The 125,723-nt window shown below is 39.1% G+C and overlaps 1 protein-coding gene across 1 annotated transcript; it reads left to right on the top strand.

The window, feature by feature from the left end:
• Positions 1–13,202: 13,202 nt before the first annotated feature.
• On the top strand, positions 13,203–87,032 carry SLC6A2 (solute carrier family 6 member 2; the record flags this gene model as incomplete). Its single annotated transcript, XM_082319624.1, has 15 exons — positions 13,203–13,232; positions 15,201–15,498; positions 38,265–38,396; positions 42,184–42,421; positions 55,407–55,545; positions 56,364–56,498; positions 61,235–61,338; positions 63,956–64,080; positions 64,852–64,964; positions 68,148–68,276; positions 71,128–71,227; positions 80,161–80,261; positions 83,081–83,248; positions 85,245–85,316; positions 86,910–87,032. The coding sequence occupies 15 exons, from the start codon at positions 13,203–13,205 to the stop codon at positions 86,931–86,933; spliced, it is 1,908 nt and encodes a 635-aa protein (XP_082175750.1). The 3' UTR covers positions 86,934–87,032.
• Positions 87,033–125,723: the final 38,691 nt, after the last annotated feature.

The raw sequence follows: 125,723 nt of genomic DNA, 5'->3' as shown, positions 1-125,723 counted from the left end.
GTCATTCCCTTGCTGCAATTCAGTGAAGGATGCATTCCCAACAGGAGACAACATAGTAGATTTTAACAAATTCAGCAAACTTCGAGAGAGATTCAAAGAATGGCTGCTTCATTCCTGCAAAAGGAACCAATTAAGGACCCAGTGCTAAAAGGCATTTTGAATGTATTGCTCTTGAATGAAACAATGCTTGAAGAAGGAAATGGATTTGTTTATGAGACACATTGTTGGCTTTGCTGAGTTTTACCACCACAGTTTTCCTCCAAGAGGAAATACATTATTAAACAAGAAGGAAGAAAGCCTCTATCAAACGTTAATGTCAGCAATGACATGGCAAGGCTCCTACCAGAGTTTTATTCGGCATTTTTAATTATAAACTCTCCAGAGCTGCCAAGTTCCAATTTACATCCAAATTCCTTCCAAAAGGTTGGGATTTTGACTTGAGCCTATTACATATTCTTACCTGTTTTTTTTTTTTAAACTTGGTTTCTTCAGGGCTTGGACTGGCCTTACATTAGACATTTTACAGAGCCTATCATAACAGGGCCCCAGATCTCACCGAAATACAAATAATAATTTATTCAGCACAGCAATCTGACCCTTCAATGTACATTTTTGGAAGCTGTGTTATCAGGTATATCTGCCAAGAAACAGGCCCCAGCAAACAGGTCCTACAACCTGTATACCAGAATCAGGTAATTACATTGTATGATAATGAACTAGCACAGTTAAGGAAGCATCAATACTGCCTTAGTGGTTCCTAAAAGTAAAAAAACTGAATTAGTGTGCCATCAGAGCAGTGTTATTATACCACAGAAACACAGCACGAAGCTTCCAGCACTTCTCTGTTCCTGGCTTCATACTCATTCCAGTAAGACAACTGTGCCCTGCTGCCGCCTCTGCAGCTCTGACCCATTCTCATCTTCTCCCCATAGGGGCTGCAGAGACTTACCTGACAGCGGGGACTGGAATGAAGTTTTGCTGAAATCAACTGAGAAGAGGGGAAAAAAGAATCAGGGTAAGAGAAAACAGGGAAAAGTATAAGATAAATAATATGGGAGTCAGTGGTCAATGATGAATTTATTGAGAAAGAATACTGAAGTGCTGTTGCTGCATTAAATGCTGCTTATGCCTCCTTACAGACATATAGATCAAGAGTTGCAGGGGCTGAAGCCCTTAGGAAAGGGAGATGTTGAAGGCAACTGCAGCAATTCTAGAACCAAAAGAAGCAGGCGAACTAGTAACTGACCTAGATGTAGTAAAATGTAGGTAGTTTTGCCTTCAGTAGCCTTCTCCCTGATGAAGTTATTGACCATACCATGGAGCACCTCTCCTATGAGGAAAGGCTGAAAGAGCTGGGGTTGTGCAGCCTGGAGAAGAGAAGGCTGCAGGGAGACGTTATAGCAGCCTTTCAATACTTAAAGGGGGCCTTTAGAAAGATGGGGAGAGTCTTTTTAGCAACGCCTGCTGCGACAGGACAAGGGGCAATGGTTTTAAACTAAAGGAGGGTAGACGACTTAGACTAAACACAAGGAAAAAATTTTTCACGATGAGGGTGCTCAAACACTGGAACGGCTTGCCCAGAGTGGTGGTAGATGCCCCATCCTTGGAAACATTCAAGGCCAGGCTGGATGGAGCTCTGAGCAACCTGATCTAGTTGAAGATGTCCCTGCCCATTGCAGGGGAATTGGACTAGATGACCTTTTAAAGGTCCCTTCCATCCCAAAGCATTCTATGATACCAACTTAATTTGGTTCTATCTTCTCTTTTCTCTTCTAGTCTTGTTAAGTCAGTGTATACTGACATAACTAAATACACAATATTTCTTTAAAGTAGAGTTTGCCTTCCAAATTTTACCTAGGGTCTCCTAGAGCACAGCCCTGATAAAAAAAAAAAAAAAAAAAAAAAGGCAAGAAGCTTCAGAGAAGTCCCACACTCAAACAACTCATCCTCTCATCCTCAAACTCCCCCATAATTTATAGAGAAAGCTCCAGGGAGACCTTATAGCAGCCTTCTAGTACCTGAAGGGAACCTACAAGAAAGCTGGAGAGGGACTTTCACAAGGGCACGTAGTGATAGGACAAAGGCTTTAAGCTGAAAGAGGGTAGATTTGGATTAGATATAAGGAAGAAATTCTTCACTATGAGAGTGGTGAGGCACTGGAACAGGTTGCCCAGAGAAGCTGTGGATGCCCCATCCCTGGAAGTGTTCAAGGCCAGGATGGATGGGGCTTTGAGCAACCTAGTCTAGTGAAAGGTGTCTCTGCCCATGGCAGAATGATCTTTAAGGTCCAGGAACCAGATGATCTTTAAGGTCCCTTCCAACCCAAACCATGCTCTGATTCTATGATAATTTCTTCTGTACTTGCTATTTTATTGAAAGGGCTCCTGTGCTAACCAGAGATCAGAGTCCAGCAAATATGCTAGCTTATTCCTTCTTGCAACCTAAATAAACAAACCAGCCCGTAGCTGCCAGCACATCCAAGTCCTCACCAAGGAGTACCTATACCTATCTCTCCCCGCACCCCCCCCAAAGAAAAAATAAAAGAAAAAAGGAGAAACCACATTTCCCAGCTTCCTCTGAAAGTTTTGAGTCTAACTCAACTCATCTGCATCAGACTGCCTTAGCTCAGAGCCCTCACTGGAAGGACTCTGAAGTCCTGGCTGGAGTTGAACTCAAGGCAAACCACACTGCTGTGTGGCCCAGCAGGAGTCGGAGCCCCTCATAAGAGGTACTGAATATATTTGACACTCCCTCCCCCAGAAAATCTGCAAACTGCTAATGAGATGCAGAAGCCAGGGATGAGTCTGGCCCTTAGATTTCCTTCTGCAGTATGTATGGAAGCTCAGGCAGATCCTTGTCCGAATTTTGGAAATTTAAAAAAAACAACCAAACAAAACAACAGAGAACACTAGGATCACAAGAATGTGTTAAGAAATAGCACTGCCTACATTAATAACATGCAGACTAATAATTAACAACAGCCTGCCATTAACAGCAAAATCTTTTTTGAGGAATTAGCAGTGAGCATGTAGAACAACTTATTGTCCCACGCTGCTCAGTAGCTCACACAGTGTATGCTAGTATAGCTTGATTTTCTGTAATAATGTGCTAGTTTGCTTTTGGTTTGACGTCCTTTCACACACGTTCAGCAAACTCTCCTTTGTGCAGGAACTTTCTGCACTGTACAGCTGCAGGACAGCACAACCGAGTGGAACATTATGTAATTAGGGCCTGACCCCATTTGCTTCCCCATCTCTACCTCCCTACCATGATAGATCTGCAGAATGTGAAGTGTCTTAGAAAGGTTCTGAGATGTCGCCCTGAATGCACAGAAAGAGGCTCAAGTGGTTTCCCTCTCGTGAAGACATTCAAAACCACACTGAAAAACCCTCCTAAATTCATCTTTGTTTTTCTTCCAAAAAATAGTAAGGCATTTATTTTTATTATCCTTTCATTTTTGAGCCCTTATGGTTCACATTTTCAAGCTTATGAGCTAGAAATGTAACTTTTTATTCTTGAATGGAAGCTAGGTTTCTAATAGAATCACATGAATTCAGAAGGTGGGACTTTATAAAAATACCCTAAATATTGTGAGGTTTGGGCAACCTGGCAGCCCTGGGCCCACCCACAAAGGCGGAGGATCCCTGGGGAGCTGCAGTAGAGCGGCCCATCTGCACCAGGCCACGCCACCCACCAGCCCTCCCCAGCTCTGTTCCAACTCAGTCTCGCTGCCAGGCCCTCCCTGGGGCTGGCATCCTCTCAGATTCTCTTTTGAAAGAGACTCCCTTCTGCGGGAGATCCTTTTCAGAGCATGCACTGCTGCTCCACCCTGTGCTCATTTTTCTGGGTTCCTCTCTATGGCCAGAACAGTGACTGTATTTCCATCATCCCAGTTCCTCCCCTTACACAGTGAAGGCAGGCCCAGGTCCCATCCCATTCCCACTGCACTGTCCTTAGTGTATGAATGGTGTCACTTAAAACAGGAGTGAATGGTGTCACTTGGGTTCCCATTCTGTACCCGAATCCTGAAAGAACAGTGGCCGCAGTTCACCAGAGACAAAAGCACAGATGAAGGGTAGGCGGGCGCATAGCACAATGTTCTGCCATGCTTGGAAATAAGCTGTGTAGCAACTGCTTTGCCTTTCCAGTGCACAGTCATATTCTCTATGCCCAAATTTGAAAAATCCAAACTGCAGACACAGGGAAGGTAGGCAGAATACTCTTCTCCTGAGATTACATGGACTAATCAGTTAATAATGATCATCTGCGAAGGGGGTAAGAGACGACCAGTGGGACAGAGAACGGGGAGACTGCAAATCCAGCTGTTCACTAAGAAAGAAAAGGAGCATAGCTGTCAGCTCTTCTTAACAGGGTGTTGTCCTCATACCTCATGAAGTGCAATGGGACTCCAGTCACCAACATGGAATCCCAGTGTTACCATACTTGCCACCATGATCCCTCCTGGGAATGCTAAAACCTTTGTACTCTAATGTGTACCAGAAGAGCAATTATCCCGATATTAAGCTACCCAGGAGATGCATTTCAGGTAGAACAGAGACTGTATGGTCTGCAGATGTATTCTCAGTCTACGGAAAAGGCAAGAATTAACATTCAGAGGATCTGATTCTGCCCATGAACTACCAGATGACCTGTTCCATAGCATAATCCGAGCCACGGTTTATGTATCCCTTCTTCTCTCCCTCTAATCTGTTTCCACTGTAATCTTCTGTCCCTGTCTCTAACTGTGCATGAGCACAGGATGAAGTCCACTGTAGACCTGCTATTGCAACAGGGTTCTAGACTCTACTATCAAGTCACAATATTCTCTCGGAAACAGCACAGAAATTGTTAATGACAGTATAGAGGTGAGTATATTCAACTTCCCCATCATACTTCCCCAACAAATGATAATTTTTGACCTTGACCACAAGGAATTATACACTGTCTCATCATAACTTGGACACCAAGGGAATGCAAGATGCAGATCTTCAGAAAGCAAAAGAGTTTTTTTAATGTTAAGGATACATCTGAATGCCCCATCTTTCCTTCAGAGTATAATGTCTCACAAAGAATCTCTCATGCTGATTAATCTTCTGGTATCACAAGTCTTTCGGTACCTGAAGAAAAATTGAAGCTTTGGCTGGGCAAAGTATCATAATATTTTTTAATTACATAATTTTATGTTTAGCCCTTTCTATGCTTATGCTTTACTGAGATACAAGCAATGTACTTTGATTAAGAACAGTTTGAAAACTAAATAGTCACAGCAAGGAGGGATGACTGCATGTTTACCTGCTGGTTACATCTCAGCTCATTTACTTTAAATGAACAAAGAAACAACCGATTCTTCAAATCTACATCTAACTTCAAAATCAGCATTTTCATTCCCCTTCCTTTTACGTCAAAGATTCTTGTCTGCTCAGGACAAGGAGCAATCAGGCAAAATTTGGTATTAGCTTTAGGAAACCTACATGGAATTAGTAGGTCACAAAAGTTTCAATTCCTGGAAATGGCAGAGAGACAGAAGACGTCTGGTGTGAGAGAGGGCTGGCTCTCAGAGGAATGTCAGAGGCACAGCCATGTTTCTAAGATCTAACATCAGCTCTTCCATTCGCTTGTGCCACAGCAAAATCTTAACTAAAACATTATCTTGACAACATTTCCTAAACTTCGATTGCTTGACTTTGCAGCCGGGACTGGATTTTAACATTGCCATTCATAGGTCTCAAATATATGCTTTAAATCAGTATATTTGCTGCATCATTAAGGAAGTTTGTGTCTTCCTTATTTTCAAAGCAGGTGTCTTTTAATTTCTGGAGAAACCCACTGAGCTCTAGTCTTTTTAGAGGTCTACAGTATTTGACAGGTGTAAGAGAACAGGCACATAAGACCAGACCCAGCTTCCCTTAAACGACTTTTCTGAAGTTTCAGGTTCAGCAGGTCCAGAAATCCCAGCTGCTGTGCATCCTGTTGCCTACACCCCAGAGCCTTCCCGTTAATCCCTGAAGCTGGAGTGAAGGAGAGCCAGCAGGTGGAGCTTTCGGGCAATCCAAAAAGACACTTTTTGCCTTGCCTTCCACAGCATTTACTTGAAAGTTGCTCTTACTGTGTCCCCACAGCCAGCCACGCAAGGCTTCCTGCCAGAAAAGCAGAGCTGTTCAGAAACCAGAAGCCAAAGCACTGTAATTATTATCTCCCTAGACACTTAGTCAATAACCCCGATCTGGACAAATGCAACCCCATCCTGGCACCTGTTTTATCTGCTCTGCGGGACACATGGCAACAGACCTTGCTACAACATCCTCATCGGGGCAATACTGTCTCTGCCAATTTGTGTGCCTCCTCTTCTCTGTTTCAATCGTCAGGCAAGGATATGTTCACTTTAATCTATGTACACCCAAAGCAGTAAGAGTCACGCAAGTGTAAGTTCACTTTATATATGTACACTCAAAGCAATAATGCAAGGGTTTTTTTCTCTATCTTTTCATTCTTAACAAAACAAGGTTACTGCCTATGAAACCATTTGTGCTTATTCTGGGAATGCAGAAAAGGAATTAGAAGTTAAGTGAGTAACAACAGGGAAATCCTGTCTTGTACTACCCTTCAGTATTTCCATCTACATCAAATACATACACGAGTTTATTTGAAGTTGCTCTCACTGTGTACAGTTTGTCTCTGACTTTTCAAAGAACAGATATAGCTAGAAAATTTTTTTTTTCTTCACTCCATTCCATAGCCTCCCACTCCAGTACCGCTCCATTCGCTAGCGTTGAGGAACTGGGTGTCTCCAGGAGGAATTTACTGTACCCTACATTACTGGCCAACATTTTGGTTTTACCTACTTGTTTTCACACACAGAGACACACTGCACTCCTAAAACATCAGCTGCTTTGTGTAATGGGGCTGTCACAGTGCAGCCTGCCCTTTCAATCCCTGAGCTGAAATGCAGCGATACATACAGGTACATATGTGTGTGAGAGAGCGGACTGTGAAAACCTATGGTTTTCTGTGACGAATGATTTTAGATGCACAAATTAATATAGGGATACCTAATTATAATTTTTTTTTTCTCACGTAGGAAACGTGTCCCTTCTGCAGGGATGTGCAGTTTGGTATCCCCTCCTCCACTCTCCCGCAACACTCCCCAGAGCTCCCGCCGATTTGGAAACTCATAGCCAGCGTACTTACTGAGCTCAAGTGCCCACAGTCCCTACCACATTTAGGACCTAAAAGTTAACTTGTTTTACCTAGACTTGCTTTTTCCCAGGTCCACCTTCCTTCAATTCAGCTTCTTGCTTCTAACCTTTCAGCTTATCAGCATTGATTTATTTAATACAAAGTAGTGCGGTTACCTTAGATCAATTATACCTTTTTTTCTGTGCAATTTCCAATGCTTAATACATCTGCTACTGCTCAGCCGCAGGGACAACTTGTCCAGCTGGATCCTAAATTATTTCAATCCTTAATTCAATTGTATTTTTGCCACAGCCCAGCCAATGAGCATAATTCTTTTATGGCTAAGAAGCCTCTTTAGAAATAATCCAATAGCCCATATTAAAATATAGGTCATTGTGAAAACTGCCAAGTGCCTGACTTGTCATAACTTCAAAGACAGGCTCTGAGTCTCCTTCGGCATTGCTGATTCTTTCGGTGCTCGGAGGCTTAATTTTAAAACAATCAGCTCAACAAAACAATTTACTTATAACTGTCCAAAGTTGTCAATGTTAGCTGGGAAGCTAATTTGCTACTTGGTGCTGCACTCAGATAAATGCTACAACTGAGGGCAACTGGAGGTTTCCAAGTACTAAATCGGTTCACAACTTTAAGTATTTACATGGACCTGTGGCTATAGAACTGCAAGGGCTTTGGACAGTAAAACCCATTCAAACCTATACATGAGGTGATCAGGTGAAAACAGCTGTAAGATGAATGTGTAAACTTACATAAGGTAAAACGTACACAGAAGTTCTTAAACTTTGAGATGAAATTATTTTTGGCTCTTCAACTAATATCCGTGATGAGACTTGGATCCTTTTGAATGTTTATATTTTTACAGATTCACTTAGTTTTTAAAAGAAATAAAGAGCCAGTCTTGTTCAGTGTTTTGGAGGAGACTATTTTCAATTAGCTACTGTTTTTTTTCTCCTTCTATCTCAAAGAGATGGAATCACAATATCAAAAGCTTAAGGAAATCAGTTGCCTTAGGACCACGGACAGACAGGTGGTCCTTTCTCTCCAGCTACCAGCAATGGAAAGCTAATTGCTTCTAGGTAGATAAGGTGAATCTGACTTTTCTCTGTGCTTATGCATGTTCAGCGTCTAGCACAACAGAACTCTGATTTGGATAGAACTGCAGTGTAAGCCTTGGGCAACAGTGGTGTGAGCTGCTGCTTGCACTCCTTCCCTTATTGAAAAGGCAACTTTATTGAGCATAATTCACTTGTTTCTGAGCACTCTTAGAAAAGCCAGAAATGACAAACAGAGTTAGATAAGTGAGGCTTTCATTTCAACGTCTCCTCTCCAGATCTGTGCATACCATTCTCACTGACAACAAAGGGAGTTCTGTTTCTATACCAAAGAAAATAATTTGGTCCCAAATGTTAATATTAGGCCTAGTAGAAAGCACCAACAGTGAATAATGTAAATGTTCTCACTGTTTGTTTGGGCTTTAGTGCAATCAGTGAAATCAGCTGTTTTGCATTTGGAAAAAGAATCAGTCCTATTGTGTCTTCAGGTATAGGTGCATGATGTCTCTTAAAATGAATGAGGCAACATAAAGATTGGCTTTGAATATGTTCAATAATCAGTGTGGTACATAATAAACTTAAGCTCAGGAGCCCACGTTAAGGTGCCTGTTTCTAATTAAACAAGATATCAGTGCTCATTCTCAGTCTTTTTTGCAGCCTGCACAATTGGACATATTTTACTTGCTGTACAAGCAGAGATATCAGTAAGAGACTGGCACCAAATGAAAGGACAGGTCCTCCCAGCAAGCAAGGACAGATTGCTTCTGGGTTTTTGTTTAGTCTTTTCAACGGGAGGAAGATAATATCTAGCACCTTGCCATCAGCAGTGCGGTAAAAAATGTAATCTTAGGATCATCTGAAATTCAATGGGGTCTCATATCATGATATATTTTGGGTCATCTCAGTCTAGATTTGGACATCGAGCAAGGTGTCTTGTTCGGGGTCTGCAGACAACAGAAATTACGAAGTATCTTACAAAAGCCTTGATTTAGGGACACGCATATAATCCTATGACCACATGGAGTTCCCAAGTTAAAACACTTTTCATGAATTCTACCCCTAGGCATATAAGCACAGAAGACTGCTACATGCAAAATGAGCTTCCCAAAGGAAACCAGATTAATGGTACCTTATTCTGATAACTGCCTTTTATAAAAGCAAAGAAAATGTGGTAGATATTAATCTATCATGACTTCAGAAAAGCAGCTGCTACAATGACACTTGTAATTGTTAGTCTGAGCAGAGGAGATGGAGATAAATAGAATTGTTAAGACAGGAAAGGAACTGACTAAAGAGGATGTAATACTATGTTGTGCTAAAGGATAATTACAGACTTGGAGTCAGATTACCCATCCTGAAAGATCTGTTATTGGGAATGAGGTTATTAAATATTTGCATTAATAATACACACCCAAAAGTTCGTGTTTGCTAATGAAATGTGGAGATGATAAAGTTGGCAGGCAATATTAAATCAGTGAAGAATGGGACTCACACAGGAAAAAAAAGGAATCCTAGCATAACAGAAATGGGATGGAAGTGAACAAAATAAAATGTTAAACCTGGTCTTTGGGGATTAGAGAAAAAAGAATTTGTTCTGTAAACTACAGGATCATCATCTGGAAATGACAGAGCAGAATGACTCGGGTATTTATAACCTGTCTGTGGACAAACATTTAATACAGGTGTGAAAAAGGCAAGCAAGATCCCCTTCTCATTCAAGTCTTGGTTGATAACCCTGGGAATTATTACTGTTTCACTAAATGTTGGTAAGACTTCAACTGGCAGCTAGGCCATTCTTGTTCAGGAAAGGTTTATTCCAACTAGAAAAGAGAAAGATTACACGGACACACGACATGGTGAACCAAGAGGATGGACTACAGTGGACCTGAGTGTTCTGCTTCTCTTACTGTTCAAAGTAGGGACTAGGTCAGGGTATGCCCTTGCTCCCTTCTGGACCCTGTACTGGGATTCTCTTCTGCACAAGCCAAGATGAAGGGACGAGGATGGAGTGCACCTCATGCACAGTCAGACTGAAATTGGGAGGACTCCCAGTTTCACCCCACTTATACACAGCTTTGCAAATTGCTCTCATACAACTACCTCTGGGATAGAATAAACCTGACGCTAAAGCAGCAGCCAGAGCTAGTGATTCAAAACAGGTAGCGAGAAAGAATATTGTTGAAGCTGAAACTTAACTACTTCTGGTATGAAATGTTCCAAAGTAGATTTATAATCTTTAAAAGATAGTAAGCGCTAGTAAGCTGGAAAGCGGCCAAAGTGAGGTGAAGAAGGTGTGCCTATAGAGAGGGAGCAGCATTCAAATTGTGAGGGATAAATCTCTAGACTTCAACATCACCCTCTCCGCACACACACATAGAATCATAGAATCATAGAATCGTCAAGGTTGGAAAAGACCCTTAAGATCATCAAGTCCAACCGTTAACCTATCACTGCCAAGTCCATCTATATCATGTCCTCGAGCACTGCATCTATCCGTTCTTTAAATACCCCCAGGGATGGAGACTCAACCACTTCCCTGGGCAGCCTGTTCCAATGCTTGACCACCCTCTCGGTGAAGAAGTTTTTCCTAATATCTAACCTAAACCTCCCCTGGCGTAAATATCACATATATCACATATTATCACATATTTTATATGTGATAAAATGATAAAGATGCCACAGGATAGCTTGCTTCGGTGACACTGATGGCTCCCTTGAAGAAGGTCACCTGATGCCAGGGGCAGCAGTTCCCAGGTAAAATGAGCTTGGGAGGTGTGCATTTGTGACAATCTCAAGCAATTTGGTAAGTAAGATACAAATGCTACTATCATAAGAACCAGGGAGAGGCCTTGTCTTCCCCTAGAACTTGGCATTCTTGCATAAATGGACTATCAAAACATTGTGGAGTGCTTTTGTAATATTTGTTTTCAGTCTGAAGACAGTTTGTAGCATGACAGACACTGTCAAAATGCAGGGTTGGACCAACCCAAATGGGCCCTCCCAGTGAAAGAGATGCGTTTCTTTGGCTCTAGGGAAGAGATACTATGATAACAGCCTGCTAACAATACAACACAAGGCTTTTAAATACTAAGTGAACACTGCATTTGGAATAGCAATATGATTTTAGAGATACTGTGAAGCAAACCTGTCCAACCCACTTGTAATAGTCCAAGAAGCTGGAGCTGATATATCTACTGTCATCAAAAGGTGTCTGATACAGTCTACAGCATGGTATCCTTTACCTGCTAACCTAAAAAGATGGGCACCCCTGCCACTGCCATGTTCCTATCACTGTGAAATTGTTTTAATATTGATTCAGTCAGAAGGCTGTTGTCTACTTTGTTCCCAGTTCCTACAGCAACTGGCTATTCCCCGAGTTTCTTTTATCACAGAATAACCAAACCTAACTTCATTCAGCTTATGCACTTCATTTGAAAAATGTTTGGTCTTTCAGTGCCGGTGAGCCCCAAGGCCAGAATGAGATCAGAGTTTCTGTGGATGTACCAGGACGTGAAAATAAATAGTTGGTGTATATATCCCCCGCCCCTTTTTACTCTTTTCATTATATATTGGATCATAATAAGAAAGTGATGTCTTGGGTCTTCCAAGTCCAAATCCCAGCTCTCACAAGCAACTTCATCATACAGCCCTGCTCATAAAACAATATCTTAAAACCCAGGACTTTAGTTCCCACTGTATTTACTGCTTTGGATGTTAGATTTCTTCTTCTCATTTTCCAACTAAATGTATCATTATTATTTTGTCCTTTGGTTTAAACGGTGGTGGTGGTGGGTTTTTTCCTCGGTGACATTTATCTCTATTTATAAAGCAATCATATCCCCTCTCAGTCACTGTTTTGTTTGGCTCAACTGCCAAGCTCTTTCATCAGGTGTATCAGACATAACATGAAGCAAGGCTCTTTCAGATGCACCAACTGTAAAGTGCGAGTTCCACCATATTTGAACACTGTTTGATAGAGCCCTTCTCAAAAGCTGGGTCATAGGAAGGACAGTAGCTAGCTCCCGTGGTTCTGTAGCATCAGTGGCAGAGGGCTGTGCTGCCGAAGGTGGAGAATTCAAACTCTGCTGCCAACAAGCACAATGAGCTTTCACACCAGCAGCAAATGGAGATCTGGAAGCATACACTAAATTGTTGTTCATTGGGTTTTTTTTTTTTTTCTTCATGACACTAATGTGTGAGAGTGACAATCCCAGCTTACTGTTACAGCATACAGTATATTCTCCGATATGTTGCAAAGACAATGAGAGACAAGAATTTGAATAATTGATGACTAACCTAGCAACAACCTAACTATTTTCTAAAGTAAACTATAGCCTATTTCCCAGTCAACGGCGGAGTATCACTAACAGCCTGCCATCTTGCCTGGCTACATTGAGGTTTCTAAATACAATATTCCCTTCTCTGACTTCAACTCTACCCGCTGTCAGGCTCCATTAGGCCTAACAAGATCCAGACAGATTCAAGATTAAGCAACTTTTTTATAAAATCCAATTGAGGACTTTCTTACCTTGAGGGTGCAGCCAATATTACATTAACCAGATAGCGCACACTTTCCATGCAAGAACTAAAGGCATATATATATATGCACAGTGACTTAATTCTCTTAGGAAATACGCGGGGGCTTTCTAGATTCCTCCCACCATAGACATCATGATCAAGCTCAGCTAATTGAGACCTTGTGGGGAAAAGGGTGTTCCTTAGCAAGGCCTTATTTTTCCAGAAGCAATATGTGAGTGCTGTTGTCTAGCGTAGGAAGTCTGTGCAGATTATTAAGGCAGTAATAGTCACGTGGAGAGAGGGGAACCAGGTTTAAAAAGCTCCTTACTGGCTAGGCTACAGCTTTACCTCCCAGAGAGACCACAGTCCCACCGTGGTGGAACCAAGAAGGAGGAATCCCCCTTCAGTCATCTGCTCCCTCCCCATAGGTACCAGGGAATGGGACAGAGACATCCCCAGTGCTACCTGGTGAGTCTGTCAGCAAGATGGCTTCAGGGCTCTGCATCTGGGAGCGCAGGCTCTCCTTACGCCCGGAACGGAGCTTGTCCTTTATTTGCTATGGGAGAATGGGTGTGCAGGCTCACTTTGAAACGCAGGGGAGTGTGGGCACATGTGGGGGCACTGCATATAACACGGGTATGTATTTGATGCATGTGGTGGCAGCGACTGACGGATGGTATGAGGAGCAAGCAGCAGCGGAGCTGCGCATGAGTGTAAAAATGTGGGTTGTACTGCATGGGCAAACAGCAAGTGTTTACAGGGTACTATGAAATGACTGAGCACAGGGGAAGTATTTGCAGCACGTATGGCATGAAGTGTCAAAACGAATAGAGAAAATGGTCTTATGTGGTGTATTCAGAGAAGACGAGAGCAGGAAATCACTGAGTAACCGAAAGAGAACATATGAACTGTGTGTTCTAAGCATACAATTGCTCTGAAACAGTATAGCCACTGCTCAAATTCTTCACCCAGATGAGGGCTTTAGGATCCAAATCACAGCTTGGATCTTGGACCTTGAACCAAGAGCTTTTTGTGAAAGCAGAAAATCTGCAAATTGTCAATAGCTGTCTTACCAGCACCTTTGTAGTCTGTGGCCTAAAGAGAGGAGGGTAAGATGCCAATATGTGAGCTTTAACTCTGAGTTGGGATTCTTTTTCACATTCCAAGTTTGCAGAGGAACCTGGTATTCCTTCCGAACTGCCTAGCAGCTCTTCATATCTTACAATTATAATACTGTATTATCAATCCTAGCAGAGCGAATAAGAACAGTAGGCTGTAACACCATCGAGAATCCTCTGCGATCTGACCTATTCTCACTGATGCCAGGCAAAAGGGAAGCTATTTAACATTGGGGAGGGGAAGCCAGTTTTCTGCCTTTTGTGCTCAAATTTTATTCCCTTAACAGACACTGAATGTAGAGTTACTGCTCACAGCTGTAACAGAAAGAGCCCCTGAAAACCCCTTTCTGCGGCTGCATTTAGCCAACTTTTGGCACCAGTCACTGTTGTTCTGCCAGCTAATTCTTTGCTCATTTTACACATAAAAGACTCAGGTCCCATTTGGAATAGTAGCAAATTAATGTTAATGTCCTGCAAATACCCCAACCTGACAACTGAATTCTACCAACCCCATACTTGCCAGGAAAGAAAAAGCTGGGCATCCATCAATACTGGCATAGGAGTATTAGCAGTGTCCGGCTCCGCCATTCAACCTGCACCCCACCAGGTACTGATGTCAAAAGCCAAATTCTACCGTTTAACTACAGCCACGCTAGCAGACAGGGGAGAGCTGCATCTGGACGGCAGTTCAGCCGGGAAAGAAGGGAAGCGGGCAATCCAAATTAGCTCTACCTGTTGCCTGCTAGCCGCACTTTCAGATTGCTTGACCGGGGACGCGCGTTTTGCCCGGCGGGAAGGAGCAGCGCCGAGCGCCCCGCAGCCTGCGGCAGGAGCAGCCCCGGTTGCCCAGCTCTAAGGTGAAAGTGCCGCCGGCGGACAAGGGGCAGCCCTGGGGCGGCGCGGGGCCCCGGCCGGCTCCGCTCTCCCTGGCTCCGCCGGCTGCCGGCGCGGGTCGGGAGGCTCCAGCTCGGTCTCCCCCGGCGGCCGGGGCGGGGGCGGCGTGCCCCAGGTGCGCCCGCGGCTCGGCAGGCGGCGGGCAGCGGCGCCGCGCCCGGCTGCCGGCCGCTCCCCCGCGGAGGAAGGGCGCGGGAAGCCCCGCTCCCCGGGGGCACCCCGGCGGGCGCGGGCGCCGCGGTCCCCCCTCTCCCGCCTCATTTGCATGGCTCTTATTACGGCCGTGCCTCGCTCCTGCCGCGCTGACACCGGCGGGCTGGAGCGCGGAGTCGCCTCCAGCGGGAAGTGCACTTCCGTTATCTGCGCTCCCACACCCCGCCTCGCCCGCTCCCCCTCCTCAGCTCGCTCTCTCTGGATGTTTAAGGCGAGGATGAACAAACAGATCCAGCCCGACCGCAAAGTGTCGGTGGTGGCCCCCTTGCCGGACCGCGCGGGGCCGCCGCCCCCGAGGAAGGACGTGGAGCTGATCCTGGTGAAGGAGCACAACGGGGTGCAGTACACCAGCAGCAGCCTCCTGCCCGCCGCCCCCGCGCCGCGCTACGGCGCCCAGGACAGGGAGACCTGGGGCAAGAAGATCGACTTCCTCCTCTCCGTCATCGGCTTCGCCGTGGACCTGGCCAACGTCTGGCGATTTCCCTACCTCTGCTACAAAAATGGAGGGGGTAAGAGCGCCGCTTGCGAGGTCTTTTTCCCCAGTCCCGCACCCCAAAGCCGCACCGCCGCAAGGGCGGCATCCCCTCCTTCTTCCCGGAGTTTCGGGGGGAAAGCCGAGAGCCGAGCCTTACCCCCCGCCGTGCCCGGGAGCGGTGCCGGATGGCGAAGGGAGGAGCGGCGGCACCGCCGCTCTGCCCCGGCGCTGCCCCGCTCCTCCCTTCGCCGCCCGGCCCCGCGCGTCCCGGCCAGCGGGGCACCCGCCGCCGCTCCGGGCCCCGGCAGCGCGCGGGGCGCCGCTCCCCGCCCGTCCGTCACGGTGAGGAGTGCTCGCACACCCCTCGGAGTTTAACTTAGTTTCGAGCACAGGCGAATGCGCCTTCTGCTGCCGCTTCAGCCTGCTTCACACTTTTTTCGTTCGCAAAAAATAGCATCAAGGGGAAAAAAATAAAACAAACCAAAAACACTTGAGCAGAAAAACGGCAGCTAGCAAAGTTAGCGCCGGACCGCTGAAGGGTTTCTTGGGGGCAGTTTTAACGTGGGATCAGGATTTCTGCCCTCCATTCTGCAGTTCGGGGGTTCTCCCCCCTGCCCAAGTAGGTAGGAGACTTGTTACAAACAAAACCGCACCTCCTGCACAGTTTGGCTACGAGAGCAACAACAAAAAAAAGACACACATCAATTACGGTTAGCTCAGATTGTCTGGCACATCTTCAGTAAGACCTTAACTCCATCATCCCCTTTCATCTCCCTGAAATACGCTGTGTTGTCAGTGACGACTCCACACCGGGATGGAGTAACACCATCTGCAAGCCGGGCAGGTGCCTGGGGTGCTTTCACGTCACACATAGGCAGAACAGACCCTGCCTAGCAGATGGAGGGCTGTTTGTGTGAAGGGTGAACCATACAGATAGAAGAACTGCTAGATAGAAAGCATGTTCTCTTAGTTATGTATGTCTTGATAATGTGGTTGCCTGGTGATAAAGGCTAATGGTTCACACTTATAGCTTAAAATACTTGCTTCCTGTGAAAAGAGGACTGCAGGATGGGAAAATCCCCATCAGTTAACATGGAATTACACCCATCCTTGGAACTTAACAGGATACTACAAAGGGTTAGTACTGAAACACGTGGTTGAGTTTGGTACCTCAAAAACTTCTGAGAGGAGTTAGAAAATCTCTCTGCTCACCACCCAGACAGGCTGAAGAAAGGAGGTAGTATTGAAAAATAACCTCCATCCTTATTTCATTATGTCCAAAAATACTTGGAGCAAGTCACACTACAGCAGCACAATGCGTCACGAACCCAGCAGGCTTCCGCGCTGTCAGGTGCAGGTGTAGCAGCAGCAGCACTCCTGCCACTCGGTACATATGCACCGTTGCCAGCTCTCCAGGTCCTCTTGCAACTTTTAGGGAAAGAGAGATATTCTCCTGTCTCACATGGCACAAGGTGACACCCAGAGCGCTTCAACTCTTTTCTATCCTACTTTGGGTCACTTAATTTCCTAACCTGCTTCCTTTATAATTTGCTGCTAGCTCAGGCACAGGAGCTAACAGTCTGCAACTCTCCTGCATTTTGTTTAGTGCCCATGTATTATCTTATATTGGTTCAGCTAGAGAAACCCGGGTCTTCATTAGCATCTTTTAATTCAAATACTTCCAAATTGCAGTGGAGAGACAGCTAACCTACTTCACAGCTGCAAGAGGCACTGCTGTCCGTGAAAAGTTTGCACCAATTCTTCCATACCATCAAAGTGAAACAGACCTTTACAGGCAAAGGCAGAGGGGCCCTATGCTATCAAAGTCTATAGAATGACCGAGAACTGCTTACTGATACAGATATTATAAACACTCGTTTATCCTGCTCTTCGACAGAGAACAAAGTGCAGTATAAAGCATCTCAATCAACACCTAGGATGTCACTCCCGAACACATACATAATATCACAACATCCTTTACTGGCACTTAAAAGACTTATTTTACCATAATATGAAAGATGGGGTAATCCTGATGGTCAAAAACAATCAACAATGGGCTTTTCCTAAGGAGGTGTTCTCATGGAGGACATCAGCTAGCTGAGCTGGACAAAGACACATCAGCTGTGCCTTAACAGGGGGACAAATGAATTTCTACAACTTGATTGTATTTGGCTTAATGAAGTTTAATCATATCCAGATATTGATATTATTTTTCTATGCTGTTTGATAGAGTATGGCCATCAGCATATGAGTCATGACAGAGTTTCCAGGATAGACTCTGCGCTGAGAAATGGAGAATGGAAATAGAGCCAGGGAGTGGTTAACAGCTCTCTTCCTTCTCTTTACAACAATTGTCTCTATGCTATCTTAAAAATTTTCCATCCATTGCCTCCCATGTTGGACATCTCTCTCTCTCTCTCTCTCAATTTCATTTAGTAGAAACCCCTGTAAGACATTCAGGCTCTAAAAGTAATGAGTTTCTAGCCAACTCAGCCCCTTTTCTCTGTCAAACTGGGTTTTGGAGCTTGTTTGCTCTATGGGTAAATTTTCCTACAAGAGCGAAGAATAGGAGACAACGGGCAGAGCTATGGAATATTGTTGGATTTCCGAAATCACAGATATTCTTAAACATCTCTTCCCCCCCCGCCCCCACACTGTTACTGCAGGAGGGAACCTTTTTAGCACTAGAACAAGTTTTGCTACCTCAAAAGAATAATCCAATGGGTTTCATGTAATTGCTGCCTTATGTATCTCCATACAGAAGATGCAATAAAAATAAAGTACTAATAGACATCGAGAAAATTTCATTTCATTATCTTAGTAGTTTTGCTGGACTGCCGAGCAAGCTAAAGAGAAAATCAGGTGGCATTTCTATACTTGTATAGCATGCTCAGAGTTGCTCTTTAGAAGAGTTTTACAAGATGGTCATAATAGGGTTATAGTTTGCCTTTTGATATTTATAAGGAGCTACGAGGTAAAGGAAAAAAAAAAAAAAAAAACCAGATTAAATTTGAATTGGATGGCATGTATAAAGTAAACCAGCGGAAGGAAAAAGGTTTCCTTTCTTCTTCCTCCCTCGGTTTCTCTTTATTCTGAAAGCCTCACCAATTTAACTAGAGCTGATAGTCAAATGTGGGTTACAAACTTGTGTATCTTCAACAGATTGATACAAAACAGGCAGTGAAAAGGAAGCACGTTGCAATGCCATAAGTAGTAAGGCACTAAGGTATTTTAACACTTGTTTTCAGCATAGCTTGTGCTATCTTGCAAAAAGAAATTCTGTTATCCTTCCAAAATCTACACCCACAAAGGTTCTACAAATGCTCTTAAATGTTGAACAACAGCGTCAAGGACATGGAAGTGGTAGAAAATGGCATCCCCCTTTACATCTGAAAAAAGTGACGTGGGTGACGTGTGGACTGTTATGTTCCTAAGACTGGCTATGATTAATTTAAGATGCCAGCAGACACACTAAGGGCCTTTCCATGCTTGTAAAAATAGGTGGTTCTCAATAAAGCGTGAGAACTTACAGGAACTCAGAAGGAAAATATAAATACACACTGTATTCCCTCATTCAAAGTTGAATTTTACAAGGACGTGGATGTGTATACAGCCCTACCTTCTTACTAGCCAAATCCTTGAGTTTCTTTCTTTGATAAACTCCAGGGAAATTTCCTGATTAAAAACTAGACATACAGGCTTTTGGGTTAGATCTTGAAATTCCACACATACAAAACTCCCGATAGTTTACTTCAGTGAGTCTTACTTACACAAGGCATACACCACCCAGTGGTAGTTATATAGACTTTTTTATGTTAGGTGACTTTGGAGACAGCACCGGTGGTGTTCACAAAAAAACCTATTTGTATTTTAACAAGCTCTCAGTAAAAGCTAGAGAGTAAGAAGCATCCAGCAGCACTAAAATGCTGAATGAATAGCCAGAAACATCTGTGTTTTGGGAGTAGCCTGCTGAGAGACCCCAATGGGACTTCTGCACAAAGATAGATGGCAGAATGTAACCCTTCTGTGAACAACTGTGATTTTTGGAAACATTCTTCTGCTATAAAAAAAAAATCCCCAATCTTTAGTAAGATCTAAAAAGCTAGAGTGTTTATTTTTTGTATCAGTTACCTACTTCCATAGGACTTGCCTGCCTTACAAGGGCAGAGACAGATCCAGTGGCTGTATTATAATATGAAACGAGCCACAGAAAGCTTTCAGGACAGTTTAGTATGAACAGACTGGATGAGATCTGGCCCTCACTGACTTCTTGGAAGCAGGATATGCCCAGTATGTGCTCTAAACTACTTTATAAGATGATAGGGAGGCTCTGTACAGATGGTAAAATCCTGCAAGCGTGCTCCGGAAGGGGGAATTCTCAAACATCGCCTTGTCAGTTTGGCTGATCAATAAACACCATAACTCGCATGTATTTGAGTGCTCCTCACAGCACAAAGGAAAAGCACTGTTTGCAGCAAATCAAATACTTTCTGTGCAGTCCATTTGTGAGAGTTTCAAGGAGCAGGGTATGTCACTGGAGAAACCATCAACTACGGTCATTTCCACTGGCTGTTCTCACAAGTGCTATATTCTCATTATAACTCGTTTCTGGCAAGAGCCCTTTTTTTTTTTTTTTTTTTTTTTAAAAGAGACTCCCTAGCTGTATGACTCTGTCTGTAAGTGATCAGCATCAATGTACTCAAAACAAGGCTTTATAACACATCAAACCTTTTAAGTGCTTCCCAATTCTGTAAGAGGCTATGCTAAATTAAAGAATAAGAAGAGTATTAAAATTAGACTCTCATCAACTTAGGGAAAGATTTACCCTGATATTTGGATTACACCTAAAATTTTACTGATGCCAAATGAAGTTGAGTAATGCCTAGTATGATTAACTGATGTGCTCACAGTGGGGGAGGATGATGCTCAGTCTTAGTTAACAAAGCTGTTGTAGTTTTTGTACAAGATACTTTTAGTATTATTGTTCATTTTTGTTTCATTTTCCTGCATAGCCCTAGACAAAATTAATATTTCCTATTGAAATTTGTGGAAAAAGATTTACCAACATAAAGTACTTTTTTTGTGAGCCAAAGTATTTGCAAGGTCAGTCACGTTCAGACTACTTATTAGGAAGCATGTAATTGTCGGATTAGTCACTGGAGACTTAGCGTATCATAAAAATCAGATTAAGCTTTTCATGAATTCACGAATAGCTGCAGATAAATATTTTAACAGTTCTCTAGCTATCATAATATACACTTTTAATCTCCTCTGAAGCATTATTTTTTTTAAGTGTATTTAAGTATTTCTCGAAGAAATTGTGTGCCTCAAAGAACAATTCACCAGCAATCAATACACTTTAGAACAGAAGCATCTTACAATTTATCCTAATGCTCCTTTTCCTATTAATACTTCCATAAACTTTAATCAGGACTGAGCAATCCACAGCACAGGTACCAAAGACAGCATACAGCCAAATCCGAATATCCCCAAATAGGGCCAGCACAAAGGCAGGAGCCAAGAGCTGTCGCACATTGAGAATGACACCTGTGAAAGCATCACCTCCCACAGAGCTGTGAGACCGGCTAGCGCACCGCTTCACCGAAAGCACGCTATGGTGCTGACAGCAGCACCTTGCCTTTCTACTAGGCTCTGCCCCCTGCGTTTTGCCAAGTGTCTGCCACCAAATTTAGTCACTATTTTGAGAAAGAATATAATCTGGCACTTTACTCTTCAAAGGTGGATGACCTTTGCCTTGTAATATCAGGGTTTACATTCCAGAATAGCATTGATGATGACAGTAATAAATCAACTTTGAAGTAATCTCACTGCAAAGCCTACACCAAGAGTTTGACTCATCAATCAATCAAAGCTTAGATGCAAATCTAGTGGTTCTGGTTTCCTAATAAGGGGTTTTCAATTCCCATTAGCATATTGAACAAGTGACCTCAGATAGGTTAAACTGTTATATGCTCATCTCCACGCTGTGGCCATGAGCTTTGGGCTCCCGGGCATCGTGCGACACTGGGGACAATATTCAGTTGTGTGGTGTGACAATACCTCCTACCCAGAGCTGGACTCAGTGGCCAGCTCACAGTTGCTCTCTTCCCTTTCCCACATGACTTCATCACATCTCTTTCTCTTCCTGGATCAGCCACTAATCATCTGGTATATACAGAGCATACGTTCACCTAGGCTCACCAGCACTGTAGCTCACAGGCCAGTTGCCAGCTGCTTCTCTGAAATGCCCTGTTCTCCTCTGCATGTCTTGCTGGCTCCGCAAAATAAATCTTCAGAACTGTAATGTGTGCAGGGTTGTAAGGTACTATGTGATACACCTACTACATATGAAGCATTACGAATAGTTGATAAGGAAGAACTGAATCTTTCTCACCCAACTCATCAATTCTAAAATTCCAGTTTCTGACTCTGGGGTGAGATACCATGAAATAGTGTGTAAGTGGTACACTACATGGACTCTCAGCTAATACCTGGCTGAGCAGAAAAGTTATGTGTCCCTGAACAATTCTAGCAACCCTTAGATTGACAATTTTACAAAGGTTCTAGAGATACACAAGCATAGAAAGGTTCTAGACAGGATTCATAGTATTTAGCTTGACATTACACCTTAAGAGGACCATCCTGTGATTAATGCCGGGCAAGCATTCAGAACTGATCTAAGGGGTGCTTCAATCAATCACCAAAACTAGTTTTCCACCTTTGCTTCTCCACGTTACCAAGACAATAAAAAAGCTGGTGTGAACCAAATGAGCTGTTCTGACAAAAGCAAAGATACCTCTTTCTAAGCACGCTGATTGAACACATGTTGATTACCACTCAGAAGCACTTTATTCTAAAGTAAGAGACAGAAAAGACATCAAGTAATAAATTTAGTTCCATTGTTTGGAAGGTTAAAAATCTCTGTTTAAGGTCTTCCTCCCCCTGCCTTCATTCCTGTATGCCTTTCTCAATTCTGCCAAGAAACTGAAGCACCGAAATATCCCTAGAAAGTCATTCCAATAGGATATATATCCATTCTGGACAAGTAAATTCTGAAAGTCACATTAGGAAGCCTTCTACATTCATATTAACAGCTATTAAGACAGATACAGGAGTTTCTTATAGTTTGGCTAGGTATCTCAGGTTTTGGACACTCATTCAAGCTGAAATAACAGGCACTTAAGCTTCAGCTATTTCTAGTCTGTTTTCTCACATCTTTTTAAGCTCTTTATTAAATTCACTGGGAGCAATGGAAAATAGAAAGGCCATATTAGGAGTGTAGCAGCCAACAGCCCTGCTTTACTGAAGAAACCAAAATATCTCTAAGGAGACTGAGACATGGTCTACGTGGTTTTGGGGCAGAATTTCCCTTTCATCTTCTGGCAAAATATCACAAACCTGTCTGTCAGTTCAGTGAATACATGAATGCAGCTCCAGTGGTCTAAAGATGTTATTTCAAGACAGCTACTTTCCTCCCCATACTTACACCAATACGAAACAGAATGCTAACACAACTACTTACACATAAAATCAGAGGGAACATACAGCTTTAGTGAGTGTTTAGATATGCTGTGAGGGAAATGATGATTAAAATCAGTCCACAAATTACTGAACCTCCTGCTGTGAATTAAAACGGAAACAGTTTAAAGAATTTTGAGCAGTTCTGAGGAGCAACATCAAATAGCTCATGCCTTCATTTCTGCTACATCTAATGGGAAGCACATCAGCAACTCCCAGTTCTAAAGCCTTTGTCCCAGGTTAACCAATTCATTAAATAGTTAAGAACTGTAGTATGGCTCTCTAATATCAGTTTGCACTGTAAACTCCATAGCATTTACATACATTGTAATTATTAGATGATGTTGTACCTAACTGCTCTCAGCACTATTACAAAATAATAAACCATAACCAAATAAATTCTGTACTTAGAGATATATTTATATTAAAATACTGTAATTCAGGAGGCAAGAGACAAATTTAAATGGAGTGTCTTTGTAACACAGTTCTAGATCTTCCAGTACTACCTTGCTCTTAGTACTTTCCATTCTCTCTGTATATATCCTTCATATAGAATATACAAAACCATGATAATGGATTTGGGGGAGTCTTGCAACTGACTCTTGACTTCTTGGCTTGAAATGTGACAACAAGAAATTATGACTATTATTAAAGTTGAAATAAGTTGTATTCAGGACAACTCTACTGCCCCAATCCAGTTTCATTGAAGAGTACGTAAAGATTCCAGGAATGTCACACTGATTATAAACCTTCAGTTTCCCTTCCTCAGGGCATTTGGAGACAAAGGATTCATGTTAGTAGCCTATTACTCATGTCTTGACAACCTGTAATTCCCTCCTCCAACTACAACTCCTTAATCTTCCCCTTTCCCTCTCCCTGCCTCTGAGTTAAGTCTTGAACCTTTCATGGCAAGATTTCATCCTAATTGTGTAGATCTTGCACACTGGTGCCAAGTCAGAACAGTTTCAAATGAAAGGCTTTACTGACAGTCAAAACTTGACCTCCTAAAGACAGATATCAGAGTCCTTCAGGAAATCAGCACCAAAAGTGTCTAGACCCCCAGTAATGCTGAATAATCTCTGTTCTCATGGAAATTCTAGAGAGATAACTGTGGTATAACTCAGCATCTTAACTTCTGTATAGATTCAACATACTTAATGTTAGCCATACAGATTTTGAAACCTTTAATCCAGAAAGAAGGGGGAAGGAGGTGGGGGGAATGGAAAGGAAACAGTTAAGTTCCTTGCCTTGTGACATATTATTCTTCACGAAGACCATAGGAAAGAACCTCTAAGCTACTTATCAAAGCTATCCTTTGTTTTATTTTCACTCTTCCTTCTCCTTTCCCCTATTCTCTATTTAAACAAGTTTTGCAATCTCTCTCCTGAAGCATGACAAAGGTGACAGCACAGTATACCACTTTGAGAACGAGGGTCTACCATGCAGAAACAGAAACTGTCAGCAGGGAGGTCTGGCTACATAAGCCACGTACTTCTTTACACTCACATTCATCCAAAGCACACTACCAACTTTCCAGTGCACGGAATTCCGTGATAACATATTACTAAACAAAACATGGACAGGATTGGGCAGGCAGTTGTCTTTTGCCAGTCCATAAATGTTTTTTATGACTAGAGTTCTGACTGCTGGTATGCAGTAAGACAAGCTGCCTTTATTATACAATAAGCCTTTTTATAGAAGATGGTAATTTTTCCAGTGCTCCTACTCTTTAAGGCTTTATAAGCACAACCACTCACTTCCAAAAGCACAAGTGATTGCAGAAGCTGTGCTCTTAGTGCAGGTATTAACTGGTTGTTATTGTTTGGCTATTACTATTGTTTAAGAATATACGCTAATTTAAGTGTCTAAAATAGGATCCAACATTCCCAGACCAGTGGTGTTAGACTACACAAATATAGAGCCTTTCTTGGACTGCTTTGTTATAAACTGCTCCCCTAGAACAAACCCAGCATCAGAAGAGCAGTACTGGTTTCATCCCACCCAGCTGAAGTACACAGGAGTTGCGATTTCAACAGCAGAAGAATATTACTCCTTTACAGTCTTTATTTCAGAGCTGGAGGAAAGTATTGCATGATTTCCAAGCACTGCAATTAGTGACAGCGTGAGTAAAAAGCCATGTCTTACTACAGCACCCTTGTTAGTTTGAGAAACAGCTTTTGTGGCATTGATGTACGGGAAGGATTGTGGCTGGGTAATTGCATAGCATTCATCTTTACTGGTCTACAGAACTGTGGGAAGCTGCTGAATTTCTGGCCCACTGGCAGCGTGGAAGAATACACCCTATCTGATTGCCTCACTGACCGTACAAACAAGCTGTTACCATGGCCCTAGCGTATGTACTGAAAAAAGCAGCCAAGTATTGTGTATCTTATTTTTTGCTAGCTATTTATAATTTATTCTGCACCTTCTGAACCATATGTACTGAATAGCACTCTTCACTGATTTAACTTTTATTTCTCTTTCTCTCCTGTGCAATCAAACACCTCTTGCAATGTCTATTCTGAAGCATGCCAAAAGTGACAACACATTACTTGCCCTTAAGATCCGTATCTCGAGGAAAAGTATGATACTGATTCCAGTCAAATTCCAGTTTAATAAAAAAAGGGGGAGAGACTGGACTTTTTCCGACACACCACTCTACAGAGTAGAATAACGGAAAACTTCTTTCAGACCACAAGGTGGAGCAGTAGATCCTTATAGATCTTCCTAGATCCTAATCTGATAATTAATGTAACAGCAATCTACCGCATTTATAGAAAAAAAAAATTACTGGAGGACCTAACAGGTGGCTCATGACTTTCAAATACAGAGCTGCCCAGTAATAGCAATGATTGTTCCCAAGCAGATCCTTCTTGGATTTCCTGATTCATTTAATTTATTAGGACACAATAGGAGTGGTGGCTTTTAGTGATGCCTAACTCACATCAAGGAGCTCACTTGTCAGCACGGCCACAATGACAGCAAGGAGACAATCCATTGATAACAAGATGTTACCCCCTGAACACACCATTTTTTTAAATGAGTGCAACATTAAAATGGCGATACAGTCTCTTCCCCCTAAGGAATGATACAGGAGGAAATAATTTCTCAAATACTTAAGTTTAGGAGGTGCTTCTCTGCAGTCCTCTCAAAAAATTTACCTTTGGAAAACAAACAAGCTCCACAGTTGGTAGACTTTCACTACCATTCTACAATAAAGAGCCATGCCTTTTTTTTTTTTCTTCAATGTTAATGTAACCCACCTTCCAGCAGGTCTTAGCGCCTTGCCTTCTTGGCAGAAGCATCATTATTTCACAACACCAGTAACAGAAAGCAAAGAGTTTCAGTGAGCAAGAACAATAAAGTAAATTGGACTAACTATGATATTAGAAAGTTCAAGGCCAAGTATTATCAAAACATCAAGTTCACAGCTTAGAAGCTACTCAAAAGTATCTTTGCTACATGACTTTGTCAGCATGCAGGACTGTATCTGTCTACTGCTGTCCAATAAGACTGATGCTAGAAGAAGGCTCAAAAGCTCGTGCCCCCAGCTGAGGGGTGATTATAGCTGTACACAGGCATCTTATAAATAAGATTTATCCCAAAACTAAGGAATAGCTTGTGCTGTGCAATGCTTGTGTCTCCTCTCTAAAGAGAAATGCAGATGTGTCAATGAGATCATGAGGCAGGTGTTGGTGAGACCAGAGACACTCCAGGATTTTGTTTTGGGGAAGAGTTTGATCATTTGCTCCTTTCTGCAGTTTGTTTCTCAGTTATGTATGGCTCTACAGCCTTAGTTAAAATCAATAGATTTGTAAACCACAAGGGAGAAAGCCTGACCCAGCTGAAGTCAATGAGTGGTTTTTTTCCATTGACGTCACCAGAGCCAGGATTTCAACCCAAACAACAGACGTCTCTCTCTTAAGGACTCCTAAGTAGACAGAATTTCCAGACTAAGAATTATGTGAGAAGAAAAACAGAGTAAAGTAATAAAAAACTATTCAGACTAAACTGATATAGAAGACTTCCACTGACTAACTGATCTTCACTCAGTGCAATAGCTCAGTACTTTACCGAATAAGCAAAATGCCAGAACTTACATAGATGATGGTCATTATTACACAAAACGAATTTACTCTGTGAGAGTTCGACTATGACCTCGGCATTCTCCTATGTAGGGCTCAAGGAATAAAAAAAGAGTACTATTTTGAGAAGTGCTTTTTACTCTCACAGTTTCATAAAGACGAATGATTAGGCAAGAATCTCTTTCTAGCTCTCAAGGCTAAAGAGAAATGCTGGGAAAATACAAAGCAAGTAGAAGACTAAAAGCCAGCAGGCAAATAAAAGGATTGGACTAGATGATCTTACATTTTAAGACATTTTAAATTATTCTGGGGCCTAACCCATGGTTTTTGAACTTTTGAAATTGGCGGTTGTAGGAATATAGGTGGCATCGGTTACTCTCTCTCCCTTGACTCTTCCCTAAAAGAAAGTGACAGAAAACAGCTACCAGGCTATTCCTGCATTGCAGATTAATCATTCATTGACGCATACAGAGGCTGACAACAAAATCACTGTCTCTATCCCTCAATTAAGAGATTTGGAGATCTTCAAGATCACCTACATTTTTCCTTCTAAATACTGTTTTACAGTCATGAGGTATTATGTGTTTAAAAGCTATTTAGAAATTTAAAAAAAAAAAAAAAAAAGCTGTGTGATAAGTTGAAAACGCCAAGCTCAGTCACACTGATTTATTGTAAGGTCTGAGTAGTCAGTGAACAAAATTGCTCCACAATCTGCCTTAGCAAAAGTTTGCACTGTGATGAAACCAGAAGGATTTTGCTGCAAACTGTTAATAGGCCTCTGCTTCATCTTGGCAGTGAGCTATGATGGGCCCTGAGGTCATTTTCACATTCTTCTATGGCATTTCAAGCTAGGAGGCCCTGTGCAGAATGGCAGTGATAAGGTATGTACTGGACAGCTTGGACTGAGGGGAAAATTTACTTCATTGCTTGAAGCCTATTAGGAAAATAGTCCACTAAATAAGAACAAACATAAAGCTCAGGTTTCAAACTTAAGAAAAAACTTTTGTCTGATTAATTCCCACAGAAGAGGGAGAGCAGTCGGACAGAAAATGAAGGAAGGGTGTTGCTAGCCAGTACAGCTAGATTGATGCAGCACTGTTGTGGCTTCCTCCTGGTCTAACTGAGACTCAGTTTACCCTCTGGAGCAAGGGAACGTCAAGAGAGGTAGTTCTTCCAGTCCTCCCGTTGCAGGGATACTACTGGAAAGTTTTGCTTTGTGCCCACATTGCCCAAATTCTCAGAGACTCCACCTGATGGCTCTGCATGGCATACAGAATATTACCAGCACTAGCCTAGGCCAAATATGGATTTTTTCCAAATGGAAAGGTTTTCAGTGAAGAATGCTGTGACAGTTTTTGTGAAATTCTTCTGTTCAGGGCTAATAGAAAGGTACAAAGTAACCACAGCCATTTGGAAGCTACCCTCGCCCAGACCTTCCAAAATTTTAGCACAATCCAATAGCAACTATAATTTTTGATAAGAATATAGGGGTTTGCATTGTTATAGGCAATTATACAGTAATAGCCATCACTGTAATGGTAAATTTGCCAAAGCCATTGCTAACAGCATAAAAACATAGCCATTTTACAGACTTAACAAGTTTACAGATAAATTAAATTGATGCAACATTTGTCTTGTGTAAGAAAATATTATTTATGGCTAGATAGCATACTATGCATTTCAAAATAACGTATGAAATCTGTACTTTGTAGTTTATATAGTACATCTAAGAAATATAGATGTACCAGTAAACTGTACATAAAGAATACTTCCCAGTAGTGCTAACAGAAAACATAGGTGGGGTTTAATAAACCATGGAGAATGGCTTTATATTGTATGTAACTGTTTGCCTTCTACTTTAAAGCCCTGTATAAACATGCATTATATGTAGTTTCCAGTATAGTTATTCTGCTTCCTTTAGTGGCATCAGAAAGAACATTCATCCTGAAGGCTTCATTTATAATGGCTGAGAGTAGAGGTTAGATTTACTAGAATTCTTATAGATAGGAACATATATAACTGTCTCATACTTCTGTGATAGAACATAACCCTTTATTGCTAGGAAGAATTTAGAGGATTCTGTTGTACAAGAGTTTGTAAAGATTAAGACAGCACAGAAAGTATTACGCTATTGCAAATAAATCTCTAATAAAGCCTAGAAGGAAAAGGAATGTTTTGCTTTGGTCATTGAGTCCAAAAATTGGAGTTACAACTTAAAATTGGATTAATCACTAAATGGTAAGGCAAGTTTTAAGTGTACCTCAGGGTGTTTATACTTGATTCTTTTCTAGCAGAATTTCAAGGCATTTACCTCCTATTGGTTTGTACATTAATCCTCTTGAAAGCTGCCTGGCACTAGTCTAGAGCTGATTTAAGATGTCTTAAGCACTTTGTTTTACCCTGGCACAGTTATGAACCTCATGCTGCCTAAAATGGGTACTGCGTCCTCTCCAGAGGGTGCTTAACTTTGGGGCTGTTTTTTATGTTGACAACCTGCAAAAGAAAAGCAGTCTTTAAGAGAAACACCCTCCGTCTGAGGTTGTGTTGTGAACCAGGAATTGCACTGTTAGATGTACAAAACAAAGCACATTTAACCTGCCTTGTCTCACTGTGTACATGAGCTACTACTGTGACTCTAATTAGCTCTGCCAGGGCAGTCATATCACCTTGTATAGGGACCCAATGTAGGGGGCATTAACTAGGAAGTCGGTCTCTCCATGTGTACCCTGTACAATGTACACAGGACAGCGAGCAGCTTCCACAAGGGCAATCCTGAGAATGTTAGAAAGAGTAGAAAGACTAAAGCAAGAACTAATACTGCATAAACGAGGGGTTGAAATCCAGAGGATTCATCCCAGACTCTTTTCTAGTAAGGTGGAGGAACATCTCAGGGATATAAACTTGGCACTCCAGAAGCATCAAACGCGCAGTTCAGAAAGTGGGTACCATAACTTAATGTGGGTACAAAAAGTGCCTCCATAACTCTTCAACCTGCCGATATATGGACCTGCTACACCAAGAAATACCTGTAAGGTGTGAATTTTAGACAGAAAAGCAGGAATCGTTATTACACTGTAATTCATTAGTTTAGTTCACTCAGTCTCTTCAGATTATAAAAAGAAGGCTGAAACACTTGAGTGCAGCGTTCAAGAATCTTCACAGGAGGGAAATAGAAAGTATAACAGGGTATTTTAATTTACTAGGGAAAGCACTGCCACAATCAAATGTCAGATATATCCAAATTAGAAATAATGATTTTTTTTAATTATTATTTTTTATAACACCAAAGTTATTAACCTATGAACTAAACTACCAAAAAAAGCAAAGAATCTGCCTGGTATCTTCAAATCAGGATTGTATGTTTTCCTGTCTGAAACTCTGGTTTTATGTTAGACAGGAAGTTAGATCAAAGTATCTAACAATCCATTCTGGCATCACAATCAGATGGATCCGTGAAGTTTGAAAACACTCATTTTAGCTTAGATCTGAGACAAAACAAACACAAATGAACATACAAGTTCTCTGAGAAGGGAGAGAAAACTATGACCAACAGTCTGTATCTGAACCAAAGTGAAACTGTAGCTGCCAAAAATCTCCCTGGCACCAAGCAAGGACTTCCCTACGCTTAACAGACAGCTAAAGCTGATGAAGAAGTATTTCCTTTCATGTACATGACTATATTCTGCACATCACAGAAAACAGTTTTTCAGTACACACATTTCAAGGAAAACTTATCATATGAGGTTATGTTATTATGGATTTTCTAGTGCTGGAATCCAGCAAAACCTGCTTATCTTGATCCACAAGCTCACAGCAAATAGCTTCTGATGTCTTCATTCAAAAATATTTTTAGCCATGGATGTTCTGCCACCAATAAACTGAGGTACATTTTGACAGACACTTAATTTTGTACATCTCAAGTACAGCCTCCACCTTACATGGGTGGTTGGGTTGATATTGCAATTGCAGGTGAATATATCCTTGTGTCACCGCTAATAATTGCAAGGTTGGGGAAAAAACACGAATAGAACACTCCTATTAATAAATAGTATTTATTCCTTTTAATGTAGCATCTCTTAAGCTTCCAGTCATGTCTATTGTGAAGCAGCAGCATTCTCCCGCTAGGCATCTGCACGCTGACCTGGTGGTCCAGTACTACGCACTTCCCCTGACCAGCACCTTCTGAAAAGCTTGTGAGCTAGAAAGTTCGCCATTTTGTTCCCAACAGTGTTAGCTGTTCCAGGAAAGGATACTACCACTCCTACAAACCCTGTCCTATTCAACATTAGTAATACGGATTTCATAAATCAGATAACAAAACCATCTACAAGCTGGCTCCACATTCGAGCTCACTTACTCTTTCATTTCTTGTTTACACCAGCCAGGTAATTGAAAAAGGCACAAAAATCAACGAGATGGATTTGGGCAGGATTGTTAGTAGCTAGACCTTCACATTGTTACAAACTCCAGGTTATTTACTTACCAAATTACTGTCAAAACTCACCTTGATGCTAATTCATTTATTTAGAAACAAAGGGGCCAGCTCCAATAGTACCTCTGCTATAAGGAGGCATGATGTAAAAACAAAAGCTATCACTGCAACCTTGTAAAGCAGATTTTTGGACTTCCTATGGTCACACTCATGGCAGAAGATGGGAATGGCTTAATTTCCTAAGCTAGCAGCAATGAGAGTGTTGTGAAGGTCAGCAGCAGGAACCCCCCACAAAGCTCCAGAGCTCCCATTGCCACGCTGGCCATCTTGGACCAACCCGATTTATATCCTCTCAAACCCACCATGTCTCTTTATTTATCCTTTAATTTCCTATCGAACAACATAGGCCAGGGTTCTGTTCTGGTATGTTCCTGCAATTATCTTTAAACTACACACTGTTGTAAATGTGATCATTTCATTAATTTATGTAAATAGGACCTTAGCCAATGACTTGGGTGTTATTTATGAATGAATCACGCTGCTCTGAGTGGCTGGGTATATTTAACTCTCATTAATTTGTTCAAAATAGCTACTAATGGGTTTGTTTATCTCATTACCCTTGTAACAAAAAGCCAAAGAGATGACTGGGTTTGCATGGGAGGGCTTGGGTAACCCTTTCTGTTACAACCCAGTGACCAGCTTATAAATACACTGCACTTCAAGTCACTTCAAGTGATTTCAAGGCAGTAGCAGGTTAACAGCTCAAGACAAAAAATGCAGGCTTCAGTTGGCATCAGCCCATGAACAGCATCAAACTATTTCTGGAAACTATTTGTTTTCACTTTCTTTTGAGTGAAAGGAACGCTATTAAAATTGGAATTCTGGAAAAACTGAAGGCTCTGAGCCCAAATTGAGAGTAGAAATATAAATAGGTTCAAATCTAGCAACAGTTTGTTAGAGAGAATAGCTAAATAGAAGGGCTTCAAAAGAAACATGTCACTCACCATGGTATAGTTCCACTGGTTTTATGATTCAGAAATACTTTCCATGAAAAAGGTTGCATACTTGCAGGATTTTATATGTGCAAAGTGCTGCTGAAGTTTTTATAGTATGTCATACAGAAAAATATTATTTTTGACTACTATAATCTATTGCTGGCTGGGCTCAACATCATCATACAGCTGCTGTTAAAATCATCATCATCCAGCAGGACAAGGGAAGTGATCGTCCCCCTATACTCGGCACTGGTGAGGCCGCACCTTGAATACTGTGCTCAGTTTTGGGCCCCTCACTTCAAGAAGGACATTGAGGTGCTGGAGCGTGTCCAGAGAAGGGCAACGAAGCTGGTGAAGGGTCTAGAGAACAGGTCATATGAGGAGCAGCCGAGGGAGCTGGGGTTGTTTAATCTGGAGAAGAGGAGACTGAGGGGAGACCTTATTGCTCTCTACAACTACCTGAAAGGAGGCTGTAGCGAGGCAGGGGTCAGTCTCTTCTCCCAAGTAACAGGAGACAGGACAAGAGGAAATGGCCTCGAGTTGAACCAGGGCAGGTTTAGGAAAACCAGGGCAGGATATTAGGAAAAACTTCATCACTGAAAGGGTAGTCAGGCACTGGAACAGGCTGCCCAGGGAAGTGGTTGAGTCCCCATCCCTGGAGATATTTGAAAGATGTGTAGATGTGATGCTTAGGGACATGGTTTAGTGGTGGACTTGGCAGCACTAGGTTAACGGTTGGACTTGATGATCTTAAAGGTCTTTTCCAACCTAAATGATTCTATGATTCCATCTTGGCTTCCACACTAAGGTTACATCATGCTCCTTTGTATCTCTGACTTCTCTTTGCTGTACCACACAAACCCCTATTGCTTTTAATCTCAGGTCAGTAAAGATCTACCCTTCCACCCCTTCTTCCCAGGAGTCAGCAGCAGCCTCAAGCTCTCCTCTTTCAGAGGTGCTCTCGGTGGCTGTGCAAGCGAGCCGGTAGCCAGTCTGCTGAAGAGCCAGAACTAACGTTCACATACTAAGAAATGCCTGCCTTTCCCATTACCTAGTTCTTCTACCTACAGTGATCTTGTACAATCTATATTTCAAGATCTCTGCATCGGGGACTTCCTTTTTCATTCACAAGAGTCTGCACAGGTTAGAGTTTCCACCCATTTTCCTCATTGTCCAAGCAAATGTACTGCATTCTATCAACTGTTTGCTGATATTGTTTGAAGTAGTATTTATTCTGCATGAAAAAAACAAGCAGTGTTGATCAGATACAGAGATTAGCTTCTATTTCAATTCACCAATTGGGAGATCTTTGTTTTTAGACTCTTTTCCTGCACAAATACTGGAAACACTCCTGTCTGAAAATATACTGCAATATTTGCTCAAAGTTTGTTGTTTTAGCAGACATCCCCGCCAGTTAACATTTTGACTAGAATAGCCATGGTAACAAATGCAGAAGGCTAACGAGCACAAATAGTTCAAAGTCATTTCAACTACCCTTGTCCTGGCCTGCTTCTTGTATGTGCATCAACAAATCCTTTTAGGATAACAGCAGCTGTTTAAATGATCTTTTTTCAGTCATTAGTAAATTAATGCTTCTTTCTTTCTGGTATTTAAAAGCGAGATGAGACCTTCTTGTAGGATTGAGAGGAGTATTTAGAGCTGTATTCTTCTTTGCTTCCCACCCCCGAGGATGTTGTGAATGCTGAAGAACAGAGGGAAGAGACACTCTTTGTGTGGATTCTGTTATATTATACCAAAATTAAGAAGTTGTTTTGGCACTGAACACAGGAATGCGAAGCCTGTCTTGTATTTTGTCCCTCATTAACTAAATGTAATAGTTTTTTTTTAAAAAAACTTCTGTGTAAGTTTCCACTTGAAGGTTCACACAGATGGTTCTTGTAGAAGCTGAGGGTTTAACCTGATCTAGTTTTGCGTAAGACACAAGGCTGTCTTAACTCCACATATACACTGGTACCTTAAGGGATGTATATTGATCTCATGAAATCTGTTAACAGAGGGATGTAGCAATTCACAACAGTCCAAGGTCAACCTGTGGCTTTTGAGCCACATGTGACTCAGTAGCAAGTCAAGTATGGCTCTTGTGCCAAGGCTGTATTACAGATGTTAATTACTTCAGATTTTTAGCTGTAAAGGGAAATTAGGAACCATTAGGGGTTGCTGAGACCAGTATTGCCTTGTGGGATGCAGCTGTGTGCTCAGCCCCATCCCATCACACAGTGGGAGAGTAGAATCCCCTTCAGTGCTATCAGTACGTTCCTGCCAATGCAGCAATCCCACAGATTGCATTCCCTCAGCTCTCTGAGGTAGGTAGATCTTGGCAAGCTAGTCTGAAGCGTTAGCCAAACTGTGTGCTCCCTGAGTTCAGCTCTACAAATCTGACTGGCCCTTGGATTCATGCAATTAAAGCACAGCCATTTCTGTGGCCAGTGGCATAGGTGGCAGTGGCATGGCTGGCATCGTGTCACTCTTCCTAACACATTTTGACTTCATAGACCAAGCAGGCACTAACAGCGAGGCTGCTCCTTCAGAGAAGTCTGGTATGATGCTCAAACTCATACCAGTGGGCCTAAAGCAAGAGGCCTTCCAGGATGCTGGTTTGCCTCCTCCCTGGCCCCCAGGAAGTTAGAATCACACACGCGCAGGACGGTATGAAGTCTCCTTCCAAACGTCACCTCTTGTTCCTAAGATACTGTAGACAAACCAGTCCTATGATGGAGCCCCTATGCAATCACAGAGTGAGGCTGATAATATATTACACATAGGCTGTTTATAAGCATTTGCACATCGTGCTAGTTTGCAGCAATGATGATGATATCATCATTCATCAAAATGACCATCATTTATTTTCCGCTGAAGTGCCCACAATCTCAGAAAGGGTTCAGTGAACACCACGAAGTTTGATTCTGGACATTGGCTAGGAAGAAAAGAGAAAATATCAAGATATTTACAAAATACCTGACTTTTTGGTATTTTCTTACCTAATCAGAAGCTGATGAACAAGAAGTTTCCAGAAGTCTCCAAGACATTAAGTCAACTTGATGTGACTAAGCACCCTTACTTTGATATTTATCTCAATTTCAAAATACTTCAATCATTTAGTTACCTGAAAAGTAACCCAGCTATGAAACCCTGCCATACTGTGTAACTGCTCTTTGCTGAAAATTACACCACACCTTATTAATCCCTTGCGGGGGCAGGGCGGGGGAAGAAATAAAAGAAAGAAACCTCCTTTAACTAAAGCCTGGAATGACTCGCAGCCAAACAGATGACGCTTAAGCAAGCATGCCCAAGTACAGTACACTTCACAGTTCATCATGGTATTAGTCATACTTAGAAAATACGTATTTTAAATTAGCATTTCATATGTATGTCCAGTACACATATCCAGGATTAATTTTCTCAAACACAAATTTCCCTATTCAGATTGTGGCATCATGTTTTCCACGGTCTCTTGACATTAAAGTTAATCAAACTGCACTCTGTGCAAACTCCACACCTCCCAAATACAAGCTAGGTTCATGAGTCAGCTCCACACACTGTAATACTACCGAAGCAAGACAAGTATGGCACTTCAAAGGCTGTCACTTACAAGAAATCTGACAGTAAAACCACCTAAAATAATTTTTCTAGATACTAGATCTAATGAAAGCAATATATAGTGTCCCAGATTTATTTAGCTGAGTATGTTTCAACATTGAACAGAGCTCAGAACTGCAGGGTATAAAGTATTTGTTGAATACAAATATTTTTTCCTCTACAATATTCAAACATATGACAGTTCAACATGATAATCATACAAAGCAGCTTAGGAACAACACTAAAATATTATTAAAACATGTGTCACTGGTACTGTAGTAGCTTATGTGAATGCAGGTTGCATTCACACTACGCTTCATATAAACGTCATGAATAAGAAGATTCTTGCCCCCGAGGTGATACAACCAATATATTTCAGCTTTTAGGATACCTTCTCAAAGCTTTAAGCTATTCTTTATTTCTGTTGATATACCTTGTCTCTCATTTCAACTTCCAAATGCCTAAACTTATGACTAAATGCTCAATACGTTGTCCTTACTGTTATGTTACAGCATGTTACTTTTAGGAGTAGATTTGTGATATGGATAAGAGAACAGAGTTTGTTTTTCCATTCTTATTCTCCAGTATATACTCGAAATTCCCACTCTAAACAGTCATGCTAGGCAGCTCACACTAGTAATATCTGCGGAAAGCAAACAGGAGAGGTAAAGGAGCAACCACTATTCAGACTTTTAAAAGCACAACTGTACTTTCTAAGTACTTTTTAAGTACACAGTTCACTCTGCTCACCAGCATGTTTTAGATGGCTACAGTCATGCTTTTATAGTTTTATAGACTACACATACCTTCTGTAAGTTTACATGTTTAGAAGCAGTACAAAATTACTAAACCAGTACAGCAGATTCTAAAGGTTTGCAAAAGTTCCTACTACTTGCTATTGGAAGAAATAGACAGCAGCTGCTGCTGCTTTTTCTTTTGCTGAGCAATTTAACCGTGATTTTCACAATCTAGTTTCTTTTTCATAGGCAACTCCTAAGGAGAGCAGTCAGTCATTCAGAATATGTAGTTACTCTGTCAGCTCCTTATTTATCAAAAAAATCTAATCATTCTTTACACAAATTTTACATGAATTGAACTGTTCTGGACCAAGTAAGCTATGCAATAAAATAAAAACTATACTTGACAGGTACCACAAAGCAGAGGACTGACAGAGCATCCAGTTATTAAACATGACACCAACTATAATTGTGCTACAATATCATATGTAGCCATGCATTGGGGGAGTCTTTGTTCTGTAAACTGAATCATATAAAATAGCAAAGAAATTTTCAGATAGTTTCTACATTAGATGATCCTTTTGTATTTCAGTTGGCAATACTTTTTATGATAGTAGCACTGACACATCCGGATTTTTCCACAGGTGACAGTTTCTGTGGTATGAACTCACAGGAGAATCCTCAATCAAGTAAAGTTATGTACTCCAGGAAGGTGCCAGCAGCCCCGGCACTGTCCTGCTGCAATATAAAGACGCTGTACTTGAGCCCAGCAGTGAAACCAGAGCAGTCCTAGTACATATTCCACATTAACGGCAATGAGTATCACTAGGTTGGAGAAGGGGTGCATTCTTTAACACATTTCATGAGAATAAGGGAATTTATTATAGCAAAAACCAAAATATGCTATGGAAGCCCGAATTGCATATGACTGACCAATAGTGATTCATTTTCAAGCCAGATGTTCCCGCAGCCACCTTACACAGTGTGATTTAAACCACGCTTACAGGAACTTGCACGACATTTTTTTTCTGCTGTTGCTGGCCTCCACACTCCCTTTTGAATATACTACACTAAAAAAAACTTAACAGCATTTTTCATAGTCCCTTTCCCTTTTAGCTCTGCAAGTGTGTTCAGCATAATTTCTTTTTCAGTTAGGGATTAATTTTCAGGGATACATTTTTTTCCCTTTGAAGCCAAAAAGAAAAGGGGAAGCATTAGCGGGAAATAGGAGCCATGCTCTACAGCTTTTTTCAGGGGTTCTGTCTCTGAGACCCTAAAAAAAAAATACAGGAAAGGGACAAGAGAACATGGGTTCTTCCTTCCTGATATTTTCTTTCTACTTCCCAAAGGCAGTGGCTTTGTCTTTAGCCAGCAAGCAACAAAGAAAGCAAAATGTAACCAAGACAGACTACAATGTCTAATTATTCTCTTTCCAGGTGCTTTTCTCATTCCCTATATCCTCTTCCTCATCATTGCTGGAATGCCCCTGTTCTATATGGAATTAGCGCTGGGACAGTATAACCGAGAAGGGGCTGCCACTGTGTGGAAAATCTGTCCAGTTTTCAAAGGTAAGTGTCCCTCTGCTCACTTAAATAGTACCATGAGGGTGCCACACACTTGTGATCACAAACAAAGTAAAGGTCTCTCATCTTTCCACAGACGGCATGATATTTGCTGACCTTTCCCCAACCCCTGCAGTCAGAAGCCTTTTTGTTATCACAGGTGGCGCACAAAATGGGAAAAGCCACAGAAATCATCTTCAGGGTTATTGCTGAGGAGTGCAGCAGAATGCAGTGAGCACGGGCAGTTCAGCCCTGTCCTTGCTTTCCCTTGCATTACTGGGGAGTGGGAGGAACCGAGTATCTCTAGGTGGAGGGAGAGGCTGGCAACGCAAATATTTAGAAATACCAAATCCCATCCAGGTCAGTTCAGCCCCCTCTCCCCCAGTGACTAACATAACCGCTGACTCCATTCAGTTAATTGTGTGGAGCTTTCTCTGCAAAAGTCAGCATACCACAGTGGCCAGAACACTAAAATGGAGTTGTGAAGACTGTAGTTCAGCCGCTAGACTTGTAACATCACACGAGTTATCTGTGGCTCTGTACCTCAGTTTTCCTGTCTATGAAATGGGAGCAATGATTCTGATAGACTTTGTAAAGTGGTTTTCAAATCTAGCAATGAAAAGCACTTATTAAAACCTGAACATTATTATTACTATTGAGTGTTTTCCACTAGGGTTAACTCTCCAGCGTCACTGAATAAAAGGCTATGAAGTGTTGTCTTGTGCAGTGCATTCTGCAAGGAAGAAATAGATGAGGTTAAGTGTTTGGATACTGATCAGGGTGTTTGGCATCGATCAGGGATAAAGGGATCTCCCTGAGTGAAAGAAGCCATATGCTTTCTGAATATGAAACAAGTATTTCTTAAGGAGCCTCAAGAATTTTCTTAAGCATTGCTTACCAGCAAAAATTGTAAGTTCCCTTATCTCTATACCAGATTATATTTAAAATCTTATGTAAAAGCCTTTTCAACACAGAGCTATCTGAAATGAAACCACTCAAGCTCAGCTGATCTTAGAAGCTTACAATTCAGAGCATGTTCATCCTGTGACTGACAAAAGCTGAGGAGCTTAACAATAGCAATCCAAACTTGGCGGATCCGGTGCTTGGATATAGGTTACAGTGAGTAAATGTTAGTCATGTTTCTCAAAATACAGCTTTCCTCTTCACGGAGGCTAGTGCCGCAGAACAGGAAAACTGCAGGGTTTTTTCTTATCAGTCAAACCCAAAATTCACAGCAAAATTAGAGATACAATAAAAAATAAATAAGCGAGCTAATAAAATATGTGCCCCAAAATTTCAATTCATATAGATTTACCTAGCCCTTCTATAATCCCTTCACGGGAGACAAAATTCATCCCAGCACCTGGGAACCTGAAGACCCTTGCTCAATCAAAATTCCTGCTGGTATCAGTTAATACCATTGGATGGCAATGAGGATTTTCAAAACCTAACTGCAAATTTAGACCTTAAGGATCTCAAGGTGTTTGAGCCAAATACCACTGTCCTCAGAGGTACTCTATCTGTTGACTTCAGGATTGAAAAGATGATGAGAAAGGAAAACAGAACTTATTTCATGTATAGTCTTGTTGACATTCCAGCTGTGTTTTTAAGCTGACATTTTCAAGGTGGACTAAACATACATTACTGTTGATTTTTAAGTGTTCTTATTACTAGGATATAGAATAGCATAAGTTATTTGATTCTCAAAAAGTAATAAGCATTGAGTTGTATTTGCACCTCAGCACTGGTATGAACTCAGTACTTTTAAAGTTTTGACCAAATCTTCTGACAACATGCAAACACATTTTACTGCTAATGCTTTTGAGTTGTTTCTGGGATAACTTAAATCTCTCACTCAAATGAAAAGTACACAGTCTACACAAATTTGTAACAGCTTCTCTAAATGAAAAGCCCTATAGTACTAATTTTAGCTATGAATATTATTGCTATGAACTCTAAGGACTCTACTGCTAATGAGATACTGTCATAACGCATCCAATTAAAAATATACCCTGTAACCGTTGCAACACAGTCTGTTTTCATCTCTGCATTTTCCAGGGTCTATTTTAGAGTGTGGGTGGTGCAGCATTACTTTTAAGAAAAGCTAGACCTAGAAATAGAAGAGCAAATTCATTCCTAAACATTCTTATGAGTTCAGAGGAGTGACATTTAAGATACATTTGATACAGTATTTTTTAATCTTAAATATCTATCATTGTCCTCCTGAACTGGAAGAATTTCAGGAACAGTTTTTTTAAACTAATCCAATTTCAGTGCAACATATATTATTCGTACTTAGTATTTTAACAGTCACATTAAGATTTAAGAATTATCCCCTTGGGTGATTCCCCACCCCACTCCATTCTATTGATCACAATGTATCACTAGAGTTTGAGTGTTAATGTAGTGGATTCATTTAAGCACCAAGATTTGAAGATACAGTTTCATCTTTACTTTCACAATCTTTTCCCCAACATTAGGGATGAGCAAACTGGTCTATGTATTAAAAGCCTCCTGAAGAGCAAAGAGTAACTTTGGTATATGCAGCAGTCTTTGAACTGCCCACTCCTTCGGGGTCTGCATCTGTTCCTTATGCAAATTTTAAACCAAGGATTAATACTCAAATTGTGTGCTACTTCCTTGCTTTCTCAAGAAATATGAAAGCCTAATAATCTCGAACTGCTAGGCCTCCAATGCAGTATCTCCAAAAAACTAAACTGAAGTAGAGGTAAAGGTTTACACTTAGGAGCTGTGACAGTACAGTGATGACAGCCATAAAACAGCTGTAGCTGTACCTGTTATATATACAACTATATATGTATGTTATACATACAACTTTGGGGTAGGATTCAGAGAACAATGCTGTGCACAGAGTAAAGGAAGAATGATACAAGCCAAGGTAAAGCAAGCTTCCTGAACAATTCTGGCAACAAACTTTCATTCTGCTCTGACATCGGTACCAAAGCTTCCTCCCAAACCATTGGATAACGTCCATTTTCATGAGGAGAACATGCACTCTCTGGGTCTCTCTCGCTAAAGGCACCCTCCAAGCACACTTCACAGCACGCAAAAATACAAAACAAATGTTCAAAGTCAAAAGAGAATGCTAACAGTGGGGATTCTGTAATCCTGGGGAGATAATGAAATAGTTTGAAGGTCCACACACAGTTTAGCCCCAAGCTTGATATTCACCAAGATTTACTAGCATGCCCAAGAACCACTTGAGCCCCTCACTGGAACAGCACAGACTGTTGCATGCATGTTTTGGACCTACTTACAAGCCGACAGAAGCCAATCTGGAGAGTAACAATGGGAAAGAAACAGAAGAGGGATCTGTGTCTGTTCCAAACTAGCTCAGGGTGGGAATGGGAGGCATAGGGAAACTTCACTTAAGTCTTGAGCTTTACTTTTCCAAGAAAAGTTGCCAAGGACTCTGACATTATGAAGTGAGTTTCACTCCTAACATGGGCTTGCAATCTTCTGCATTGGAAGCAAATCAGCAACAGAGTTGTACAATAGCAAATTTTGACATTGCACTGCTTAATTTCTTTTTCTGGCAAACATCTGGATATGCTAAAAGCCAGTTATTTTCCAAAATCATTAATGTAATTTTTAGTTTTAAGGTCAGTGACACTGTGTCCGCATGTGTGTATGTAAATGTCAAAAATTCCTTTTATTGGTCTGAAGATCTAAAATGAATTTGCAACCATGTATGGCTGACTTTAACTACAGTGTTTGCATATACTGTTGGACATAAAATGCAATGTATAATCTAGTTTTCCTTTGTCTTCAGGTGTAGGCTATGCAGTGATACTCATAGCTCTTTACGTGGGTTTCTACTACAACGTTATCATAGCTTGGTCTCTGTATTATCTATTTTCATCATTCACATTTGAGCTCCCCTGGACAAACTGCGACAACAGTTGGAACAGCCCAAACTGTACAGATCCCAAACTCTTCAATGCATCAGTGCTTGGGAATGGTACCAAATACTCCAAGTACAAGCTCACTCCTGCAGCTGAATTTTATGAGTAAGTGTGGACTTGACTTTGCTATTTATACAAAATTCAATGTCTAACAGTGTTTCCTCCGGAAGGTAAAATAGCTAGCATCCAGCCTCTAATATAAGCATAAGACTAAGGTTAAGATGCAGTTGCAACGTTGATCTGTATTCCTGTGTGATTAAGACTCTTGCCTCTGCAAGCTTTGTTTTTTCCAGTACAAATGCAATACTTGCCACTGAGCAATATGGAATTGGACAAGACACACATCCTCCCTGATGTTTCATTTTTACCCGCACCAACTTTGCCAGGGCAAGGAAACACAGGAATATTCCGACAAAGACAACTGCATGCCAAACTGAGCTGATTTTAAGGCTTTAAAATAATCATTTGTTCAACAGACTTGGCCTGTTTCTCCACTTGCAAAATATCTCAGAGCAGACCTCTGTTTGCTTAGCTGCTTCAATAGTTCAATGAAGTGAGATGAAGCACTGAGCAGGGAGGAGAGCACCACAGTTGCAGAAAGACGGGCTTTTTCTAATTCCTAAGCAAAAGAGTATTCTGCAAAATGGGCCAAAACAGGCAAAGGCACACTCAAATCCAACACTTGGAATCAAAACCAAAAAGTTATATAAATTAACAACTGAACTATAAAACAAAGATATCAATCTGTGTATAAACAATTGCATGATGGACCTCCAGGGGAAAATGGGATTTGCTTAGGATAAAGAAAGAAGGGTAAGCATCAGGCTAATTAAATCAGCTGTTGAATTAATCTAAATAATCAATTAATATTTCTGTGTTGGGAATGGAAGGATATCAGGGCACACACCTGCTGAGCAGCGAGTCCTAACCTGTAGAAACAAAGGGACACCACTGTTACCGTAAATAACCTAGTGTGTGTTACACCATGCCTGGTTACAGCAGGGACCTTGAGGTCTGTGCTTATAGCTCTGAAACATTTGTGGCTGCTATTGCTCCTCTGAGGACAGCACAGTGAAAGATCAGTAGTGATACATAAACTGTTGGCAGGGGTTTGGGTAAACTAAACTCAGTGCTTTGAAAACAATAAGGGGGGTTGAGTTCAAAGGAACTCACTACAATGGCAAATAATGGCAGCTAGGAAATCTACTGCCCTTACACAGACAATATGTGATGTGTTCATAACTCAAATGTAAAGAGAGATCATTTATAGCTAAAGGCTATATACGCATATAGTCAGTTACAGAACCTTTGAAATGAACTATAAGAAATTATACATTCAGCATCTTCAAACGAAGAACTGCATTATTACAGAACTTTCACGTGAACAGCATTTAAAAAAAAGGTTTTCTTTATAAATTTCTTGTGCTTAAGCCTTTGTAAAGCAAAATACCATCCCTATATCCTTGCTTTGCTCCTTTATGATTTTAAGCGGTTCCTCTCATTTTCTGTTATCACACCATGCTTGGGGTATGATTTTGAATTTGTAGCAGGTGAGCTAGTGGTAGAATCTGTTCACAATGTTTTGATTCAGTTCCACTGATCTGGGGAGCAGCTCACTTTGTGATTCTGTCTGTACATTGAAACTTGAAATATTAGGGTTCTTTCCTTACCATGAAATAGATTCAAGGTTCAGTTTTCAGAAGGTAAGAATAAAAAGGGAATTTGACATTTCATTATGCTTTGATCCCTGAATTTTGGGGCAGTAATTAAGTCCCTAGGTCTTGTACATATTAGCAACTAGATTATATTGCAAAAATGAGAAGAATAACCACTCAAGTAACACAATCTATAACATCTGTTTCCCCAGCTGTAAAAACAGGGAATCACAAGGGGCACTACGTTCACTTATCCAGTATTTGGATTAGCTCATCAAGTCCAGCTGTAAAGCTCAGGTGTGGACCCAAACTTGCGCAAAATTGTAGCGTATTCAGATCCAAGCTAACAAAGACAGCCCAATTCAGAAAGCAGTGTTTCTTCTCTTATATCAAATAACCTAACTCATTCCCATGGTCTTTTTATAACAGGGAGAGCTGAATCTTCTGATTGTAAAGTTTCATATTATATGGAACAGGGTCAGGAAATAGAAGTGATGATGTAATGTTAAACTTGCATCAGTATAATGAATTTACAAAATGATGCACCATTTTTGAATACAGTATATTGTTAAGCAATAGTTCAAGTAAGGGTCTTGAACTACCTTCCCTCTGAAAACCCCTTCAAGTAAAGGCTGAATATTCCTTTAAGAATATTGGGTGTCCTTATATCATATTGCACTACTGCTTGAACAACTGCTGAACTTGACCCAAGTGTTTGTGTAGGAATCACACCCGATTCTTCCTGGTAGATAGCCATTAGTCACTTTTAATCAACAAATCTTTGCCAGAGGAGAACTACAGTTCCTGACAGAATAGTTTGTGTCAGGTCAGTCTATTCCTCACAGCTAGAAATCCTAAATTATCGACTGGATAGCTAATTGATCCTTACTCAGTAATACTGCGGATGAGTAAGGGTTTTTAAGTAACAGCATTATCAACAGTTTCCAAATTCTATGATCATGTCTACTTTCTTAAGGTTTGTACTGCTATCCAGTGTTGCCAGATATTAGCAATAACAGAAACAATTACTTTTGGGGCAATAGATTTAATATAGCAGATTTCAGATTTTGAATTTTGATCAGTTATATAGAGAAACAAGGAAATAGAGCAGCTACTTTTATACCAGAGGGAAATCAAACTATGCCACACTACGGTATGATAATTAGCATTATTAAAACAGAGACTGCAAACAGCAATAGCACTGGTGCCCACTGCAAAAATATCATAGAAAGGGAGTGATTTTGTCAGTGGAGGTTAAAATAAGTTCCATTGTTCTCCTCAGTACTACCAAGGCATAGGAGAAACCATCCAAGTTGGAGTATTCGGGGCCATGTTTTCAACCACAGTAAACAGCACAATAAGAACTTGGTGCTCTGTGTTACTGGGATGCACTGCAGCTTATGGAAAACTTGTTAAGAATGCTGAAGGCCCAAGCACTTAAGTCTTCAGCCTCAAGACTACATGGGAAGTGGTACAGCTTGAACTTGATTCTCTAGGTTGTGTATTTACATCAAGAACATATGCAAACTTTTGCCTTCTGGTGAATTGGAAGCAGGGAGACCAAAAACACCAAACATCTATTTTGCAGGTGGAGAATGACTGAAAAGAGGTATTTCCAAAATAGGCCACAAGCAGAAAGCTGGTGTGGTTACCCTTAAGAGAAACACACACCACTTTTCTTTGGGACATGATTCTTTCACACAAAGCTGGCCCGACCATGAAATTAGAGTAGATTATTTCCTAAAACCATGCAGCTGCCAGAGCCAACTGTCTCTATCTCCACCAGCACAGGAATAAACTGTAGGAAGAGGTGGGAGTACCGTGATGTGGCAGCTCACTGAATACTTCAAGAAAGACACCTCTAAGTTCAACAGAAATATGCTGATTCTCACCACTTATATTGAGTGAGAGAAGGGAAAACTTGCTAAGAATCTAGGCCAGATCTTTCAGCTGTCCAGTGTTTGGCAGGGAGGGAAAGCAGGGAGAAATCTCTAAGCCTCAGACTTGGAAGAAATCACTTCAAATTGCAATTTCCAAGCCAAGGCAGTGACAGGAGGACTTTGACGAACATATTTGGCTTTTGTTTTCAAGCCTTAAGAGTTGGGCAATAATTCAGGTTGAAGTGGTTCTACACTTAGGCTTTCTAAAGTGTTTCATTTTACTAAGCCCGGTTTCAGTCATTCAGGCTTAATTCAGGCCAAGGTGCCACTGACGTCAACTGGACAGTTGCTTACAACAGGAATACAGCATGGAATGGGACCTCTACAATACCTCATTATAGATGGTTAAAATCAATTATAAACTATTTGTACACTGCAAACTTAGCAAAGCAAGCACTCCAAAATCTGATAACAACTGGTGCCCTACTGCTAGTAATAGTCAGTCATAAGAGAAATCCAGTTAGGAATAAAATGTGAATTCCACATTTCTTTGGAGACACATATTACTTTAATTACTTCCCTCTTCAGAGGTTTGGAATTAAACACAAAAAAAAAGCAAAGGACCTTCTATCCTTTCAACATATATTAAAATAATTCATTATAGACTTTTTTTGGGAGAACACAAGTGCATCACTGCAAAAAAAAGTTCCCCTATCTACTCCATATCACTCCTATTTAAATACTTTATCTGAAAATGGGCATACTTTATATTTGTTCTCTCCATTCTTGTGTCTGGGAAAAGTTTGTTACCATCTTGCTTTCATTTATGCTGATAATTAAAAAATACCAGTTTGGAGGAACAAAAGCAGTAGTCTTCTCATGAGGTACTGCGCCTGTAAAAAATCATGATCTGTTGTAGGAACAAATCCTGGCAATTTTTTAAACAAAACAGTGAAATTGTCAACAAATGTTTTGAGCTACGGCTATTTTCCTCTGATAGGAATTTTTTTTAGGACTGTAATCCATTCTTTCTGTGTAAGAAATAAAACACATTTTCAGAGGGAAATTTTCATGCCAGCTTCAGTAAAGGAAATTCACAGAATTCACAAGTCTGCCCAGATGTGAGTAATTACAGCTACCTAGGAACAAGGAATAAAGACAACGTTCAGTCACGGCAGTCTATGTCTATCGTATTTATGAACATAAATTTATGAGGTGTGTGTGAACCAAGAATATCCTGAAAAAAAACTCACCCTGTACAGCAAAGGTAACTTTTATAGACCAATAGGTTTGTGCTTTGGGGTAAGAGTCTTCACAGGAAATACCACCACAGGCCAAAGGGTCCGCATAGTTCAGTGGCACGTCAAATGGAGTGATCAACACTGTGTGCTCCAAAGGAAGATGGAGGAACCTATCCCCATACAACAAGCGTTAAGCAACCTCTCCCAAAAGAGAGAAAACATCATTTCAAAAGTAAGCATAAGGAGTTGTCCTGGTTTCAGCTGCTTTTAAATGCTTACAAAAACTGAATCAGATGACAAGAACTAATGAGAGTGGATAGGCCTATATTCTGCCAATCACATCTGTTAAGAAAAGACTCTAAGCTCATGCTAAACATGATCAGCAGTTCTCAATGATATACCACCTTCCTGGACAACAAACCTCCACTGAATACATCTGAAGCTTCTTTAAGAGGTTTCTCCACAGAACATTCATACCTTATAAACTAATTTGAGAGTTTGTAAGCAACAAGAAATTAAGAACCTCTCTAGACATCTCGACTTACTCATCTTTTGCATCTTAATTGAAAGGAAAGCTATCAGATGTTTCCGACAGGTTTGAAGTTGAGTAGCAGTCATCTGTTTACCTTCATAGAGATCACGCAATCAAAGACTAACAATAATTCTAGCCAGCTTCTGTACCTTCACCCCTAGAAAATCCCCTGAATGTAACAGAACTCCTCCTCTGATTTCAGTGGGCTTAGAATCAGGCACATTATTTAATACTTTACGTGGGAAATTTACAGCCACATCGCTGAAATAGCGATAAGCAAGCTGCCTCACAAATCAATTCAATATTAACTGCACAGGAATATTTAGGGAGTGTTTGGGTGCATTGTTTATACATCCATAGCCTGAGCCTAACATATTTGCATCCCTAGACATTGTACATTTACTTTTTGACTGCGTTGACTTTTTTGGACTCAGTAACTAACTAACTCAATCTTTCTCCTTTTGACTCGGTGCACAGAAATTTCTGGTACAAATATTTATGTGCATAAAATAAAAACAGCTATTCCACAAATATTTACATGCATAGCTTTGAAATTTACTTTTCACATATGTTCACATCTTCACATTTGTTGAGCATTTACTTACACAAAGAGAAAAGAAATTAAATGCAAGTACAGTGGAAGTCAATCCATGTAAGTGTGTACACATGTTCTTAGGCTTTGGACAGCTTTATGGAAATGATTCCTAAATCACAACACGCCCTTGTGTAGCAAGTCCAGAAGACTGGAAGAATGACCATTTTGCCAACTTAAATTTGCCGGGGGGCTTTATGAGATATTGCAGATGTCAAGAGCTGCACGTTATGCTGCACGCAATTGGCTTGCTTTGTGCTAACTCGTAGGCGGAATCCTAACTGCTTATGTCTACATACAGAATCCTATGCAGTTTGGTAGTGGTACTAGGCTCTGGGCAATAATTACAGCAGCTGAGGTGAGTGCTGCAGCACGTCCCCCATATTACCTTGGATTTGAAATCCTGGCAAGCAGAAGCAGAGCCTTTCTCTGCGGAACATCTCCACCTGCACATATTGCTCAAGGCAAAGCCAATAAAGGTGTTGCACACAACAAAACACCCATTTATTTGTATTCACCTGATTCTCATCAAATGTTCTCTATGACACAGTACTGACATAGTATCACCACTAGTGTTTTATGTGTTGCTTCCCACAGGGGAAGTGTTTGCTCATCTGAAACTATCACATCTAAGCATTAATCCATGAAAAGGTTACAAACTTAACCTCACTGCGTAAAGGACCAAGCATTACAACAAATGTCAAACCATAAAGTGAGCATTCATTTGTTTAAATGTGTCAGCGGTCCTCAGTTTGTGGCACATGGGCCTATTCCTGTGGTTGACTTTCTTCTGGCAACTGTGTGTCTTTCCACATAGCTCTTCTGAACTCAGTAAAGCTTCATGAAAGCTCAACAGCTTCTTTGGAGAGGCTGGGGCTCTTCCTTCATGACCCTCCTGTCTAGGGCAGTGCATGGCCCAGTGAGAATGCTGACTGAAGCACCATTTAACTTGGTGACTAAGGGCTAGGGCAGTTAGGAGCACATGGGCTCTGTTTTGCTACCTATCCTCAAACAATAAACTTCTCAGGAGTTCAGTATTCATTAGATCTACAGAGGGGTGCAATTCAAGTGTTTCCATTCTATCTGCAAATCTCAGTACAATGGGTTTAAAAGCAGATTTTGAAAAACTCTTTTTTCAGAGTGCTTTGCAGACTTGAATGTGCTGAAGTGTGGCACAAATAGCAAGGGAGGTCAGAATTTTTACGTTAATGGGAGAATTAAGCTGGGTAAGGACTTAAGTGAGTTGAGATAAACATTCTCAGTGAATGAAGAGTTTAGTCCTAGTGGCCACATCTAATTTCAGGAATATTGTGATTCAAAAAAAGAAATACCATTTCATTTAGTACAAATAATAAATATGCCAACCAGAGTGCCACTGGTAAATTATCTTTCTGTAAGAGATTCAAAATGTAGCTTTAAGTCCATTACATGGCTCCATTCTCCAACACAAGAGGGAGCTGAAATATCTAGAGAAGCAGAAGAACCCAGACAACAAAGGTGTTGGCAAAAGACAATGCAATATCCAACAGAGCTGGAGTGACTATGTCCAGCTGAACCCAGGCTGGCTGCTGCAGAGCCCTGGCAGGCCTCTGAAGCCTGCCCAGCACTCCAGGGTGGAGGAGAGGTACGTAGTGCGCATGTAGCACTGCACATCAGATGGCTCGGCACCACTCTCCTATGTTCTTGGCTGTGGGAGAGCACTCTCCTAGAGCCAGGCTATCCTGCGTTGCAGTGATGCCATACCCAGAGCTCTTTACAAAGCACCGAGAGGCACCCAAGCATCAGACAGCAGCTGTATGTATGGCAGAGCTGGGTGTGAGCCAGGCTAACCCTGTCGCACTTTGCTGACTTCACGTGGAGCCACTCTGCTATCTCTGCACTGCAGCCCTAGCCCCAGAATTACAGTGAGGAGACACTGGTGTTCAGTCTGCATGGAGCCAATGCAGGTCTGCAGGGTTCGTACCACAAGCTCTGCCCCACACAGCTGTGGATATACACCTGGTAGATGCAAAGTGCTGTGGAAACACTACAGTGGAATTTAAGCAGTGCTGTACCTGAAGTAAAAATACCTGGAGCCTGGCAAACTCGGTGTAAAAAGAACTCCATCCACAGCTGCTTAAAGCAGATAACCTAACCTTCCATGGATAAAAGAACCAACTGTATTTTATACTCTGAAGGAAACTGGCAGGAATGACAACTGAACTATGGTTGCCCAAATATATAACACAAGAGATGCACGTAGGAGAGCCTTCTAATTGAGTACAATTATCATGCTTCAAATTGCCTTCTAAATTGAGTATGCAATTTAATTTCTATAGATTGCACACTGTATACACTGACAGTCCTTTTAGCATCTTCAATATACAATTTGCATTAAGTTTTAAATCATAAAAAACTAGTCTAACTACCAGAATAGGGAACAGAGCTCAGGAGACCAGGACTATATCTATTTATATCTTAGCCAATTTGCTGATACTTACTCTATGCAAGCCATTTGGATTTGATCCCGTAAAAGTGACTACTAACTTTCAGAAGTACTTGGAAGTTCTTAAAAGTACTTAAGTTTTTATAAGTACTTAATATGTTAACTAACAAATGTATTTGTTAGTTAACATACTAATTTGCAGACAAGTTGATGACATTTTTGCAATCTGAACAAATCTGTTAAAACACATCTAAAAATTGTTTAGATGAATGACACCCTTCTATCGGTCACATCAGATTTAGGCAAATAACTTTTGCCTTTAATAAAAAAAGAAAGAATGAGCCTATAGAGCTGTGTAATCATATTTGGATTGAAACCTAAAATTATAATTGATTTGGGATTGGTAAAACAAGGCCTACTCCAAGACCTTTAACTTGATCTGCTTGTACAAAACCTTCTAAATTTTCAAAATAGAATCATGTAAATCTCCCTAGGGATGAATAATACAAGACTCCTTAGAAAGTCCTTAGAAAGAACCAGTCTGACAAAAAAGTCTAGGAGAATTCTACACCTAAAACTCTTACCTCCTGTTTTCTGGCTATGGTTTAAATATTTTGGAGTGAACAAGATACAGAGTAATTTTCAGATCACAACCCTTGGCATTTCTTTTTCCTTTGGTTTAGTTCCCTGTTTATACTCAAACACTCACCACTTCCATAAAGAGTATGTTCTGAATTGCTCAGAGTGGAGACAAAGCAAAGGTTTATAATATTCCTCATTTTATAGATGGGAACACTAAGACACAGAGAAGAATTTATTGGTTCCAACATTACCTATTATTAGAACGATGACTGGATCCTTCATTTACTGAGTCCCACTGAGCACCTGCCCTCCTGCCTCCTGGATAATTTGTCTTTAGTAGGGTTTATGTACGAATACCGAACAGCTGGGCTTCCTGTTGGCTCTTTGCAATCTGACACCAAATTAAAGAGCACCCAAGTGCTGCACAAAGACAAAACAGAAGACAGAGCTACCAGCAAACGAATTGCTGTTTGCCGGTTTCAATGGAGGTGAACTATCTCCCTTTAGCTGAGTGCAGTGTGGAAGTAAGGCAAGAAGTGGTGCCAGAGTTATTGGGTGACTAGGGGAATCTTCGCAGCAGAGAGCACAGGGAAGGAGAGGACCAGAAGAAATCTCCCAAAGAGAGAAACCAGAATCTCTGAATGCAGCTTCAATCTGAAATCCCTTCACATTCCTGCCTCTCTCGCAGATAGGCAGAAAGACTCTTGGGACCCCTATTCCCAGTGATGTACAGTCTCAAAGTCATTGCAAATGTAATTCACACTCCCTTACATGGCAAGCAGTCTTAGCGTAAATCAGGCTCCTCTGCACAAATACCTGATAAAAAAAAAAGTTAATTTCATATCTCTAGTGCATGTTCTTTGAATCTTGGTGCTGTACTAACTAAATATTGCTAGAGCTCTGACTAGAATATCAGAAAGCTTAAACAATTTATTAGCTCCACTTGTATTTTGCTCAGCATAATACGATAGGTCCATGTTCTACTCTGTCAGCTCCATCTGTTAATGTTTATTCTCAAACTTTCCCCCATAACATTTTCTTCTCCTTTTTGCATGTATTTCTCATCTACTTTCATTCTTTTCTCAATAACGACAATCTGCAGGCAAAATACTAATTCTAGTTGTCTTACTGCCTCTGATTTTTCCTTTCTCTTTGACTCAGACTTGTGAATTACACACATTTTTTTCTCCAAAAAATGACTGTTTTTCAAAGAACATTACAGAGCTAGAGCCTTCAAACCAAGAAGATGTAGTCTATCTAATACTGTGGCCGCTGCTTCTCTCCTCCATCTCTTCAGATGTCAGCACATCTTAACCTCAATCACAGTCTAGCATTAGGTCTTCTATGCTTTATGGTGCCACTGGAACAGAAATGTAGCTTCTAATAGGTAAACATTCATGAGCTACTTCCCAGCAACCCTCAAAAAGGGCATCTTTTGGAAAGCTTCTGACTTATCTTCAGAGGTTACAATGAAAAACAAATAAGAAAAAAGGAAAAGGAAGCAAAACGCGGCAGAATTACAGCTCAGAAACAGCAGCTGTCTATGAAGATTTCCTTGCTTAGCTGCCCAGTTACACAGCTGTTTTGACTGGTTACAAAAGTATTTTTCTCTTCTTATTTTATGATCCCTTACCCTGATTAAGGGAGCAGAACTCTTGGAATGGAGATTCTCCTGAAAATCCTGGGAATCCCACATTTGAAATGGCAGTTCTGGCAAGTGTTCCAAACAGTAAAATGCATTGCTAGCTGCTTCTTGGAAAGCAAACACACAAGGCAGCAGGCTTCTTTACAAATCCCGAAAAATATTTGGGCAAGAAGAATAAAAAGTTAAATGGGCACAAAGAATGCAAGTTCAGATTCAGGTTTTCTGAGCAGATATCTACACAACATAATACAAAGGACTTTCTTTACAACATCCAGCTCTGGTAGCAATAGCAGTGTAACTCTGATAGCACAGATTGCCAATCCCCTCCCAAGATCCTGGACAAGTGTTCTGATGAGAGGCCTGTGAAGCTTTTCCCAGCTACACTTATCACTGCCCAAGCTCGTAAATTTAGAATGGAATCGGGCATCCCTGCCCAGGTTTCACTTACACCTGTGGATCCTCTGGGAAATTATACTTTATTAGCAGAAATACAAGTAGTTTTCACTCGCATTCTAAGCAAAAGTTGAATGAGACCTTCCTATTTATTTACATTTAACTAAAGATGATAGGTTTTTAGATGAGGTATCAAGAAGCCTGCCTCTGTTTTACTGTTTCTACAGGTAACAGCTATACTGTTATATAGCTAATATTGTTGTATAATAAGAGTTAAACTCACCTCATACTTTCTAAATAGAACATTCTTGAATATATGCCACAAACACATGGTCACTACCCTTTTAAGGCCTCGCTTGTTATTAGCCTTAAAATGCAACAGAAACAGATCAGCCGCTTAATTTAGGAGGATGCTTTCTACAAGTATCATTTATCCAACCTGGGATAAATCATAGAAACAGTCCAAAAATACAGCATTTCTTATTAAACATGAGAAACTACAGAAACAGAACTATCACAATTCTTAGTTGATCATATCTTGATGCTTTAGGAATCAAAAGGTAATTGTATGCAACTCTTTCCTATTACTAGATGGATCGTTCTAATGGTCCTTAATTTTCCCAGCATATTTCTACAGTTTAAGTAGTACAGAGACATTTTTCAGTTTTCCCCATTTAGCTGACACAGGTTTACCCTATCTTGGAACTTATTCAACTATCTCACTCATCTCTGACTTGATAAGACAAGTGCTTAAGTTAATTCTGAAGCACCATCTATCTACTAAGAGACTGTATGCAGACAGCCAATAAGGCTGGAATTAGACTCCCCAGGATTTAGTCTCTGCATGTCTGCAGTCATGCAGGGCAAATCACTCAGTACTTCAGTTTCTCTAAAATGTGGTTATCTTCATAAAACATGTCAAGGTCTTCCAGTGAAAAGGGCTTCTTTGATTTGATTTGTTTGTACTATCATGGTGATAAGAAAAGCCAACAGAGATCAACTTTCTATTTTACCCAAAAAGTGGATAGCAAATAAAACGTGAGAGAGAAAGGGGAGGAGACAAGGAAGGTCATGACCATTTTATCTGGATGGCCCTGAAACACTAAGAAATTGAATCCCTGAGCCAGCATCCTGTAGATCTGTCTCAGAACCAGGAGTTAGCTCTGCAATTCTCCCCTAGTGCAGGGCTCCAGCCGCAATGCCATTCCTCTTTTCAAATACAGCATTCAGTAAAGCAAAGTATTTTTGCATTTTTTAGATTTGAAAAAGCAGCAAGAGACATTTCAATAGCATAGAACTGAGTTAAAGCAAGGGAGAGCCGCCATAAAAATCTCTCCCATATCCCTGTGCCTTTTGCACACAATGTGTTTTGACAACTCTAACTGTAGATATCACCAGTCATGGGGACAAACACTCTTTTCTACACTTTAATCCATTTCATTGTATAGATCTCAAAAGAATTAGCCTGCCCTGGTAAGCAACAGAATTTCCTCTGCTATCACTCCACTATCTCAGCGAACAACACAGAGCACTATATCCAATTTAAATTTACCAACTGTTGCTTTTCCTATCCAACCACTTTTTTGCAGCCTCACAATAGCCTATTCAAAAAGAAATTGAAAGTAACTTTGGAACTGCCCAAGTGGCAGGAAGCCAGCTGTTTGCTTATCTAGAATCACAAAATAATTAAGGTTGAAAGAGATCTCTGAAGGTCATCTAATACAACTCCTTACCCAAAGCAAGGCTATCTTCAAAAGTAAATCAGTCTGCTCAAGGCCTTTACTGGCCAAGTTTTAAAATCTCCAAGGATGGAGATTCTCTGGGCATCTGTTCAGTATTCAAGCAAGAATCAACGAATGACATTTCCAAAATCCCCAAACACTTCCAGTGAAGGAGAGAAGAGAGTGCTATCATTATGGCACTATGATGCTAAATAGACACTGATGGGCAAGTGAGAACATAAAGGCATTGTGGGAAGAAGCACAATACATGGCTTCACCAAACAGGTTTCACTAACTGCTAGCGATGTCAGTAGGGCAGCTACTACTGCAGTGCAGCATCCATTTCTGCTGCCCACAGGATGAGTTACGTAAAAACCTTTTTCCCCCAGTGACTTCGCTTTGTTTCTGTGTATCTGGTATGTAGGCGAGGAGTTCTGCACCTGCATGAAAGCCGTGGAATCCATGACCTTGGCTTGCCTCGCTGGCAACTTTCCCTCTGCCTCTTGGTGGTGGTAATCATTCTTTTCTTTAGTCTGTGGAAAGGCGTGAAGACTTCAGGAAAGGTAGAGCTAATATTGTCCTTCTATCTCAACTATGTTCTTTGTCTCCTTTAAGAAGTCTCCTATTTTTAGAAAGCAAGAGACTAAATCACTGCTTCTGAGGGATCCTCGGGGACCAAAACATGTGAGAGGCCTTCATATATGTACAGTGGAAATACACAATCCAGATTCAGCCTTTATTTTATTTACAAGTTTTGCTTGTGTGATGTTCCAACTGGGAATTTTATTAGCATATTATTTTCAATTCGACATTAGTGGTCTCATCCAGGAAATATTTTGAAAGACTTTAAATTGTCTTAAACGTGCTTCCTATTCTTAGCCAAATGTACTAATGTTTCGATGGTTTAAGATGCTTTGGTTTTATTATATAAAATGCCATGACAAGAGAAATATCGGATGAAAGTAATTTGAAATTGCTCTTTGACATCCCTCAGAAAAGACCTCAACAGAAATTTTAAGGTTGGATACACCTGAGAGCTTTTTGTACATTTTCATGAAAGTATCACCTAACATCAGGCAATGACTGCACTTGTTTAGCAAACTAATATATAGCTGAACAGCTAATCATCAGTCTAACACACACTGGTAACATATAAGCGCTCCAAGTCTTCTGTTTGTCAAAACTGTCTCCTGCTGGTATCTGTAAACATACATAGGTAAAGACTCATGATACATAACAGCATTTTCCCACAAGATGTCCTATAAAGAGCTTCTCCATGGAACTGAATGGACAAAACCAAGAAAGTGCCAGCTGTATTTTTCACACATTCTTCAATCTTCTGTAACAGCTGATTAACCTTTTGGATCTCTGTTGTCTGCAGGTTGTTTGGATAACAGCCACTTTGCCTTACGTTGTATTATTTGTCTTGTTAATACATGGAATAACCCTGCCTGGTGCATACAATGGAATAAATGCATACCTGCACATAGATTTCAGAAGATTAAAAGAAGCCACAGTAAGTGTACTCTTCTGCTCTCATTCCCTTGTTATTATTAAACCTGTTGCCTCTGTTATTAAACCAGAAAATATTAGAGCTAATTTCTGAAATTATATAGCCATATTTCTGCTTTGGCATAAGCACTAGTCCACTGTCCCTGATAGTCTAACTTTCCAACACTCTCTGTAACAGGACTATCTCAGCTTGAACCCAAACTGTTCTGATCACAAAAAGAGCAGTTTCAGGTGTGGCAGTCCCTTAAAGTCCATGCTTTGACTGTGCACCCTGTCAACTGCGGTATCCTTTATACATGAAAATTGAGTCATGCAAAAATTTAATTCTCAAAAGGCTAAGGATTCCCTCAAGAAATCACTAGAGTAAACATTAACCTGGTAAACAAAAATCCTGGCCTATGAAAACCTTGCTAAACATACTAAGTCAGGACTAACTCACCTAATCATAGTCCTTTATAAAACTGAGATTTTCAATAGCATGATGTTCCTATCGTACTATTGAAACTAATGTACATTTCCCTGTATCATTCAACAACATTGCAAGACATTGTCATTAAATATATCCAAACCAACTCAATTTGTGGAGCACCTTGGAACTAAGAATTATTTCATCCACTGTAAAGAAAATTCTACGAGTATAGTCGGTAACTTATGAAATCACCAGCATTTCAGGCCTACGAAGAACAACAATCTGGTGACTACAGACAGATCTTACCACTATGCTATTCTAAAAATATTGTAAATCATTTATAAGACAGTGGTATCTCTGTGGATCGGTCATGAGGCCGTTCAAATGGTTACAAAACTGAAAAGCAAGGACATAGTTCTACTAGAAGGAAATGAACTGTCTCGAAAATTTGCAGCTTTCAGAGATGTCTGCAATCTGTACATACTTGCACTGTACATTTCCTATGCATCCTATCTTGACTTTTCCTGAATAATTAAAAAGGCAGACAAAGACCTTGCATGTTAGACTATGGACCTATTTTATATACTCTTAGCAAAACAATCCTTCCTTGGTTTTGTAATGCTAAATTTGGAAACTGGCATTTCTTCAACAACAGAAGTTATCACCAGAACCCAGACTCCATCTCACTCCATTTTGGAATAGTCAAACTGAACTTCAAATATGGGACTTTCATCCACCTTTGTCACCAAGGCGGCAGCCACCTCAGTAGTTCATGTTTATGCATACACATAAATACAAAGATGCAAGGATGAACAAAGGAGGTGCTTAAATTTTTCTCATGTATTTTAAGAGCTGTTTGGAAAAAAACATCACAAGTTCAACTACATGTCTATGGAGCTGTGCCAGCTTGCATCAGTTCAGAATCTAGGCCTCCATAATAATAGCTGCCTTCTGCTTTTGGAAGGATATTCTGTGCACTGCTCTTTCTTGGCTTATTATTTCTGCAGCTGCTATTTGGATGACCCTAAAGTTATTTGTTTCAAAGACTAAATTTTTCAGACAACAACAAAAAAAGTTGCTCTAGAATAATAAAAGGCTAAAGATCATTTATAAGGAGAAGTTTCACGAACTGCTTTGTTACATCAGCCTTTCTCCTGCTCGGAGACTGGGATACCTGCTGCTGCAATAGGCTTGTGTGTTTAATCTTTGTCCTCAGGCTCCAAAGAATAGAATCCCGCTTCAGTTCTATGTCAATATGTCCCTGAATCTTTCTGATCTATGATTTTTCTCCCAAATGAAAAATCTAACAAACATTGTAAGTCACAAACAGTAATGACCTACAGAGGGCTCTGCCAATCCTCTTCTAAAAGACCTTAGAGCATCCTGATCAGTGTCAATGTCTGCCTCATTTTACAGGGCCACATACCGCACAGCACTGAGCAAGCCCTGAGACACCTCAATTTTCAGGGATACTGAATCCATAAAGGGTGTCTCTATAAAAAGGAGAGAAAGATATTCACCTGATAACCTCTTAACTAGACCAATGCCTAGCTATGTTCCTTGCTGAAAGTCCAGAAGCTACGAAGCCGTAATACTCCGCTCCACTGCACAAATGGATACATTAAACATCTGTGTAAAACAGCAGCTGCAGTTCTGTTGTGCTAAAGGAATTGGTGTTAAATACAGAGTTAAATCAGATATGAGAAGACACTCACTCTTTCACACCTTAACAAGTTTCCTGAAGATTATATAACATCCGGGGGTACACACAACACTTCCTCTCCACACAGCACAGTAATTCTTTAAATCTACATACACAAGAAAGAATATGCACAAAAGTTATAATGGCATAAACAACAGTGAAGAAAGCTGGAAAGACTGATGACTGCCTCATATAAAATGTTTCTGTTTTTTCGTTTTTAATGCATATAAAACCAATATCCTATCATAAAATATATTAGACTATGCATCAATCAGAAGCCATTCAGCTGAAGTGAACAGAGAACGTGAGTGTAAACTGCAGAAGAACCAGCCCCACTGTCTGTTTCACATCCTGCTTTGTTATAACAAAGGGAATATTTTGCATTTAATCTTAGTTCTAAAGGAATCTCTGGTTTCTGCTCTTTTTTCGCCTCACCTTGATCTTCTCAATTTGTTTCCTAATCAGCTACTATAAGCCAAGACTCTTACTGCACAGATACTTAAGCATATGCATAACCCCTTTGGTAGGCAGCAGGTGCTAACCTCTTATTTGAATCAATAGGACTTAAGCAGGTGCTTGAATAATAAGAAAAGGGAAGTATGATGAGTACAACTCCACTGGCAAGACACAAAAGAGCTAGAGAACCACTAAAAATAAGTGCCTTATGGTGGCAGCATGCAGATCTAGTTATAGTTTAAGCAAAATTTATTTAAAAAAAAATTCAGAAACTTCATTAACAACACAAGTTATGGGAAGTTTTAAAAAACAAGAAAAACTATAGGAGGCGCTGCATCCCTCCTTCTGCACTCTTATCCACAGAAACGCTCTTCAGAGAGTACAACCCTATTTGATATCAACCTTCGCGTGGAGAGAGAACATTAAGATGTAACTGGGTATAGAAAAGGAATGAGCAAGGAATTAATTTTACAGGATTGTTTTGCTATTTAGTAAAAGAAATCAGTGATACCTAAAAGCTCTGTATGAACTGCAGTTTGAGAAAAATCATATCCACCTATCCACTGGTTTGCAATAAACACATTATAGATTGTTCTTCATATTATCTTTCAAGTAATTAACTCTCAACAGTCCATAAAATTAAGTTTCTCTACAAATCCAGAGTTCAATAAATTGTTCAGTCCTCAGCAGGCAGTAGCTGAAAGCATCTATCATCTATGTTAAGAAAAAATAGCATAAGTCCTTCGTCGTTGTGGCAAGGCAAGGGTCAGTCTCTTCTGCCAAGTAACAAGCAATAGGACGAGAGGAAACGGCCTCAAGTTGCACCAGGGGAGGTTTACGTTGGATATTAGGAAAAAATTCTTCACTGAAAGGGCAGTCAGGCACTGGCACAGGCTGCCCAGGGAAGTGGTTGAGTCCCCATCCCTGGAGGTATTTAAAAGAAGGGTAGACGTGGTGCTTAGGAACATGGTTTAGTGGTGGACTTGGCAGTGCTAGGTTAATGATTGGATTCAATGATCTTAAAGGTCTTTTCCAACCTAAACGATTCTATGATTCTATGATATGTCATGTTAGAATGGGATAAGGCGCTATCTTTCCACTGGGCCAAATGTGGAAGTTTAGCATTAAAATCCCAATGCAGATGGAGCTCATAAGCTGCTTAGATCTGTTAGAAAGCCGCAGCTGAATAGATACATTGGATCTGATTTTGTAGAGATGGATGGAGATGAAATGCAGTGCTTTTTGTAGTCTTGAGCACTTGACAGATTTAACCACATACTGAAGATCTCATTTTGAGAAATTTTGAGTATTATTCACTCCATTGACTTCATTACCCTTGTTGAAGATGCTTGTTTAAGTATCTCTGTAGCAACCAAATAAGTGAAGCCCTCATTAACCAGGGTAGACTATTTTCAGGCTTCTGATTCAGGAGACCAGCACTGTGGCATTGTTCCTGACTGCTGTCTGCACATCTTTAGTGGATGTTGGGCTGGAGGGTCACTTTAGAAAATTTTATAGCATTAAAAATATGTTTTCCCTATTGGACAATTCTTAAAATGACCAAGCTGCATCTAAACTGAAATTTAATGACTATCACAGGAATAACTCCATCTCCAGCTAAGTGGGAAATGTGACAGATAACCTGCCTGGTTCTGTTCACAGCATGTCAGTCATGCTTCAGCTTCTGAAACAACAAAGTATCTTATGAAGTGTACTAACAGTCCCATGAAGAAAGCTCTCTTAAGGGAAAGAAAATGTCCTGTAACTCTTGACCCATTAACTATTTTTAGTTTTCTGGTTGTACATTCCAAACTAACTTGGAACAAGAACTATTGGAAGTGTATTTCTGTCACCCGGGAGAAAAATCATGTAATCATTTCAGTACTCAGTAAAAGCTCAGAAGTACAGATCCAAGTGGTACACCCCACCGTGGTAGCAGTGTGCATGCACTGAGAACTTGCCCGCTACTTCGGCCCTTACCATTTCGGGTTAAGCCATTCCAGACCATGACTGTACTCCATGTGACATCTCATGAGGGCTGAGCAGCACTTACACTCCCATAAGTATGAATGCTGACGATTTTTCAAAAGCCAGTTGCCTTGTACACTCTTGCATTTCCCTGATGTATCTTTTGGGCTGAACTGACACTGACAATGTTGGTGTTATTATGCAGGTATGGATTGACGCAGCTACTCAGATATTTTACTCCTTAGGAGCCGGGTTTGGTGTTTTAATTGCATTTGCCAGTTACAATAAGTTTGACAACAACTGTTACAGGTAAGACAGCCTATTCTTTCATTACTGCTTCAGAATGATACCGTTTTACTCTAACTGCAGCTGGAATATGTACTAAGGTATCTTCAGTCATTTATTGATGATGGTCAGTCTTGTGTGGACATAGCAACAAACCCAAACCTTGAAACAGTCTTCCTTACTGAAATTTTTAGCAATGGGAACCTGCCAAGATCTCTGCTGTATAGCAAAACAGAATGGGATTAGGTTTGGACTTTAGACAGCTGTGTAAACTGTGCTTGTGTTTGCCTTTCAAAAGTACCATTAAGAGCATCAGTGAACACAGGATGAAGTCTTAGTGGTCCAGGAACTAAAAGCAGAAGGATTCCAGTTTCCAGAAGCGTTTCTGTGCTTTGGGATTATATTTCTAACATTTTATGTTGAGCTCCAATTTAGAATGCACTTCAAATCCAGTCAGTTTGTAAGTGTTTTGCTGAATCGCAGCCATGGAAATTCAACCAGAACTGCTCTGCACCTTCTGAGAACTTCCTACATTGAGAAGTTTTGTTAACATTCCATTTTGGAATGAAAACAAGCATCGCTTTAAAATTTCCCATGAAATATAAATTCAGAAAATACATGTATTATAAATACATTGTGAACTGAAGGATGGCAAAAAAATGTTAACATGGAAAGGTACAAGAAAATATATAGATTTGAACTGCCTTGAACAGATTAAAAGCCAAAATCATGGAATACTTCCACTGATTTCAGAGAGCTTTGTACTTAACCCAGAGCAACTTTAGGTTGCCAGCTGATTATTTGCAATAGGGTTTGAGAACCTGGTAATATTTGGTAATATTCTAACCCTTCAGTTAGAACGCTAGCCATAGCAGTCTTCCAAAATAACATTTGTCGTCTTCTGCAAATAATTTTGCATTAATCTCATAGCAGCTCCCTATATAATTGTTTTTGTTCTGTATTCTAATTTTGCTCTGAAATGGAAAAAAAAAAAACCACTTGAAACTAAGAAAACACCACAGACTATATATGACATCATATTATTTAGTTCCTAGCTTACTATATTTGTTCAGTGTTGTTGCTTCATAAGCCTTGCCGCTTCATAAGCCTTGCCTTCCCTGTAAGAGTAATGTGTAGTTTCATTAAATACTGTGTTTTAGTTCTAACCAGACAAGCAAACTTCAATTCAGTAGCATTTACAACACTTAAGAATATCCTTCTTTTGGTCAAATAACTCCATAATGTGCTGACATGTTTTGTTCAAAAGGCTTTCTTGAGACAAATTGAAAATAGTACTGTTTCCAAATGAAGGCCATGATTCAGCATTATACTACCCCATCTATGCTTCAACACACCTTCCTTGAGAGGAATAGTGTCAGTAATGTAAGGTAGGGTAACAATATTGAAAATCAGGGCCAGAAAATGTGAGAATCTGTACTTAAATTATGATCTAGTTTTACATGCAAAATACTGAGAGCTCAACTCTGTAAGGAGATAAGCATCACATAATCCAGTTATTGACTAAGCAAAAAGAAGCATTATTCACTTGCGTAAGAATGTTTTTGAATTGTGGGAAACGAGAAATACTGTTGCCATCTTATCAGTGACAAATACCTAGCAATTTTCTTCTTTAATGACTGAAAAGAATTTGAGTTTATGGGTCCTATCTGGTCTCTCTTGATCCTGCAGCTTTCCCTCAGGAAAACTTTAAGAATTGCAGGACATAAATTCTTCAATGTTATCAAAATAAAGTAATATATGGAAGAGGATCAAGTCTGGTGTATGGCACCTATGTTTTTGGGTCGTGTAACCGATGAAAGGAAATCATATTTACTCTCTGCTTATTAAAGCACTGGTTGGCATTACTGATGTTCACAGAGCCATGTCCTCTGTTCTAAAGGTCATATGCAGCAAAGGATTACATACAAGACACAGTGCAGATTAGGCAGACATCTAAAGACGTATGGTCTACTTATCTTCAAGCTAGGTTTGGTAATAGGGGTTGTTAATACCCAGGAAAACTCATACGTCTACCATAATACCATGGCAGACTGATTAAAAACCACAACTTTGTACAATCATTACTATATAATGCACACTGTATAATATTTAACTTTTCAACTAAATTCACTATTGTAACAATCTGATAAACAAGAGTTGTATTTTTTTTTTCAGAAAAGCCTAGCTGACTTTATAGATGAAGGGACCTCATTACAGGTTAAGGATGATTATCCAGTGCCATCTGAATGGCAGCACAGTTCGCTAAAAATGCACTGAAAATATTCCTGAATATCTGCTCACATGAACTGGTGAATAGTAAAGCTCTTTCACTGCAAGCCACTCTCGTGCTATACTACAGCTACCAGCTAAGATGATGACATTACTCTTTAATATCTTAATATTTAATATAGCTTTGTTGATTTTTTTTTTTTAACAGAACTCAGTTTTAAATCAAAATAGCAAGCAGAAGTATGTCATTTCCTAGCATAGTATGCTGATATGAGCTTTTGACCATCAGGATAATTGCACAATTAGCATTTTCACAAGAATCTTCCTATCACTATAAGACAATTCCCATCCAGTTCTTAAAGTGTGTTTTTTTTTTTTTTTTTCACTGGGCTGTTCTTCTCTCCATCATTAGGGATGCTTTGCTGACTAGTACCATTAACTGTGTCACAAGCTTCATCTCAGGATTCGCAATTTTCTCCATATTGGGCTACATGGCTCATGAGCACAAAGTTAAAATTGAGGATGTAGCCACTGAAGGTAGGAAGTTAATTTTATACTAGTTTTACCACTTTTTGTCCACCATTTCTTTGCAAATGTGTTTATATTTGTTTCAAAGAAGTATGTGAAAATCTCATGGAAGGGACCTGAATTAAATTACTTGGAACTAAAACTCTGTGTGTATAGCCTTGTTGAAATGTGAACTCTAAATGGTATTGACTCATCTCATCTCTACTGAACTGAGGTTCTCCAACATCTTGCCCCTCACAAGTTCAGCCTGTGCAACAAACAGGCATTTACCACTGCACAGTATCTTGTGAAAATATTGCTGTTCAGTGCCATAGGTTACTGTTTTGGATGGTTCTGGTAGGCTTAGCTGTAGAGTCCTTTCACTGGTAACAGGTCACCCATGATTTCAGTTCCTGTATCTCTCATCACATCCAAGAGTTCTCCTGCCAAACAGTGGAGTCCACATCCACAGGGTTCCTTCTCTACTACATACTTGAAAAAGAGCTAGTAAGGTTGTGAATCCCATAAAAGATTATTAGAAGTGGAAAAGAATGGGATAGATTTTTTTTAAATAAAAAACTGTCATGAGTACATTATTAAAGTATTTTGGATATATTTTTGGGATAATGCAAATTTTGTTTTAACAGCTACTCAGAGTGTGATGTGGACTGATGTAAAAGTCAACTTAGTCATAATTTATCTTATTATAACGAACACTTTTATGAAGCCAAGAAACATCATTTAGTAATACTGCGCTTTTTTTAATTTTTTTTAATTTTTTTATTTTTTTTTTTATTTCAGGAGCTGGTTTAGTTTTCATCCTGTATCCCGAGGCAATTTCAACTCTTTCAGGATCTACATTTTGGGCTGTGGTATTCTTCATCATGCTCCTTACTCTTGGCATCGACAGTTCTGTAAGTATTTTTTCCTTCCAGCCTTGACATTTTTCCTTTACTGTTATATTCTGTAACTGGAGAGGTATCAACCTTAAACAGGGGCTTTATTACATTTCAAATAAACATTCTGTACATTCCCTGAATCTGTTTTCACAGTCACAGCCAACATACCAATAGTATTACTCCTGGCAGTATATTCAAAGACTCACAATACTTAAGAGGTTTAGGAAAAGATCAAATCTTTTACAAGCCAGCAAATAATTACTCACTGCTGCTTTTTTATGACCTTACAGAGAGGCTGTTCATCAGCAATTATTACTATTTAAACATGACTGCTATGAACTATTACTACTCCGAACCTGCAATAAGGTTTTGGAACCCTACTTGCAAAACACAAGACACAGTAACATTGAGTAGAGTGGTTTCTAGAAGAGCTTTTTACATGTACTGGAATTCATTAATCTGCTCAAGATATACAATGTCTGAATGTAGTCTGATTTTTTTTCTACAAGCAATGATACAGAATTTCCTGTAAATTCACAATTCAAAAATCACAGCAGAATATTTCCATAGTGGTTTCATTTTACTACTATCTTACTGTAAAATGTCTAGTCTAATGAGTATATTTGCTCCTTCCATAATGTGATGACTTTTACTGTACCATGGTATTCAGGATCACAGAAACTTCAGCCCAGAAAATATCCCAAGTCCCCTAACAGCTTTTGTACTGCTTTGTTCTTGCCAAAGAGGCATCAAAGCATCCTGTTATATTTAGCGTAAAGGTTGATTAATTTCTGGGAAAAACAAACAAGGTCTTTAAGGAATGGTGAACCATGAACAAACATTCATCATTTTTAGTAGGGTAGGGGTTTCTTACTATTCTAAAGCATAGAAGTCTCTTTTGTAGTTCTGAATGTACAGAGCTGATCTGGGAATTTCTTGCTGGAAATGGCAAAAAAACCAGCGTTTCCATCGCTTACAACTTCAGAAAACTTTGTTCATTTTCGAGGACAAGAAAGGAACAGAATGAACTGACGTGGAGGAGAGCAAAACTAAGAAAAATGAGGTTGCAGCAGGAAGCTTTGATAATCATTGGCAAAAAGCTGAATGAGATCTTGTGGAGTGAGGTCTGAGCTGTAAAGGTCAGATTCAGGTCTAAATGTTTCTGAGGTGTCTGGATTTTTGGATTCCAGCTCAGGTTCAATGAAGTTTGTCTTCATACACCAAGATCTGAATCCTTATTCAAAACATGAAGCATAGAAAGAAGGGTTTAGCACAGTGGAAGGGCATGAATGACCAGTAGGAACTGGGCAGAATTACGAAGAAGAAAATACATGCTCAGAAGTGTTTAGATCCAAAACAGTTAACTTTGCAACAGCAGTAAATTTAAGGCAATGTAAAGAAACATTTGAGTGACAAAGACACAGAGCTTTAGATTGCAGAACACACTTTTCCTACGAGTGGAGAAAGTTCTTTCTTGTGGAGCTAATTAAAATACTATGAACTGATAAACTGTGGCCAAATTTAGCTGTTGCTTTCTAAAAGGGGAGGGATTTGCTTGTTCATGTTTTGTTCAGGATTTTTCGCCATTTACCTAAGAAAACTCAGGTCATGCAGTATTTTTTATGGTGGTCTTCTCAACTTTCCCCCCTACATTTGACTGATAAGTCCCTGAAGGGAAAATTAAAATTTTTAGAGGTAAAAAAAAGAAATTTCTAATAACCCCAAAGCTAAAGAGGAAGAATTATATATAGTTTTATGTATATATAGTATGTATAGTTTTATTCATGCATATAAGCCTGCACTGGCACAGAAATACAGACATCTGTACAAAAATAGAACTGTCAAAATGTTTAAGCAAAGGGAAATCTGATCATGCAAGTTTAAGCAAGAAACAATGAAAAGGACAGAAAATGGAACAAGTGTTTGCAAACATTTTTTGGAGTAGGTATCTAGCTTGGCATAGGGAATTACCAAGGGGAATAAATCACGATATGTTAAGGAGTGGTCCTTAGCCAAAATAACTCAAGCTGTCTCTTTTCCATTTTCAACTTCTCCAAGACCATTTAAGTGCCAACACAGTAACAACTTCTGAGAACATAAAATATTAACCCATCTTAGCTGCAGGGCACTCACTGATGACCCTCCAGACATTAGGAAATACAAGCCTACACTAGGTTTTGGGACATTTGTGAAGATTAATTACCTTAAAAAAAAAAAAAAAAAAAAAAAAAAAAAAAAAAAGGTCCACTGCCCCCAGCAATTTGGCTCTAGACAGGAATCATTCAAATTCTAGAGAGAGAATTCTCTGCCTCTGATTTCAACCAGAAATGTTGGTTTCATCAAATTCTTATAGGAACGGGACAGGCTACGTCAGCACCTGCTAACCAACTATTGTACCGCACCAAGCACTACAGGTATTGCCATGATCTTTCAGCATCAGAAAAAGCATGGAATCCAGCCTCTCCAAAACATTAAATACATTTATTATGACAGGAGACTGGAATTCATTTTCACAGCTTCTTGGCAGAGGGGGGGAAACGCTTCATCGGTGGCAAGAAATTAAAATTCATAACAACCTACATAACCCAGCAATTTCAATGAAAACTTGGGAAGTATCTTTCCTATATTGCAAAACAATGGCTATGTTCAGCCTTAATTGCTAGAAAACAAAGTAAAACTCTTTCATGTCATCAACAAAAAAAAATTACATCAAGATTCTTATGTAGTGATTCTTCCAGGTCTGTAAAGTTTTTTGTCAAACTGGATTTGGTTAATCAATTGCTCAACTGAATCTTTGTTCAGTACATTTCCCCTAGGTGCTTGTTGTGTCTGTCTTTATATTAGAAATCTCTTAAGGAGTTTAGTTACTTAAGCTACTAGCTTTTTCCCCATAGTATATTAAAATGTTTTTTTTTTTTCCCAAAATACTGTCTACTTACTATCCTGTTGAGTCAGCAAAGGGTCCACAGAGGATATGGCTATCGAGTAACCAACCATGGCACTTGATGTCCAGTTTCCTGACACAGTTCTCTACCACAAGAAAATAAATTATACCTCAGAACACCACTGATTTACAGCTGAAATGTCAGAAATCATACAGTGGTTAGGAATTAATTATACAAGCTGCTTTACATTCTTCGATCTGTATTTCGAACAGTCAGTAACGTTTAACCAGAGCTCTTGCCTTCCCTTCCTCAGATGGGCGGAATGGAAGCTGTCATCACTGGCTTGGCAGATGATTTCCAAATTCTGAAGCAGCATAGAAAACTCTTCACCTTTGGTGTTTCTTTTGGCACTTTCCTACTTGCCCTTTTTTGTATCACCAATGTAAGTACAACAAAAGTTGCCATCAACAAGCTACATTAAAAGTGCAGTTAACCTCATCACAGAGAAATATGAATAGGCTCAGGTGACTACTTCTGTTTATAATTTGTAATTCTTAAACAACTTTATGGTCAGAACATTACTTTTGGTTTTACCTATATGAAGCTTCTCTGCTTTTTTGCACAAGATCATTGGTTATCAACTGAACCTACAAGGCTTTGTTCCAAAGAACTGTCTGTGCTAGGTTTTGTTTTGTGTGTTTGGGTTTTGGTTTGTTTTGGTTTTTTGGGTTTTGTTTTTTTTGTTTTGTTTTGTTTTGGTTTTGTTTTTTAAATCACATCAAATGAAACTGTTGAGTGCTTATTCCTGTGTGAGGAACCAAGGATTTCAAGTGACCAAACCTTTAGTCATCTGGCTATTCTTGTCTTGAAGCAAATAAGCAGCATTCACTTCTTGTGAAAGGAGTTTACAATAATGATCTCCTCTCCCGGATGCATTTCTTAATGTTCCTTCATGTACCTTATCTCTTACTCTTAACACCATAAAAAGCACACAGATAACTTATTCTGAACATCTAGTAATTTGTATTTAGCACTACCAACATCCTGAATGGTTTGCCTCACCAGGCTTTTGACTATTAATTAAAGGAGGAGAATCACAGTGTTCTAGGTTGGAGAAATTTTTATTTATTTATTTATTTATTTATTTTACAAAAAAGCAAAAAGCCCTGTAAGCAAAGATACCAGAAGTATCAGAAAACAACTGAAACTTGATGTAGTGACCATGAAAGTAGATGTGGTGAACCTCTCTCCTTCCCTAGAAATGGTTACCAGGTCTATTATTAAGATTACTGAAACAGCATAAGTTTATCAACAACAAAGCTCTTTTTACACTAAAAGAGCACACCAATATTTTTACTCTACTTTCCTCAATCTGGAAAACATTTGAGACACTAAAAATAGATACATCATTTAAAATACCTATCCTTTTAATACCATGCTATCTCCATTATTACCTAAAGAACTGAACATACTCCTTCCTTATTCAAAGTTTCAACTGGAATAAAATTACCTGAAGTTGAAGATCAGAACAAACTCAGTGGTTAGGAACCTGAACAGGTGCCAATGGGTACAATTCCACTGCCTTCAACTGAGCTAAAGCAGTTCAAGATAACAACCTAGCTCTAGCTTTTAAATCATAGAATCTTTAAGGTTGGAGAAGACCCTTAAGATCATTGAGTCCAACCGTTAACCTAGTGCTGCCAAGTCCACCACTAGACCATGTCCTCAAGCACCACATCTACCCATCTTTTAAATACCTCCAGGGATGGGGACTCAACCACTTCCCTGGGCAGCCTGTTCCAGTGCCTGACCACCCTTTCGGTGAAGAAGTTTTTCCTAATATCCAAGCTAAACTTCCCCTGGCACAGCTTGAGGCTGTAATAATGGCACCTGTTTAGACTTAAGTCCACCCCACCAGCTGGAATGCATAAAACTACCCAGACTTATCCAAATGTGCTGGTTTACATAACTGAAGAACATTTCTAATGTGCACAAAACACAAAGAAAAACCCTTGTGATATCATCACATTAATCTGTTTGATTTTGTCCTCTGAAATGTTAAGGCTGTATTTTCAAAACATGTTTCTTACAAAACCATATTTGTCATTCACTTTACTAAGTTTGATAGCAAAGGCATTCATTTAGAGCAGGTGTAGAGCAAAACCAAGAGTAAACTCAAATGTCATTCAATAAATAACATTTTCTTTCTAACACAACAACCAAAGTTCATTCAGTTTCCGGACAAGTCCCCACAGAATTAAAAACCTAGACAAGGCCTAAGTACTGTTCTCTCTATTTTTGCAAATGTGCACAGCTGTTTCAGAAAACTATCTTTTTATAAGAAAGAACAAAACTGATTGATTGCAGAGATTAAAATCACCTAGAGATCTAAATAGTACAAGTGCTATTCATACCATTGGTAAAAACACGCACAATAATTCTTTTGTTCTTCCCCTTCTGAACAGGCATAGTCAGATTAAGTTTGGTTGTAAATAAAGATTTTAACAAAAATCTACTGCAACTGCAAACATTTCAGTTGTTTACAAAGAATGTCCTGAAACACATTATTCAGGTTCATTTTGAAATAAGTAAACATACCGTGGTCTTCCATTCCTCGTTAACCTGAACTAAATAAAACGAGCAGTAATTTACACAAATGCATACCACATTGTAAAATGAGGCAAAAAGAAGTCAAATTGCAGCTAAATAAATTATCAGTGAAACAAGACTTTAGTAAATGCATTTACAGTTCTCACTCATGAACCACTGAAGAACAGAAATGTGCTGTTGTGAAGGAAGATGATCTGGTTTGCTCTCTCAACTGAGTGAAGGCTTGCTAACACCACAGCAAAGAAACTAAAGAGGGCAAAGCTGTTTCCATGCTGGGCTGGTAACAGAGACTTAGTGCTCCATTCCTGCCAATAACTTAGGAAGATCTTCATTAACTGCTGTAGACAGGCCCTGTCCTACAAGCTGCGGAAGCCAGTGCCTTCAACTTCCACTGAAAACACTCGAGTGCCAAGAGCACTCAGTAATCATGCTCAGCTGAGGCTTGTTTCCCAGTTCAGTGAGGACATAGGTGAAAGGAAGCCTCTTCTAAAGAGTTGCAAGTCTGATTCCACTATTTTGTATGCAAATATGAACCCATGTCTACAGCATCAGCCCCACATTAAAATACTTGGGTTAAGATAACGTTTCAAGTAAAGCATATTTCTGTTAACTAGATACTAAACTACCGAGATGATTCTATTTGTAACGTCGTTTTGTTCCATCTTTTAACTCCTCAATCCTAGGGCGGAATTTATGTGCTCACACTCCTGGATACATTTGCAGCTGGGACTTCGATACTGTTTGCTGTTCTAATGGAGGCAATTGGAGTTTCCTGGTTTTATGGTAAGCACTTCATTTCGCACCTGCAAAATCTTTTCTAAAATTCCTAGCGCTCACGACAGGCTTACACATTGTTTTAAGGGAAAACAGCACAGCCTTGTACACATGAAACCATGACGCGCCAGGTTTCATACAGTGATTTTTCATCTGATTTATGAATAGTGACAGGAATGCAGATGTTCGGTGGGCCAAACTATGAAACCCTGCACAACGCCAAAGAAAACTACCTTGTGAAGGAGGCTGCAGTGGGATGGAAATGTTGCTACTTTTGCCAGTATTTTGCAGCTGTTAACATAGCTGATGACTTGCAGTAGCAGGTTTATACCTGGTAGTTTCAAAGCAAGTAGGTTAGTCTAAATACAGGCTCACCTGTTCCTCCTTTCCATGATTTCCACAGGGCCAATCTCAAGCTCCCCCCATGCAATACAAATAAAGGTAGTTTGTCTTTAGAGAGTTACAATTATTCCTATATTGGTCCCTTTTGTTTGAGACAATATTCTACTTCATTGTAAAACACTAGTGGCTCAAAGTTTATCTTATTTCACAGCATGGTATAGAATACCCAACATCCTAGATCACATAAATAATGCTATTTCTAGTATTTCATACTAATTTATGCCACAAAAAGGGTGCAGTAATTTGCTTTATCCTCAATATGGCAAGCTTTAGGAGTACTCAGTTGATCTCTGGCACTAGGCTGGAATCACTGTGTGCCAACCAGAGTGATGTGCTACAGTACCCTGAAAAAAAATATGGCTCACCATTTAAGTCAGGTCTCAGAAGATGTGCCTGCTTATTAAATAACTTCCCTGGCCTTATTTGGTCTTTAATATTTTTCTCCTCCCTAAAATAACATAAATAAAATGCAACACACTTGATACACAAGCTTCATAAGAAAGAAGAAAAACATTTTTTTCCTTCCCACTGTATAAATGACCACAATGATGGCATATAGCCACTTCACTGCTCTAAACCCATATGAATGCACTTGGATAACCTTAACTGGGAAAAAAAAACAAATTGAGGTTGTGCTTTCCACCACAACACTGACTTCAGCAACATAGCAGGACACTGAGTCTGCCTGAGCTCAGTCCTTAGCCTCCAGGAACTTTACACTCTTGTAAAGCGTCCTGCGTTGTCTAATTTCATGAAGAAAAAAAAAAAAAAAAAAACCACACAACAAAAAAAAACCCAAAAAAAACACCAAAAAACCAACAAAACAATCCTCTGCTATAAGTGATGAAGTTGACTACTACTAGTCTCCAAGAAGTGAAACAAAAAGGTTAAACTGAATATTGCTTACAGTAGAAATATTTGACTATTAGATTGTACATACAGCCTGCTAAACCTCCGATTATAAAGTTTTGAGACAGTATCTGGTCTGTGGGTGTTCTCCCCATCCCTAATTCAGCATTTAATAGATGAGGTGGTTTTAAATATCTGAAGTCAGCATTTCAAACATTTCTCTTTTCCCCTACACCCCCAACCTAGAGGAGTATTTTCTATGTTCTAGCACTGACCCAGAGTTCAAAATTTCCCCTATCATATAGGAAGGTAGGGGCAATTCATAGCCTCAAGCTTATTCACTGTAAAAGATGCCGCCTCTGGAAGAGCACAAAGTACAAAGTGCTGTTATATCACCAAATCAAGCAGAAAAAATCAAGTCATAATTTAATCTGAATTAGGCATATCTTGCTAAAGAAACAGTGAAAGTGATTTTTCCTTTCTTTTGGGGAGAATGCTATCATCTTTATCTTGTTAACATCTTTAGCATGTTATCATGCTTTATCTTGTCACAGACAGGGTTAGTAAAACTATAAGGACCCCAAAAAGAATCTCATTTTCTCCAAGCAAAGCAACAGGATTCTGCATCTTAGGTTTTATACAAGTCATCTCACTGCAACAGTCCAAACTATCAGTTATATCTGAAACTGCTTGCTGCTAGATTAATCAAGTTTCTTGAGCTCTTGTTTTTCTTCCTCATCTCCTCTTAATTCTCATGTCATACTTTCTGGTTGGTCACAACTCTTCATTATTACCAGGTTTCAGTGTCATAGCAGCCTGCAAATCTTCTTCCCATTGAAGTTTGTATTGAACTAGCTGCCCTGATTCCCCAAAACATTGTTCTTCCCCTGAAAGTCATCTTCATTTCTATTCAGAGATAGTGTTTATAGTTAACGTATGATTCCAAAGGTTCTTAGACATTATAATTCTTACTGCCATTTACCTCCCTCAGTCACTTATTTATCTATCCATGCTGTGCCACCATATTCTTCTAGTCAAGCAAACTCTCGCTTGCAGTTCAAAACTGTTGATGAGTGAATGAGGTGAAAGAATGACATTCACGCATAAAGCTGTTAAATCTACTAAAGAAATAGTTTTTAGCTCTAATGTACTAATTCTGTCACCCAACATCAGCATGGAGCTAAGAGCTCATATGCTGTTCTCTCTTAAAATAGTGGAGGCACTAGATTTCACAGACAACCACCTTTAATCCCTGTAAAAAAGCTGAATGCAGAAGAGTGATCATCGCTTAGCTTGGAAGCAGAGGCGTAAAAATATTCTTCAGTTAGTAAGGGCAAGTTATTATCTGCTGCTATTAAAATAGGATTTACTGCACTTTACAACATCTAGGCTTTGTATGTGGTTCACAGACTAAGCCAAGGTTAGTCAAATTTTGTTTATTTGTTGCACCTTCTGTCTTTCATCATCCTTTCCTTTCTCCCTCTTGCCTCCCCATAACCAGGAAAAGATCTACTCATTTGTCTTAAGCAGCTGACAGATGTTTTTACTGACACAGCATGACCTGTTGCTTTATAAAGAACTTATTATAGCCCCAGGTGCTATTTAAACTGATTAAATCTGGCATGGTCTTGTCTATCTCTTTTTTTCTGATAGACCCCAGTTGCCTTAATGACCCAGCTGAATATTAAGCCCGCCTGAAGGCAAGCATTGACATTTTGGCACAGACCAAAAAGGTGGAAATTTAGTTCAAATCATACCTATGACCACTTACTGTGAAGTTTCTTCTTGTAAAGGCCACCTGTATGTGTAAGAGAAGGGAGAGCTAGTTTGTTTTACTATGCCAATGTATTTTAGTTATAACTGCTAGCTTGTTACCATTTTTCTTCTTGTGCAACCCTGATATGATCCCTCTGATGAATATTCTAAGAAAAGCCAGACACCTCTCCCACTGACACAAAACTGCTCTTCGGTTTCACTTGCGGGAAAATCTCTACTCAGATTTTAATGCGAACATCTCCCTGAATGACTAGAATAAGCTCAGTATGAGCTAGCAATGATCCTCATCCTCACCTGTAATCTCATTGCTTTCATTTACTTAAATCATTTCCAAAAAAGATCCCTTAGACTGAAATTTCAGACCAAAAGGTGTATTTATTTGAAAAAAAAAATTAAGGTCGACTTTGATTTTGCAAAAGGGAAAGAAATTAACCAAGTACTGACTGCTGGAACTCCTCTTTGCTGACAGATGCTTTTGTATGGATGCATGTCTGGCATGAGAGACAAAGTATGAATGCACACATTTCCATAGAATGGAAATACAAATGCAGCAAACCAACTTGGAGACCTTACTGCACTGCCATGGTGGGGAAATGTTTCCTACTGTTCTGCTTGCTTTTACACTAGCACAGCTGCCCTTCTTTGGGAATGGTACTGGTATGGCTTACTCCCTTTACTGCCACCAGGTGAGGGTCACCACCAATGAATACCAATATTGCTCCAGAGTTAGAATAGAGACTCAGGAACAAAAAGGGACAGTTGTTACTTCACTACACAGCTGATCAACAGATACCTTGTTCTGCGCTCTGTAGGATTTGCAAATGAACACCACTCAATGGCTTTTATATTCTTTTTATCTCTTCTTTCTCACGTTCTCAATGCCAATGATTGCTGAACTGTGTGGAAAAACAGTGTCTTCCCTCATCTTCTCCTGGTCAAGGGCTTGTATGACTGGGGTTCTGCATTTGATAGATACATGCTTGTTAGGACAGAAGCAGGGGGCAGGTGTCATCTTTATGTGCAGAAGAGCAACTCAAATGTAGTGAATGGATGACAGGATGGCTGAGCGCTTGTGGGTCAGGGCAGAGGCCAGCAAGGGCGACATTGTGGGGAATATTGTTACAGAGCACCTGATCAGGGTCAGGCAGTGGAAAAGGCCTTCTTTAGACAACTTAAAAGAAGCATCCAGATCAGACCCCGGTTCTTAGAGATGAAGGTATCAGAAGCAACCTCTTAGCATAGATGCTAGGTGGACACTCTTTTGGATCTGCTACTCACACTCAAAGATGAGCTGCTTGAGGATGTGCGCAGCAGGCTAAATGAGTCAGAAGAGTGACCTGCCAGCACACTGGCTCTAACAGGGCCAACAGCATACTGAGCTGTAACAGAAGCAGAACCAGAAGATTAAGGAAGTGATTATTCTCTTCCTTGGCACTTCTTAGACTGCACCTGGAATACTGTGTCCTGTTTTTCACCCTCAGTAAAAGAAGGTGGCGTTAAACTGGAGGGAGTCCAGTGGTTGGCCACCAAGACGTTCAGGAGCTGGAGCACATGCCCTGTGAAGAAGGTCAGAGAACTGAGCTTATTTAGCCTGGAGAAGGCTTAGGGAGGACCTGATAGCAGCCTTCCAATACCTACAAGGAAGGTATCAAGAAAGAGAGTCAGGCTTTTCACTGAGGTGCACAATGGGAGGACAGAGGACCATGACCAAATTGAAAGGAGGAAAATAATTTTTCTATATAAGGATAATTAAACATTGGAACAGTTTGCCCAGAGAGTGCTTGCTGACTCTGTTCTTGGAGGTTTGCAAGACCCAACTGGATAAAGCCATGAGAAAGCTGTTCTGAATTGTGCTGACCTTGATTTGACCAAGAGGCCGAACTAGAGACCTCCCAAGAACTCCTCCAACAGGAATAATTTGATGGTTCCGTGGTTTACTGTAATTCCTAAGGGCCAAAATATAGGATGGATCAATGAAGCAGTTTCACTACAACTCTTCATTTGCATACAAACTGTGTGAGCTCATACACTGCTACGTACATCCACAGAAGTAAAACTCAATATGGGAAAAAAAAACAGTGAAGGAACGTTCACAGGGAAAGGGAATTAAGTGCAAAATAACTTGAAGATTGATTCAATATACCTTTTTCTTACTACCATGTTATTTCAGTGTAGTTCCTTTGATTTCTTGGATTCATTTAAATCATATGTATGGCATTAAAGGCATTATTACTCATTTTTACTTTTCAAATAAAAAAAAAAAATTCCAAGCATATAAAAGAATACTATACATCACAGAGTGAAACAAGACAGGAGGGGAAAACAACACATACAAAGATTGCTTGTAGGGATCCAAATGATTGTTGGAGCTATGATACTACTTTCTGGAAACTTGCCCACAAATTATTTCAGCTACAGCCACTGAGCAGTTTCACCTCAGGGCCAGGACCTGCTCAAGGGCTTCTGTGCAAGTGAGTGGCTCTGAAGCCATTGGCTGAGCCTGTACAGCAAAATGACTTACAAAGCTCCAGCAGACAGCAGGTGCAGGAGGTACCAGTAACATGGAGACTTTAATTCTATCTGAACTCTGATCTCTGCATCACTTGAGATGAAAGAAGGTTGTCCCAATGTAAGTAAGGTAACTTGGCATTTATAGCCAAATGTACTTTTCACTTTCTTCCCAATCTGTTCTTTTTTGCATATTGATTTAATTCCCTTGACAACACAATATTATGCAGATAGAGAATGGGCCAAATTTTCTGTGCTGTTTAATAGACCATTACAGTGGAGACATTCTGAGCTGCAGTGTTTATTAGTTCAGAAATTACACTGAAATTCTCTTTGGGCTCAGTGTATTTAACCAAGATCTGATCATAAATTGTATCTCTTACTTGTTTTTCACTGGAAAAGCAAGGAGATTATTTCCACATTCAACAAGAGGTCTCCAGCAAGTAATCTAGAGTTTTGTTTGTGGTACACCAATTCCTTCCTGTAACTGAATGAAACACCCACAGTTTCAGTTTATCCTACAGAATCACAAAAAACCTGGGTAAATGCTTTCGAGAACTGGAAAAAACGAAGCCCTACAGGTACTAGCATCTGTATCTACAGCTATGTTCTACTTTACAGGCTGATTCATAGAACAATTATTTGAAGATATATAGTATTGAAAAACCACGATGTTGAAAAAGCACCCTGAGAGCATGGACTACTTATCCCCCATTTTCAGTAGAAATTCAACACAAAGCACTATTTGAGCTCTGGGTACATCCGTCTGAACACCTATGAATAAAATTTTTGGAGATATCTAGCCCTGGTCTTTGACCTTCTGCACAATGATAAATTTCACTCAGTATTCATAGCAGTTGAAATTCAGTCACTTTAAAGTTCACAGAAGGCACTGCAAATAGAACTGGATTAAATTTAAAGAGCATTTGCAGATCCTTTTGGCTACTTTGCTTCACTTGTAGATAATATTGGGGAGGGTGGAAATCAAAGAGAAGTTTACACTCAAATGTCCAGACCTTGTAAATACATTACATCCCAGCTACATGTAAAGGACTAACTCAAACTGTCCTAATTATTTATATTAAATACATTAAATAAATCCTACTGAACTGATCCACATGAAGAGAAACAATTATGGTAAACTATACATCCTCTTTAATGAACAAATATGCATGGCAAAAAGCAGCATTTCTGCTGTTAACCTAATAGGCTTCAGGATTAAAAGTAAACTTCCTGAACACATCAAGTATAATAAATTACAGACTAGTAGCCTGACATGACATTGCACTAAGGAGAACTACTACTCTGTGAGCCAGTGTCTCTAAGGTGAAAAGTCAGAGATTGTTTACTTTTTAAAGAAAACTGGGAAGGACATTTTCCCCCCATTTTTATATCAGTGATAATCATCCCATTCTAAAATACAGTGTGGAAAATAGCATGGGCTTAGATTCAACTTTTGCAAGATACCTCATACTGGTAAGTCCAACCAGAATAGAATCAATAAGAAAAACTGGGAAGAAGCTGCCATTCAAATGGACGTTTTACAGTCACTATAAAATGCATCTTTGTTTGCATAGTAAATTATAGTAGATTACTTAAAGCAAAAAAAAGTTTTTCAATACATACTGAAGATGGAAAATGTCCTACTGAAGACTAGAGTATTTCCAGAAAGTCCAAAGCATGAGACTTCACATGAATTAATATTACTAGAGTTAAAAAAAAATAGATTTCTTACATACAGACAGCTTAATACCCTTGTAGACTACTCAAAATGTTTAGGTAGATCAGGCTAGTGCCACTCACAGAAAGCACATTATACGTGTGCAGTCCTTCCTAAGTGTTATGAATTCTGTGTCTGAATACCTTACTTAAATTTGTAAAACCCATAAAGAATTAAAAGGCACTGACTGAAATGCCATTTCTTCCTTATTCACTGTTACGGAATTTGACATGTCCTGAGGAACCCAGGACAGCAGATTTTTTTTGTTTTCACCTTGGTCTGCGCAGCATGACCTATTCTGATTTTGAAGTCGCTGTCTAGATAGTGATTCTGAAGGGGAGTCAACAAGGTCAGAGGATCTTCCTTTCTGCATTGGCTGTGGGAAGAGATTTCTACTGCAACTATTTACACTGGTTTTACAGCTATTAATGCTTCAACTGACATAAGTACTAAATACACACATATGTATCAACACACACATACAAAATTTCAGACTAGATGGATTCAAGGAATATCACAGACTGAGAACTGGGTATTTGCAGCTCTTCTCCCCTCTGGCCATTATGTCACTTGCTAAACACTTTGTTCTGGTGCCTCTATTTCTCTGCACTGCAGTGCAGTGAATCCCACTGCAGGTAGCTAACGTTTGAGTAATTTTGAATGGAATACCGTCATATAGTTTTCCTGACAATAGAAATCTTGTACACATTACTTCTTGCATGCTAATATACAAAGTCTTATGCTGAAATTTTGTATGTTACTATCAAGGTTTTGATAGTAATCAAGCAATCGAGCCATCCATGTTTCTAAACCCATATTCTATATTCCTGGTACAATCAGCAGGACTTATTTATCTTTATGTCTACATTTAATTATTTTCATGTTATCCAATGCTGTCTTAATTACTGCAGCAGGTAAAATTTCTGGCTATTCTTGGGTTTTACTCACATGAACAGATCATGTATCTTCTAAGGTATCTACAACAGCTACATTACTAGATATTTAAATGCATACAGAGATAATTTTAGAAAATACTAGTTGGTATTATGATGTTAAAAAACACACAGGATACTGTAAAAAAGGCCACCTGTTTCTAGCTAATGTAGTTTTGCACATACTTATACTGAACAGAAAAAGCATCTACCCAGTTCCTCGGAAAGGTGATAAAGGGTGAAATTACATTTGTCATAGATAAAATGAACATTCTGTGGTATTTAGTGAAACACTGAAAGATAAGTAAAGTATGTCATTAAGTGGAACAAATAAGTCTCCTTTGATATATTAAGAATCGTATGAATCTACCTCATTATCAGTAAGCGGTTTGTGTAAGGGTTTGTGTTCTCCTTCGGTGTACTCATAACAGCATGCAGTAATTAGGTTACAATAGTCCACAACTATTAAAAAAAAAAAAAAAAGTGTGTCCCATTCACAAGTTAAATTCTAGGTATTTGTGAAATGCCACTTTTCAATAGTAACGCTGTTTGCAACAGACCTTAAGTGCTCACAGGCATTTAAGTCTTGGATACAGTGATGTGAAAGACACATCTATTCATTGAAAGAAAATCACTGTTGTTTTATGTCTTGTAATTTGGAAGTAATTATTTTCTGAAAAAAGCAGATGGTTTTGGGTACGCCAGCAACTCATCGGTTTAGATTTATGCCAGTCTGATGTTCACATCCCTTCTAGGTGTGGACAGATTCAGTGAAGATATCCAACAAATGATGGGCTTCAAGCCAGGCCTCTACTGGAGATTGTGCTGGAAATTTGTTAGCCCTGCTTTTTTATTGGTAAGTGTTGAGAATTATTTCATCACGGTATGTTGCTTCCTAGAATATACAATAGGTACAAGAGCAAGACACTCACTGCTATGCCTGATGTTGTCAGGATGAATAGAAGACAGTCCAATTTAATTCTTTTTTCTCCTCAATGGCATTGGTTATATTTTGTATAATATATTTCAGTGGTGAAAGAGAAGCTAAATGTGGCTGTGGTCATCTTCTGTTCCTTCACTTTAGCAGGATTTAAAGAAAGCAGCTTTTCTTAGAGAACACTGAATACTTAGGCAGTATCCTCCCTGTCCCGCCAGCATCTATGCGTATTAAACATAAATCATCCTATTGGGAAAATAAACTAACCGGGAATAAGACATTGTGTTAGCAAGAATTTGTTTTTCATTGGATGATACCAAGATCCCTGAATTGTGGAATGACACCTTAGAATAGCTAATATGCAACTACACCCAGTAATTAGCTATATGAAACACTGAAGAGATGTATTAAATATACTTTTTAAGCTGCTTGATGTGAAGAACAAGTGCTTTATTACATTTGGGAAAAAAAAATCCTAGAGTGAATTTGGTTGCTTTGTGTAAAGGATAGATTCGGAACTAAACTACAGTTTTATATTGGGATCTTTTCCTATGTATATTTGTCAATCAAAAGGTCACGATGAATAATATGGAAATTTGACCTCACTATGATTTTAGGAGACTGTTAATTGCATTAAAGCTGTGCATTCTTAAATCAGTACTGGTATTCCAAAGATACACTGGGTAGGCTTTCATGACAGCCTTCAGGTCTGCTTTTTTTTAATATAAAAGCTTCTGGCCCCAATTCATCAGTAAGCACCGATCAAGCAGGTATTAATTACCCTTTTAAACACTGTTCTATAAAGAAGCTTGTATGCAACTATATCCTGGAGCACTTCAAACAGGCTGACTCAAGCAGAGTGCAAAAATGCTGCACCAAGTGTCCTTAGGTTTTGCACATTAGGAGACTGCTGAAAATTTAAATTTTACAAAGAGCAGAGTTCTAGCAAGCTGGCTAGGGAAAGCTGAACTGATGGTCAGTCTAACCTTCAGGTAGCTTAAGATTTCATGGTGAAATGGCCCTAGTACCTTCCTACCAAAGGCTATAAACATAAGGGTCAGAATGAATCTGTAGGTAATGCATCTTTCAGCCATCACAATGTACAGATTTTTTTTCCAGCTGAAAGTGCTAAACTTGGAACATATCAACTTAAATACTGGGTGCCAATATATTTTAAAACCCATGGGAATGATATTACACTGGGTAGGGGACATTGGGCAGTTTTGTTACAACTGTACATTTTCTCAATTTTCTAAAAGGCAACATGGACAATACAATCTTGATTTATAGGGGGAAAGTAAATATACTTTACCTTCTTACAGCCTATCTTTTGGGTTCATTATTCAGTACATTAAGAAAATAAAGCAAATTACATTAAATTGACCAAAATCGTTTAACTTAGTAATTTATAAGTGAAAACTATATAGATGGTCACTAGCATGAAAAAAGGTAGTCCACCATTATCCTACACAATTTAAATCTACAAACTCTAGAAAATCGGCCACTTGATCTAAGAAACAGTATTTTTATACCACCTATATGAAGCATACGAACTGCCTCACCAGAAGAGACTGAGACCATAAGCATAGTAAATACAAATTAAAAAAAAAAAATCAGAAATAGCTTCTTTGATATATATAGTCTAGGATAATTTGGAAAAGGCTACAAAATTGTTAGACTTCAGTATAATTCTTGCTCTAACAATCCCATGGGTGCTTAGTGCAAGGTGGCCGCTGTTTGGGACTGGTATTGTATTACAGCAGTTCCTAATGATAAATACAATTCTCTAAGATAAAGGTAAGTTGGGGTTGGTCAGATATCTGGTATTAGGAAATATCTCCTTGAAGCTTTTTCTCCATACCGTCTGCAGCTAAGTACATCATCCCAAGAAAAACCTCAAAATGGAATTAGTATTTTTCTAACCAGATTTTACACTATCGGCTTCCTTTAACCCACACCATTACTCTCCTTGTGTAGCCTTTGAAACCCTAGGCTCAAAATACTCTAATTTGAAATTGCTATATGGAGCAGAATGTGTAGGCCCAGAGAACCAAATCAAGGAACTCTGCATATTACACAACCCATATGGATTTAACAGGAGGGAAACAGGGTGGTGCTCCACTCTTTCCTTTTTGCATCTAGTACTGGACAGGGTAACATCACCAGAAAAAAAAAAAAAAAAAAAACACCAAAATTCCCCAAACAACAACAACAAGAAAAAACAACAAAAAAAAAAGCAAACCACACCCAATAACTTCGTTTTCCAGGCCTTAAGGCTGCTTGACCTTTCTTCAGTAAATGTATCATGCTAGAGTTTGCATCATGCCTCTCATTGAAAAATGGGTACAAAACTTCTAAATGAAGCCTAATGCCTCTGGGAAAGAAAGAAGGGAAAAACAATAGATCCTGCAGAGTTTTTTCTTGACTACAGAATCCCTTATTTATAACTGTAACATTAGTTTAAATGAGGCAGTAGCAGACAACCACCTGATCTTCCCACCAAAATATCAAATAATCTGTGTCCAGAGTAGCTGAAATGAACTGTTAATACTGGTAAATGCACCAAGAACTTTAACAATTTAAGTGGTAAGAGGCACAAAGTAAATAGGATGAAGGTAAATGGTAAAGTTGCGTGGAAATATACCTTAGAGTGGCTGCCTAATAAAACACATGAAATCGGTTTTCCACTAAGTTTCTTCATCTCAAAAGTGTGGTTCATTTTATTCTTTCTTTCCTAGTTTGTCGTGATAGTCAGCATAATAAATTTCAAACCTCTGACCTACGATGACTACACCTTCCCACTCTGGGCAAATCGCATTGGCTGGGGAATAGCGTTATCTTCAATGATACTTGTGCCTGCCTATATTATCTATAAATTTATGAATGTGCGTGGGACCTTTAAAGAAGTAAGTGGAACACTAATAAAATGTCATGAAATGTTGCTATGAAATTAAATGGCTGGATCTAAGTTGGCAGTTTGTTTCTCTTACTCCCGAAACTTATTACTTATTACTTATGAGTGACCTTTTGGATCCAACCGTCAGATGGATTGGAGTTTTGAGGCAGGATTACTGCATGCTGTTTGAGTTTCTAGATAGAAATTAGCTTTCCAGAAAGCACCATAATAATTCTGAAAAATGATTTTTGATGCATGCAATTAATCCAATTGATGAGATTATTTTTTCCTTATTAACAAAAAAATATACAAATTATGGTATCTTCATATTCAGCACTGAGGTATGGTCTTCACACAGCTCCACCTAAACAGAGTTCAGTGCAAGGTATGCTTTATCGTTCTATAGTGCAGTTTTGAAAACTGTTACATGTACAAAGTTAATTCAGACCTCTCCTATCTTAGCATTGTAAGAGTGTCTAAGCACCTATCCACATGCTGGGAGGGTGGGATGTGCCCTCAAAGTAGGCCTGTGTTCAGGGTGGCCTTTGTTCATTTAATGAGCATCCAGAAAGGGCAGAAGAAATACTTTATTGGGTCACAGCAAGAGCTCCATTTAGCCCAGTATTCTGTCTTGAACAGCAGCCACTTCGTATTTGATTTCTTCTGTCAAATACGTATCCTTATCCTCTATTTACTGGAATTATTTCAACACTCTGCAAGGCTAAAATTACTGCAGATCTTTCTATTGTGTGTTTATCACTAACATCAGAATGCTTGAAGAAACTCAATATTCAAGGTAGACCAAGGTGCTGAAATAGATCTGGAAATCAAGAAACAATTCTGATATAGGCACCGCTTATGGTCTCATCTAGCCTGTTGCTTTTTAACTACTTCAGTAAAAGCATTTTGCACTACCTAAACTCACTTCATGCATAGTATGCCTGGTCTGTGCACTGAATAAAGCGGAAACTGAGGGAGGAATCATTTGTGACCATCTTATTCTAATGATTTGCCTAACAGCAAGAAGTTTAACATTGCAACCTTAATAGTGTTGTTTTAACTTCATTTATATGTTTATGTGTAATATTAATATATTAATCCTATTTAAAGGAACCTGTTTCTATGGGAAAAAATGCATTCATATTTCCTTACAGTTCACCCCCCTGTACTTTTCTTTATTTATCAGTTCAAAATGGCACAGGATCAAGGTTCACTGATCACATTAATTTTACCATCACTGTCATAGTAAATTATCTATAGTCTTAAAAATTCTAATGGTGCTCAGAAGTAAGACTCCTCACCACTATACACATGAATTTTTGTCCTGTCACATGTCATAATTGTATAACCTAATCTAGACTATCTGACTTATACCTAGTTCTATTGCTCTCCTTTCCTACAGCTAGAGTTACACAATGGTGTAGCAAGATACTGACGCTCTTGGGCAAATCACTGAACCACCACCACGACCACACAGAGAATTAAGCAGAAAATAGGGTCTCACCCTTTACCTAGATAGGGCACATTTCCCTTGCATTGACCTGGCAGGCCCAAAGGGATAAACCAGAATCTACCTGTGATCCCAAATGGCACAGTATAGGGTAGACAAGGGAGATGAGCTGGGAAATAGTACCTCCTTCCTCTCCCACTGGGACTAGCCAACCTCATTACAGCACTAACAGAAAAGTGTGAATTTAGGGGATGTAGGGCCTGTAATACCAACTTGTTCCTCATGTTCTTTTCTATATGCACTTGCTAAATATTTGGACTTAGTATTTGCATAAACTTTCTACTCTTGCTTCTTATATTAAAGGCTAATACCAAGGGGCTTATAATAAGCTTGTTCTCTCAGTGACTAAGTTAAAGGCACATGATGCAGTGATATTAAAGATTTAAGTTACCGCTTTAAATAAAGTTCATGCTACTTCCCCATTATAGATTGGGGATTACAGACATAATCCCACTTCATATGGCTGACTTTTTCTTCTTCTTCCCATCTGGTTTAGAGACTAGCTTACTGCATCACACCTGAAAATGAGCACCAACTCGTGGCCCAAGGAAATGTCAGGCAGTTTAAGGTTTGTACTCCTTTCACCATGCCTCCTCTCCTGATACCAACCCTTTCCTCTCTTTAGCAACAACTACAGGTTTGCACCAGTCTCCTCGTAGTGGATACCTTTGCAGGTCTGTGGTTCTGTTTTTCTGCCAGCATGACAAGATACAGGAGGCTCAGTACCATATGCATCAACTCTGTTGGAAGGCTTTTGGCACCTTCCTTCCTCGACTAAGCAGAACCCACAATTGTACAGATCACTTGAATACAGTATTTTAGGTTGTATCTGAATACAGTGAGATTTCAGCAAGAGATGAAGGGATTTCCAAACTATCATGTGCATTTGAACAGGTCATAGCGTCTCCCTCAGTTATTGCACAGCAATCTGAAGTCGTATTTCCTAAACTCCAGTCGTGTACCACAACACATGGTACACAGCAAAACAAGTATCCAGTGTCAGAGCTTAGACATAACGGCCGTGATGATATAATGTGCTAGGTTATGTGGAATAGGCTTTCCCCACAGGCCTACAGCTGATTGAAAACACTGCTGGAGACTTCTTAAGCAGCCATGAAAAATACGCTATAGGATTCCAAACGCTGCTTTCCTTTTAGCAAATAAATTGAGCTTATTGAAATAAAGTCCTTTTTGTAGAAGATAAAAAGGATGCAAATGTGAAGCTTGTTACACTTTATCAGCATTCATGCCGGACCACTTTCTGTCTTCAAAGTTGAAAGCAACTAGAATTATGCACATCACCTCAAAACATGACCCAGATTTTATAGTGGTGGTTTGTATGTTTGTATTGAAAAAAGAAATTTGCCTTTTGCTTACTCTGAAAAACACTGTTTGAAGTATAATTTTGAATTTTAAAGGAAATAATCCAAGTGTAGATTTATGGGATGCAGAATGGAAGCAGGAAGAAAAGGCTTCCTGTTTCATGATGACAATTTATTTGATGTGGCCAAGAATACGTAGCAGCACGGCACCTCTTCCTGCCTTCTCTTTCCCCTATTCCTGCCCTCAGTTGTCTGAATATTTAATGTTCCAGCTGTAAATAACAACTTGATTTTTCCAGAGGCAGATGTTCCTGTGCAAATGGGCTATAAACAGCCATTCCTACACAGTACCAGTCTTCTGAACCCAAATCTATAATGGCAAAAAGGAAGCAAATGAATTTCACTTAAATTAGAAAAGACTGTCTTCAGAAGTAAATTCCTAATGATACCTCAAATCACGTAAAACACTAGGGCACATTAATTTGTTGCTGTCTTCAATGAACAGCTAGGAACAGCTAAAGCATAGTGATTTGTTCATGATGTTTAAGTTTGTAAACAAAACACTGACTACCATAACCAAACAAGTACAAAAATGATCTTCTCATATATGTTCGGCAGTCCTGAATTTTAAAACTGAACTGAGAGCTGACTAAATAGCCTTTATATTCAGCACATTCCTCACTGCAAACAGAAATCCACAGAAATTTAGTTATAATCTATCCATTATTGTGAAACCTCTTTGTAACTCTAGATTTGTCAACTAATGTATTTAAAACATCTCTCACAATCATCATTTGAATCAATAATGTTATTAAACAACTACTTTTGTTCTCTTACAGCTTCAGCACTGGCTAACAATATGACAACCAACAGGTTAAGGAAAAAGCCAATATGTTAAGCTAAACTGGGAATACAGAAAAGTCAAGTTCAAAGCTCCCTCGATTATGCTTGGACCAGGCTGGCTCAGAGCTTATCTACTGACTCTTTGAGGGAAGACATCTGCTCTCTGTTCTCAATGCCTCCCTTCTATTACTTGGCTTCAAACAATCTTTAAAGACTCCGTTTAATTTTTCTTATGTCCTTTGGTGCCATGAGATCCCTACATGACCAAAACTTGTGAGTTTTGCTATTGGCAGAAGTGGAGGAGGGGGGAGCAGAGAAAAAAAAAGCAATCAACATAAGTTAAATGCTCTTTTATCGTGAAGAAGTGAATTAAACTTTTCTGACAGTAATAATTACTTCAGATATTCATGCCATGACCTATTTTAAATGAACAACACCTGAACATTCTTAGATCTAAGGAAAGAGTACATCTCAATTATGAGGAAAGAGCAACTTTAACTATGTACTAATGTCATTAGCTTTCTTGCCATACTATCCTTTGGGATATGAGTTTGCATCCTTCTGAAGTGAAGACTCAGTGCTTCATTTTCAGTGGTTTGTTATTAAGTTTCTTCTCTTGGTGAAGAAGGTTGTCTTTGCTGTCTGTATATGTCTGTGCCATTTTCTGTCCAGTTAATTATACAAGCTGAAAAGCAGCAGGAACGGAATTCCTGTTACAGCTAAGTACAGAATACAGTTTAATACCGCACTGTACTTAATGAAAAATATATTCCCTTATATCAACAATTAAAATGGCTTTATCATATGATCCATACTCCACAGACTTTTTCAGCTGAGTATGAAAGTTACGTGCAAACAGACAGACTTTCATCTTTTTTGCTGTATTTTGTTCCAAACAAAGAATGTAAAATACATAGGAAGAGAGAATGAATTTTAGAATTACATAATATACCCAGAGGCACCAAAATACCAAACTTTGGCTTTATTCTCCTGCTGTGAACATGCTACGATTATAATCTAACCTGGATTCACCTACCAAACCATAGTAAGATTGTTTTAAATAATTTAGAAGGATATTTTAGACATACTCAGCTCTCTAAGCCTATTCCAGCTCTTCTCTCTGGTCGCATTATGCAAGGTAGAAGATACAGAACAAACTCTGCATTTGGGTGCTGTTCTTATTCTGTGGTCACTTATCACTGTAGTATCTTCCCAGTGATCACTAGATTTGGTAGCTTTCAGTTATTTCTTGTACTTATTTATCACTAGATCTATAGTAATTTTCAGAGGCAGTAGCTTCTCAGCTGAATCCAGCCCAGAGTTTACCTCTGGACCTTACCTCTGAATTTTTTTGCCTTTATACGTTCAATTCATCTTGTCTTTTAAATGTATATAGTGCTTCCTCTTTTTAAAAAGACCATTTAAAAGGATGGGGCTTTTTTATTTATAATACAATTTTTGTTGAGCTTTTTTTTTTTCTTTTTTAAAATAGCCCAGTTTAAAAGTCCCAAGTGATTTTGGCCTTTTCCATTTAACATGGATTTCTGTTCAAAATAATGGAAGGGGAATTTCTCTCCTTCTTTATCCTTTTCCTCCAACATAATCAATACTTTGGAACGTATCAAGTATTGTCCTTTTCTGAAAGAGTCTCTGTGACAAATAGTAGTTTTATTTAAACAGGGTTTTAAACCCAAAGGATACTTTCTTCTAATTATAAAAGGAAGTCATATTTTCTGGCCCAACTGATGGCTGATAGCTGTTTAAACCCTGTTATTAAATATATTTCAATAATAAAGGATTTTCAAATGTTGCAGTTCTATTTCTGTAATTACACAAGAGGCCAAACAGTGAAAGTATGTTGAGGGCTTCAAAAAAGCCATCCCACCAACTTCATAGTTAATCCCATTTTTATTGTTTGCTAAACTACATGAGAATCTTCTCATTGTTATAAAGCTTACTTTTCAATAATACAGCTGCTTCAGTCACTGGCTTGGCATGGCTCAAAAGCTTCTTAGCATAGATATAATTACCAAGTTTTGAAACTCCTGGGGGCTCTTTAACATGGAGCTTTAATAGCTTGTCACATTATACATTGTTTGGTTCGCTCATGATCGGAAATGCTGACAACCTGCATCAGCGTTCACTTGTGACACACCCCATTACCACCATCCGTATAGCAAAACCGATGCAGGAAAAGTTATGTTTCATCACCACTCAGCTCTGAAATAGGAGCAAAGCTGTCTTAACATGGGAGTGAAATCAGCTTTACCCAGCATGTTAGGGTTTGATTGTATTTTTAATTCCAACTCCCAAGGCAATTACCTACTTATGTTATTTTTATTTCTATTACTGTATAATTTCTTAGGTTTAGTGTAGTATTTATAGCTCAGGACTCCACTGCACTTACTGCCATCTTGTTCTGAGGTTTTATAGGCAAAGAACTTGCAATCTATACAGAAGACAATAGGCAAATCAGAGAAAGCAGGAATCTTATTACCTGGAAGAGCCCGAATGAAAAAGAAAGATAATACACATTCCATGACTGCACAGCTAGGCTTCAAGTTCAAGATGTTGCCCAAAGGAGTTCTCCCCCAAAATAATATGGCTTCTGTCCCAGAGATGAAGAACAATGTCTTCAATTCCCCACAGAATAAGATACTCAACTACCTCATGCCTCTTGGACAATAAATGATGCCCTTAGACACAAAATAGCATCCATTCAAATGACAAATACCTTTGTGAAGACTAGGTTATATTCTTTTCCTTGACTTGGTGATACAGTACAGACAGTCCAATAAGAAGTCTCAGCTCTGGCATCCAGCTCCTCTTAGGCACCTCCTTTGAGCTGCCTAATACATTTTCAATATGGAAAATACCAAATGCCACTAAGATACTCATCTCCCTTCACTTCAACCACTTGTAGTTTTAAAAAAATAATCACCCAGTCAGGTCCTTATCACCCATGGGGTTTAACTGCAAGTCTTCCTTTAACTCAGTCTTGAATTTTCAGCCAAGCAGGCCACTCTTCCCCTCAGCTATACCTACCCACTTTGGGGACTGGTGTTCTCCCAGATATCCCCATGGGATGGCAAGTATATGCTGATGGAGTAGGCAGCCCACTTCCAAAAGAAGAAAATTTTTGATACAAGCTTATTCAAGAGGCAGTATCATCTGCTTGCTAATTATGTTGGCTGTTTTGGTAACAAGCCAGTGGGAAGAACTGAGTGAAGCAATTAAATAGCTCATTTGACAGTTCTAGAAAATATTTTCCTGAAAGTCTTTTTGTAATCTGATAAAGGAAGCAGCTGTCATACATTAGCATCTCTCTTCTGACTTTCCTTCCTGTCAGTGAAAACGACCTGCCTGTGATCCATATTTTTACATCAAGCCACAGAAAGTTAGTTAGCACCAAGGAAAGAGATCATCCATTTTCTTTGTACTCTTCCTGCTGTCATTCAGCAGAATAATTCTCCATATACTCGGTACTGTTCTAAAGCTACATAACAAAAACTCCAGAGATTTAGATTTCTGGTAGAAACAGTGGGTCTTTCATGGGCAACAGTCCAAAAAGCACTAGTACTACTTAGTGTTTGGCCCCTGAGGCACACACCCTGGCAACACTTGAAAGACATCTTACCATAGTGAGGGATTTTGCAGGAAATCCAGGATCAAACATGATATTTTAAATATAGAATGTAGGAGAAATACTTGGCTGTTACTATTGTACATGTTCCCTAACTGCACGTGCAATGTATGTTGTATGTAATTTTCCCAGAGGAAATTCCATATAATTGGTCATTTCTTCTCAGCAAAATACCATCTAAATGCTATTATTTAAAAAGGTCAAACCCAAACATTTTGTATATACATCCACTTCTTATGCTATTGTTTTGACATGAATTAAGTTTATTTTGTACTGTTAGGTTGTAGGAGGCCACATAGAAAGTTCTTTTGCTTTTAATGTCTCTTTTGCAGTTCTTCCAATTCATACAGCATGAAGTAGTGGATACTTGCTTTTATGGGAGCAGTAGCGGATACTTGTTTTTACGGGAGCAGTAGCTTTCGTTCATATCCTGGACTAAGTTTCATGAGGCATTGGCAAACATTTAAGAATTTCTCTCCTAAGAACCAAATTTAATCTGTAGATCAGCAATTTCAAGAGATAAGACTTACTAATGTTTTATTTGCAGTGCCCCATTAAAACATTTTAAAATGAGCGTGAAGGACTCGGACAGAAGCCAGTTTCCACAGCTCAACAAATGACCGTATATAATCTACCTGCAGAAATTATGTGTGCGCTCTGAGCCTCTCAGAGCAGTAAAACGGGATATGTTTGTTCTAATACACTTTATTTTCTCAGGACTAAGAATATTTATGGTCCACAGATAAGCTCATGTGCAAGAACTACACCTCCTTAATTTAAAGGCCAATATGATGTTTCCGATTAGACCCTTGAACAAATTTGGAGTCTTGGCTATAGTACAGGGAGACAGATCTTCTGGAAACACTTCCAGAAAGTATCCTCCACAGGAAAACATTTCTTCAGTCTACCTTCCTCTGATTCATACCCATGTTCCTGTTGGTGACTGTGGGCTGACCTAGCTAATCAGTGGAAAGTTAAACTATTAGAATATGAAGCTAAAATCTTTATTATAATACACGACAGAAGTCAGAAACAGGACCTTGAAGTGACCTTACTAGATTCATATCTATACACAAGCTGAAAGTAGCATATGGACTATGTTAAGCAAAGCTGGCCAGCAGTCACCATACAGGACTGAATCTGTGAGCTGCTTGGACACCTGAATTATTACAGATCTTCATTTACTAAACTAATATTATCTGGTACATGAGAAAGCCAGCCACATTCTGGCTTCCTTTAGGAAAAAGGTACACTAGGACAGGATACTGCAAAACAGTCAGGAAATCTTTTCAGAACTTAATTTACGGAAGTTAAGCCTCCAGTTAAACCCTGTTACATCTGTGACCTAGCATCACTGATTTTCAGAGGATCATACATAGGGAATAGTTGTCTCTCAAACATCCATGTTTGAGTGATTCTGTGCTGTGGAAAATTGTTTTTTGTTCAGCCATTTCAGTCTGGTTTAATTCAGACTTCAATGGGAACATTTCACCAAGCACTTGCCCCCCTCTAATCCATATTCTCAAAGGACAGTTTTCGCTGACAATCCGCCAAGACCACTCAGACTGACCAAACAGGCATGCACGTGTTCCTTAGCTGTGATTAGATGTACATTTATTTGGTTTTGCCTGCTTAAGCTTAACTGCGGAATGACAAGACTTATAAGCCACACCATGCAGAGAGAAACTTTTCCTAGGCCAAAAAATTTCAGATTTTTGCACATTGTTCCTAATAAAAAATAAATCAATATAGGACCAAGATCCTCAGCTGGTGACTAATTTGTGCAGTGGTACTGTTCACTGCCTGAGACTGAATTTAGATGCATCTACATGTATCGGAGACTACTATAGAGAGCTAGATGGCAGATAAAGACATTTCAACCAGCAGAAAAATGTAAGTGTAATATAGCTGCTTTTAAGTACAGAATGTGATTAGTTTTCCTTTGCCATTTAGAAACAGAATATGTTTAGACAAATTGCAATCTCTATGACTGACCTAGCAGAAGCAGTCAGAAACAAAAGACAGCCAGAAGACTAAGTAACACAGATACCATGATCGTATTCAGTGAAACTGCCCTCCTTAGAGGAACACGTAGGTGTCTAGATGCAAGTGGTTGGGATGGAGCCAAGGAGGGGAGAAACTGAGAGGCTTAAGTCTCAGTCCAGCAGTGCAGCCACCATGTAAGTTAACCATAACTGCCATTAGTTTTTATGTTGAGAACAGTGGGCCTTTATTGCCTAAGCACTGACAGCAAGATGGGGCCACCTGTGTGCTTTGCCTTCCTCCTTTCTAAAGGTGTTTCTTTAGCTGCCATACTAAACAAAAGCTGCTTAATTTCTTTAATAAGGGAACAGAATAAATCCAGTGAACTAAGAAAATTACTAAGCCTTAATCTGGCTTTCTTTTAAAGGTGTCGTGTTGTTTCTTGGTCACTGCCAAGAAGCCTCAAACTTGCAGGTGACCTGCATTTGTAATTTATGTTGCACTCTCTCTGAGCCTCTCTGCAAGACTTAGCTTTTGTTTGCTGTGGGTAGTATCAGTTACAAAGGGAGAAACTCCAAATAGTACATTTTGAAAATAACTTCTAATAGGTCTGATGGAGATTTGCCTTACAAATAAAAGCTTTATAGTGAGAATTTACTTGGTTTACACCAGTTTTACTTAATTTTTAATGCCTTTTTATAGCAGTGACTAGACTTTACCTTAGATAAAGGTACCTATGTATAGGAAATATTTTAATATTTTTACCAGTTTTTTTAATTTTCATAGAATATAAGTGTATATTGTAAGGCGAGAAATTCAACTTTGATGTAACAAGGTTATCACACAAGACCTATTTCTCCATTATAAGATTTTGTAGTCAGCCAGTCTAGTTCAATAATATGTTGGCCTTTGATTATAAATGTAAAAATGTGATAATGGAGAATAAAGCATTATCTACAGCTAAATGCACATTGTAGCACAATATTCTCCATTGCTGCCTTAATCTCATAAAAGGAAGTCATGTGTTTTTAATTTATATTCTAAAAAACCAAAAATATCCAGAGCATGCTTTGGCTGCAATTTTGTGTTGTTAGACGATTTAACGTTAAACCAAATGTGTAAGTGTCCAGTAGGTCTACTTCCAAAGCAAGAGATCACATTGCAGTTTTCAGGAATAAGTTCTCATAGGAGTTCAAAACTTGCCACTAGTAAAAATACTCTCCAAAGCGCCCCAGTGACCAAAAGCATCCAAACACAGCCACCACATTTCCATGCCTGATTCCATTAATTGTGCAATCTGCAGGTCCATTTGCCTTTTTTTGTAAGTCTTTGGTTATCTGGGGGGAAATGGCATTTCATTTTTTTTTTTTTTTAAAGGGAGACACCTACATGCCCATGTGTGTAATTAGAAACAACTACATTTCTTATAAATATGGATATGGATGTGTGTGATGTGTGCTGGTTACCTATACTTAAAATGCTGATAAAGATGGTGAATGTAAAGTATTTGTCCTCATTCCTCTGTCTTTCTGTGATCAGTGTAAATAAGAACTGTTTTAAGCTGTGCATTAATGTAACAGATTATTCCAATATTGTGTATAAAATTATTTAAATAAAATCTGACAAATATGCACATAAAAAGAGTATAAAGAAAAGTCTTATGTACCAAGAATTTACTTATGACAGTCAATTAAAAGCTGAAATAAAAGTTTTGCTTGTTGTCAATACTATTCCCAGCTAAAGCTTCACAGTGACAGCCGGTCCTTGGCTCTGCAGCCACCTCCCCAGTGGTGGCACGCTTGCCTCCCAGGGACAGGCATTTCTGGAGCCGGACTGCCTGACAGCAGTGCGGAAAGGGCTTCTAGAAGCCAGTCTTGAGCTGACCCTAAAGACTAGGAGACAACTAAAAACGAAAGCCCAAAAGCAGGAACCCTATACAGCTCTCAACCTTCATGAGACAGTTCACGTCATTTTGGTGTCCATTGGATGCAGTGAACAGATTAATTTCTGCATTTGAACTCCTTTCAGGAATGTAATTACAGTAATGCAATGAAGTTTTCACAACCACACATTGAAAGGAAATAATTAAGACATTTTAGGAACATGAATCAAAATGCATAGAACAAAAGCTGTAATTCCCTAAGGCTACATTGTTTTCCTTTTTACAAGCAATACTTTTTGTCTCGTTAACTTTGCCATACGTAGTAATAGCCGTAAGAGCATTATTCTTTATTTATGGATCAGCCAGGAAAAGGCTACTCTTATCTGACATGAAGGAATAGATAACAACGATTTTTTTTACTAAAACAAACTATTTTCTTCTATTTCCACATGGAACATCACAAAATGATGTGAAGCACAATTTCCAAAGGTACATTTTGTTAAGCAATCTCAATTATCTACATACAAATTTCATAGTTGGCCCGTACAGAGACCAATCTACTTCCCTCAGCGCCTTTTTTAAATCAGATCTCAATGTTATTAAGGTACAGCCTTCAATTGTTTATATTCCTCTACTGCCTTCAAGCAAATAAGAAAAACATGGTTTAAATTATTTTTTAAAACATCTGAAAAAACGAAAAATGAAATTTCTGTATGTCAGTTTTTAAGAACGTAAAACACTTAAAACCACAAATTAGTATCAAAATAATTCAAAGTTAATAAATTCCAAAATACTTTGTTTCACAGAAATTTCTTTTAAGCTATTTTGCTGTTCAAAAAAAAGCCTGTTTACAAAATTTTCATTTTTCACTACTCTTCATTCTTCCATTTGCCATTTTTACCAAGCTTCAGTCAATTGGTAAATCTTTTAGACTCAGCATTAGCATACTATTATGAAAGTAAAACTAGGCAGGGCTTTACTTCAAATAATGGAGGAAATTTGCCCTCCTGGAAGTATTATAGAAACCAGGTGTCCTGTCTGCTTTTGGATAACTACATCATCTCTTCTGATATTCCCCTAATTCACTCTAAAAGCAGGAACTTAAGTTACATCCTTTTTCAACACCCAAAACAGAAGAGGCAGATCAGGTACTGATGCTGCTAGTGGTAAAAAAAACCTGCTTCAGCATCTCTGATTCTTCAGCATCTCAGATTCAAGTAAACATGAAATTTTAATTTGCCCTCTTACCTAAGCTAATATTTATAACCTAATTTAATTTAAAATGCAGAAGGACAACAAAAATTTTGTCTTTGAAAAGAAAATTGAAGACTGGGGAAAAGTCAGAATCCGTCTGATTCTTTTTTTTTATTATAACACAAATCAACAATGCTGCCAAAAAGCTAAGACATTACACTCTTGTAAATGCAAAGAGAATGGAGAGAGAAAAACAGATGTGATGTGTTTAAAAGTAGTAACTAAAGTAACAAACACTTTTAAAAAGTTCAAAGAGAAAACGATTTAGCCTTTTTTTTTTAAACTAAAAATGTACTGCTATAATTGAGAGAGAACCAGAAATGCTCACTTGCATAATCCACCAATGAGTAATTGCAGCAATAAATCAAAAGTAATTCCTAGAGAACAGAAAGGCTCTCTGCTTTCTCAACTGTAAAAACAGTGATAATACTGCATATCTCCATAAAGTTTTGCAAGATCTTAGACAGACCAGAGCCATGGCATACACAAACCAAACATTAGAACCCTTCACTCTTTGTTATTAAAACTTACTAAAGCACAAAAAAACCCCAAAAAGTTGTACCCTCCTATAAACTCTCCTATATTTTGGAAAGAAGTTTGCCTTAGCTTTCTTTCACATCTGCATTGAAAAGCATTATTTTCAGTTAAGGCATTTAAATCGTTCAAGTGGCAAAAGCACTTTGCCTTTGAAAGGGTCTGCATTTTACATGGTTCTGAAAGTAACTTCAACAATCTTTTCCAATGAAACTATCTGCTGCTGCCTGCTTCCTCTTCTCCCAATCCAGCCATATGCCTGCTTCTCTTACTCCTATTTTCTTCAGCACTATGTTCAAAGTCACCTATGAATTTTGTGGGGGTTTTAGTACCCTCCTGAAAGCAACCAAGTAGCCTCTTTGTGTCTGTTATCTTCCTAACATCCTCATAAGAGCACATTATTAGTGCCACTTACAGAAGTCCCAGGCAGACAAAGGTCCAGACCCACAAGATACACCTTGGATGTGTCTTGGCCCACAATCTCAGAAGTTCACCACCTCCTCTCAGAGACCTTCCTCTCCGAGAAGGTTCCCCCGCCACACACACAGGTACAGGAAGGCTACTTCCTAACTCAGTACTGTGGATTCCAGTCAGAGTCAAGAATTGAAGAGCTATGCCTTGGGATCCCAAGCCCCATCGTGGGTCCTGCCCTCCAACTTGGCCAAAGTTGCAAAATAGATAATTTCTCTCACAAGGCCAGTGACAGACTTGCAAAATCACTGTGTAAAACAGACTAGGAAAAGAATGGCCAGCCACAACCCTTCAGCTAATGTACCACTGCAGCTGTCAAGTTATATTCTGTTTTTTCTCATTATGCTTCTAGATGCAAGTTAAGAGACATGCAAAATTGGATCAGGCATCCACCTCTGTATTTAAAGTGCTGTGAATATAAAAAGATCAAATTGAGTTTAGAGAAAGAATCACAGTTAGAATGACTACTACAGTTTTCTTACATCAGTACGATCTTTCCGTATGCTATCACAATTTATTGTCTAACCATTTCCCATAAAATCATCTTTATACTCTTGCTACCAGATTAATAATTCTTTGGCATGGCAGAATAGGTCAGTGCCCACTATGTTCCTTCAGAATACAGGAATAACAGCATACCATAAGTTTATAGGCCCAGGCAGCACATACATCCAAATATTGAGTATTTTCCACTGAATTATTCTAGATATCAGATGGCATTTAGCATTCTCAAGCACAGTTCTCTCAAATTTCATAGTAACAGGACAAGGAACCAATCTTCTAGTCTAAGACGAAACTCTTAAGTTTCAACTATCCACCTCAGCCAGCAATGAAAATCTGGTGCCAGCATGGACCCAGTTAAAGGAGCAGTATCATTTACATAGACACACACACAATAAGTTGCTGAAGGGAACAGACATCGCGTCTTCCACTTGCACATTCAAAACAAAGTGACACATTCTAGAGCTGCATAAAGTTGGTATTTACCCACCCCCACCCCCCCAAAAAAAAATGTTACGCCAAATCCAAGCATAATCTGCATGGCTGCTTTTACTTCAGATTGGAAAACATCGGTTTTGGGCACGTGTACAAACAGACTGTGATGAGATGTGACAGAAATATACACAGCTGGTGCCATGACTAAATAAATTGTGCTAGATTATTTTCAGAATTACTTTTGCAGGATAATCTTGCTAGGGAATTAATTTTCTTCTGACTTTTAAACACTAAGTTTTAAATGTCTTAAAAATACAGAGAAAGTCTCCTATCCAGGCATTACCATTCTAAACACTTGAAGTACATAAGAAAAGAAAAGACAAGGTTTAAAATATGGAAGTGTTCCATCCTAGAGGGACAGAATTGTGTATTCATACCACTGAAGGCAAAGCAGAAAATATAGAAAACGAAAGTTAAAACCAAACATTTCTATAGGAAAATAAACATTTTCAAAACAAAAATAAATATACAATAAAATAAACAAACAGAATTTCCAGCTTGGCTGCCTTGCATAGCAAGTAGAGACGAAAGAACAAACCAGAAAAGAATAAAACCAAAATATGCAGCATATAAGAACTAAAATAGTTTTTCTTTTATTTAGTCAGATTAAAAATAGATGAAAGGCAAAAATAAACCGGTTTTGAAGTCTACCCATCAAACGTTAGATCAGTCTGTAGGTGCTAGCCCCTTTGGAAACCACTGTTTCTGCTTTTACAAGGCTGAAGACATACGCTGCTCTGCCCTCTCCACATTTATGGGAGTGAAGTACTTGAAAAGCACAGCTTCTTATGAAATCAAAAGAACTGGTATCAACTGAGATATTCTAGAGAATATAGGGACATTCTAGAGAAATTCTTGCAGAACTGAAATAATTACAAATTGCTTCCATTTTCAAACAGCGGGATTGATTCTATAGCTAACAGGTCCTAATCTATCCTGAAGCCCTGAAGAATTTTTGGAAGTGAAAACGTGAATGGTTAAGTCAGGACAGCTCCTTATCAAATATTTCTGCAGTTCAGAAGCTTAATACATCTTGCAAATTAAACAAACATTAATAGCAAGTATGTTTTCAAACATCAAAAGAATTACAAGGGTAAGAGACACCAGAATAACACAAGGAGTCACAAGTAACAAAATAATTCTTTTCAGGCATGCACTCTATCAATTCATGTTTCAACAGAATGGCTAATCAGGGTAAGGGAGTTGATCTCTTGTAAAGTACCTTAAAATCAGTGGATGAAAAGTGCTCTGTTAAAGCTAAGTATTAGTCTTACTGTACATGCTTAGATTTTCATAATACTGGCCAATCGTTTTCAGATCATTACATCTTACACAATGCCAATTCACATTGGCTTGGGCAGAAATTCAGCCAGATAGATCCTAAGCCCATTTGACATTCAAAACTCAGCTAGCCAGTAACAGGAAAATATTACTGGCCAGAGGAAGATAGGTAAATTATATACACCTTTAGTCGTCAAGAATTCCTGCATTTTTCTTGACAAAAATCAATGATGTTTTAAATTCTTTGCAGATAAACTGTTCTTTTTCTTTGCGTTTTTTATTGTTATGGAAGAAAAATACTCAAATAGTTATAGTTGGAATACTTAATAAACAGTAATTTTCTCAGTATATTTGAAGTTAGATGATCTTTACGGATAGCGACTGCATTTCCCATTAGGGTATAGAAAAGCTCAGTGCTTCAAATTTCAATCATCTACCTGCCAGATTTTCTAGAGGAACAAGTTAAATATATTGTTCACAACTCTCCTTCTCCTAGTACAGAACATTAATCAAACAGCTAGCAAACTTTTTTCATATAAACTGACTTCTGTATGAACTTAATTTGCTACCAGTTCTAACTACAGCACAGAAGAATTTTAATTCACATAGGCAACACTATCCTGCTTTGGGTCCGTTCTAGACAAGCAAAACCCAAAGGCACCAAACAAGCATGCCACGCTGCAGTACAACAGCTTATTCTGTGTTACTTTCAAAGGATGATTACGCAGACGTTCATGATCTACACAAATCATTCCCTTAGTAAAAGATGCATGTGACATCTAAATATTCACTACAATGACCAACTATACCACTGTTAAAGAAAGAAGAAACTCACACATTTTTCTCAGCCATGCATAATAGTTCATCATATAGATGCAATGCATGGCTTTTAATCAAGCTATTCTCTGAAGATGTAATAACCAATTTTGTCATCCCATTAGATATAAACCACATGCAATAATCTCTGACTACAACAGATTGCTTCTAAAGCTAATAGCTGTATTATGCTGCAGCGGATGTTTTAGGAGAAAACATGAAAATCTAAAAAGCCACAATCCTATTTGCCAAATGATCCATTAAGTTTCAGACTGGCAGTTTAATTTCAAGAACAGAACTGTCACCTATACAAAGTTAGTTAAGGTGCTTCTCACTGACCTTTCGAAATATTGTAAAAATAAAACTTATATCAGGGGACATGAAAATAATATATATTTAAGGGAACACAGAGACAACACAGTGAAATTGGTGTTAGTCATTACCTACATATTCAGTATTTTCTGTACATTACAGAATAGGGCTCAAGGAAAAGCAAGAACACTTTTTTGAAAAAGTCTTGCTTTCAATTTTTCATGCATGTGCATACTCTCAACACACAAAGAAAGAGGCTGCTGTATCCCTCACTGCCTGTATCCAATTAATAGGTAGGTACTTACACAGAATGCAAGAAATCTAGGTCCAAATCCTATTCTAATTCAAGCAGACCTGCTTTTAATCTCTGTCTTAAGTGGTTTGTCTATCTACAGTACATTATTTATTGTGATTCAGTGCCACAGGTTGGTTTTCAGCCCAAACATGACAATATGCTGCTCCTGACCCCATTCTGAATCTGGTAGTGACTATGCGGTTTGAGCTTTTGTTACCTGTTACTGTCACCTGTCCATAACTTTGACTGGAAATTCCATTCCCTTTGAAAGCTTCACCTATGTCAATATATTGCCACTACATTTTGGGTTTCATGACTCATTACCTTTTACCTAAACCTTCCCAGACAGGTACGGTAGAAATAAAGCATATGGAGGTAGCAAAAAATCACAAAAAACTATAATTTCTGGCAGAGAAACAATACTACTACTTTCAAAGAAGAGATGCTTGACACTTCATTCTGTGGTGCCCATGAAAACAAGTCTTTTGAGAAATTTGTATATTTTGACATCGATCGTGACTGGAAACAATCAGTTACAACCATTCAATTGCAAAAGCAAATTGAAAGCTTCATAATTGATACTACATGTTTTCAGCCATTTTTTTTTATTTGGAAAAGTGAAAAAAATTCATAGGAAAAACTTCATAAACCAAAACAGTTGTTTCTATTACAGTCTCTATTCCTGCAATAGCAGAATGCTCTGATAGTATTGACTCCCTCAGTGAGAGCCGCAAATCCGAAAACCTCTGCAGAGAGGCTAAGATACCATCACTCAACATGGAGGAAATTTCCCAAGGATTCAAAAGTTATAGGACATAAAATGTGACACTAAGTTTAACCCTGTCTCCATAGTTCCCTCTCTTCTCTCATGCAGCCTTAAGTAAAAATTCCACGTCTACCTGAAATTTACTTTGATATCTTATGGTCTGAAAAACCCTTAAAAATTACAATGAGAGATCACTTAAATGTAATATTCCATACAGTAAGAACTTTACATCTAAGAAAATCATGTATTATTATTCTTTCCAACATTAATGAACATATTAGAAGAGCAGAAGCCACACACTCCTGTGCTAGTACTGTCAAAATACTCCTTTCTCTTCTGATGGAAGCATACTGGATGCCCCACTAACACTGTAGCCAGATGAAACAATTTTGTGAAATATCACAAGCCATATAGTGTTACTTGTCATTAATATAACCTTAATCAGCAGTAACCCAGACACTACTATTACACATAGTAAGCCTATTCCAAGAATGGGAATGTCAAGCAAGTTTTAATAATAATAAAAAAAAAAAAAAAAAAATCCACACATCCTGGCATCCTGGCACAACCTTTTAAAAGGCCTGAAGCAGCTTACCTCCACAGGCAAAGCTGTCTGACTACTGCTGACCATACTTAATATAAATTACCTATTACAGTTTATCTGCATATAAAACCTCTGTTACAGCAGCTGAAGCACCTAATCCGCAGATCGATATATGTGCCAACAGCATTCTTTTTGATTGCCAAGAACCTATCTTTTCTCATTAGTGGTTGCAGCAGAGCAACTGTTGCTTACGAACAATAGGCCACCTTAAAAATAGGAACACAGATATCTATCTACAAACCAATAAAATTTTACAACTAGGAAAGCTACCCTACACATCCTTCTAAGCTCGACCATAACAACTCTGGGTATTTTACTTCTGATCTTTTGCTACAAAAAAGTTCTAATAGCGAGTGCCTAGGTATAAATACAGTGGAGCTTAAGGATAATTTTTTCTTCCTGAAAACCAGTGGGTTTTCCCTGCAAAAAATTATTTTCTTTTTTGGTAGATGAAAAAATCAACAACAAAACATACATTTTGCAAAAGAGGTTTCAAGTCAGTAAGATAAAGTGGAAGCTACTGACAAAGTCTTCCAAGACAATTGCACCCGTTGCCCAGTGCGTATCAACACATACAGGTGTACGGAAAGAACAGGAAGGCAAAAAAAAATCTCTGCAAGATCAAAAGGTCCAGGGATGTCATTATGACCATTAATCATTTCCAAGTCAATTGTTAACTAAGGAGCTCAACAAAAAACTTATCCTGGCATTTCACCTCAAGAGCAGACAAGAGATGTGGAAATAAGACTACAGTTTTAGCAAAGCTGCTACAGGTTGATAAGCATGAGAGCCCATGAACTGGAATACAGCAGCCACCCGACAGAGCATCAGCTTCCTCCTGAAGAAGGTTTGTGACAAATCCAGCCTGTAACGGAGCAAGCCTTACTCTCCGCTGTCACTGCTCTCTCACATGCAGACAGTGACCATCACAAACCTGCCAGGGTACCCAGTGTTCCATCAAGCAACAAATGCAAGTGAAAAATCACTTTAACAAATTTAAAATAGTACAAGAGAGTGATGCTTCATTCTTATATTTGTATGGGGAAGACCAGAAAATCTAAAATAAAAGATCAAAGATTTCATTATGGCTATTAACCATTATGCATGAGACAATCCTGGGAGACTGATGTGAGCAATTCCCCACAAAAAACCTACTCTGTTTATGGTGCAAGAGTCACCAAAACCAAGACAGAATTAAAGTGGCTCTCTAGGAACACCAGACCAAAGGATATTCTGAGCCAGGTGGCCCAATTATACAGAAAGCTTATGTTTTTTTTTCTCCAAGTGCAATATAGAAGACAAAAAAAAAGGATATCTGCTCAATAACTAAGGCTAATTCCTCCCTCCCCAAGAAGTGAAGCTTATCTGGAATCAAGTAAATACGGGTGATTTGCTTGCAACCAAATACACATATATCTAAACCATTTCCTGACTTCTGTCCAGAACACACATTAAAAGAACCACAGACCAGAATTTTTGAGTCTGAGGTGAAACAGACACTGCCTGCAAGATAATGGATCTTGTCCTTGTTTAGTTCCTAGAACTGATTGATTTTTCTGCCACCTACTGTCTTCATTAGAACTTTGGTCCCGAGAGCTCAACATTAAGTCTTCCATGTTCTGCTAAGAGGTCACTGACAGCTTCCCTTAAGCTTCTGCTTTCAAACCTGAAAGTTAATTAAACCTGATTGTAAAGAGTATATTGATTTAACTTTACAGCCAATTTTTAATTCTGCTGCCACTAAGCTTTCACCATCAGTAACGAAATTCTGAAGGGGACAACGGTATTGTAGGGCTGCATGGTGGGAAACACAGATGACCAAGAGTCTCATGTAGTGAAAGAAGAGCCCTCTAAATGAACATACAGCACTAATGAAGTAAGGCCATGGCACACACTGACTGGCATCAGCTCTGCTAGCTGACACTAATACTGTTCCCTTGCTGCACTGCCTTGCCTTTCCTGTCACCTCAGGTGCCAGCTATGCAACCTGTGTATGAGTTTCCTAATCCTCTTTACTCAAAAGGATTCACGTTAGCTATGCTATTTAAACCATTTGTAGCTCATTTGGTCTAAGACAAGTCATAGAGCAATTGCACCCGAGAAAGGTAACCTGCCATCCCTTTGAAACAGAATGAAGCATTAAGTTTTCCGTAAAACATTCCATAATCTAAGAAAACACAGATAAGGGTCTGCATTTGAAAACTATGAAGTTTGAACATTAGAAAGAGCTGATTTGATTTTATTTATTATGTAAATACTAAATTTGGCTTCCTGTTTCAGTGGGCTTCAATGGACCCGTTCCTATTGGGATAGTAAATAAGGCTGAGAATTGACTGTATAAGGACTTTGATTTCCCATTTTTTGAAAAGAACAAACTGTTTTTCAGTCTCTAGTTGTCTCATCCAAAAGAATGGCAAGAAAAGCTTGGGTGCTGATAGAGTGCCAGCACACCTACCTAGAAAGGCCAGAAGTCCACAGCAGCCTTGCTCTAGTTTGAAACACTGAAGCAGCCTAGGAATTTCAAACTCTACCTTTAAATCACTATTTTGCTCTTCTGCTTTTTGTTAAGCATGTTACAGAGCAACTAAGTGAATGCACCTACTAAACTGACCCTGAATCCCTTGAACTATTTTGGTTTTTGTTCTTAAATCTATTTTATTTAAAAATTAAACCTGAAATATTAGTGTCCCTCCTAGGCATGTAGAATGTTCTTTGTTATCCAAGAACAGAATGAGCTGTTTTCTACTCATCTGATTTGATGTTTTTGTCCTTGCAATATGCCAGTTCAGTAGTTCACATTTTCACTGACTTTTCTATGCTTTCTGAAGCCCAAATGACATTACCCTTTAAGTACATGGGGCTCTTGAAATCAAGAAAGAGGTAGCACAGAGAAGTCACTACACAAAGCTAAGATACAATTAAGCAACTAAAAAGAAAAAGAAAAAAAAAGCATCACGATCAACCATTTCTGCTCCCATTCACCCCCTCCGTGCAGAGTCCTGCTGGAGATATATCGGCTCTGACATTCATCACAATACCAATGAGGATAGCAGGCAAGTTCAGGTCAGGAAGAGTTCAGTTCAGGCTCTATTCTGTGGGTTAGGTTTTTAGTTGTTTGTTTGTTTGTTTTTTTCCCCCCAGACATAGCAGTCCCATGTATGACAAAACTTCAGAGATACCTTACCACCTCTTCTAGATGTTTTAAGTAATAGCCCTTGAAACACCTTTTTAGGCATTGTATTTTAGGCCCCCTTTTTAGGGCCTGTCCCAAAGACTTCTGAGATATTTCAGTTCCATACTGTAAAGAGACATATTTCATTTTTCCCTGGGTTTTGAGTTCTAGTCCATGACAAATGACTTATCACTGCTATTTTTCATTATCTGTGATTAGCACCTATCTATCAGCAATACCAGCTTGATTTCCAGGAATATCTTCAATCCAGCTACATGTCTTGTAGCTACAGCAGAATAGACTTTTTGGATTATTTTCTTGTTAGCAACCTCAGTCTCCATAAGATTAAAATTAGAATTGACCAAATGAGGGCCTCAGTCTAACAAAAACAACTTATGAGCTAAATATTTTGTAAAATATAGACTGTATTTTTAGGCAAGACATTAAAGCTTCTGTCAAGAAAGCTAAGCTAGCCCTCCCAAAATTTTGTTTCAAAATTTTTTTCTTTACAAAGCAGGGAAGAGATTCACTGCTTTGTTCTACACGACATTTTGCTACAATTTCAGCAAAAATAGTCCTTTTATGTGTATCGAATAGCTAACTTTTGCTCATGTATTTAATAAGACCAGAATATGTTATACAGAGTAAGTACAGATGAGAGAGAGTTAAATGACTTTGACTGGATACAGAGTTCCTTTAACCATTCTCATTTCTGGGCCAAAAATAAAATGATGACTTACAAGGATGTTTATTAGATTGCACATACAAAAAACTGTTCTATACAGATTTTGATCCTGTACACACAAAATCAGTTGAAAATTATTGCTATTAACTTCACTGATTTTTCCTCTACTTGTATTATGTTTGAAACAACTCTCTACTCACAATTCAGGTTTGCATAATCCTTATTAAAATCTCTACTTGCCAGATTTCTATTTTGAGTCAAAATTATAAATAAGAGTTCCACAGAGATTGTCAGACGTTCCCAGGGATTTTCTTCCTTTATTTCTGAAGGATGTTATTTAACAGGTTTTGTACGCAAGCAGAATAAGTAGTTATTACCTAGCTAGAACAAATGCATCAGGAGGGTATCAAAGTATTTGGAATAGAAATTGCCACCCAGTATTTCTTAATTTCCAAGGCTTCATTTCCAACATAGCAATAAAGAAAAAATGATGTGAACTAAACACTAAAAACTAGAAAAATATCCCTTAGAATTATCCGAGAGGTTTCAAAGATGTTCTGCAGTTTTGATATAATCCATCTTCAACAATGATTACATGCTTGAGAAAATCTGGCATTTCAACAGTTCTTTAGCCAGCTGATTTCCTTCCAAACTCCTGCTGCTATCTGATGTTACAAAAGGTCAAACTTACAAAATTCCTTCAAATTTATTTAAATAATAAAAGTCAGTAAACTGCCCACAAACCACAACAAAATTGCTGTGACTACAACAGTTTAATCCAATTCAAGAGGAAAAAAAAAATTTGGTTAGCTGTCTGGTATCAAACTCATTCAGACAATTTCAACTCTAATCTAATTCACAAAACATTAATCTGTCTGGTTCCTGATCTAAAAGCTACCATTCTCAAAAACTTGCATCTCATCTTATTTGAATGTTTTCAAGCTATATAAAAACCTGTCAAACATCTTCCAGCAGGAAAAAGTATGTGCAAGCACTATTTTGATTCTTGTACAAGCTTCCAGAAAAGCCCTTTCCATGATTTATAAATATTAAACATAAAATACCATCCCAAATTTAAGGTAGTTAAGAAATATCCAAGAAAGCAAAGTAATTCCTGAAGCTAATGTTACTGCAGTGTGTTTTTTCTATACATAATTATAATTAACATAGTTTGTACATATTCATACAACATACAAAAGACAACAGAATAGCCTGATGTCAAGCAATGCAATGTGCCAATTTATAGAAAGCTTCTTTACCAGAGGACTTCCACAAAACAAGAACTTTGGAAAAAACAAGAAAACAGACAAACAAACAAAAAACCACCAAAACCCCCACAACTCAGCCGCTGTTCCAGCTTTCTCCAAATCTCAGAGAACACTTCATTCCAATCCTGTCCCTATTACGATTTAAGTATGCAGAGTTATAGATTCCTCCTTATTTCTTGTTTATGTACTTTGTGTGCCCAACCAGTGGCAACTAGATTGATGCATGTTTACTCCAAGAGAAAATTCTTATATTAGATCTGGTTCTAATAAACTATAAACTCAAAGCCACTGACCACAGTTAGCACAACCCCTGGAGAGGGGGCTCTCATTATTTCCTAAAATTTCCACAGCAGCAGTACTTTCATTAAATATCAACCCAGAAATATACCCAGATTCAACTGTGTGAACACACCCATAACTGTCTAGTGAAAGGCATTCAGAAGATCTGCAGAAAATTCTCAAGCTTGGTCATTCACCAAACAGCCCATCACCAAACAGCCCATCTCCTTTGAAATGTTCACAAAGACAAATAAAATGTAGGGCAGAGGAAATACAGGGGAACATCTTGCACGAATATCCATTGGAATTCAACACGAAATTTTGAACTGACAAGTCTCTGCAAACATGAAAGTTTGTTGCTCAAAGACTGAAAGAAGCTCCTGAGGGGCTAATTTCCATTCTACCAATAGCATATATTAAACTCCTACAGAATAATTTAGGACCACAAAGCTGTGCAATCACACACTTTGGTAAAAGTGCAGTTACAAGCTTAGACGATCACATTGCCTTCATTTTTTGTGTGTCACATATTAAAGTCATAGGAAAAGGCAGATATCTAATATATTACTGAGAACAGTGTGATCATGACCCTTCTGCAGACACCACCACAGTAACTACGGTGCACTGAGGACTGCTCCGATATTGCTCCATGCAAGCCAAAACATATGAGGAGACACAAATAGGAAACATGTTAAAAGCACAGTTCTGATCTGAATTCAAATACTAATGTATGCACATTTAGACCTCCTCTACAGTCAGCAGAAAAAGGCATCACCAGACAACATTAAAGATTCAGATCTTTAATAGGCTAAATTGCTTTCTGGAATCTTTGTCTTTGCTCTTCATCAACTAGATCCTTTAGTTATGAGTCTCAGCTACAGTATGATAGGTTCACATTTTACATGGAATAGCAGCCTAACTGACCCACCAAATTTTACTTTCCCCAACATTAACTCTCTTGAAAAAGCTGGACATTTAGACAAGCACTGTCTGCAGGCATGTCTTCTGATATGGAGAGTCTGAGAACACAAGTACTCCTGAGTGATACAGATAAATAAGCATACATTTGAATTAACCATTTCAAAGAATTTAAAAAAAATGCTGAAAAACATCATGAGACAGAACTTCAAACAATAAATGTATTCAAGGATTTTATCTGTTTAACAGAAGCTTCAAACCAGGAATAAAAGGAAGGGTGGAGGGGTTGTTTTGTGAGCCACTAACAGCTTGACAGCTGTGTTTTGCAGCCTAATATATGAAGCAGCTGAGCAGAGCTTCCAACACTTCATGATGATTATGCTTTTCTATTAACTATGAAGAACTTTAGACTTTGTCCTGTTTAGATCAGTTGTTCTGTTTAAATCTTATGAATTATAAAATGTATAGTTTACACAAAAATACATGAAAAAGGCATCAATTCAAGACCATAGCAAATGAATTTCTGAACGTTTACTCTGAAACCATAGTTACTCCTATAATTTCACACTAAATGTGGCTGTATTTTGCATTCTGTACTATTTTAAAATAGTAAACAAACTTGTACTGTTAGCTTGTCAGTTGAGGTAGTAGAACAACATCTGTAGTCTATTCCATGCTTTTGTCAACTACAGTACAGGCCTTGGTAGATGAATATGTGAAAATGTTTTCCGAACGTTTTTGAGGAATCACGCACCCTATCTTACTTTTTCTGAAAGAGATATGACACTGCCCTTTTCTCTTAGAAACCAAATGGACTCCTCTCATGATCTCACTCGAACCAAAGAAAAAGCATATATAAACTCTCAGAAAAAAAGTCTCCAGGATTACACAAGCATCAAGTTATTGACATATAATTGTGCTAAGAAACAGATGAAAGTTTTTCATTAGTTGCTGCTGGAATGATTTTGAAGTGTGGGGGTTTTTTGTTTGTCTTTGGGTTTTTTTAATTTGTAACAGCATTATTAGAATTCTAAAAGGAAGCTTTCCTTTCCCATCTTGGTAATATTAGACTGCATTCTCTAAGAAAAAAGCCTCAGCCATTTATAAACAAGGTTTACTATGGGCTATGCAATACAATCCCTATAAATAGCACTTTTCTTGTCAAATATCTATCAAAATTCATTACCAAAACATTATTAATTGTTGCCCAAGTCACCAGATTAAAATGTTTAAAGGGTTTAGAAACACAGAAAGAACTGTGCTCCTGCTATACATGGGCAAAGAATTTCAAAGCCTCTGACCTGGCAAGCAAATCTGAAGCACAAGAAAAACTATAACCTGTAAAACAAAATGACCACTCCCTTCTGAATAAATAAAACTTGTATGCAGACATGAAGACAACTGAACTACCAAGGGCTGTGTTGAGCTGCAGAATGGTTTTACTGCCCCAAAAAGAAGCACTGGCAGTAATTCTGTCTTCGAAATCAGTCTCCATCACAAGCTCTTGTGGGGTATAACTGACATGGCTAGACCAGGAGGCAAAGCGGTAACTTCAGGACTGCTATTAGAACCAGTCTCACAACACATATATATTGCTTTATGTTGACATGCAAGGTACACAAACGTGACTTCTGTCTCCTAAGACACAGTGCCACAGATGCCCGAGAAACACACCCACGTGGCAAAAATAACACGATACGCAATTTTACTTCAACCCATACATCCTTTTCTCCATGTCTTGCCAACTATAAGTGACACAGGTCACATGTCATTTCCTATGGAGCAAAATTTTTTTAAAGTTGCAATTCCACCACAGAGTAGGGTTCCCAAATGAAAAAATCATTGCTGGAGAAGCTGGTATTTATCCTAGGGGTAAGCTGATACACACATGCTTTTGGTGCATAACATGACAATAAACAAAGCTCGCTCTATGTATTTTCTGGCTCACAAATAGCATGCAATTAAATGTCAAATTAACTTGCATAGCAACTGCTAATAGTTTTCACGTATTTGGAAAACAGAGCAATTGTTGTCTGTTACCAATTATTTAAGGCTGACTCATTTTCAGGGTTTCTTAGCACCATAGGGCTCCACAGCTTTTTTGTGACACTGCCTGGCTTTCATAAAAATAACACCAAAGAAATTTTAGGAGTAATGATAATAAACAAGCCTGACATGACCTACTGGCGCTTTTTATTACAAAAGCTATTTAGACAACAATATCTAGAGGCAGAGGAGAGCTCTTTAGCAATAATAAATAAGTACTTTTAGCCTCAGGAAGCACTTCTTTCTAGTATATCCCACCCATACCAAAATTTGGTGTTAGATAAGCCTTTGAAGTACCTAACAGTACAAAGATTATTTTTTTTTAATGTGGAATAAGCAGTATGCAATTTTAAATGCACATCACCAAGGTCCATAATGTTACCTGAAGGTACATTCAGACTCATGGCATAGGTTTAGGTACTGCTGCCATGCCTTATTCTTCCCCTATAAAGAGAATGCTGTGGTATTTAATTCCCTCGGAGAAATAAGCTTATTCATAGAAGTTCTATGAACACTCCAAAGGAAAAAACAGTGAATTTAATACAACTTCTCAGCTTTTCTGATTCATACACTAAACACAGCTGCTATTCTTGATCCATTTCAGTTGCAACCTTCTACTTGGGTAATACTGCTTTTCTCTCCCATACAATCAAAGGTGATAAACTTTAATATTTTCCATATATTTGCAAATATCTTAACTTATAGTAAGTTTGTTAAGCTAATTTTTTCCGCAATGCAAGCCTACTCAACTTACGGAACCTACTTCTACCTTCAGCTCGACCATGCAAAATAGTAGCTAGCTCCAGAATTACACAAGTAAAACTAAAAGCAGTTTTAGGCCTAATGAACTTATGCAAAGATTAGAATCACTCGGAAGCAATGTAATACATTAAAAAGTAGGTTTAACATAACTATAATTGCGTAAAATGCAGCTATATAGATAGATATGAAACATTTTGCACTCCGGGAAGAACTTAGAAGTAATTCAGTTTTATACCATGTATTTTCACATGGAACAAGCTTCTAACTGTACCCACCTAAACTGCAATAAGAAATAGTAATTATGACTAATAACTAGTACTTTGAGAAAGCCAGTGGGGCTAATCTTTACAAATTCCATGTATCATTGCTTCAGCTTGAGAATTGCTCCTCAAATTCCAAATATTAAAAAGGAACAGAAAGTACACAGCTTGAAGCCTCTAACTTATAGGTGTTCAGTAAAGCATCAGTGTATATCTCCCCATCCAGATCTAACATTCCTACAGCACATCATAGTTTCCTCTTCTGTGCACAAGTCTCAATCACTTTTCCCTCGGTGGGCCTGAAACAGGGTAGAGTTTGATTTATTTAAAAGATAGGACTATAAATCTTTGTTTGCAGTGATTCAGACATACCCCTTAAGTAATAAATGAGGTACAAAATGTGTGTGTATACAAATAAATCATTCTTTTATTTAAAGTTGCCATAGAGACACACTACTTACTATTGACCAGAATGGCAGCTCCTGATGAAGTAAACAGGGCTGAGAAGACAAGAGGGTAATAGACCATGAGATCTAAAAACTAAGTCCCATTAATCTACCTCTTTAATAAAACTCGTTAGTTACACAGAAATGAATTTGGTGCTGAATATTCCTGTGGGCTATTGTTACCCACTGACTTCAATGGAGTTACCTCAGGGATGAATTTGCCTCTCAGTTATACTGAGGTTCTCAACTCCTGATAAAGCTTATCTACCATTGCGGAGCTCAACAGGAGGGTTGGGTCAATAACAAGCTATCTCCTACCTTAAACCGTAGTAACAACTCTCCTGGCCTATATGAGAGGCCTCAGAATATGACCCCATAAGCTTCATTTTCAGAGCTGCTAAAAAAAAAAAAAAAAAAAAAAAAAAGACTGTCAGAATTCAAATTAATTTTATACTGATTTTAAATGCCCCTTGTAATTCAGCAGATAATCTTATATATATTCATATATACACGCACAGTCTGTTACAAGCTTTAACTCCTAAATTCCAATTCTTCGCTATGCCTTCTCTTTGCCAACTCTGCTGATCACCTACATAACGGTTTACACATAAGATTATTCTCATTATCTTATCAGTGCCTTTCTCCTGGTGGATTTTTCAGAAACCTGCCTCTGCCCAGCATTTCGGACATCCTTATTAGGCTGGAAACATGGCATCTTCAGGAAAATAAGACTAGACCAAGATAATTCTATTCAAAGGAAAACCCGACTCATCTAATAATGCAAGTGAGAAGCAAAAGCCAAAAGCGCCAGGAAGCCATTTTACCATCACCTCAAAAGTTTAATTTGGTTTGATTCAGACCAGTTAAGGTCCTCTTATTTAAGTAAGGCATGCACTGACATCCAAGCCTAGAGCTCGGTCACGCAGGAAAGCTTCCAGTTCAGTCTATTTAACAACTATTAGAGCAATAGGTACATTTCAGCCAATACAGAAATAGTAGAGATTCCTGCAGGACTCTAGATAAAATGATTACAGAAAGAACATGCCTCTTCAAAACAAAGCTGTATTTACTAGCAGGCAGGTCACAACTTCGCTGCCTGTTCATTCAACTAATAAGACCCATTTACATCATGATGGTAGGACTCTGGTCTTTCATATAGGTGAGGAAACAAGAGACACAATAGATGAAATGGGAACTAAACTAACAGCTATGATCTACCTCATCACACTTTTTTTTCCTCCAGTATTAGAAAGACCCACAACAGCTGAGTCTGCAAGCACTGTATTGCTAGCCAGTCGAGGGAGTGATTGTCCCGCTCTACTCTGCACTAGTGCGGCCTCATCTTGAGTACTGTGTGCAGTTCTGGGCCCCGCAGTACAAAAAGGATACGAAGCTACTAGAGAGTGTCCAGAGGAGAGCCACAAAGATGGTGAAGGGTTTAGAGGGGAAGCCGTATGAGGAGCGCCTGAAGTCACTTGGTCTGTTCAGCCTGGAGAAGCAGAGACTGAGGGGAGACCTCATCGCGGTCTACAGCTTCCTCCCAAGGGAAGGAGGAGGGGCAGGCGCGGATCTCTCCTCCCTGGCGACCAATGATAGGACCCGAGGGAACGGCAGGGAGATATGCCAGGGGAGGTTTAGGTTGGGCATTAGCAAAAGGGTCTTCACCCAAAGGGCAGTGGAGCACTGGAACAGGCTCCCCCGGGAGGTGGTCATGGCGCCAAGCCTGACAACATTCAAGAAGCATTTGGACAACGCCCTCAGACATATGGTGTGATTTTTGGGGTTTGTCCTACGCAGGGACAGGAGCTGGACTCGATGATCCTTGTGGGTCCCTTCCAACTCAGGATATTCTATGATTCTATGGTAAGGAAGGGAGAATCAAAGGCTGGATTGCTAAGTCACTGTCTGCTCCCTTTTCTTTTCTATACATCTATTCACTACCAGGATAAATAGTGTGAAGTCAAATACCAGACAACTAGCAGAATACTTTGCAGAAGACAGCTGTGACGGGACATCAGCAAGGAAGGAAAGCTGTTCAGATTTCAGAGACATTGCTACAGGAATTTCCCCCCGCTCCCAACATTTTGAAGTCTTCACAAATAAATATGTATTTTATATATCAGACAATACGTTATTGCTATCAGGAGATCAGCCACAGCACCAGGCACACAAATATACAATTTAGTTCTGAAAAGAACTTTTAACACTATATCCATAAAGACAGACAAAATCTAATCAAGTGATGTCGTAAGATTTGCAAAGATACATGACATTTAAAAATGGACAACAATCCATATCCTTCAAATCTTTTGCAATATTTTTTTGAATTAAGAAAGCCTTACTTGTTCTTACATCCTGATTTTAATACAGAAATAAGCACTTTTGCACCAAAGGAATATGATGGCTAAAAAAAATGCACATAAAACTAAGGAAAAACCTTGCTACTTCAGGCTGATTTTGTTCAAACTGAAGTCAGAAGAATGAATAATGCAAAAAGATATGGGCTTAAACAAGACAGGATTGTGCTCCGAAACATTTTCCAACTCTGAAATATTTTCAACTCAGTTCCCTCATATTGAAACTTTCCTCATTTTTATGAGGCTTTATAAGCAGAATCCGCTGCATACTATATAGCAACTAGAGCTGTAACTGGCAGTTTCACCTTCTGGGGAAAAAAAAAAAGTAATTTATACTGTCATCTGTTAAACCACAGACTGTAAATAGTTCTGCTGGGGAAAGCCATTCTAGGACAGTTTAAAACATGGTAAGATTTGTGACTAGTTCTCCAAACCCTTTCCTTCCCACTCATTCTCTCAAAAAACAGAGGCAGGCTATGGAGTTGAAGATCAATAGATAAGGCTCCCAGAAAATACACCCTTAATTTTCAGCATCCTTGTTCTCAAAGGAGCCACTTAGGCATCTCTAAGAACACCCCCTCAAAAGGAATCAGAAGGAAGCAGAGAAAACTATGCAGAGAAGACTACTGATGGTGTATCACCTGCAGAAGGATTTCATTAGTATACCAAGAGGGCCTTCCAAAGAAAAAGCTGCTTCTTCCTCGCCTTCTAGTCAAAGGTGAACATCCAAAACTCCAGAGCTTTGGCCCTGGAGGGTTTGGTCTGGGTCAGACTTTCTGAAAATATGTATAAGAAGAATCCATTACAGCTGCTGTATTCACTTCTTTCTGGCTGGAGGAATAGGCTGACGCTCCCTTCTCCCTGTCATTAGTAGGTCATGTAGGTGTTAATGTCATCAGGAACTTTGCCTCAAGTTTTTTTGCTCTCCTTCTAGATTTTATAACCAAAGATAAAAAAGTAAACTTGCCTGTGTGATCCACTGTAGCAGTAACAATAATCTTCCAACATTAACTCCTTACTGAAAACTGTATCACATCTAAGAGATTACCATAAAAGGACATCTTTTTAGCCCCTATGCATTACTGAGAAGTCATTGCACTATTTGCAGGATCCTGCAGGAAGATAATAGCTCATTAAAAATAAGAAAGCTGGAAAACAGCCTTATCTACCAATTCCAAAAGTCATCATGGGGCATATGAGGTCAGCTTATACCCTTATGTCATGTGTCTCTCAGCATTAATCTTTCCACGACACAAACAGACTAAAGCTGCTGGGAAAACCTGCAGGCACCACAGCGTCTCCAGCAGCATTTCAAGGCCACTGACACAGCACAATTAATCAGTGTGTGCAAAAGTGTGTTCCATAGAAGTTATTCATCTCCATCTATATCTGTTCCCCTTATAACCGTAGAGCACTCATGTCTACAGTGCAGCACAGCTGCGCTGGCTTCCAAACAATTTGGAAAGGTGAGGCATAGTAGTGTCAAGGGAGAAACAGCATAAAGCAGAGATACAGTTACATCTTTTTCTTTGAGAAATGGGTCTGAATGACCTTCGTCCCATGACATTCTACACACAGATTGCCCCTCACTCATGCATGAGTGTTTCTGCCAGCTCCTCTTCTCCCTGCGGTCTGTGCAGAAGGCATGCTACAAGCTTTTTTCCCCTCTAAGAGAGAGACAGACTTAATTGGGTTTGCCAGAAAGATATACAAAGTTACACAGCTTTCACTTCAGGGATCCTATGGCCAGTTATGTACAATTTCAGACAGAACTAGAACTATGACAGGGCACCAGAATGTTGCTATCTCTACAGATTTTTAATATTGTTTCAGAGGCAGAGGTCATAGTGCTTATTGTAGTGTGGAAGGGGAGGGAAGGTGCAAACCCAGCTCCCCTTCTCTTCCAAAGGAATTAGAGGACGGATGTCAAGATTTGCTTGTGATCCCTTCCACTGATTCCACTCAGAGAGAGGTGGCTCACCATCACTGTGTATTTTACCCTGTACATCCAGATGGCCAAATCAGAGTCATCTGCCATTCTCATTTATCACTCACATAGATCTTCCCAACAGTCTCTTCCAAAGAAGCCAGGATGCTGTTCTGTTCTGAACTTCAGTTCTCATCTCACTTTGCTCAGCCCATTCAAGATTTGTGCATGAATATCAACTCTTTGCCTACTGCTATACCCATTTTGTTTTCCCATTCAGATCTTTCCACTACATTTTTCTTCTCGTCTACTATATTCTACCACACATAGACCCTTCTGTTTTGCCATCACTTTAGCACACTTGTAAATTCCAGGAATTCGTATCACAGCTTCCATAGATTCATCTTCCCTGCACCCTCTCTGTTCCTAGACAACAATTCTGGAAAAGAGTACTGTCCCAATGAGACCGTTTATCAGGACTTACAGCACATACCTAGTTTTGATCCCAGTTAGGTCAACGACAAGCTTCATATCATTGAACACAGGATTTTGGTCACCAAAGGAAGACATTTCATACTGAATTTTATATAGCAGGGAGTCTCAAATCTTTTTATCTAGTTAGAACTGGGAACCAGCTACATGCCCATTTGTAATAGCACAGCTTCCTGTCCCAACAATAGCAAAGAAACTATGCCAAGCCAAAGGATTTTAAACTCTTATCTTGTAACTTAGCAGACAAACCCAAGAAGTTATCAAAACATGGCTATCAATCTGTGGATCAAAGTTTGGTAAATGCTGCTTTAAAAATATCATCACAGCTGAGTCAGAGATAATAGCCTTTCATGTGGTGTCTCTTAACCCATAAGGGATTATTTGAAGCACTATGTCCATAAATGCGCACATATATCTTATTAATGCCAACTGAAATTATACTTGGGTGTGGAGCACAGAATAGATATCTGCATCTTTCATCTTGAATCAAAATTAAAAATCATGTACTTAATAAGCTCATTAAAAAATCCTAATGCACTTACTTTAGCAGAACAGGAAAGATGGAAATAAAATAGCCAGCTGGGTTTTGGTAAGGTCTCTCATTGTAGATAACAGCTCTCTATGTCACAGTAAGACCTCAGTAAAGCAAGACAAACTCTTTCTTGCCCTTCTCACATACAATCCTCACACATGAATGCAGTTACTATTTTGCAGGGGCAAAATCCTCAGAAATTATTAATTTTATTACACATTCTGCCATAGACTATGCATTTGGGTTCAGTAGAGAAACAAAGACCTCAAAACAAATGGGTGGTATTGCTCAGACTAACCCAGTCTTCAGAAGTACGTTTCTTTCATTTTCCTTAGCAGCTCTTCTACATAGGAGCAGCAGAAGACAGAAGACTGAATGAGTCTTCCATTGCCCTGAATAAATTTAGATTTCCTTGAATCAAGGGACTGGTTAGACATTTCGGGTTACAAGTGCTTCTGTTGAGACTGAAGAGGAAAACAGACAGCTGCTGCCCTTTTTTGTTTCCTTCCATTTGCTAACATCCTTTAAGTGGTAAAATTGAAACATCATGTTTATTTCTGTCATTCACACACCTTTTAATTCAAGTTGCTGGTGCAATATTTAAGATATGCAGTGAACTGATATGCTAGAGAATATAAATAATCACAAATCATGGAATTAGAGATGGCTCATACAGGCCCTTTATTAAATAGCGTTCACCTCAAAGGGAGAAGAATCTCAGCTTAAATTTCATGGGGGATTTCCTTCTGAAGACCGAAATATTGCAAGATCCAATATAAACCCATCAGCTGAGCACCGTTAAAGAATCTTAAACTCATCTCTGCACGTACAGAAGCCAGAAGATGCGCACCACACATTCTACTTAAGTGAAGCAAATCAGTTAGTTTGGCAGTGTCACAGTCAGGACTCCCAAAGCCTTAGCAGGCTCTGAAAAAACCCTAAATTATAACAAAATAGATAAAATCTCCAGGACACATTAAAAATCACATTTAAGAAAAAACCCTAAACACTTAAACATAGCATTTTGGAAGTTATAAGAGGAATCTAATGGTTTTTTTCAGACTATTTCTACATCGACGAACTTTAACCAAATAGGTATTTTTTAAAAAGTCAAGAGTTGCCATTGTTAGTTTTTGTTCAGCTGCAGTGCTAAATTTTTGGATTAAAAAATCTGGCAGGCAATCTGTTTACAGTTCAACACTATGGTATAGGGTCACAAAGTGCTTTTATAAATAGCAGTAATAGCTTATGCTGTTTCTTGTACGAAGAAAGCCAAGAATAACAACAACCAAAATATACTATGCATTCACAGGAATTCCTCATTCTACAGAAAAAGCTGCAACCCAGCAAAGTTTCGTGTAGAGTAAGTATACTTGGCAAGCCATGATGTGCAGTTTTCTTCAGCCAAAAGGCATTCATTGAACTTTGCATCACTTCCCCATATGAATCTGGGGTTGGGGATTCCTTTTACTGTTCACATGGTGTAGATATGAAATTTTGTGGAATGGATCCTCACCCCGGACATTTTACTTTGTTGGGCTAAAATGGGCACTCAGGTACCTGTAAAGATATAAAGATACTGCAGAAACTGTATTAGAGTATATGTGAAACAAGTATATGCACTGGAAGTGAGAATGGCACTGAATTAATTATTTGTTTAGCTTTGTTGGTTTTCCCAGTATCTTCCTGACAGAAGCGTTAGTTTAGTATCATTTACATTCAATATTAAAATAAGAAAAACTTTCAGTGTAAGCCCTTCATTAGAGGTCATAAAACACTGAATAACTGAGTATAGATTAAGTTCTCAATAGGGAAACCACAGCGGTCATCTTCTAAAATAGTTAGAGAAGCCTCTATAGTCTCTACAAATGTCATAAAAATTAATTTCTTCCTAACACTAACTTCAATATGCCTTTTTAAAAAAACTTAACTTTTTAAACCTTGAGAACTAAGGCACAGAGAGGGAAGGGATTTGCAAAAGCCAGCCAACCAGCCAAATTCAGGGAGAAATGAGATCTCCCAAGGCCCAGCCTACTACTTTCGACCACTAAAGAAAGGTTTTAATACACATCGCATTTGGGGGGCGGGGGGAAATTACCTGTTGCTGAGTTCTTCTTCCTGTCCAGAGCAAAATGCAAATGCAAGCAGTAAGAAATAAGTGCCTGTCTTTATATGGCTGACCTTATTTCACTGACTGTAACCATCGAAATTAACAGCTCTGTTATCTGTTCCCCCAACAGAGGGAACAGCTGTAGTCCCAAAAGAAGATGCTACTTTTCAAAGATGACCAGATTGCCAATAATTTGCCAAAAGAATTTAAGTGAGGCGCTTAAAACAAATAAAAGCACCATTGGTCACTATTAAAATGTCAGAACTCCATGGTAAATGCTGAAACTATTGACATTTTAAATGTCAACTTTTTTATATTTCCAACACTCTAGTAGAAGCCCTTTATCAGTTAAAAGGCATTGTCTATTTTTTTTTTTTAACTTCGTATTTGTGGAATTTCTGTTTAATGTTCATCAGTTCATTCAAGACAACATTACGTACAAGTTAATTCAAGCATGTATGTCCCAAACATAGATTATTTCATTTCCCCTTTTACGGTAGCCAGACCAAATCAAGGCAAAGCCCTTCTGGTACCTTTTATTACCGTGTCATCACTTGTCTTCCTTCTGTCTAGAGCACATCATGTCCAAAGTGCAGAATTACAACTATGCATGACGAACGCCAAGCTGGTAGTAGTGTCACCACCATCAACTCCGTGGTGCAGTGATATTTCCAAAGGGATTCATTCCAAACCAGCCTCTGTTTTCCTTCAGTTCGTTTCAGTGGAAGGAACAGGACAATACTGGCCATGCTTGAAAACTGCACCAGTCTAAAGTAAGTGATTTGGGAAATAACAACACACAGCTCTTGGAAATACTACACAAATTAATTCTTATGGTCGTACAAGCTCCAATGCAGAGAACTGTTCTGCACAAGCAGCTTTTCTTGCATATGTTCCATGGAATAGAATGAAGTCTATAGGCCTCCAAGGAGAAGACTGCTCAAACTACCTGTAACATCAGCCAAAATTAGTGATTTTTGCTTATCTTAAAAACAACACAAAAAAAAAAAAAATAAAACCACTTCATAAGTCAAGATAACATGTAGTTTTCTGAAAGTTCAGAAGTGCCTTTACCACAGATCTGCAGTCTCACAAAACTCAATGACAGTTGACTGCATTAAAGCTCTTCCTCTCTCTCCCCACTCTGCTTCTAGCTAACAGCCCTTCCTCAACTCCTGCTTACAAAAGAACAGAACAAGGCAGGTCTGGCAAACGGACACGTTGGAGCTATATGCGTACAAGCACTCCTTGAAAGCAGTGCTTCCTACACAAATGAAAATAAATCTTCCAGGAGTAAGAATGTGAAGCCCAACACATATTGGGTAAACACTGCTAAACAGAGGCGCTGGAAGATTTTTCCTGTTTTGCATTAATCCTTAGCATCATGTTTGTGTCTTAGTTTCCCCCATTTCTGCACTGTAACAAATGATGCCATACATTGTATATCCAGGAGTGACTAACATGAGTAGATGAGCAGCTTTAAGATCATCCTGAGATGCAGTGTCTTGGTGTGAGGTTAAGTTATAGGTAAATGCTATAGACTGCATTCCCTCTTTCCAGTGCCACTTCCAAACTCTCTCCATCACTTTCATTGTTTTGACAACTCCGGCACTACCTCAATCTCTACCTTCATTTCTGTAATTCAAATCTCTAGATTGTAGAAGGAAATGTAGAAGGATTTCCTGGTAACAATGAACAAAAACATTACAATGGACAGTTAAAAATGCATGCGGTACATTTTCTTGCTTTAATTCCAAGGAGCTACATATTTGGGCATCAAAAACTAGATAAACATGCATGATAGTTTCAGCACGTCACGGCTTAAATGTTGGCATTTCTTAAGAACTCTGCTCCTGCAACAGGGGAAACTTTGTAGTGGCTTCATTACAGTTGAATCAGTCCTTCTGTTATCAGCCTTCCTTCATGGAAGATGCTTTATAGGAATATAAATATTTCCATGGAGCTGAACATGGAGTGCTCTACTTCTGTATACCACCACCTAGCTTTTACCTACAGTAGCAGGGCAACAGACTATTTGCTGCTTTTCAAATTCAAGCTGCTGACTAGCTGCAGGAACCTGAGGATTTATTGGTTCATTGACACTTCAAGGCCTTACCAAAAGTTGAACTCCAATCCCATCCTTCACTTTTGAGGCCCAGAGAGCAGAATCCACATTAACATGTATGACTACTGTGACTAAGTACAAAACATATTACTATGTATTGATGACCATGAATGAAAACCTCCGAGTTTAGCAATCCACTGTACATTTCATGTACAATTCCACACATACAGCATGCGAATCCTGTTATTTTCTGGGGCACATGCTCATTTCCAGTCTTTTGTAAATCATGCTGCACTGTATTCCAACTGTGGAAGGCCATGAGTTATGCTTAAAATGTAATACCTCTCAGAGCTGAGGGATCCACAGCTGGGATAAGGAAAACTAGTTCTTTTGTGGTCACCTGAAACAGACCTGTTTGGTTTCAGCACACAGAATTCAAAAGATTGTAGAATCACAGAATGGTTTGGATTGGAAGGGACCTTTAAAGGTCATCTAGTCCAACACTCCTGCGATAAGCAGGGACATCTTTCACTAGATCAGGTTGCTCAGAGGCCTGTCCAACCTGACCTTGAATGTTCCCAGCTACAACCTCTCTGGGGCAACCCGGAAAGACCCCTTTATGCAAGACACAAGGCACTTAATACTTCTGCCCTGTGACAAGTAGCAATGGTTAATTCCCAAACAGCTTTCTCTAGGAAGGCAACGCAAGTATAAATCTTCTATCTTTTAATAAATCTCTAAGGGAAATACCCTTGAACCTCTTTGAGGCTAACTGGTTCCCATTACAGAGAAACGTACACACAGATGCAGGATTCTGTGACTATTTTGCATGTTCCTTTTGACAAAATTTAAGTTTTACTTAACTAGCAGAATCTCAATAACAACTTTTGTTTTAAGTCAAGCAAGGGAACAGTATGCATGCCTTCAGTATTCAGGGAGCTGTATTGCCCATCTGCAACAGAATCAGCCATCTCATGTGACCTTGAAATGACTATAAAAGGCGAGATTTCCAGTAGGCTAGCTTCCATATAGAAGCTTCCATTGTAGGAGGACAGATTTTTCAAGAGATCTTAAACGTGATTAGATGCTGGCTCCCAATCTTTGGTTGTTGATCTGCATGCATAAAATTAAAATTTCATCTCCCTGCCAGGTCTGGTCTGTCATAATGCTTCATGCTGTAAACTTCAGAGGCACTCATTACGCATTTGTAGCTTTGCATAGCACAATGGAACTAAGATTTATTAGGGCCTCTAAGCCATAATACACAGAAAACTAAGTAAGATTCTAAATAAACTCCTTTTCCCCCCTTCAAGTGGCTCTTTTACTTCACTCACTGACAATACAACCCTAGGAGAGAGGTAACAGACAAAGGAGAACAAACATACAAAAATATTTGCCTTACTCTTTCAAAGCAGTAACCGATGTCCCACTGTTTTCATAATCTTTGCTATGTCAAAGGCCACTTATGTTTAACTAATTAAAAATAAAGCCAAGAAAGAACAAACCAGCAGGGTAAAAGAAAATGAGAAAAATAAAATAGATTTGGGAAGTACAAACAGAATGGAGTAAATGTGAAAAAGGAAAGGGCTAACATGACTCAACAGTACAACTCCCAGATGGTCTAGGGAGACATTTTTGGATATAAAAGTATGAATGAAATCACATTAAACAAATATTACCCTTGACATTTTTCACTTATTTTATACCTTTTCCTGAAATTTTCCATAGCAGCTACACTTCAGTCTGCAGCCAAAGTCCATCAGCAATTTGAGAAAAACATTTGAATTTTTTTAGTAGTATAATATACTCCTGTTGAGAGTAAATAATTGCCCAATTTATTGGTTTTAGTAGTGTCATTTCTAAGTAACTTTCATTTCTACATGTCCAAATATGAACTTGAAACAAACATTTAAAACAACACCTTAGAAAATAATTTAAAGTTTGGGAGATGTTTACAGAACCACCAGCTCCTTAGCAGGATCATGATCAATATTAGATAATCTATTATTGCCAACAAAAAGTATTGATACCACTTAAGGAGAGAGAGCAGAGAAAGTGAGAGATGCATTCATTCCAATAGAAAACAAACTGCCTTTCAACTGTAATGTTGACACACAGGCCGGAAGAGTAAGTAGTGTAATAGACCAATGTACAGTAGCCTAAAATGGCAACACACAAAAAGAAAGCTAACACTATTTGAAAAACCTCACTGTAGCAGAACATACCAGCAGTCCTCCTAATTCAAGATGCCCCAGCAGTCTGATCAATGGCAAAAACCACAGAAGACATCACATAGGCAGTTACGGGATTTATTTCTTCCCAATAACCTCTATCACCTACTAGTTTCTTTTTGCTCTAAGAGGATTTGTATTTTCTTGTATCCATCTAATTTACATGTCCCTGAGCATACTGCAATTCAGAGGAACACTTACCTCCAAACCAAACAAACTTCTACACCTTATTGCATTGAGTTCCACAGATTGGAAGTTAAAATATTTGTTTGGATAGAGAACACAAGTAACACCCTTTTGAGGCTTGTAGATATGCCTTCTTACTACAGTTGCAGTCATAATAAGGATAACCTTATTCAGTGCCTTAGAACAAATAAAAAACTATACTGTAAGCATCTCCGTCAGTACACAGTGGGGAATCTAGGCCACATTCCAGGATTTGTTATTTGTATAAAGCAGGCTTGCAGGTCATTGTCTCACGCATCCTCCACAGATTGCAGCCCTCGAAAAATTTCATTTTTGTTTAACTCTGATGACTTTAGTGATCTGGCTTCAAGGGTGTTCCCAGAAAAATAGCCTCAATGGAAAACTACAACAGTGGTGAAATGCAGGAGTGGGAACTTGCAGCCTGCGGCAGGGTGGGTCGCAAGCTAGTTTTCTAAATTATTGAAGTTAGTATATCAACACAACAGGAATTTATGAAAAATGAATCCAAGCCACTACAAGATGCTTCTGTGATACTTCTGATCAGTCCAGAAGTTACTTTAAAGCACCAAGGATAGCACAGCATAATATAGACTAACTACTTGATATCAGCTTTTCTTGGCACACAGCTTGGTTTTGAAGCCACGTAACTTAATATTTGAAATGAGCTTATCAGGAATTGCCATAACAAATTGCATATGAAGGTTGACTCTGAGTATACTCAAGTATTCAAATATAGTCAAAGTTACAAACACCAATATTAGCTGAACAGAAAGGCCCGCTGACACAAGCCACAAGCTTGTGCATTGTCAACAAACAGAACACACGGGGGCACCAAATGAAACAAGTGTTCAACCTGACACTTGGAGAAAATGCTTTCCTCAACAGAAGTTCTTTCAGTAGGAGGTCTTGAGCCTCACCATCACCCCTGCGGAGCAAGCAGGAAAATTACCCCAGGAAGTCCCACTGCCTCCTACACATCTGACTTTCCTCCACACTTTCTTCTAACTGCCCCATCTGTCCTATCTCTTCGCTTAATCTTCAGCTACACTATACAAAACCAACTCCAGAGGAGGATACAGCTTATCCCACTCTTCCCAGCTAAAGAGCAACAGGGAAAGTTACCAACAGACCGCAGCTTAACACAGCACCTGTCATGTGCAAGCTCAAAGCATTCATTCATGAATGATCATAGCCAATACCACAGCCTTAACGCTTTCATTTTTGGTCGTTTAATTTTTGCTTTACTGAATACTAGTCAACTTACTCATAAACCAGCATGAAATATCTTCAGCTACGGAATTAAGCCTGATGGAGTCTCAATTCTCAAGATCTTAGACCATATTTAATGGTTCTGCATCATGGTTACACCTCGTTCTTTCCAGGGGATTTTATTTCTTCAAAAACTAACTTAGCACTGCCTTGCTCTCACAGAGCTGTGAACAGTCTGGGGAAGAAAGACTGTAGATTGCCACCAACAGGTCAGAAAGCAGCAGAATTTGATTTTTACAAGCACTGGTCTTGCATGTCTCCCCAGGTAAGACTGTATGTAAAGCATTCTAAAATCAGATTTCAGTAATGACTGATCTCCTAATCACTGTGATAATACTTCCTCCCTAGAGGACCCAGGATCATGTTAGATTGCAGCACCTGACACATGTTCTCCAACTTCATTCTTTTTCTTGAAAGGAAAAAATTAAATTATGGTTAACAAGTGAGCATATCAGAGACCGGTTTGATTTCAAGCAATGGAACACCAAGATATAATTAAATGTCACCATGCAACCGTACCAAAGTTGCCAGTCTCCTTTCTCCCAAACCAGTGACCTGAAATAAATATCGATTTTCCACTGACAGAGAAGACACCTTGTTTCAAATTTATTTGAAAGTGGCGGTACTGTAAGAAGTTGAAGAAATTTGCAGCATCTTACAGTAAAACACCTGTAAGACATTATCAAGTCTTACAGGATCCTCAAGATACCTTCATAAGTACATTTTTTAGTCCAGGGAAATGGTACTGTTAGCAACTGAGTTGGCTGAACAGAGTAAAGAGAATCACATTTTTAGTATTAAATATATGTTTTTTCTCTGAGGCAGAAAAGGCTTCAATCTAGTGCCCAATACACAGTGAAACTGGTAAATAGTACATAATATAGCAGGGAGCAAGATTCAATGACTTCCCTAATGCTATTAAAATAAAGGAAAAAAGGTGAATTTTT

The sequence above is a fragment of the Platalea leucorodia genome (genome assembly GCF_965183815.1).
Source record: "Platalea leucorodia genome assembly, chromosome: 8".
Classification (NCBI taxonomy): domain Eukaryota; kingdom Metazoa; phylum Chordata; class Aves; order Pelecaniformes; family Threskiornithidae; genus Platalea; species Platalea leucorodia.
The sequence above is the reverse complement of the archived record's forward strand: the minus strand, read 5'-3'. Positions and strand labels throughout refer to the sequence as shown.